The following is a 144179-nucleotide window of genomic DNA, read 5'->3' on the forward strand; positions in this document are numbered from 1 at the left end:
AGCACTGGCCCTTGTGTGTGCTGGCTTTCAGTCTGCCTGAAGTCCATCAACCTGTGGTTGTTTGATTGAACCCTTAAACCATCCATCCATCCATTTTCTAATCACTTCTTCTAATACAGGGTCGAGGGGGAGCCAGAGCCTATCCTGGCAAGCAACGGGTGCAAAAAGCAGGATACACCCAGGACAGGGTGCCAGTCCATCACAGGACAGACACACAGAAACAAACAGAGATGAACACAAACTTACACCTAGGGCCAATTTTACCTACCACTTAGCCAGCCAGTATGTCTTTGGACTGTGAGAGGAAAGCCACAAAACACGGGGAGAATATACAGTACTAAACCAGGGTCTCAACATCACTAGCAATGTTGCAATGTTAGCAACGTTAGCAATGCTAACTACTGGGATAAAAAATGAAAATGAGGCGTAGCACCACCTATATATAAAATAAACTTATTGTGCTTGTCTGTGAGAGTCATATGTCTGTTCTAAATGGCTTTGCACTGAAGTCCTTATATTTTGAACAGAAACCCAAATTAATGGAAAAATTGAAGATAAAGTATGTTTTCAATGCCACTGTGCCGCCTGAACACTTAGTTAAACAGATAATTTGGGTTATCAGGCCTTGTTAATTGTTTCCTGCTCCTGTAAAGTTGCAGTGTTAAGGTTACTTAAGATTCTTTTGGCAAATTAAAATCTCTAGAAAATAAAGACAAATTCCAAACAACCTCAACCAAAGTTATTGAGGTGTTGTCACACAGGTAAAAAATATATAAAAGATCTTTTCTCATACACTACACAGAGTGTATATGATCTATTGTCCATGTGGAAAAACATACTGTACATTGGCAAAACCAAAAGGTAATTTAAACACAAGCTGAACACTGTAGCTGCTAGGTGATGTGTTTTTATTTAGCTACTGTATGTCCCAAATGTGCATGTCCTGTTGATAAGGTATATGTCCCAAACTGTTGACAGTGTCTAATTAATTTTGAAGTGGAAAGTGTGCCTCTTGTTAATCTCATTGTTTTAAATTAAAATCTCTGACAGTTCCAGAACGTTTGAACTCTAATCATTAATTAAACAATCAAGACCTCAGCTGAAACTAAAGTCATCAGATCCCAAGGCCATAGACTGGATGGTACTGAAGCCGAAGACCATTTTCTAGAATTTTTCATTTTTGATTGTGCCTCAAAAATTGAAACTGACCAGATTTTCATATCTTCCCTTTTATGGGGATTCTCAGAGGTCCGGCAGCGTTTGTGTGAAGCTGAAGTCAAATTTTGCAGTGACCAATCAAGTATGTACCCAAGCCCGTTTCTTATTCTTCAGCAAGGAAAGGGACCATGACATAAAATTCACTTGCTATTTTCACAGTGTTTCATTAGGATCTTGTTAAGTCTATAAAGAGAAAAACTGTCCCTTCAGTATGCTTCAGGCACATCCTTGAAGAGGTCCAACTGGAGCAGTCCCTTGCTTGTTTATCAACCCAGATCTAAAGTACCTTGCCAAACTGAAACTGGCATCGGATCTAATTATTAATTTCACATAACAGTACTACCTTAAACTGCAATTGTAACTATAATCAACCATAACTATAATCACACTTGCATACACTGCCCTGCAGAAGTTATTTTTGCTTTACAGTCAGTCTGTATCTGAGATTATAAGATTAATAGGAATGATTAATAAAGTGTATGATAAATTTTGGGGGTAATTCCATGAATACATTTGATCATACCAGAAAAAACATACTTTGTGTTTAAACTAGGAAAATCTAAGTAGTACTCAGTTTAAAAGTCAGTATTTCCTTGCACAACCCTTTGAGGCAATAACTGTGTGAAGTCTGCAACCCACTGAGCTCACCAATCTCTTTGTGTAATCATCTGATACAAATGAGCCAGTACCAGAGGCAGTCATGCACACCCAGGCCAAGACATTATGTCCACCAGGCTTCAGAATTTGCTCATAAGTACAAAGAAGAGCCAGGATACTCTTGAAATATTTTATTGATAGGTAAAATCAAGATAATTATTTTCCAAAGTGATGGAAATCTGTGAAGAAATTAACTGCAGATGCTCCAAAGAACACCACTTCAATCTATGAAGCAAGTATAATCTCATCTACAAATTTACTGTAAAGTTAAAATAACATTTTCAACATTGCTGATAAAAGGCACTGCATGTACTGTATATTATATGCATAAATGTAGCAGTGTACAGTACATGGTATTTTTTTTTATGCTGACAATGACAGTTAGATGCTTTAATGGGTAACAGGGGCATTCAGAAATTAAAAATGACAACAAAGAGATATAAAGATAATTTTTCTCATTTTTTTCCTAAAACAATTAAGATTATTCTGTTTACAAGGTACACATCGCCTAAATGAACTGTTCCACAACCATAACGTATTGTTAACAATTTTTAATTGTCCCGGTGTATTTTTCTTTTTTCCTGTTACTTAAGATTGCTTCAATATTTTAAGTTTATTCTTATGATGATGATGAGTTTTTCTTCAGCATCACCATTCCCTACATAATAAGTAAAAAATTCTGCTTTTGAGAATGCTGAACAGCAATAAGAAACATATGTGCTGGAAATTATTGCAACTCGAAACGACTGTAGTCACGTCTAGATGATAAATATAATTAATATTAATACTAGAAACATCATTGTTAATGAATATTTACTTAATTAAAATGGTTTTTTATTGTCATAAAAGTGTTTTTACAGTATTAACAGGCAGTATAAGAAGCTTCCACCTCCTCATTTCGTTTTTACTTACCATATTTTTTACTTTGTGAGTTAAGTACCGTTTGTTAACATTGCACTACTGCAGCTGGGAGGTACGTCACAAGCTTAGCATATTGCAAAGTATAAAGGATAGAGGAATCTGTATAATAGTTTAAACTCAATCTCCCTCTAGTGACGATAGCGAGAACTTGTTGAATACCTGCGAAATATTGCGTTATACCCTTCATATTATGTGACTTGATTGTATATTCTAGGAGTGTTTAAACGTCCTCGGTCCGAGCTTTATTGTTCACTTTGGATGAAAGGTAAGATCATATTTATTATTATTATTATTATTATTATTATTATTATTATTATTATGTCGATCATCACAAAACTAAAATGTAAAATTTAAAGTAAAATGCATTTTTAAACCTTGTTTTAACATCATGATTACAAATACTCGTGCGATGTAAAATTGTTATGTATTAGAAATTATACACTTAGTGGTTTTGTTTTTAACAGTGAAGCAAAACTTTCTGGAGTTTCGAATAATAAATGACCAATAAAAGTTTAGTATTTTCTCATTTAAAACAAACTGTAGAAACGTTTGTAACGCCACATGGTAAACATTTTCCCGAAAACGTATTAGCATTCACGGAAACGATGCCTCTGACTACTGCTTTCTGATGTCTGTTGTATTTATAGTCAGTAAATCACACCAGCCTCAGGGCAATACTTGAGATATGTTACTATTGTCTGTCTGTTTTTATCAGAGTCTCTCTAAAATATTGCCCAGTTTGTTTCAAATATAACAAACTGTTGCTTTTTTTCCAATGACATTTTTTCCTAATATATGTTTATCCTGAAAGTTGTCAGTAATCGTCATGCTGCTGAATTTATTTTGTAGAGATTTTAGGTCACAGGTTAATTATGAGTACTGTGTATATTTTATTTTTAGTGAACTGATCATGGTAATACATGTTTTAGTTCTGACTATGATTTGTGACAGTCAGTATCAAATACTTGCTGTAAACTGTAAAACCAAAGGAGCTGGGCCAAGCCACACTCCACTAATAATGGATTGTACCAGAGGTTATATATCCAAAGTTTTATAATGACAATGTGGAACCTCTACTGGCTGTTTCTTACCAGTTTAGCATATGGATTCAAGCTGTCAGTGTTTTTCAGTGTGGAATGCTTGCTGATTGCCATATTTTGCATGAGACCATCCATAAGATTAAGGATACAGTACCTTTTCAAGTTCCTGTAGTCCACTATGAGAAACACTGTATAGCCATGGACATGCTAGAGCAGATCTCGCACTGGAAAGGTCAGATTAATGATGAACCAACCAGATGCTGTACAAAATTAAATGGGTGGTCAAAAAAAAACAACAGATGTTGGGTTTAAGAGTTACCACCCACAATGCTCAGGAGTATCTGTTGTATAGAGGGAATCACATGAACTAGTATATTGCAGCAATACGACTGTGTGCAAGTTAGTTGTCTCATACAGGATTGCACAGAAACCCTAAGAGCACAAGATATACAGTAGCATCTAGGAGAATGGGAATGCAACCCGTGAGGTAAGAATCCTAGTAAATACCAGTTGCTTCTGTTAGGAGAGTCTGCTTTTGGCTGCAGCCAGGAGAATGAGCATTGCCCTAATCTTATAATGTGGAGGAACCTTTGTGGGGGTGGGGAGTGTTTTGCATGGTTTGGCCGTTGTGAAGACACTACACAGGTACTACATTAGGGCTACACGTTACCATTGGTGTTGATTGCACTTAAGGGTGAAGGCTGGAACATATAAAAAGAGGATCATACACAATGTTGTACAACAGAAAGCGTAACACTGTGGTTCATCAGACGTATAAAATCAGCATTGTTTTTTAGTACAATTGTTTTACTGCATTTGAAACAACACTGCTGAAAAAGTGGCCTAGTACTCTACCAGCTGTTTATTAAAACTTGACAGGAGTGTTCCTTCTAGGAATAAATAATGCAAGGCTATCATATCACCAGATTAATTAAAGAAATTTCCTTAGGTGGCATGATTGCCTGATTGACTGGGATGTGAATATAAGCGTACTGTATGCATCATTATCTAGACAACCAATTAATTAGCTGTTCAGGTGGCAGTCCCCAGCCCTTAAAAGAGGCTTTCAGGGGACCAGGTGAAATTTAGTTTTGAGGCTGTGGTTTAAATTCTGATCTGTGAGTCCACACATGACTGAGACTGTATTTGTCAAGGTTGACGGTGGACAGACAACCTATTACATACTTTGATCCTTTGGACATCAACATTTACTATACTTAAATCTTCAAAATTCAAAACAGCATTTTTTATTACAAAATAAGTGAATTTGTAACACATAAAAATCTAATGTTAATAAAACATTTAGTAATTATTTGTTTTATATATAATCGATGTGCATATAACCTTTGTGATATGCAGTTCTGCATTTTGTTGTATTATGCATATTAACTGATCAAAATACAATCATAATTCTATTTATGAATGCATAATTTAAAAAAAGTGACTAACTGACCATTGATACACTCAAATGATGCACAAGCACTAAATCTCTCATTACTGATACAAGTGATGAGGTACTTTACCTATTGAGGGTCAACCCTGGACAGCATGGTGGTGCAAAGGTTAGCATTGCTACCTTGTAGTGCTGGGGTTCTGGGTTCAATTCCAGACTTTGGGTGCTATCTGGCTGATGTTTGTATGTTTTCTTTGTGTGTTTTCTCCATGTGCTCTGGTTTCTTCCCACAGTCCAAAGACATACTGGTAGGTCAATTGGCCTTTGGGTGTGAATGTGTGCGTGTGCTTGATTGTGTCTCTGTGTGTCCTGCGATGGACTGGCTTCCCATCCAGAGTGTATTCTGCCTTGCACTTGTTGTTTGCTGGGATAGGCTCTGGCTCCCTGATTTGCATGATGCCTTTATAAAATGGGTGGATGGATGTCTAACTTGGTTAAAATCAAGAAAGAAAAACACATCAAGGAAAGAGCATGCCCTGCTTATCAAGAGAACAATGCCTTCATACTATTGATATGTTGGAAGGTGGACTAACTCACCTGAGGTGCATTTGACAGCAGTCAAACCAAGTGCTCTCTAGCAATGAATGAAGGTTTTGTGTAATCCAACTTGAGGATTGTCAGTCAGTGTGGAACAGATATGCAGAATGCTTGCTTCGGCAGCACATATACTAAAAGTGGAACGATACAGACATGCATGATGGTACACTAAATATTCTGTTATTTTGTACAACAGACCATTTGTTGGGAAAGTCCAAGGGTGTTGATCTAAACACGAGTTTCATGTCTCTACAGAACATGTACAGTAGTCATTGATGGCATCCTGACTGCTTTGAGCTACACTGATGAAGCCCTGGGACCTTGTTGCCCTACCTCTGGGCTCATCCTGAAATGACAGCATTCCAACAATGCATGTCCTCAGGCTGCCTGAGTAACAATGACTTTTTTGTGAGATGAGAATGTAACAGTTAAGTCGTGGAACATTTGTGGAATGGGCTGGGATGATGTGTGGCATCTAGGGCTCAGAGACCAGTGAACAGGCACATGCTTGCTCTGGTTCTACAAGATGCATGGGACAAAATCCCACAAAAATGCATCTGCAACACGGCCCAAAGAATATATCACAAATGTACAGCTTATATTGCTATCAACATTAGCCATCCATACTAATAGCATGTGACTTTCACAGGAGACCTTGTATTGAAGAAATAATTAATTTTACTTTTATCAATTATTTTTAAACATATGGCAACACCTGCTACCTGCTTTATTAGGTTTTGTATTTTCCTAATAACTTTATGTATTTCAGGTTTAAATAGTTTCATTTCATGCTCAGTACATTTGGTGAATTTATATTTAAATATATCAATGAATTTATAGTTTTTTAGACTTTGAAGTTAGAGTATCAGCTTTCAAATAAATAATTTAGCTATTAACCTAAGCATGAAGTCTAAGCATGAGGTGTATTATACTTAATTAACAAGGTAAGTATTACTATCTGTATTGCTTATTGTTGAATAAATAACAATGGTGAAAATAACAAGGACTGAGACTTACAAATTCACCTTAAAAAGACCCTTTGTTGCAAAAGTTAATCATATTTTCAATGGTTCTATTCATTCCTGTTCTGTTCAAAATATAAGGAAGTCAGTACTAAATCATTTTAGTTGAGATCCATAACTCTAACAAACAGGGACAATGAATGTCTTTTATATATAGACAGTACTACGCCACATTTTTATTTTTTCTTTCATCACAGTGTTTAACATTGCTATCTCACTGTAGTGTGTCCTGAGTTCGATTTCAGACCTGGGATGCTCTCTGCGTGGAGGTTGTACGTTCTTCCCAGGCTCACGTGGGTTTTTTTGCCAAATGCTCCGTATTCCTCTCGAAGTCCAAAGACATTCTAGTAGGCTCATTGGCTTCTGGGAAGACAGGCCCTGGTATGAGTCTGTGTGTATTTGTCTGTGTAAACCCTGAGCTAGCTTGCTGGGAAAGGTTCCTCTGCGGCAAGTATTGGATAAAGCGGTTAGAAAACATATGGATGATCAGTTAAGGATTATTCCTGTCAGTGCAGTTCCACAACTCCTTGTCAGACAGCAGAATCATTCTCTCACATTTCCTTATGCTTTGTTTTTTAATGCCAACCCAGCCACCTTATCTGCAGTATTTACTGTAAATATGGACTGTTCTACAGAAAATTGCAGCCAATCTGAGCTCCTTATATGGTCCAGATTGTTATGCTAACAACTAAAATAGTTATGCTAACACACTAAAATACCTGCTTCCATATCTGATTATGCCTCTGTGGTTTTAGAGTCAATTTGGTGGCTTTCCCTCAAATAAGAATAGCAGATAGGGCATTTTTCAGGGAATAGCAGATTGGTTACATTTTAGAATGGCAGGAAAAATACAGCCTTCCTTCCTTCTGAAGAGGGATGTTGTGTCATGCATGATTATATGTCCACAACAAGAAGAATGTAGCTTAGCTATTTAAAGGACAATATATTGTAGTTTTGCTTCTGTCACCCTAAACATATTTTACAAATGAGAACTTGGGTGAGCTGAAATATACGGTATAGTGAAGATGTACAGTGCATGACGAAATTACTTCACTGATGTAAAGAAGGTTGTAAATGAATGTTGTTTGTAGTGTTCAGTATTTAGTCTAAGGAATCACTAAGTACTGAATTTAATTCGGGTTAGAAAGAATGTACAGTAGTTGATATTGCAGTAAACTAAACTGTAGTTAAACTAGGCAGTGTCAGTTTAAAATTATCCTTTGGTTTTGTTTGTTGTATTGACTAGTGAAACATTCTACTACAAATTAATGAAATGTTTTTGTCTTTACTCCTGTAATGAAAAAAGCTCTTTTTCTTAATATCACACTGGAAGAAAGCTCAGCATCTGTGTTATATTTTTCATTAATTCTAAGTTTATTTAAAAAAACACTCTTCATTATTATTATTTCACAAAATAAAAAATAGATAGCAATGCTGACTTCTCACAGTATGATTGTTGCTGTCTTTTAAAAAGGATTCTCAAAAAATAAGGAAATAAGGGCATACCTAAACAATTTGAAAGTAATGTCTCTTCTAGATGTCACGGTGTTGACAACAGGTCTGCTGCGATGGACTCATAGTTCAATGATTGATAATCTCCTATCAAGCCACAAGAGATTATGTTCACTGCTTTTGTCTGTGGTATGCCATGCCTAAAAGGCAATGGTTACCACTGTGAATACATTTAGAATACATCATTCCTGTTATAAATAACTTTCCTTTACCTCAATGCACCGAATCAATTCCTTATTGTTAAAGCTCATCAGAATTAATGTACAGGAGCATGGTTGTGCAGTGTATATAGGGAGCCGTGTGACTGGGAAATCATGGTTCAATTTCCATGAATTTACAGTGACTGGAAACAACATTGACATGAAAGACACACCAGGGATAAAACAAATTACTCTACAAGGGATGTACAGTACTACAGAACTGGGAATCCCAACAAGTAGATGACTAATGGACAGAGATTAAAGACAAACCTCTATCTTATTTGATTAAATTAAAGCAAATACCATGTTTCTAAGCTTAAAAACACAAGGCATACAGAGTTACAATACAAAAGTTCATTAGCCAATGGAACTCCATTTCCATGCGTAGTAGACATATTACTGTTTTGTAGTGTAGTGAACATTCTCTCCGTCATTGTTAGTTTTTTGTTGCACAGAAATTTCTTTCTCCAATACAGCAAACACGCAACGTCTAATTGTTCCTCCAAATAAAACATATATAGAACTTCTGAAGTGCTGCTCATTTGTTAATATTGTTATTATCATTAGCTGCCAAAAGGTGGAAATATACACCTATTTTTTAAAGTCTGCATGTCTGAGAATATACATAAAATTAATATACAGTATATCTTAATTTGTTCTGTTCTGAATGAAATTATAGTGTTTAAATCAATTGGTAAGTGTTCTATTTCAAGTCTAAAGAAAAGCCTTAAAAGAGTTTGTTTGTGAGATCCATGATATAGATGATTTGCTTTATCCAGTCTCTCCAAGCTTAGATTTTTTAATACGGCACATTTTACAGATATCAGAGCTTTATAAAACCATATATGTAAAATATTTTGTAGTTTCCATTAAAGTTGTTTTAGTTCTTGTTTACATCACAAAACTGTAGCTTAAGGCCTAGACAAAAGTAAATGCTTTGGCACACCTGTCAATTATAAATTCTAAACTTTTGTGAAATTGTCTAAAGTAAAATAAATAAATTTCTGTCAAACAAAAAGCCACCAGTAGACCATGGTTTTTCAATTGTGCTGGAAGAGGTGGCTGAACTAAATTTCAAGACATGGCTGGATAAGATCTTTGGATTGCTTAGCTGCTAGCAACCAAGCAAGTTTGGTGAGTTGAACTGTTTCCTTTCATACATTTGAACTATTAATTGTAACATTTTCTTACAATATACTGTATGTCTATGAAAGTGGCATTTAAGACAGTGAAGGCCATTGTGAATTACCTATAAAACCTATAGGTTTATATACCTATACAATTTTAATATATAAAAATCATCTGTTGTATTTTAGTGTTTTTCCATTAATTTTGGACTGTACTAATGTCTGAATATAAATATTCCAGCACAAACGTAAATGTCTTACAAGATCAGGGCTGAAGTGGATACATTATTTAATTTGTGTGTTGACATATACTGTAACCATATTGATATTGCCAAGGTTGGATCCAAACGTGTACCACAGCTATGTGGTAGTTGTCTCTGTTAGCTTCCTTTGCTTAAAACTTTTCTGAGTTTTAAAACAATTACAAAATTCTTACTTGAGGTGATTCATTTCCAAAAGTCAAAACGCTGAGGGATTTCATGCACAAACATATCCACTTCAACAGCAGCGTGGTTAATAAAGGCTATTTTATTCTAGAAACATCTGGTGGGAATTTTTAGGTTTGCTAGCTTTGAGGCAAAGTATTTTCCTTCCCAGGAGTGTAACCTATCAAGATGTTATGACAGTTAATTGAATCATGGCTATTTTAAGAACAAATTACAAATGAGCGGAAGCTTTTTGGCACATTTAGCGTCTTTGGTAGTTACTATAGTAGCTATCTGACCTCAGGTTCAACCATTTGTTTTGGGTTTTTCATTCCATACTCCCAAAAGCCTTTGTGTATAGATCTGCCTCTTGTTCTTACTTTTAAATGCACCTCTACATACAGTAGTTTCCACTTGTGTTCTCTGGTTCTTGTTTCACAGTTCATGTTTCTATATAGAGGTTTACTGTATTGACTTTGTCAACGCCTTTAAGGATTTTGGGTGGATTATGTGTGTACAGAATTTGTGTAACATCTGGTAACTAGATGTCCAATATTTTGACATAATGATTGCTGTAAAGAACAGGGTCAGCTGCCAGTGTGCTACAGTCAGCACCTGGATTCTCGTGCCTTCCTCATCCTACCAGGCAAACCAACAAGTGTTAATTCTTACGTAATGTCTGGGTAGCCTTACTTTTTCTTGTCAATTGACAGCTGCCACTTAAACAAAAATAAGTTAGCTGTAGTTATAAACTCTCTTGTGTGTTTTATTTTCAACATTGTTTGACAAGAAAAGCTCCAATTGCAGAATATATAAACTATAAGGGGTAGATGATAAATATGTTTGCTGACTTTCACTGCTTCTCAGATTGCTCTGAGTGCTCTTGACAAAGGTGATATTATGAGCTTCTAGCAGTTAACACCCTTTTCATCAGAGGAGACATGCAACACATAACACGATTTGTTGAACCCATAAGAAGGGTATGTTCTCAGCTTTGTCTTCTTAACACTTCATCTTGATGCTAAAGAACAGGTTTGTCAGTTTTCTCAGCATGGTATTTATTTTTGGTTTTGCTTTGGTTAGGAAATAAATCAAGTCCCTCCTTTAAGTTACTTACAACAATTTTCAGTACAAAGACAAATTGTTAATGCGAGATTTTCTTGGGATTCCCAGTATATCATTGCTTACAGTATTACATACTGTATGTGCCAGAACACATAAAATATAAAAGAATAAAATATTGTTTTATATATTGAGCCAGATAAATACATTTTTATTATTTTGTTTTCAACAAAAGAAACTGTACATGATTTTCTCAGACCTTATTCAGTATGTACTGTATATATATATATTATTTTTCAATACTAATCCATTGACACATTGCGATTCAGCATTGATTGGAGGTGAAACACATCCTTTTCTTACACCACTGTAAACCTGCAAGCACCCAGAAAACTGCAGGAGTTTCTGTGTTGTCTTGGCCAACTAATAGCTCTCTACCCATGGTAATCCTCATCCACACTGGCGGCACTGCTTAAGGAACTCTAGTCACAGTCAGCTAGTACCTCCCTCAGGCTGAAATGCCGAACAGTGGTGTTCTGGAACTCAAGAACTATTCAGTCAAGCGCTATTACTATTTGAGTAATTCAGGAGCCCAACATTGTCAGCCAGGTCACTGTCAGTTTCCAGACAGATGGATTGGTCTCCCAGCTTTTTGTCATCTAAATTCCTAAATCTCATACAGACAGAAGAGCACTATGCTACTTGCAAAGGTTTCATAAAAGTGCCTGCTGCACCAACTAGTGGTGTGCATCTTCTGCATTGCCAATAAGCTAATAATTAGTTATTTAAGAAACTAGTACCTTATTATTACTAATTGAAGAAAAACTGTCCTATTGAACTGCTGTGGAAATGCAATATCCTAAGAGGTATTCTCATCAATGGTAATCATTACACTGAAAGTTCACTACCCACTTTCCTTTGCTCTCTGCTCTCTTCAGTCTCTCCTACATACTGAAGAATCTCTGTATATATACAACCTAATAAGTGTTAGAGGTATTTTGTGTATGAAATATAATAAAGTGGAGCAAAGAGTTTTAATCTTTAAAGTTACTAAATAACCTTTATCCAACAAATGCTTTAACAGCCAAGATGAGTTTTCAAATTTTCAGCATGCTGAAGTGGTGGCTACCTAATATTTAAAAGCCACAAATGTTTTTTTTCCCCTTTCATCCAGTTTAGAAAAATATGGAGAGAAACTGTTAGGAATAACTTTGTGTTCATTGATTTTGGACACTCTTCATTTGGAAAATTGACACAACAGGAACCTGGAATGGCATATGGTTGGCATACAACCTTGACCTCCGTACCAATGAATTCATTATGTGTATGAGAACATTTGCACAATTTTAAGGGGAGTTCTGACAGGACCCAAAAATTATTTTTCTTTAGTAAATAAATATGTATTCTAAAAGAGCATTTATTTTGGTACCTCTTTCATTAATTTATAAGTTTCCAATAAATTTGTAACTAAAAGAGAGAAAACAATAATAGGCTATTAATACTAATGCTTAACTATGTATATTATTTTAATTTAAGGTCCAGAAGGTTCTGAAGATCGCACTGTCTGCAATATTACAATGAATACATGGATATTAAGATCATTAATAATGGTTTTGTTACTGCCATTTTTACTTGGAGATGATGATGATGATGACGAAGATGTCCGAGTTGGTATGTATATATTATTTTTCTAGTTACTAGCAATTGCAAAATTTAAAATGAAGAAGGAGAGTAAGCAACTGAAAGAGAACAGCAAAGAAATGGAAATGTAAAACGATATAACCAAGATGTGTTCCATCATGATTTTTACAGTAGAAGCCATAGCTTCTAATGAATCTCTGATAATGATCTTTAATGAATCATTCATGTATATCATCTGCTTGTGCATTTCATACATGTGTTTCACCCAACTGGTGCTTAAGTTAAGGCTTGAACGTTTTATACCATTTTGGGATTTTAAAACATGTTGTCAGTTTCATAAATGATCTTAGGTGTCTGATTATGACATTTAACTGTTTATGGGATATGAGCTAGTGTAGACATATTGACCATTATAAACATATTCCGTGGATTCCTACTAGCTAATACTCTTTGGGACAATCCTATTGCATACTGGAAAAACAGTGCAGGAATAAAAAGTAAAATCATACATGATTTTCCATTCAGTTTTATCTGGGGAAAATTGAAAAGGTAGATTGATGTGCTTAGATTAGCTATTTTTACCATGTTTTATTTTTCTTAGTTAAACATAACATTGAATAAATTATGACAACAACACTTGTTTGTGACTGCTGTACAGTCTGTTTAAATGGAATGTAAAAGCTTGTCTAATTCTTGTTTGAAGGCTGCAGAACAGCAGTGAATGACTTGGTGTATATCATTGATGGCTCCTGGAGTGTGGGATACACAGACTTTGACACTGCCAAGAACTGGCTCATAAACATTACGAGTGGCTTTGATGTGGGTCCCCAGTACACACAGGTGGGTGTTGTTCAGTACAGTGACACTCCCAGGTTGGAGATCCCTTTGGGAAAACATCAGAGCAGCCAGGAAGTCATTGAAGCCATTGGTAAAATTAAGTATCTCGGAGGCAACACTCAGACTGGCAGAGCCATCAAATTCGCCACAGATCATGTTTTTCCATCATCTCAGAGGACCAACACAGCCAAGAACCGAATCGCAGTGGTTGTGACAGACGGGAAGTCACAAGATGATGTTGTAGATGCCTCAGTGGAGGCTAAAGCCCAGAACATCATCATGTTTGCTGTAGGGGTGGGCACTGAAATCACCAAGTCTGAGCTGGTGTCGATTGCCAACAAGCCCTCTTCAACCTATGTACTGTATGCAGAAGACTACACTACTATTGGCAGAATAAAGGAAGCCATGCAACAGAAGCTTTGTGAAGGTAGGACCGCAAAAATGTAAAGATTCCACTAGTTTCCAGGTCTTTCTGCATCAGCAACACTTTGACATTTCTTGCTACATGGACATGGTTGCTGACAATACAAAAATAATATTTTCAAGATAAATGATTTGAATATTTGTATATGCATTATTTTATTATTAATGACCCCGCTGATACATCATTCAGACATTTTGTAAAAAGTTAGAGGATAAGCCAAGTATTTAGTATTTAAATATTTTGTTGACATGTATATAGTAAACTGAAATTTAATCTTGTTCAGTTTATATGTTAATTTGTTTCAATTTAAAGACAACAAGAAATCTATGTCCTTTCCTAGACTGCCAAGTTGATCCAAAGCCATTTAGCATGCTAGAGTCCATAGATTTTAGAAACCATCAGATCTTGTGTGGTAAACGTTTAATCATGGGAATATGAAACAAACACAATTCTATAGTTACCTACTGTATATTAATAGAGTCCACTCAGTTGTCACTAACAGCAGGTGAATTGGCAGTTCACATGTGGGATTAATAAGGGTACTCCTATGACTTTCTTAGGAAACAGAAGGGAAGTGAAGCCACAATGTCAGGCCTGGGGTCTGAAATTACAGTGAAAGAAAGCTATCTTTTTGTGGTTAAACAGAGAGATGACAAGCATAGACAGGAAAGCATATTTTCCAGGTTAGATTGAATATTTTAGTTTGAATCTCATTTATTTTGAAACACAAATATGTTGAGCCCTTTATTTTATCCTGTCAATATTATATTACTATAGTTTTACAAATTTTACAAATTACAAACACCATGAGTTAATATATGTTCGAACTACACTGTTCACTTCTACTTGTATTTCACACTTGTTATGTCAGGTCAGACAAGTTGGTCTCACATGTTGTTTTCTCCAGAATCTGTGTGTCCAACCAGGATTCCTGTAGCCTCTCGTGATGAGAAGGGTTTTGAGTTGATGCTGGGTTTAAAAATTAACAAGAAAGCACAGAAAATACAGGGATCCCTGATGTCAGAGACAGCCTTCCTCCTGAGTTCTCAAGTGGACATAACAGAGAATACAAGGTGGGTTTGATCTTTCCATTGCTCCTTGTCATGTTCACATGTTCAGATTGTTTGACATTGTTTACAGTGAAGAAAATGTAGGATCTACTTAGGACTTTTTTATATTTATTTTCCTAAGTATATTAAATGTGTTTTATTTGTCATATACTTTACATGGTGGTGACTGAGGTACTAATTAAAACAACTTAGGATCAAGGCACTCCATTGGAAAACTGGGTTAAAATGTTTTTTATAATGTTGTAAAATGTGCTAAAGCTTCTGGTAACTTAGTGATTTTTATACATTAGAACTCAACATTCTGTGTTGCCTAGGAGACAAGGTATAGTACAGCCAGCAGCTCAGCCTAGTCTATGAAACATATTTTTCTGAGTTTATAGTTTTAATCAGTTGGTTTAAATGCATGTGTTTCCACCATTCATGTGTTAAACCACATTTTATAGCCAATTAAATTATCTTTTTTACATATGCAGTAAGATTTTAGACACAAAATTCTTAAGTTTATCACAATTTCGTCTGAGAGGAGTTCTGAATAACCTGTATTATTCAAATTGTCAAGTGATTCCAGTGGTATTACTCGACAGTTAAAAATTAAACCTTAATGTACACTGGTATTCCAAAATATCATGTAGAAATATGTTGAATCCAATTGATTCTAAGGTGGATTTAATTGCCCTTCATTGAATACTGCTTATGTGCTGTTAGACAAATTTTGAGTTTGGAAAAGAAAGTATTTGTGAGTAAAATGGTAGTGTATGAACAGGGTAACTTTTAACATCAAGAGATAGTTTCATAAACAGTGATTCATTAAATAAGCATTAAGTAGTAATAAAGGTTTGTTTCTGTTATCTGAATTATCCCGTTACTGATATCATGTTTTTTGTGTCTTGTTTGTTTCTTTTACTAATTCTGATTATGTTGCATTATTTTAATTGGCACTCTTTTTATTATACTAATATTGCTTTATTTATACTTTAATATTATACTTTAATATTGCTTTTTGTTTCTGAAAGTATTCCTCCATCCTGAACAAGTTTATAATATGAAATATTTTGTTGTATTTGTATAATAACTTTCATCCTAAAGGACAGAACATTTTATATAAGCAGGGAATCACCTATAAAGTCCACTAAACTAAAATCCAACCACAAGGTCCAGCACCCATTAGGGTGTGTCTCAGCAGCCATTCTACACCAGCGGGTGCAGAGAAGAGCAGAACTGGTTGAAAACTAAAAAAATAATTAGGTTTAGATACAGTAGGTCATATTGTGCAAGTCTAAAGTCGAATTTAGCTAGGACACTGCCTTTAAAGTTTACAAACAGTTTCATGAGATTTTTAAAGGGGAACTGCAAAACAATTTTTACATGTCAGGGTTATAAAGAATTGGCATTGATAAGTACATTTCAAACCACAATGAAAGTATAAAGTGTACAACCTCCAATTTACATCAGAAAATTGATGAAATTTCCAGGTATGCATTTTGTCACATTGTGTCAATGTCTGAGATTCAAAACAAGACAACAAAATATCTGGTGGCATGAAGCTGCCCTGTTACATTGTAAACAAGCACACTTGTTAACCTCTTTTAATTCAATAGAAAGATTGCTCTTACGATAAAAAGTATCACTTATATAGTGAAGATAGATTTTATCTATTTTTCTATCAAGCACTGATATTCCTCTCACTGCATTCCAAAATTTCATATGTAGTACAGTATATGTCCGATCCCAACTTGTCAATATTTGAAAACGAACCTATTTTTTGTAGTAATAATGCACATACTTTAGACCATGTGAATGTTGCTACTGTATTTATTTTTATATAAACATACAAGGTGACATTGTTTGTAGACCAAGTTTCCCTTTTTGCTTACAGGGACTAGTGAGCAGGAAGGGCTCACTGTATGTCACAATTAGTGAAAAACTCTTGCTCTTGCCAGTGGCGAGACCAATGATTTGCAACAACATGGCAACCACACAGTACTTTCACAAAGTTTATGATTTTGCACTCAATAAGAAATGTTTAAAATTAATGAATGAATGAATTTATTTTGTTACTGAGATTTCATACATCTTCTGAGAAATTGAGAAATTGAGAAACAGTTCCGCTTTAACAACAAAGTAGTCAAGCTGGCAGTTTAAAGGATGAAGGATGGTATCTCCTAGTGAGCCAGTAATCCCTGTCACTGTTCTGAGGGACTGCTTTGGAAATAATGTTCCATAGGAAAAGGCCACCACAAACTACCAACACCACCATGTCAACGTTATTTTCTTTAGAAGTCTCTCATATAGTATCCCAGTATTGACCAGGCCCACCTTTACAGAAAATGTCTATAGAAGACTTTTACTGTATATACTGTAGGTATCTAAAATCCCCGATTAGAACATTTATTAAGGTTATTATTATAATAACAACAGCCTCGTTTACTTTCCTAGATATAAGGCTACAAAATGATAGCACCGCCGCCTAGCTGAAGTGCATAAGTAGTTTAGAACATTTGTTTATATTATATTAGCAAGTATTTCTAATGACATCTTCAGGTGCCTGTGTAACATTTTTTCATCACCATTTAATGCAAACACTTTATCTGAACATTTGCTAAAGGCCAGTTAATGCAGAAATAACTGCAAGAAATCAAATGAAACAAACAATAGTGGAATAAGAAGTAGGAAACCAAATTAAAGCAAAATACAGATGACATAAATTGCTATTTTAAGGCAGGTTAGATCAATGATACTGAGAATCACAATAGATTATATGCTGGGTTTTTGTGTGCTTAAAATAAATGTTGTGTTTCCTTAGTTTTTATCTAAATACATGTAATTTATCCTATCCTATCCTAAAATAATAACAACAATATATACTATAGCAGAATACTTCCTCATTGCTAAAACAGGACAAAGATACTGAATCCTTTCATTTTTTGTTCCTTATTTTTCCCGTGTTTGGTTTCTAAAATTCTAGAGATATATTTCCTGAGGGTCTTCCTCCATCATATGTATTTGTGGCCACTCTTCGTTTAAAATCACCAACAAACAAAGAAAGGTTTGACCTTTGGAGAATTCTGTCCAGAGACAACATTCTTCAAGCAGCAGTGACAATCAATGGTGGAGAAAAAACAGTTACCTTCACAACAACTAGCCTTATTAGTGAACTTCAGTCTATCATTTTTGATGATGGACACTTAAAGGTTTGTGAAAGCTCTACTTGACATGTTTCTCTTTTTCTTAATGCTGCTCTGAAAATTTTGGCTTGTACTGGAATATTGTTTTCCCATACACACAAATAGCACCACTTCAGAACTGTTTTAATGTACTAGATTAAAAGTATCTTCAACTAAAAATAGATTCTTAAACACTCTGTCTGAGTACTAATGTCAAAGATTTGTATGTGAATGTTGCTTATAGATTGTGAGCTTTTGAAGTTGTGAAGTATTACTATTATTATGCACATAAGTTGATTTCTAAGAAAATTAAATATATCTGTACTTTTTCTGAAACCATCAATATTGTAACGCATATGGCCTCCATTGCTTGTGAGAGCCGGCTTACCAGCACGGTGACGTCACCGCCCTTCCCTGTGGATAGCAGGGACCTCAGCCGCAGGGCTGATGGGAGATTTCCCTTTGGCTCAAGAGGCTGGGTCCCTGTTGAGTGATGCCGGAGGCCTGGGTTTGAGTCCCTGATGGTGGGGGGCTGTCCTGATGCAGCAAGCGGTGAGGGTGTCCATGTGAACCCTGAAGCGTTACATTGGTGTTAGAGTGGGATGGGATAGCCCTTTGCTGAGGACAGCGAGTTAAGTGGGGGAGAGTGTAATGCATACGGCCTCCATTACTTGCGAGATCTGGCTTAACAGAGCGGTGACGTCACAGCCCTTCCCTTTGGATAGCAGGGACCGCAGCCGCCGGGCTGAGGGGAGATTTCCCTTTGGCTCAAGAGGCTGGGTCCCTGTTGAGTGACGCTGGAGGCCTGGGCTCGACTCCCCGATGGTGGGGGGCCGACCTGATGCGGCAGTGGCGAGGGTGCCCATGTGAACCCTGAAGCGCTACAATATTGTTGGGAAAATGTTTAAGTCCAAAGTCAGATATTATAAAAAGACATAATCAAGTATTCAACTGTTTTTGGAATTTCTTTTTCAATTTTCTGTAATTTTAATGTAACTTAAAATATTTTATCTGGCTAATATTTCATATTCCAAAAGCTAGAGTATGGCATATTGTCAATTTTCCTTTTGGCAGGATGAGTAAAAAGAAAATTCATTTTGGCAAAGAATGAATTAAGCATTTAAATTCATCAAGACATTACAGTTTTGCCACACGAATATGTAGCAACATGACCAGGTTACACATAAGGTTTTTTTCCATATTTTAATACAGCTTTAACAATTTTAAAAATAAAGAGATAGACAGACATCACATCAATTTTATATTAAAATGTATATTCTGATAGCAAAAACACTAATGTTTAAACTTGTAGTCATTTACAAATTTAAGGACAATCCTTAAATTTATAAATGTAAAAAGAAACGTAATTTAGAAATGATGAAAATGTTTATTTCCTTTTACGTCATTGACAAAATGATAGTGTTACAAAATATTAATTTAAAACACATCTGTATAACTTCAAAATCAGGTGTTTTATATATATGTGCTACTACTGTACATACATATAAATGTAAAGGAGAGCAATGCAGTAAAACATTTGAAATAATCTGTATTTTTGAAGGTAATTTGCTTAGAGATGGTATTCTGTTCCTTGATTCATAATTTAATTTTAAGATATAATTATCTTATAAATGTTTACTATATTACAAAGCTTAGAATGTTCAGAAAATTGGTACAGTACATTGCTATTTATGACCTGATTGTGTACAATGGGTTTATCAAATGATTGACTAAAAATGTAACAAATACCTGCCCTGATTCCAGTATATTATACTGTAGGAACTCTTTGATGAAGATTGGCACCAGCTTAAACTGCTTGTTAAAGCGAAGCACATAACATGCTTTCTGGATGATGTCCAGATTGAAGAAAAGCCTCTGGAACAGGTTATCCCAATCTATATTAATGGAAAGACGCAGGTTGCCAAGCGAGTGAAGAGGGAGGCAACTGTACCAGTGAGTTTGCACAGAAACGTTTTTTGTTAGCTACGGTATATATTCACACTTTGCAGTTTTGCCAACTTTGTGTAAAAAATGTGTGTTAAAATTGTTTCAATAGCTAGTTTATCTTCTACACATAATTTGTTGTGGATATGTTAGATACAACCTGACAATAAAAACTGACTTCGTTATTCATTCGATTGGCACAGTGTCACATTTTTTATAAGAAAACATTCTAAGATGTGTACGTGAATAATTATACTTGCTTTCCACGATTTCCTACTGTTCAATTTCAAGATTGTCATGTCCATGGATGGTCATCAGACAAAAAAAGTGATAAATATGCAGAGGCACTCACATTGAATATGGTTGCACACAGATCCTTCTTTCTGCCACCCTGAATGTATCATAGAGTACAATTTCTAGGATAATAAAATCACTGGTAATGGCAACAGGCTTCTCCATATCTTTTATACTGCTACTCAACAGATACAAAATCTCCATAGGTGTTTATGTCTCAGTGCAGACAGTAGCTCCATATGATGTCTGAGGTCAACGGAGGCCTGATCTATTAGTATGTTATGGCAGGAGAAACTGAGTTGGGCCACAGAAAGCATCAGTTGAGCCTAGAATGACTACAAACCAGCTACCTTAATTTATGTCTCATATAGACAAGAGGACAAAGACATAGAGAAGAGGGAGATTTCTGGGCCCACATGTTGGAGAACACGAAAAATATGGAGCTTGGTAATTTACCTTTTGTGGTGGGATTAAATAATAGATAAAACCCATGGATTTTACAGCATAAATGTTGACATGACAGGAGTGAGATACAGAAACAAAATCCTCAGCTATGTTGTGAAATGTTTTGCATGTGCCACTGTCCCCAAATTGCTTTGATAGATGATAAATCTTTCCCCCATTCATTGGTTTGGGATGCCTGGCCTCCGTTGAAACAGGAACCCCTGTGTCCTTATTGGCACTGCACCCACTGTGTGTTGCTGTGGGGCTTACCTTACCTTCACTATTCTCATGTGTGGGCTCAGGTGCTGTTGCTGTGAGCCAAGACCTAAAGACACCCATTAGGGTAAATAATAGAAAAGCTAATGGCCAATTCTAAATTAATAGAATAAAAAAATTAATTCAGAAATGCTTCAATCCAGGAGCTTTAATTTCTGTATTTGTTTTCTTGTTTAGATTGAGATACAAAAACTGAGACTTTATTGTGATCCTCAGCAAAGTGAAAGAGAGACGGCATGCGAAATCTACTCTGTGGTAAGGGCCTTGGTGTGAAATACCATATACAGTACTTGAATAACTATTTGCATTATAAATGTGCAGATGCTGATACACTTACTTTTTACTTTTACTAGTTTTGCTTCACCTTGTGAATTACATGCATATTTGTAAAAAGCAAACAAAAATATATTTTATTTTTCTCACTTAAATGCCAATATTTATTTGTTTGAATGATGCCCTTTTATTGGGGACTTTCATTTTAATACTTTTGATGTATTACTTTAAAGTTTATATTATTAGTTATACGTTATTTTCTCAAGGGACTTGCATTATGGTCACTGCTTCCTGTTGTGATAATTGACTGTCCATGCTCTCGTTTACTTATTTTACAAAAAAGAATAACAAGTAGAGTTTAGAAACTTACTATAAAACAGTACTGGGAGCAGATGTTGATTTAGAAAATAGCCAAAACTGGAGCTGATTTGTTTTTCAATATTTATTATGGGCATACAGATGTAAATAAATGTCATTTTCGATTTACAAATGTGGATTTATAGTCTATGCCAAAGTTTTTAAACATCCTGTATATCAATATTGATGTAGATTTTAGAGAGAAGAGCAATACCATCATGGTTCTGCATTTTTCCTAGAGAAGTGAGAATATGTCTTACATTCAATTTTCTCACTCTTTTTGAACAGGATGATGAGAGGGTAAGTACTGTATGTTACTTTCTGTCATCTTCATATGCATGATACATACTGTATGTCTGTAAAGAGTTTTGAGTATGTTTTCTGTGAGCTGGCTGTGTACCCTTTGTTTACCAGTGCCCACTGGATAGATTACCCAATGTGGACAAATGTGATTGCCCTACTGGTTCTCCTGGATCTCCTGGTCTCCCTGGACCAAAGGTAAATTAGGATTTTGGTAAAGTAGCATTCGCTAAATCTGTCACTCTACTCAATAAAAGTGTCAAAAGAAGCAAAGTGAAAGTGTGAGTAATAGATATGTAGTAGTTTTCTCTTTTTGCAGGAATCATCTCTGTCTATCATCATCATCATTCTAGGCTCATCAGAAAGCATCAGACGACCCTAGAATGACTAGAAACCAGTTACCTTAATTGATGTGTCATACAGACAAGCAAAGAAAGAGATAAATCAAGTCGTACTGATTTAGTATCCTTGTGACTGTTAGTAGTTATGTGATGGTTTACTCATATATTGTGCATGGAGCGAAATTAGAATCAGAATCAGAGTTGGTGTGTTGTACGCCCTACTGTGTGAGTGCTAGTATTGCTGCTATGTAATTTTAATACAATTCAGTAAATGTATATTACTTAAATGCTAAAACATCTCATTTGACTGCTTATTTCACCCCCCAGGGAATCCGAGGTGAAAATGGGAGGCCAGGTCCCCCAGGGGATGACGGTAAGCCTGTGAGTACTGACCGATGTCCAATACATACAGTACACCTTCCCAATCAAAGTCTCTCATGTGTTCCCTGATTTATTTCTGTACCTTAAGCCACACATCACGGGTGAACTAAGGAAACCTCTGTTATTGCAATGAGTTTCTAATGAGCCATGGTTCATACTGCTAATGTGAAGATAAAGAACCCTAATATTTATTGTTAATAAGAATAAGAAAATGTTCATTTCCAATAATCCTTCCCATGTTCTAAAAGCTAAAAATACACATACAGTGCCTCGCATAAAAATACACATAAATTACAGTAATTGATTTCAGGTGTTTGGGAGTATAGTTGAAATCAATGACAAGTAGCAACACTACCTACTGTATACAAATCACTCCTAATTTCAACAAGGAAAATGAAAATCTTGTACCACTGACTCAATACCTTGAAAACCACGGAGCTGCTGAGCTACTTGATTAAGGTAGGTCCCTTTTCAGGCCATACAGACCCATGGGGAATGGGGAGTAAGGGCCACCATTTTTCTTGGCCACCCAACACTGGAGGTGGAGATGATGTGGTCAGCATCACTCTCTGGCTGGCCTATTACCCCCAGAAGGATTAACCCCTGGTACTCAATTGGAAAGCAAGCTGAGTAGACCTGGGAGCCATCTGGAAGGAATTAGAGCAAGGTACATCACTTGCCCACACCTGGGATTGAACGTGGGACCTTCTGGTCAGGAGCTAGATACCCTTGCTGTATGAGCTACCGTGGCTGCCCTGCTTGATTAAAATATGGTAACATTCACCATCTGAATCAAACTACTGTAAAAATGATGAAAGATTATTACAAGTGAATGGTAGGATAAAATATAATCTAAATATCCAAATTAGACATACTGAAGATAAAAATTAATTAGTTAATATTTTAAGTTGTATATAAAAAAAGAAGATGTATAGTAATTATATCTTATTATATAGTTGGATTATATAGTTATATATAGTAATTTTTAAATATTTTGTTCAGTCTCTGTTGCTGTAGATTGATATGGAGAAACGGTGATGGCTGCTGCATCTACTGCAAATGCCTGTTTTCATTTTTATAAAAGCATTGCTAAATACCTGGAAGAGTTTACCACATAGTGATGTTTCTGTTGACTTCCATCCATCCATTTTCTAATCCGCTTCATCCAGTACAGAATCGCACGTAGTGCCAGAGCCTAATCCAGCAAGCAATGGGAACAATGTGGGATAAAACATGGACAGGACGCCATTGTCTTGCCCCACACTCTCCCTCACAAACGCTGTTACATTCCCAAACCCACTGTTTCACGATCTCATTCATACTGAACTGATCACATTATCCAACCACGTCCATCTCCCTTCAGTATTTAAAGTTCCCCGACTCACCGACCAATGCTCACTATTGAGAGTCCTCCTTTAGAGTTCTCTGCTGCACGTCTTTTTTCGTCTCGTTGGATTTCCCGGTTTTTTGGACCTAGCTTTTCCCTCTTCAAACTTGTCTCTCAGATTTCGCCTTTTGGATTGTCTTCTCGGTTTGTCTCGGGTCTGTCTCAGTTTATCTCAAATCTGTCTGGGTTTGTCTCGGATCTATCTCAGTTTGTCTCGAATCTATCTGGGTTTGTCTCGGATCTATCTGGTTACCTGATCTAAAGCTTCTCCTATCGACCTTGCTTCTGGATTACAATTTTGGATTGAGTGCCTCTGCATCCCGCAGAATTCATGGCTACGTACAGGATCCTCAGAAACAACCTGCCGGTTCCTGATAGCTATTCCATCCCAGAGCTCACTCAGACAAACACTAACACACACCAGGAACAATTTCTTTACAGAAGCCAATTAACCTACCAGCATATCTTTGGACTGAGAAGAGCAGCAGATCTTTGGACTGTGGGAGGTAACTGGAGCACCCTGAGGAAACCCATGTGAGAATGGGGAGAACATACAAGCTCCAAGCAGATAGCACGCCAAGGAATTGAACCCAGGGTCCCAAAACTTCACAATGCTGCTCATTTGTGTTAACATGATGATGAAAAATAATGTTGAATATACAGTACTGTAAGTGCACACCATGTTATTTTATGATCATTCTACACATACACTTGGATACACAAAATAACTATGTTATAGTTGTCATTTTAAATGGAGAAGCTCCTTGTGACCCCTGATCATATTAAGAAAGCACTTAACAGATGTCAAAGTCATCTTAAACTAAACAATTAACTGGTGTTTAGGTGTCTTTGTACTGCTGAGCACTCAACTGCTAATTCTCACGCTACTGTCAGTCTTCAGGCACAACATCTTTTTTTGGCAGATCAAATTGCAAAGAAAAATCTATTTTAAGAGGTTGGCTGCAGACTGGGAGAACCGTAAAACCACATTTGGTTACATTTATTTGCAGAAATTGTTCTTATGGAAAGAAGTAAGGCTAGATTACATTCTCCTAGAGCAAAAACTCTGACAGTGATTTCTTATCTTCAAAACTTAATAGGCTCTCTTATCTCCTTTTCTGTGTCAGCACCACATATTTTTGTGTTTCTGTGAGTGTGTTATACTTTATTTTTAAAATGAATTAAAAAAACTTTAACCGCCCCAACATTTTAAAATTGTGAGGTGTGGTATTTTGCATCTGGCAAAAATATAATCATTGGAAAGTACATTTAGATACTCTATCCTCTTTATATTTGTCTTTCTTAATGGGATCTCCAAAAACACATACGTATCCTGTGGGACTTGTTGTGAAAATAAAAATAAATGACAAATACTGTTATTATCTCCCAGATCTAATTTTAAGGCACTTTAAAATAAATAAATAAGCAAATTACAATAATGCCTTGTAATTATACATTGTTGGCACAGACTCTGTATGACTTGTGTTGAGAGTGTCTTTTCTGCAGGTGGTCACAATCCATTTGGTACAGTATGAAGCATATTTGAAGCTCACCCTTGTTTACATTCATGATTAATTGTTTTTGTCTAGGGTGTCCCAGGTGAACAGGGAATGCGGGGAACACCTGGGCTGCCAGGGGAAAAGGTGGGGCTTCCATCTGTTTATATTATTTGAAGTTTGACAATAACGCAGAAGCAAAAATAAATGTAACATGATGTATTTTACAGGAGCAATGTTTAGAAAGTACATAAAGTTCCCTACAAATAGTATTGGTTCAGATTGTCAATTTTCCAGTCAAGTGATTTGCTTTTGGGATCATAAGATCAATATAAATGATAAGTGCAATGTAATTTATGTTACGTTATTGGGGCCTTCCCACATTCATATATTTATTCTGGAGCAACTCTGTGTTTTGAAGTAACGATATGCATTGTCATATAAAGGCATATTCACTTTAAATATATTTCAGAATGTAAAAGTCATGCACTGAAAATCCCTTGGATTTCACCAATTCACCAATCTATGTGTAATCATCAGAGATGTTTTTCTGCAGCCACTTTGAGTTCTTCCCAGATTGCTTCAACTTTTTTCTTCAGCATGTATGCTCGGTTGAATTTAAGCCTGACGACTGACTTGGTCATTTTTAAATTTTCCATGCTGTTCTCCTGATGAATTTCCTGATTGCATGGGCCATGTGATTTGGGTCATTATGATGCTGCATGGTAAAGTGCCACCAAATAAATAAGCAGCATTTCTTTCAACATGAGATGGCTAAATGGTTCTGTAAACTTCAGAAATTGTTCTGGTGCTAACATAATTAAGTCATCAGTAAGAAAGAGTGACCCAGCCAGAGGTTGCACACCCAGGCCGTGATGTTACAGTACCTCTACCATGCTTCACAGATAGTGATCTTTGGAATATCTGCACTTCCTTTCTTTCTCCACACTTCATCTTTCAATCACTTTGGTAAAAGGCTATCTTAGTCTTATCTGTCCATAAAAACTCTCCCACCTTATCTACTTCAAAGCAAATTCATAGATATGACAAGAGGTTTACATTTTGCATCACAGTCTTGGTAATTCCTATCTATGGAGGTTTGGTACCTTCAGTCCTGTACTTTTATAATTTTGTAGTTTTCGTGATTTCACTGGTAATTGCTTTAGAATTTTTCCATGTCAGCTCTGATATTTTTTTTTTTATGCACATTGTTTTCTTGGCCAGTCCGCTCTTGGCCGATTGTTAATTATAACTGTGGAGCACATTTTTTATATCAATCTGATTGAGTTTTTATTTACTTTCAGCTTTGAATTTGCCTGCTTTTCTATACAGAATGTTCTTTGTTTTCTTTTAACTATGGTCTCCAAAGAAGTCAAAGCAAGATAGTTTGAGAGGATATTCATAGGTATTATGAATGCCAAATTACTCAGCAATTAACATCTGACTAAAAGGAAACACCTATCAGCCAATTGCTCCAATACCAAGGTCCTTCAAAATAAAACAAAATATTAAACACTAACAATTTATTTAATTGACACAAGAGGGCAGAATTGAATTGATATTTTTTTCAAAATAACATACTTACAAAAGGTGTTGTACTTATCAGTCATATTTTTTCTCATGAAAAATGAGTTTATAATGAAATTCCCAGATTAGACTGCACTGTCCCAATACTTTTTGAAGACTCTCTATATTTTTAAATATTTCTGAAATTGAATTTGTGTGAGTTTCATGTAAATGCTTATTTGTTTCATTTTTAGGGTGTACCAGGTCTACCTGGTCCTAGAGGAGAGCCTGGACGAACAGGTGCCAAAGTAAGGCTGTCTGAATGTTTCCAGTTTTATTTGTATAGAAATACAGTATATGGTGAGACTAAAGGAAGCTATTATGGTCTACTTTGTGTGCAGGGCGAAAGAGGAGCACCAGGCATTTCAGGGAAACCCGGCTCTCCAGGACCTACGGTAAGGCCATCAGAAGAAGTCAGCTGTTAGAGCTGGTGTGGCCCTTTCCCTAGGATGTTTTGTATTTTTTTAGACTGAATTCTCATTTAGTAAATCAAGACATTTTCTGTGTTTTAACTTCCAATTAGAATTTGAGATTCTATCGTATAGTGGGTTTTGAAAACTCAGAATGTGATTACAACTTTAAGAACTTGTATTGTATGAGTTATATGTTGTGTGAGTCTGTAATTCCAGTCAAGTATCACACAGACCTTGGTGTTTAAAAATGAGTCAGAAAATACTCTGAGTTGGTTTCAGTATAGTGACACCTTGAGAGGTGATGTACGATTGCCTCTTTTCATCTGTTGTACTGACAGACTTTACTATGAGAAGAATAATCCTATTAATGTTCATAATAATAATAATAATAATAATAATAATTGCTTACACTTATATAGCGCTTTTCTGGACACTCCACTCAAAGCGCTTTACAGGTAATGGGGTCTCCCCTCCACCACCACCAATGTGCAGCATCCACCTGGATGATGCGACGGCAGCCATAGTGCGCCAGAACGCTCACCACACATCAGCTATTAGTGGGGAGGAGAGCAGAGAGTAATGAAGCCAATTCATAGATTGTATGATTCATAGAATCATACAATCACAGGGTACACATAAAGATCCTGGGAATGAAAAGGAAACAAGTAAAAAATGGAAAATAACATGGCAGAATCTTTTCTCAGCACTGAAAAATAATTGATATAATTCATATTTAATTAGCACATTCCAGTACTTCACAGGCAGGATGAAAAAAACATGGAGACTGTGTAAAAAGGTTAAACATTCAGTTAGATTATTGTTTCTGTTTAAGACCCATCAATTTTGTTGCTTAGTCTTTTCTCATTCAAGGGGCCTGGTGGGTTAACAGGACGCTCGGGCTCTGCAGGAATCCCTGGAAAAAAGGTAAATGACACGAAATGTTGTAGAATCTGTATTACACTATAATTTAAAGTCTTACATTTTCTAAGACTGGCTTCTTATAGTGGTTATAATTATAGGCCTTCAGAGTAACAGAACTGAAGAATAACATGAGAACCTAAGAAATGGTACAAATGAGAGGAGGTCATTTCACCTGTATAGTCCATTTGGTAGTTAGAAGACAAAGTGATCCTAAGATCCCATCTAGTTATTTCTTAGAAGAAGCCAGGGTCGGTTTCAACAACATGATTGGATAGCTTGTTTAATGCTCTCACAACTCTTTGCACAAAGATGTGCCATGTGTTTTTGGTTTAAAATAATTTCCACATATCGTGTATAAAAATATCTGAAGTCACATCATAAAGCACAGGAATAAACACATGCTTAACTTAGAAAAGTCCTTTCACTTCTGATGGAATATATTGTACTGTAAATTGAGAAGAATGTGTGGCCTTTGTAACATACAGTACAGGTACCAAATATCAGCTTGGTAAGCATACAGTATTTTGTCAGATACTGTAATTGATAATTGACATCATAAAAGCCTGAAATTTTAAGAGTTTCTCTAAGACATTAGAGAATGTGTTATTTCTGTGCTATTCTTTTGAAAGTAGTTTGGAATTTCCTAATGAGAGTTTACTACGTTACTTCTTAATTCTGAGAAAGTGACTCATCTGTGCCTAAATCTACATGTCGGAGAATGTTATGTTCATGAAGTACTTCAAATTTATCTCAGATCTTAGAGTAAAAAAAAATAGCCCAAAATATATTTTCATCTTATATTTATTGAACCTAGCCAATATAATCAGTGTTGTATTTAAACATTTTTAGTAGCACTGGTTGCATTCAAATAATTTATAGTAAGCAAAGCTCCAATGTCTACCAATATTTTAGAGGCCCCAAAAATGAATAAATCAGTTGATAGGTTGTTGTCTGTTGAAATGCTCATGTATTACCCATTTGTTGCAGGGAAGCAAAGGAGAGATTGGCATAGCTGGAATTCCTGGTCAGCCTGGACCTATGGTACAGACAGTTGATTTTGTTTATTAGTTAAGGAAGTACAGTGTAATTATTGCTTTTCTCATCCTGATTTACACTGTCGGCTTCATCTTACAGCAGTTAGCATACATTACATGAAGAAAACTACTAGAATCATTCTGTCAGAATCATTCTGTGACTCTTTGCCTGCTTACTTCAAGATCCTTATAGATTTACAATGGCATACCATGGTAAAGGCAGAAGAAACAAATAGTGAAAATTAAGTAAAAGCATGGTGAAGCATAGAGATGTGTGATAAAGTACTATACAGGGATTTGTGGTAAGATAAGGTACAGTAGATGCATGTTTAATGCATTGTGAAACATGAGAAAACTAAAAACAAATATACTGTACAAATAAAGAGTGCTACACATTCCTAAGGAGTGTCCCAGAGCCCAGAACAAGATCAAGGTAATCAAACAATTCTGAATTAAGAAACTCTCTCCTCTTCCTTTGACAGTTGTTTCTCTTACTGTGCAGTTTCGGCCAGGATTGGCATGGTCAGGATTGCAGCTGATGTTCTCCCGGGTTCTTGGCTCATTTAGCATGTCATTTATTATGCCAGATTAGTACTAGATGCCTGCAATAATAATTTTAATAAGAAAACGTTTGTTTTATGTACAGTGAATGTAGCTTTCACTGCATATTTATTACACCTTTGGTTTGATGGCATCAAGTGATAAACTAATTTGATGGGATCAGAATGAATTCTTTTATAGCAAATCTAAAACCTCCTGTAATACCTCTATTAGCCTAAAGCCTAGAGCTTTACGTCTTCAGTTTCTCACAACTGTTTTTCCAATTTTGACCTGTCTCCGGCTTTATGTTAGCATTGGAGAGTTTGGAGAAAAGAAGCCTTATTCTTGTAATTATGTTTGATTTGGCTTTTAGAAGTAAAAGGGTTTAAAAATGTACAGTTTTTCAGATAAAAATGTTGCTAATACTTCTGTACGGCATTCCTTTTATGGGATTTTCTTTTGCTATTTAGGGGGAGCAAGGAATCCCTGGGAAGAATGGACTCGGTGGCCCAATGGGACCAAAGGTCAGCCACTCATTATTTAGAACAATATAAACACATTCTGAAATTAAAAGAAAGTGATTCCATAAGCGGTGGTGTACAGTACAACTGGTCAAGTGTTGCTGGAGATGGGCATCTGTCTTTTGCCACACTACAGTACATTCAGTGAGACTTGTGGATTTTTGTAGTTCGGTGGGTAGCTGCGTCAGCATGCGTAGGCTGCTGACACCTACGGAGCCTACGCATTTTTGGACACCTATGCTCTTGTAGTTCTGTCAGATTAGTTTTCCATTTGATGACTTACTGGACTGTAGACACTGTGGGGCTCACAATATGAAAAATGGCACATGTTTCAACAGTACACGCCTCAACATAAATAGCTTGTTTTGTGCCAGGATTGGACCAGTGTGTCTCTTAGAGCATCTTCCAGCCCTAAGCTACACAGCTCTGAAATCCCCTGTGCAAACAGCCAGCCTCCATTGCAGGAAACATCAGGGTTCCTAATGAGTAACATGACTATGACAGGCTCAAGGACGTGGTATACATGATTCTTCATCCCTCCTGTGCTTTTACAAGAGTTACAGTAGTGGGTTTTGATGTAGCAATTTGAAACTTGGGAGTCATTAAAATAAGGCTATTGGACGATTCAGGTTTTGAAATAAAAAAAACGATCACATCCAGGCACATTAATAAGAAATCTTTACATAACCTATTGAACAATGTCCATTATTCGTAAACTCAATATTCAGCATGACAATACTATGATTCATAAAGGAACTGAGATATTACTGTTAGAACTTTTTATAAGCATTTTGTTTTATCATCCTATATTTTCATTAGAAGTATAAAACATATTTACAGTCAGTGTATTGTTAGAGATTTTTTATTATAATGTTGGATGTAAAACATTTGTTTTTATGTGGGTTCAATTAGAAAATCTAAACTTTTTCAGACACGTTACCCTTCATTTCTGTTAATCTCTCTTCATATGTTCAAAATAAGACAATTTAACGTTAACCTGAGTAATTGATTCAAAATGTATTGGTAGTCTAAACAAATGTCATAGTTTGTGGTAAATTTAATAAGTACATTTAGCATCTTCTTCTTCTGAACAGGAATCATCTGGCCTTTGCCAGAGGATAGCCTTTAACAACATAGTTAATTGTTCCAGATCCCTACAACCTTTTTTTTGTAAAACAGTCTCCTTTTTAAAAAAAATATTTGTATTTTATTTTTTTAATGTCAAGAAAAAAAACAAAGACACACACATATACATACAAATAGAGCAAAAAAGACATCCACTGACACAGGAGAATAAAAAGAATAAGTACTCAAGTATTAATATTTAAATACCTTTAGAAGGCTTATAAATGAAGCCAAGGGAAAAAAATAAATAAAAGAATCAAAGATTCTTCAATTTCTACCACATAAGCACGGACAATCATATATTATAAATCCCTCTTGTTTAAAATAACATCACTCCTTTAACAGTAATAACATTTTTACTCAGTCCCACTTGATTGCTGTCAGGACCTGGGAGCGGACAGTGTGTTTCTGAAACATAACGTGGACTGTTTTTTACCAGCCTCAAATCCAAGGAAAGAACAAAGTTGCTTACAAGGCAGTGCCGGATTTCCTTTGCCACCTTGCTATGCAATGATGTTCCAGAATCCAGTACTGAAAGCACTCTGAGCCCGTGACCCCATTCAGCTCCGTGAGCAAAGACAGGGGTGATCTACACATACCTGAGCTCTGCAGCGGTGCCCGGCTGTGCCAGGCATTACTACTGTTCTCTAGAGGTGGCAGTTCTAGGTATATATCGACCAAACGCTCGTGCGCTGATCTTTGGATCCAGCGACGAGCAGCCTCTGGTGGTTATGCCGAAGCCAAGTTCCTCAGGACTTCCTCAAGTTGCTCAGGACCCACGTGCACACACGCATGTCCAGACCCCGGCTGGAGAGTCAATCCGGGTGTACTGTACATACTGTATGTATGTCCCAGCCCTGGCTTCGACACACCCAGAGAGTCACTCCAGCTGCACAAGTGCATACCCCAGCCCTGGCTTAAATACACCCAGAGAGTCACTCCAGCTGCTCGGCTCCAACACACCAGGAGAGTCACTCCAGCTGCGCATGTACTGTACAGTACATGTCCCGGCCCTGACTTCAGCACACCCAGCTACTCAGTTTCAACATGCTAGTGGAGCCACACTGCCGCTCGGCGAGAGGCCAGCCGAACTTGTTCCTCATTAACAAAGTTAAGATATTTCCACCACCTGCTAGTCTGAGGCTCAAATCAACATGCATCATTTAGTTGAAGCAACAGTCTGCATCACATTTCTGAACAGCAACCCCACTCATAATCGTACTGTGGCTTCTCATGTGGAGCTGACAGCTGTGTCCTGAACCAGCCAGAAAGCTGTACCCTTTGGATTTTTTTTCTTTTTTTAAGGATATAGGATATGTCATAATAAAAAGACATTACAAGAAAAGACAGGAGAGAATTAGAACAGTGTCTCCTGTTCTCAGTTTTAAAAGTTCTTCTGTGTACATTCCACTTATGTCCTATGGTTTCTTTTTTTACAGTAATGTCTCTGAAAATGACACAGAGTTAACTTTATCAATGCATTTGAGGATTTTGAAAACTTGAATTAAGTATCTTAGACTTATTTGTTCAAGTCTTAAAGGTTCCTTCAGGCTGTCAGTGTAGGACATTCCTTTAAGTCCGGGAATGTATCTGGCTTCTTTTCTCTGGACTAATTCCAGAGCAGCAATATCTTTTTTGTAATCATAGCAACTAAAATTGCATGTAATATTCTAAATGAGGGCTCACTAGTGAATTAAATAATTTTAACGACCCTTGATTTAAATTCTGCACTTTTAACTGTATACAGTTTCATACAGTATACTGTAGGACATACTGCATAGAGTAATTCCCACTGTATTTCCCATTCTAACAAATACAGCACATAATAAATAAAAGAGTATAATTAATTTTTTTATTACTTCCATACTCATTATTCAGCAGTAAAATGTCAGGTATCACAGCATTGTCCCTTGGTGTCTTTTTTGTTTCTTCCTACTTCTCTTAAGTAAGGCATACAAAACCTTTTTTGATTAAAATCAAATACAGCAATGCAATATGTTGTATGGAAACACAGTAAAATCAAATAAGAATAAGTTACCTTTTTTATCAGTAAAAGGAAACTTACTGTATACTATCTATTGTATAAACAGTACTATACTACCTACTGTATATATTAGTGTTTATTTCCTATATAATGGTATATACTATACTTAGGAGCAAGTAATAGGTTAATTCCATGCTGAAAAGAGAAGAAAGGAAACACGTTTCAATGTGTGAGTTTCAGTTGGGCGTGGATTTTCCTGTGTTTATGTTGGAAAATACAAGTCATTGACAGTGTTCCGTAATTCTTAATTCTGGGCCTCATGAGACTTCAGCGGTATATGGTATTCGCTAGCTACTACAAGTGTTAATCACCGGTGTTGTCACCAAGAAGGCTATTGATCTGTCACAGCTGGAATATGTTTCTTTTAGGGATTTGATGCCCCATTAAAATACAGACAGACAGAGTAAAACACATGGGTTCTGTCCTACTTTCAACTTAAAAACACAAGACATTCATAGCTGAGATTCCCAGATTGAAAATGTGTGCTAAAGAGAAATGTATTAATGTGAAAATTCCCAAAGTATGAATATAAATAGCGCATTTGTTTTTACTGGGGACGTTTTTTCCTTTGTCATGAAATGCAAAGATTTTTGAAAGCTTAGGAATGAGCAGCAGCGACCCATAGTTGTTACTTTGAAATGTCTAAGTAAACCTTTTCAAATAGATAGTTGATGTGATGATAGAGAGCACCTTAAGAAAATTTGAATACTTTAAAATTCAATTCAGAATAAATTTACACTCAGTTACTATATATAATAGAGCATGTCCATAGCTTGCAGAAGAAGGACTAACAGTTCTCTGACAGGATTAGCTTGCTGAATTTGGATTTGATTTTTAAATGTTGAAAAAGTATTAATGTCTTAAAATGTTATTGGAATTTAACATTTCAATTCTGTGTTTGTCCAGGGTTTTAATTTAAACTAAAATTATTCATTTATACATATGTGGACAGAGGCATTATACATTAGGTTCCAAATTTTAGTTCTCTGGATGAGCTGTACTTAAAGTCCTGTTAGCACCAAAATGCAGTTGTACAGTTGCTATACAAGTACATCGAAAACAAAAGACATGACTCAGTACTGTAACATGCAAATTAAACATCTGTCAAAATATTTATGTAAATACATGATGTTAAAAGGAATTTATATCTCAGTCATCATTATTTTTTAAAGCCTCCATTGACTTCATTGGTCTCAAGAAATCTCTTTTTTAACTGTTTAATTAGCTTTTAAACATTTCTTGTTGAGTATTTGACAACTTCTCTATGGAGAACCTCTTCAAGCTGTACAACCTACACTTGTGATCTGCACTATTCGTCCTATAACACATAATACATATTTTTCTAGCTTAACCATACAGTCACTGAGCATAATGTGACCTTTATATGATTATTTCATTGTGAAGTCCATGGACGGCACAGTGGTGCAGTGGTTAACATTGCTGTCTCTTAGCACAGGCACCCTGGGTGCAGTTCCAGAGGTGGGATGCTATCTGCATGGAGTTTGTATATTTTTCCTGTGTTCACGTAGGTTTCCTCTGGAAGCTCTGATTTCCTCTGTCCGTCCAACAACATATTCGAAGGTTCAGTGGCTTCTGGAAATATGTTGGCACTAGTGTGAGTGAGTGTGTGCTGTATCTGTGTCAGTGTGTGCCCTGGCATCCTGTCCAGAGTGTATACCATGTTGCACCCTTTGCTTACTGGGATAGGCTCTGGCTCCAGTGCAATCATGAATTGGATAAACACGTTTTCAGTGTGAGTGTCACCTTTCTGAATTAATCGTAGTAGAAATGAGACAATCCAAAACTTTCAATTTTAATTTGACCATTTAATTTAGTCCCTTTTGATTTGTGAGTCAATTAGTTGCTAGTGGTAAAAATTAATGTCTTATATTTTTTATTGCCATGAAGCTCTGCATCAAACGTGATATTCATAAGGTCAATGATCTTGAATGGTAGTCGTAGTGACAATATGTCAGCAAGATGCAGTTTTGAAGGTTCCCAACTGTTGCCCTCGGAAGTGATCTATGATCCTGAACCTGTGGATACCATAATCCATATTATGATTCAACCATTCAAGTGAATCATAACTATTTAAGACACATTAGTTGACAATAGATTAGGGGACAAAACAAAATAGTTATTTAGCATTGTAGTATTGGGAAATACAAGCAATATATTAATGTCATAAGCACATACAAAGTAAAACATGTTCATTCCTGCATTAACAATAATAGGATTAAAAATATTGGGAGCTTCAGCACAGATCCTTTCGATCTTTTCTCTTGGCCTTTTGTACTATAATGTTTACTCTTGCTTGCAATTCTTTGTATTCCAGTTTTAACTGGATGCAGTTTTTCTTTAAATCATTTTATAAAGTGCTTATTTCTTCTTATATTTTCTTATAGTTTTATTAATCTTGCACTAGTGCTATCTGGAATTTGATTTGCTTAATCTTGGGATAAATCTGTTACAGTATGTGCTACAAGCAGAATTGAAACTATTGCCAATCATTATCCACTTAATATACTGTACATCTATCCTGTCTTAATCCAATTTAATACATTTCTTTGAGTGCCTGTGGCAAGCATTGAGAATTAACCTTATATAAACAGCTTTATCAAATGAATACAAAAAAAACTATCAATAAATCTAAAGATAAATCATATGCTTGGCTTGTGTCCATTAGTGCCTTTGCTCATTCCAACAAGTCTAACAAGTTAGTTAAGTAACATTTACCCCGTATATTTTCTACCTTTTCTACATCCATCTTGACCGTTCCTGTAGAATCTTATTGTCACAAAGTTGATCCTCTCACTTAGTTCTTAGTCCTAGATCTTTTATATAGTCTTAAAAATAAAACAAGTAAGGCTCTTTGGGCTATAATTACTAGGTTCAGTTTCTCTCTTTTTATGGATGGCATTAACAATTTTCCAGTCAGTGGGTGTTACCCCTGTGCTGAGAGACAGCTGGAAGAGTTTTGCTATAACAGACTATGAATATTTACTGTATAGCTGTTAGTAGAGCTGTTGAAACCAATAATGTTTTAACTTGAATCTTTGGACAGTGATACTGTGTTTTGTTTCTGTGTTGGTTTCCCTTTAATAACAGTTATAGTTGCCCAAATGGGAGATACAGTACTGCAGGTTTCTAGGTCACTTTTAATACAATATCATCAGTTACCAATGGGAAAATCCTACTGCAAGCCAGCTGTTTAGAAATGGGATCTCTTGAATGAACATATTAACACTCTGCATCTTCCAGAACAACTGTCCATTCCTCACTTATATGAACAACCTACCTGTGTAATTAATAAAAAGGTAATATGTCTTGCAAGTATTTTGTAAATTAAAGATGAAGGATTATGACACTCTAGAATGAGGTTTGGGCACTCCTGATATATGGTCTCATAATGAAAGATTACCATTACTGTTGCGTCAGTGTTATCCTCTTCTCCTGCAACTAAAATATGCATACAATCTTTATCATTTTATTACATTGCAGTGTGCAGAATGTTTGCAGTCATTTTTCCAACATACAATTTTGTAAGATGTCTTGTTTAAAGTAAACAAACCATCACGATGTTGAAAACCTACGAATGTGGATGCCTATGATATTAACTTCGTTTTTGGATTCTAAGAGCATTCAGTACCTGATTCCAAGTGAGGATCATGTTAATACTGATGGATGAATCTCTGATACCTCTGAGAGGGAAGTAGAGATTTAATTGCCAATTGTTCGTCTCACTGTCTGTGACCTGTCAGATGGAAGGAAGAGGTACTCTTCAAGTAACTGCTAGAAGATTAATTGGAAAAAATATTTGGGAAGAAACCAGATGTACTTGTTTCTCTGCTTCTTTGTGTGTATTTAGTTAACATTTTGTTTGACATTGAGAGCTGGCACTCTCAAAACCTGAAAAACGTTTAGACTTTGTAGCCCATTTCAAAAAGGTATAAATTGTCCTGATTTTCTATATTCCAAAGATATTAAAGTAATAAGAATGGACATAAATGTAGTAAAAAAATAATTTGGAAAAACTGTATTTAGTGCAATATCAAGTTTCAATTTTGAAAGCAAACTCATTCTTAAATGCTAAACATATTTTAACTTAATACAAAACATACTTTGCAGTTTCAAAAATGACCAAATAGTCACTAAAAAGTATATCCAAGGATTGTGGAATTTTAAGAAAAATTCAGTAGGAAAGTTTATAAATAATTGATAGTTTAATCCCAGGATACACATAACACTACTAAAGTTGCTTTGTTAAGCATAAACATACAGTATGCTTAAGTACTTCAGATCAAGAAAAAATACATTCTTTCTTGTAAACATGAGTGTATTGAAACATCATATTTTCAAGGAACTGAGCTTTTTCTTGTTAAATACTCTTTTGTCTTTCGTGGTGGGAAAATGCTTTAGATGCTTTGGAAGTTGTGTATATTCTGCACGATTTTCTTCCCATCTATGTTTTGGCAATGTAGTCAGGTGACATGCAAAATGAAATATTTGTACTGTTGGTACACACACGAGTGTGCTTGCTGTCTTTTGCCTGGCTTCAAGGTTTACTTTGGGAAGACTTCAAACTTTTTTTCTTGCCATCACAAGAGCATTTTCTTCCCTCTAGACTAAATAAGACATGGCTGAATGGGATACTATTCACATATTCAGGGTAAAACTAAAAATCCCATTTGTTTTCCATCTTATCTAGAAAGCAGCAAAAGCCAAATACCAGTGCTGTGCAGGATATGAAGGAATTGCTTTAAGCGTAAAATCCTTAATAATTTCCTGTTATTATGACATCCTTCTAGGCTCTGTATTTCAGTGTATTTTGATAGTAGCATGCGTCACTTACAGTATATAGGATACTGTAGAGATATATACAGCATGAATTTTGAAAAGAAAATTATAATATGGTTAAGGAACAACTGAATGTTGATTATGTTCACTGTAAAAACAGTGTGGATTGTGTAAGATCCATTCACACAGCCAAAAACAGAAATTCAACCATTCAAGTAGATTCATTTTTGCCTTTACCTTTTGTATCGACTGTAAGTTCATTTTTCCCTAATGTTTATTATTATTTGAAAATGTAGAGATCAGTTCACTTGCACGAATCGGGAAAGGCAGCCATGTTTTATCAACCTCAGGTTGTTTGTTGGACATTAGTCTTAAATTAGCTGCCTTGCAGCATAAACTGATAACAAAATTTATTTGATTAATTTTGCAGTCTGTTTCTCATTTTTTTCTAATGTAAACTAAACACATGTAACTTTGTATTTTGTGACCATTCAGCATGTCTACATCTACATCTGCATCTCTCATATGGTTATATGGTTATACTTGCACACATTAGGGCCTTTAGAAAGATTTAACCTGTGATTAACTAGAAATTATATGTTCACTGGTATAGGATACGCAGGAAGCTATTATTTGAAAACAATGTTTAAAAAACAAATGTTTTAAAAATACACTGTGCTTGTTTGGAAAGACATTAAATAAGGAAATTATTGGTCTTCCTTAAATCCTACAACACAATATTTAGGTTTTAAGGAAGACCAAGTTCTTCTCTGGTGCTATAATATTTCCTGATGGTGAGTGCTGTCTTTAGTGATGTAGATTGCTTACTGGCTGGGACAGAGACATTATGTAACTTCTAAGGATATCTCAATTTCCAAATACAGTTGTTCTCAATCCTGGTAATAGAGTACACCTGTGGCTGCTGGTTTTTGTTCATAAAAATGGAAGGACATGAGGGTACATCTTGCGAATCCATATACTGTATGAAAATAATTATTATATCCACTGTTCTGTTCATTTCTTAAAGGGGAACTGCAGTCCCAATTTCTCAGACCAGTTATTAAATCTCAAAATAACAAAATAAATTAATTGCCTGTATCCAGCAATTTTACAAATTCCGAATAAAGCACAAAATCTTGAACTGCGTGATAGTACTATATACAGTAGTCACCATGTTGCCACAAACCCCTGGTCATGCCATGGGCGAGAGTGAGAGAACTGTGACATGATGCGACCCTTCCTGCTCACTAGTTACTGTAATGACTGATGTACAGTAATGCAATGTACGAGTGAAAAAGTACAGGTTATGCATTGCAGCAGGCATTTCACTGCAGAAGTGTTCCAACACTCAGAGTTCAAAAGTAAGTTGTATTTGTTGCCAGAATTTTCTCAAGTTTAAAGAGATGTATTCACAAACCAGCTTTGTTTACAATGTAATAGGGCTGCTTCACCTCACTGGAAGTTTGGCTGCCTCGTTCTGAATTGCAAAATAAGGCGCTGCGTATACCTGGAAATTTAGGCCATTTTGTGATATAGATTGGAGGTTTTAGACTTTATTGTGTACATTTTACTTTCATTGTGGTTTGAAATACACTCATCAATGCTGATTGTTTTTAACCCAGAAATATAAAAATGGCACTGCAGTTCCCCTTTAAATATAAGCACTTACTGTATCAATGTTTGGAGTAATTCTTTGGTCTTACAATAGTTTGATTATTAAATATTGTTGCAATAATCATAATGTCTTACAGTCTTAAAATTAGAAGTTTGTCAATCACATTATTTGAACAATTTTAGATATATGTGAAATATTTCTCATAAATCATTGGCAGAAACAAAGTTTGGACCTGCATGAAAATATTAGTTTTTGCAAACTGGATGCCACAAGAGTTTCAGGGCATTCAGACGAATTAATTTGTCTTGTTTTTTAATAAATGTTCATTGTGTAGGGGAGTGATTAATTTTAGATATCTAACAGTGATTCAGCACTTCTAACATAAGCAACACAGTGAAGATTAATGAAACACCTGATTATAGGTTTGTAGTTATGAAAGGTGGCTTCGGTGGAATTTGTTAAAAAATTGATTTAGTTTTGCATTTCTTTGGACAAAGTCACTTAAGCTAAAAAGAAAAAATATTTTTTGTTACATTTTATAATATTTTTTATAGGTCTTACTGTTATTTTAAATATGCCAATGTGTTCTAAAACCATAAAAACAAAAATGAGAAAAGAAATAACGAGAACAGTGATGCAAAAAGAAAATAATTTATTTAGGTCCCTCAACTATTAAAACCTACTTGTGGCAGAGTAGTAAAACAAAGACTGGAGGCATAAAACATAAAGAAAAACATTATGCCGAAGTTACGTGTTTGCCTTAGACAGGGCCTGTTCAATGTAAAAAAAGAAAGACAAATAGTGTTTGATGGCTTATGCAAGACCATTTTTTTATTTTAAGGCTACAGTATAGCTTTTTATGTAGCTTCATTACAATTAAAAAATCCTAAATTTAAAAATCTGTGTAAAATGTTTGTAAGCCATTTATAATTTACTGTCTTGGACTTACAATCCTATACTGTACAGGTATTTCCACTTTTCAAATATACATCCCTACTAAAATCGAGAATGATATTTTCATAAGGAGTGATCCTGTCTAAAGCAGTGGCTATGGCCCAGTACATGGTATAGGCTTTAAACTATAAGTATACAGGGCAGACATAGGGAGATACCTGTTTTTTTGGGAACTACAGGAAATGAGCATTCAAAGTTAAATTGGCAGTCTGTTAAACTGTGTCATGGAAAAATATATCTACTTCAGTTGCAAATGATTGGACTGATAATGAAATCTGATTAATCATGTTTTCCACTGTTCAGAACTGATGGACGAACTGATCAGGCTGTGGAGGAGAACCCAGGAGACCCTAGACTTCACTTTCATTGTCTCCACTCTACAGGCAACTAGTGGAGGTGTCAGGGTCTGGTGTTTGTTCTGTTCATATGAGACAGTTGTTCTGACCATTCTGGATAAAACGCATATGTCAACAGAATGTCTCAGTTTCTCACTGTTTATCCATATGGGTACGGCATATTCCAGTATGACAAAGTCATTGTGTGCATGAGAAGCAAGAATTGTGGGGGAGTAGTTCTCAGAAAATTAGATGGACTTGAGCCATCTCTCCCGGCCACTACAATCCCTGTTTCACAGCCCCTTTCAGCAAATGGGAAGTCCTAGAATGCCACATCAAAAGCATTTCCGTTCTTCCCACATCTGAAAAAGAGCTACATTTGCAAATCACTGTACAGTATTGGTGGCTGTTGGTTACGTGGTCCCATATCTTCATGAACATTTGGTAACACCTAGTGGAACTGACGTCATGATATGTTGTAGCTGTACTGTAATTACTGCTGGGGATAGACCGACCCACTAGGGCTAATTTCTAATAATTTAGTACATTAGAGTACAAGCACATAATAAAGATATGGAAACGTGAATGAATGAATTTGCCAATCTCTAAAATAAAAGAAAAGAAAATTGGCTTTCCTCCTGTCAATGTTTAACATTTAACAGATGATATGTTTCCTATTATACTGCTTTCTAAAATTATTGGGATAGCAAAACCAAAAATCTTATATTTGTTTCACATTTAAACATTTTGTATTTGTCATTATAAGATAATGTAAATGATATGAATAATATCCATTTTAGTTTTGGGCTATTCCATGTATACAGTACATTTGATCATATTAGAACAAAAACATACTTTGTGTTCAACCCAGTCTGTTGTGGACCTTAGGTGTTATCTGTGTGAAGTTTGTATATTATTCCTATGCTCACAAGTGTTATCACTGGGTGCTTCGGTTTTCTCCCACAGATATCTTGGTAAATTAATTTTTGGAAAATTGTCCCTGGTGTGAATGTGTGTATGTGCGTCTGTATGTGCCCTCTGATTGCCTGGCATCCCATCCAGTGTCTGTCCTGTCTTGGACCTGTTGCTTCCCAGGATAGGCTTTTAGAAAATGGATGAATGGATGAAAGCAGATACAGCGCCATGCAAAATATTTGCAAAATAATAAAATAGTTTTTTAACTGCATAATTTTAATCAAAACCTGAATGCTCATTTATATTTGTATCTATGAAATTTTAAATAGAAACAATAACTGAAAAGAAAAATAGAAAAGCTAAAATATATTGATTACATATACATAGTGTAAGTATACACCCTCTTTTCTGTGGCAAACCTACTGTAAATTAGTTGAAGTGCATACAATTTACCTAAAAGTCACCTTTGATATGCTCTAAAAACAGCTGCTTTAAACATAAAAATAGAACAAAAACCTAAAAACCCCAAAATGAATGTAAAATTGACCTTTACATTGTTTTTCTACTAACAATAGACACATAAATGCTGTGATATTACACAAACGTTGTTTCCCTTATCAATTCTTGTGGTATTTGGGTGAAAAGACAGGTTCACTTCCTTCTTTGTTCCAGTCTATTTTCTTTAAAAGACTAAAACCTCTTTCCTCTTTCCAGTGTTTTGCATTCCAGTGAAATGTTTAATAAACCCCTCTGTCTTGGCATGCTGTATCTAGAAACACAGACCATTGCTTTTCCTGTACAGATGTCATGTATTATTGACATCAAAGACAGATGCCAGTAATGTGGCAAGTAGTAAAATGACTGTTTATAAGAGAAGTTTTAGGACTTGATGAAATAATGAAGTACCCTTAATTTTTCTGATACTCTCCCTCTATAATTAGTTACTGAAGGATGTTGTTATTGTGGCAGGATTTGCCTACTGAAAGAACTGATTATATTGAGTGAAACACACTGAAAAAAGGCAAGTCGTAAAGTTAATATACAGTATATTAACAAAGTATAATCTCAAAAGATCAAATCTTTTCCTGAATAGGTAATACAATGTAAATTGAAGGGTAATAAGAACTTAATGAAAGAAAACTGAACATCATTACTGATCAAATATTTTAAATAAATCTGGTATTAAGTAATATGTATTTGAGAATATAGTAAATCTTTAGAGGAATGTCATTTCTCTCCCATTTCCAGCTAGCTTTTAAGACATGTCAGGTATCATATGTGACAGAATTCCTTTTTTCAGAGTATATTTTTGTAGTTTTCTATCTGTAGGGCTGTTGATATGGTATCTGCTGTACTGTACATGTGGGTACAAAAAGCAATATTATCATTTTTCATCTGGTTTTACTCTGAACTCATTGAAAGACGCAAATGTTCGACAGTGATAGGTTTTCTTCTGAATTTTACAGCAAACGGAGTGGTTTAAGTAAATTACTGTATCAGAACAGACATCTTTAAAAATAATGTTACCTCCTTATAAAAAGAAGGTGAATAGATATGGAAAGCAGTCTTGTAGTGTATATCAGTGAATTGTTTTCATGTAAAATTAATTGATCAAACATTTAATGACGTTTTAATGCTTCAGTCATTTTAGTTTTGACCATTATCTTAGAGACATGAGAATGTAACCGAGAATTAACCAAAATGTATTAAATAAATTGCCAATGTAATCCAAGCATGCCGTTTTATGAATATGGTAACTAACAAATATTTACAACATCAATTTATTGTGATCGCTAAAGTAAATATTTAACATATTCCAAAATAATTTTGGTTTCTTTTTAAAACATTCCATCCTATACTGGATTACAAGTTGCAAAACACACCACAGCTAAACATGATCTAAAAACAACTCTTCATTTTGAGTAAAAACAATTTCCCAGACCCTTCTGAACAGCAACAGATCTGATGTGGCTTGAAAGATGAAAGCAATTTTATTAGGCTGTGTTTTCAGCTCTGGAGCACAGCAAGTTAAAGTGGAATGGTCTTTAATTACATACACATGCACCAATGGTTGTAAATTTGCCACAGTACATTTACTAGTTTGATTTTTAACTGCTGTGGCTCTGCCTCCTTGGATTTATCATACTAAAAATAAAGTGACAAATATTTGTTTTTTTGTTTTTGAGATCAGAACAGAGATGCAATTTACATGTTTTACATTAAAGTATGGATGTAGATTTATCTTTAATCACTTTGTGCTACTTTCGAAAAATGCATGTTTTGGAAGAAATACTAAAAATTATTTTTAATTATACTAGAATCTACTGTAGGAAGTCCTTGTATTATGATGTTTTATATTTATTATTATTGCAGAATACTTACGAAGTATTTTATGTAATTGCGTTTTACAGTTTACTGTAGCTATAGTATTCTCCAAATAAAGTGTATACCATACAGTAGATAACAACAGAGTGACTCAATTATAATTCAGATTCTTTAAAAGAAAAAGAAGCAGGTGTAAGGTACATACAGTGTATATATCATTTTTCAAGATGACAAATTCTTTACCCTATTTAATATAAACTAAAATGGACATAACTCACAGAACAGCAGTAATTTAGACATAAATGACACTTCATTGTTAGTGCTTTGTTTATGAAGCTACAGTAATTGTATGTATAGTATTGCGCACATAAAAAGGAGAAGTAGGATAAAAACATTGCTGTGTAAAAGGGTTGGTTTCCATTCACAACAGATAAAAGTTAAAAAAATGTTGAAAGTCAGACTGTAGTTTTAAGTGTTATGGTCACACAACACATTAACTTGGGCCCACTTTAATGCAATTAGGAAGAATAAAGTATCCCTAGTGCAATATTAAAATGTATTATCAATTTTCATCATTTAAAAGTAAGAAAATAGTCTGCATTAAAGTTTAATGTACAATTATGCTACGTTCCAGGTTATACTGTATGTAAATGGCTTTGTGTATAACAGGTACTTTTCATGAGATAATAGTAGTATACAGTATGTACTGTATATCAATGCTTATGTCATGCCACACTAAATATTATGTTGGAAATCATGTTCCAAAACACAAAATAGCAGTATTCTATGTGGCCTAAATGCGAACAGATATAATTTTAATAGTAATACTTTAGATTTCATTTTGTTTTTTATTTTCCCATAAAGTATTTTGATTACAAAAGAGCAAAGATAGTTTCACTATATTTGTATCTATTAAAGGTCACAGAAATATAATGAGAAATTAAGTAATGAAAAACTAAATGGTTATGTAAAAGCTCTAAACAAAGCAGATATCTTGACAATGTTTATAATGAGGGGTAAGTAATATAATAATTGACAGGCTCATGTTTTTTATTCAATATGCTTTAATGTCTATGAAAGCGGTACAGTATATGACAGGACGGGGCAGTCAATGTTCTGCGTTTCTTTCAGTGCTGGCTGCCAAAGGATTTGAAGGCAGGTAAAAACATGGACTAAAATGTATCTTTCTTTTGTTGTATGCATCAGGTATATTATCAATATACCAAGACTGACAAAATGATACAAATTATACAGTAAGTAGCAAAGTAAGTTTTAATATTGCTACTGGTAATTAATATTGTATATTCCTTTTCTGGAAGGTAAATGGTCAGAATATGCATAGATTTATGTCCGTTGATGATGCAGTACCTTTCATTTAGCTTGCATTATGAATCATAAAAAATCCTGTTTTCCTGTTCTAAGTGATTTCATGTAAGACATCTTATGGAACTTTTTTTATCTAGACGTGTTTCCAAAAAAGTGATGAAAAATCATTTACACTGTGATTTATATTGCTTAAAGTTTTATAAGACAAGCGTGATTTGTTCAGGCCCCTGCTGTTAAGATAATCTCCATTGCAGTATGTTACAGATCCAAGGGATCTGATTTCTCAGGAAGAGAAGTCAAGCAATCTGCAAAAGCCCTTAATCTTGCTCAGGACTGAATGTGTATTTGATGTGAGTGGGATTCATTTGTGTAAAAGGCAAAAGCTCACACTAGCAGCTGTCCCACGCAGATCCTGACCACACATTTCAGTTTCTTCTCGCTTCAGCTTTCAGGAGCCCACACTTACAGTAAGACTAGCTCCCTCATTGCTTCACTCCTGGTTTTGACATCTACAGTCCGAAGTGAGAACTGCTGTTTGCAGTAAGTGCTGCGCATGTCATGACATTGGAAACTCTCCAATATTTCCCTGTAAATAGAATGCATTTTCTAGCTGTATAATCCCTGAAATAAAATTACTCCTTAACCCTATAATCTGAATAATTAAGAATACAATTATATGAAGAGGAAATAATATTAATAAGAAAAGGATGTAAGAATGATTTGGGTACCAATCAATACCCTCTCCATGACCTGAAATGGATATACAGTATGCTGGCAAACTGAATATATTTTTTTTTAAACTACAGTTTCTTCAGTTCTTCAGTTGTGAGAATTGCTGTTTGGAAAAGATAAGGATCTGCACAAAATGTTCTTTTTAGTCAACCTAAAAAAGGAATGATCAAGTAATGGGTCCAGTGCTTCTATGGTTCTACTTTAGTCAAATAATTTATAAAAATCTATTTGTCTTTACATATACAACAGCAAGAAAGCAAATCTGTGCAAAATATAAAACAGAAACGCTTAATAACTATGTTGCAATAATGGTGGTACTGAATAACTTTCATTGTAATTTGAATGAATTGGCAAAATCTGCACTTTAAGAAAATTAACTGAATTCTATGTCTAAACCATGGTGAATCATACCCAAACTCTATAAGTACATATGATTATAGTTATCAGTGTTGTCTCAAAGTCTATATTAAAAAAGATGGGATGGGAAAACCCTCAATCTGAAAAAACAACTACTCTCTTAAAATAAAGCATGGGATGTATGTTTAGATCTGGTGACAATTTTTTTGTAAATTAGAAATTAGATATCATTAATTACATACTGTAGCCTCTAACATAATTTAGCCTCTTGAATACTAATAATGCATTTATTTCTGTTTTACTTTAATTTTATATATTTTCACAATTTATTCATACCCTTGTTACAATTTAATAAAATTTGGTGTCAGTAAAAAATCAACTGTACATTCAGTATTCTACAGTGCATTGTATCATAAAGGGAATCTCAAAATATTGTAAGTATAAGCAAAACTGTCCCAATAATTACATATGTTTCTATATACAATGTAGAAAATTCTAAAATTCACAATTCACATCTCAGTAATTAGTATTCCGTTAATTCTCTGATGTTGATAATATAACTTTTTCAGAGCATTTGTGATCATTTCTCTACGCAGGACTTCTCCAGATCCCTTAAACATTTTGCAGTATATTAGGAGTTATTATCCTGCTTCATCGCAGGCAGAGACAGGTTTTTGGATTTAATAACCTAATATTGCATACGAGTAACAGAGGATGCAAAACACCCAATGGTGGATCACCATCAGTGACTTCTAAAACTTTAACTTACTATATATAGTGTGTATTTCAAGGTTTGATTTGTTTTTTGTGTTTATGTATTGATGACATCTAGTGGTGAATCTCAGAATATTCTGTGAGATGGTGTCCCTGGTTTACAAAGTAATTGGCCAAATGTACTAATGATATGCTACTAGCACCTAAGGAATTTACCCAAATGAAATATTTACTTTATGTGATGTATGCATTGTTTCTGTTATGCAATTTAATTGTTCTAGTTTCTGTTACATAATTTAAATTAGGTTTATTAAAACTGTGTTCTTTAAAAGGGAGAAATACAATAAATGAAATTAGGAGGAGGATATACAGTAGAACTTTTTAAAGAGTTAAAATGTGAGTGATGTGGCAGGGCAGGCCTGAATAAAAGAAGTTAATTAATTGCTGGATTGTTTGTTGCTGATCAGGACTTAATGCCTTCCCTCATGCCTTCTATTTATCTAGTGTGAATACCTGTATCAGTTACAGTAGACATACTGTAAACTTGCCGTTTTGGGAACTTAAATATCAATGCATTCTTGATATCACTGGGACAGACATAGTTGGGTCATGCTTTGACTGCTTGGATCAGTGTATCATACAGACCCACCTCCATACTTCACAAAACAGCTGAAATTCTTTCTCAGCATGAACTTCACTTTTCCAAATACAGTAAATCATACTACTGACGAGCCTGCCCAGAGATTCAATTAATATCTCATGTGATTATACAATCATGACTGACTTGACTTGGAAGTCAGTTTTTTGTTATTTGGCTGTCTCATTTCTCTAATAGTGACCTCATGAATGGTCTTGGAGATATTGTACCCTTTTGATAACGGAGGTCCTCAAAGATTTCCATTTGTTGCCCTTGTTGCCCTGTGAAATACAGTAGTCTCCCAGAACAGTTTTCTTTCAGAATATTATTTTCCTTTTTTTTCTTTGCAGCAGCATAAAATAACAAAGCAAACCAATACCATAGAAATATAGAAGTTTGATCAGGACTATAAAGAAAGAAAGGGGATAAATAAAAAACATTCAGTTAGGTATAAGGAAAAGAAAAACAATAGTAATGTTCTCTCCCTAATGGGGCAGCAGCCATCCCATTAGCCTTGAACTCCTAGATTGATTGCTCAGTCAGTTGTGTTATATCAATATTGCTTTATTACAGTTATCACTAGAGATGCTAGAGATACACTAGAGAATAAATCACTGTCCCACACTGACATTAATATATTTTACTTTTGTCTTCAGCTTCCTTGGATATCCAATCTAGGTGATTTCTACAAGTGTCTATAAATGTTCTGAGACTTTGTGAAATTGCCAGATGGCTAAATGTTAAATGATTCAATTTTCAACCTTTATTTTCAACACATTTACAGGCAGTGAATAAATATGAAAATAGTGGTTTTAAAGAAATATGTAAAGATGTGTTTTTGCGATATTCGCAAAGGATGATTTGGGAATTGATTTATGCAACACATATTGAATGTGTGCATGCATATTTTGAGAAATCTAGCTCTGTTACAATGTATCAAGAGTTTAACAAAATGGAGCCAACTGCGTGTGTAATTAAATACCACATTATAGGCCCAAAACATCTGTTGTATAATGTTTTTGTATAATATATAGATTTATCATACAGTACATTTAATTAGTTTAAATGGAACTGAACATACAGCATGCAGTATGAAAGTAAAATATCATAATACAACATACAGCTGAGGATGGAAATGTTTATGCATGACTTTTGCTGATGTGTAACTGTTTTTATTGATTGCATTTAAACCCTAATGTATTAGAAAAATGAACAGGATATAGCACACAGTGACTTTTTTGTATCTTATGAGTTTTCAAAATTGAAATTACTGTATTGTTATTACTATACATCTGTTTGTAATACCCCTTAATACGCTACAGTATGTGGATTTTATGATCAATAATTTATTGATCTATGCACTACTGATATACAGAAGACACAAGAGAACACGATTTGCCATTATAGCATGTAAAATATCCCAAAAGCATAATTCTGAATTGAGCAAATATAAGCATAATTCTGAATTTAGCAAACAAAACAGGAATAAAACAGGAATTGCTACAGTATAACCAGAGTTATGAATTAAAGTACCTATGACAGTTAAAGGTCACAAAGGAACTACATTGAAACTAAAATTGTATTATATACAGTCCAAAACTCTATTATTCCTTGTTATTTAGACTGTTTCTTCATTGCATAATTGTCTGTACCAAAACAACTACATAAAACCATACTGCCAATGTGTCAAAATAACATATTATCAGCCTTTATCAGCCAACATGCAGTACTTTATTGGCCATTTTTATTGTAAAGAGCATTTCAGAATAGATACAAACTTGAAGGCAAGTATAAAACATTGAAAACAGTTCTATTGTCAATAATAAAAGAAAACTACCAATAAGAAAAATAGACTGCCTTTTCATACAGTATATGTCATATCAAACTGATGCATACATTTGAGGACTACATTTGGACTAATCAGTGTCTAGTGTATACTCTCTATAAAATTCCTGTAGATAAAAGGAAACACTTAACTTGTGACAACATGTTTTACCCATGCTGTGTTAATGGTTGCAGGAAAAAAGATGCAGTAAAATTGTTTTGATTTCCAAAAACAGACTGAGTTTCAAATGAGAAAAACGTGTTTAGTTTTAAAATCTAGCTATTGGTAAAAGGGAAATTCAGTAATGTGTAATGATCACTATGAAAGTAAAGATTGCCGTGGAAAGTGTGTGTACTGTGCAGTATATACTTGCCTTACATGCACATTACAATGTGACTGTGAAACTGGAAATTTAGGTAAAGTTTTCATGTAGCCTATTTATATAGGATTTTGTTAAAATTTCTAGTTTCATATACTTGATCTAATATACAGTACACAAATGTACAAAGTGTATGATGGAATGTTTTCTGATCTTAATAGTCCCTTGATCTGTTAATCCTTTGGCTGACCCCATCATCCAACTATGGGTGTCTATCCCCAGCAAAAAAGGAAGAATATTTGAACGTGAGCATGATAGCTGTTTGCTTTCAGTAATTCAGCAACATACACATGTTGCTCCATTTAAATTAGAATGATGGCCTATGCAAAACCATGGTTGCTAAATATTAAACAGATGGTTCTGAGCATTATTGAATTATTGTTGTTTCATGCAGATTAGCAACTGGTGACCCCAATTGTACTGCAGTCAGTATATTTTTACAGAATTTTAAGCCACACCTTCATACATACTTTGAATAGTGTGTTTCTTTGGCATGATACCAGCAATGACTTACTGTACTAACACATGCAATTCATGTACATTTCTACATTTTGAGAGCAGTTGGCTAAGTAAATAATATTGAGCTAATATGACTTTAAGGTGTAGAACCTGAAATAGATTTGTTTTCCTTTTGCAATTTAAGACTTTTAGTGATCTATAATATTTCAAGTACAAGCTCCTTGCTTTGCCCATTGAATTAGGTGAGTATGTGGCTTCATATGACTTACAGTATGTACTGCATAAACTTTACTAAAAGAGCTGGTGAAATGATTGCATGATTACCTTTGTGGAGATATTTAACAGTATTTCTACGTGAATCTTCCTTTAACTTATAAGATTGAGCAATGAAACAATAAAGTGAATGTGATACATCATTTGTTTAATAAAATAAACATTTTGTTCCGTAATCAACAGGTACAATAATAAAAAGGCATAGAGCAAAGGTAAATGTCTCTATAAAAGAAAAAAGTCAAGACAAAATGCTTTAGTATTCTTTCCAAAAGAATAAAAAAGTATAAAAAACTTCCCTGGCATCTTGTATTGGTAATATAATATTAAAGCATTAAAAACTCTATGTTTGCAACTAAATCTCATGGGAACAGTTCTGTTGAAACACATTTATATTCCAGTTTTTGCTCAGTACATCCTGGATTCAGTTCATTAGGATTTAAAGCCAAAGAGCTAAAGTAAAAGGATTTACTGTTCATTGAGTTCAGGAATTTTTTTCAGAGAGAAAAAGTTGTAACTCAGGGCACAGTATGATGCAGATGATTTCAGTGAGAAACTGCCAGGCTGAATTTTTAAGCCCCATTGTTTCTTCTTGTGTTAAAAAGCCTATTTGTTATTTCTGGTGAGCCAAGAAAAAACATGAATTTGAAGTATCTACCTACCTAGTTTTCAAGGCACGGCTCTAAGGACCTGTGGCTTTAAGGGTAGATTTAGTTTTTTTAGCTGTGAAAGCACTCTATTAATAAATTATTTTGTAAATTATTTACTATTTACTATATACTATTTATAAATAAATTACTTATTTGTATTTACTTTCTACACTAATGTTTAAGAATACTAAAAGTAATTTTGTAAAACTGCATGTACAATCTCCCGTTCTCTTTTCATTATAGATTATGGTATTGTGGCTATTTGCATTCCATAGTTAAGAACACATTCTTCACGATTTTTCTTTTTAAATATTGTTTGAGAGATTAACACCAAACAAAATAAGCTAAGCCTTTTTCCATCACATCAGCTATGCTTAAAGGAGCTCAAATAACATGTTGACATTTACTGCAGAAAACAATGTTATGGTTTAATTATAAAGAAGTAGAAATAGAATACAAGGGCACCTCACTATAGGCAAGTAACTACGAGTTGTGTCATCTTTATTATTATGATTATTATTATTATTTATTATTATTTATTTTTATTATTATTATTATTATTATTATTATTATTATTATTATTATTATTATTATTATTATGTTGTAGGTTAAAAAGGTAATCTCAACCTCAGCAGCAAAGTGGCAGTCTCATTATTGTTTTAGGGATGCAAAGTGTGTGCGCAATGGGCTGGTGTCTTGCCCATGGTGTATCCTACCTTGTGCCCATTGCTTTTCAGCATCCCCAAGACCCTGTATTGGATCAAGTGGTTAAAATGGATGCAAATATGAGCAAGCCAAACTTCTATGATGACAAAATGAAATATTTATAACTTTTAATGTAGTCTACAGTACATGAATGTGTTTTGCTGTGAGAAAGGTAAAGTACTGTGAAAAACATGCATGTGTTAAAGTGTATACATTGGACACCACTCTCTGTATACTAACCTGCTGTGCAAGTGGAGGAAAAGAAAACAGACGATAAACATTTAGGGAACGGCAGGCTAAAACAAAGGAAATCATATAGGAAAACATACAGTACAGTATATGTTCAGGTGGGTAGCTGAGTCAGCATGCGTAGGCTGCAAAGGAACAAGTAATAGGTTTATTCCATGCTGAAAAGAAAAGAAAGAAAACACAACTTTTTGGCCGTGGAGGCCTCACACCTGCTGAAGAAGGCTCCACTGCTGAAATGTTGTTTTCTCTCTTACTTTTTCCTTTGCAACATACAGTATATTACTAATGTTTTATTGCCATTTACATTTAAGGATTTTATTACTGAGATTTTAATGAATTAAACAGAGCTTCTTTTCAAAAGAAATAGCCTGTAACACAGTTCTCAGCATTACAAATCTTAAAAAAAGATTTTGGAAAACAGATATCTGTTTTATTTTGCCAAAGAGAATTGTAAGTCTTGGCTGAGGACTAACGGAGAACACAAAACTGATATGCGCTCTCTAGGGTGGTAAGGAAGGAAAATCAGCTGTTGTGATTCACTTTTTGACTGCTATATATATTTAGGGGATTCAGTATTCCAGAATTTTCATGGCAAAAAAAACAAAAACAAATGGAGTGACTCTGAAGCATATGTCTGGTGATGCCAGGAAGAGATTAGTCAGGTTAAACTCAGACTCTTAACACTAGCAGCCTTATGCATTCACATCATAGTACAGATTGTATCTTGGTAATTGCTGAAACATGTGATCATTGCTACTGTATTACCTGTATTTTGAATTCACCTAAACTAGAGATAATAGCTCACTTTTTTTTTTACTTTCAGGGTGAGAAAGGAGAACCCGGTGAGCCTGGGGCAGATGGAGTGAGGGGACCTCCAGTAAGAAAGCTTTAATACAGTCCAAACCTAAGCACTTAGCAACAAAATTACTGTAACTGAAGGTTTAATTGACTTCCCTGTAAGACCAGTAAACGAAAGTCCAATCGTGTACAGTAAGTACAGCTCTATTGTCAGCAGCAAAATTTATCCTTTACTCAGATTTATTTTTAAATTCAATGCCATCTCAAAAAAAAAAAAAAACAGATATTAAAAATAGCTTGTAGGCTTCATCTTCAATAATTCCTCCACAAAATAATTGCATCACTGAATAATGTATTTCTGTGGGTCTCAGTACGAATTCAGAATGTTTCAGCTTGTCTTGCTGAAAGGCAACACACTTCAGAGAATTAACTGGCGTGAAGGAGCTTACCATTCAGACAAGGATGAAAAAGAATGATAAAACAGAATAGTGTGCAACTTTGGGCAGGACTTTGGTAGAGCTCTGTTTATCACCTAATTTCAGAGTAGAGTCCAGAAGTTTTAAAAGGGGATGTTCCTGGTTCTGTCTGCAGGCTACACCTTTCATTTTGAAATGACTCTAACTTCTTGCTGTCTGTACATTGTTTGTGCTTCTGGCAATGATGACCTTTACTAAGCTCAGGTTGAAGTGTGAGTTGGATTATCTCCACTATGCAGCTTTTCATAATCAGAAACAGGAAAAAGTGTTGAGTGTGTGCCTTAATGCAAATTTTATAAAGTGCTATAATGATCGTACTTTATTTTTACATATCATACAGATATAAATTAAATTGAAGAGTGTAATGAAAAATAGGTTTAGAAAGTCACTACTTAGTATAATTCTAATAGTATTTTCCACAGTATTACTGTTTGTAATTGTTAGTACTGTTTGTATTATTGTTCTATAGACTGTCACCACATTTCAGTTCCAGTTTTGAAGGCACCCTTAAGAATGAGAAAGTTAGTGATATGTACTGTGTGCTATACATATGACATACCTGTAATATGCCTTAGTATATTACATATTATCATACATGTGTTGCTTTTATGCCCATCACAAATCCACAGACAGTATGTCCGTTAAAGCCCTCTGCTTAAGAGAACCATTTTGATTTACTTATTCTGTCTCATTTTTTCTCAGATGTTTCTGAAATACAAGTAAAACTCCAAAACTACATATTAATGAAAAAGAAAACAGTTTCCTCTTTAATCCTCATCATTATACCTGTATTATCTCTCTCAAGACATTTAAACTTGCGATATTATTTAAAATAGATTATCAGCATATTTTTCTAATAGGTGTCATGACTATTGAGATTAATGCAGTGTATGTTTTCAGAAGGAAAAGACTGAAATATGACAATCCCTAATGGCCACTTTTGTTGCCTATTAAATTTGCAATTATGATGTGAATGTGACATCTTGTCTTAAATTAATTGGAACAATCTAACTTGCAGCATGGTGGAACAGTGGTTAACATTGCTGCCTCATACAGTTGGGGCCCTGGGTTCAATTTTGGACCTGGGCTGCTATCTGCAAGGAGCTTGTATGTTCTCCTGTGTTTGTGTGGAATTTTTCTGGGTGTTCTGGTTTCCTCCCACAGTCTAAAGACATACAGGTAGGTGAATTGGATTCTGGGTACATTGTCTCTTGTTTGAGAGTGTGCATGAGGTTTTGTTTGTACAGTAGGTGCCCTGCAATGGACTGGCACTCTATCCATGGTATACCCCAGCTTTGTGCCTGTTGCTTACCAGAATAGATTCCAGTTCCCTTGTGACCCTGAATTGGAAGAAACAGTTAGAAAATGGATGGATAACCTGGCCTACATTTCTGTGGAAGACCAAGCTTCACACTCTGTGTCAAGTGCATATTGGAAAAACAAGGAGAGGTGACAATTGTTCACAAATGTTGTTATCTATTGTATAAGTGTGTACTCAGTGAGAAGAGAATGTCTGCCAATTCTCTTGCCTCACAATCAGCATTTGGAATTGGGCAGAGACACAGTTTGTGGTATAAATGAAAGAAAATTCAGGAGGAGATGATGCTTCAGGCATGAATTTGGCATTTGAATGGGTAAAAGACACCTCCAGATCCTGTTGCAGGAAGAAGAGGGAAGGACTGATAGACTCTGCCACTCCCTGGCAGCTTTCCAGATATGACCTGATCATAGTTCCTTGTTCAATGTCAGGAAACCAACCTTTTGTCAACAGTCCCAGACTCCAGGACATTTGGCAGTGTTACGGTGCTATCACTGACAGCTTGGGGATGTGGTAAAAGTCTGTAATAAAAACTGCAGACTGGTGCAATCAAGAGGGATACCTCAGGAAGGGGCACCCAGATCGCATGAGTGATTGTTGGAATCAATCAGAAATATCCTCCTCCTACTGCACTGTTTCCATTGTAATTTAAGAATTTCCTTTGGCATAACACAAGGTACTGGTTCCTTGCAATTAAAAAAAAAATCTTTCTTCTGGTTTTGCTGTTATCTCCTCCTACTCTTCTGATGAAAGCAACTTCCTGATGGGGAAACTCAACAGCTTGAAACTCAATTGTTTTAGCTACTCGTTATTGATGTAATTGCGTTTCTCGCATTTACTTTTGGAAAGGTTGTAGATTTTCTTCAAGCAGGTAGTGATGGTAGCAAAAGTACTTTTTTGCTTTAAAAAACATGACATTCTTTGGAACTAAAGAGTAGCTGCTCTACTGTGAAGTCAATCGGGCCAATTTCTTATTCCCTTAAGAACTAGGATAGTGTTACCATGAAAAAAAAATACACATCTTAATTGAGGGATCTGGAAGCCAGTTCTGCCTCTGTCTTCCTTTACAGATAGGGGATGTGTTGCTTAAAGTATTTAGAAAGAGGTAACTACAAAACCAGGGCACTCACTGCTCTTGTATGATTAAAAGCTTAATTTCTGGCATTCCTGATGCCATGATTCTTAACATTGTATTGTCATTAGGGACAGTGTAAAATGTTTTCCCACAGGTAAGTGTGTGGAGTTAACATGTACTGCAGATTTCATTCACTAATGAAATGTTCACAGCAGTGTTCAGATGTGAATATCTCTTACACAGGAAGAACCAAACCTCTTTATACAGCCCCAATTTTTATTTTGGATAGAAATATAAGTTAAATATCAAAACACTAAGAAGATACAAAAGAGTGAAGTCATCAGCAATTTTACAAAGAAATGCTGGCATTTTAAAATCTTGAAATAAAAAAGGTGACAATAAGAATACCTTTCTATCCTCTTTATTCTCACATGAAACTATTTTAACCAGCTTAAATGAATAGACTTGATTGAATATTAAGTTAAATCATAATGTGCAAAGTCTTTGATATATTTAATTCTTTATTAATTCCATCCCTAACAATAATATGCAGATTATTGTTATTTATGTTGTGCTTACAAGATTCATACTGCATGATATACAATATGATTAATTAATTGTCCCCCAAAGAACACCTAAATGTATGCAAAGAGCTAGTTTCAGTTTTTATTTTAATGATGTTTTTATACAGTCCTGCACTGCTATCTGCCATTGAGCCAGGCTAAAATGCAGAATCTGAAAGTGGCATTAGCTTGATCTCTTGCCATTTCTCTTTAGTCTTCAAGAGTGAATATTTTTGTTTTTCAGAGCATCATACACTTGAACAGGCACTTCCATCATACTGTAGATCTTATTTCATTTATTACTTGAAGACATATCTAGAAACATATCTCTTGATTCAATGTTTGTTGTGACCATCTTTCAAGCAAATAATTGCATTCAGATTGTGGCAAATAGGGGCTGAAAGAATTCCTGCTGATAGTAACTTTGCTCCTTGAATGCTAAAAATCTCAGTTTAAACTGGAATCCATAGACCTGCAGGTATTGTGTTGAAAGGCTGTATAAGGGAAACTGTGGCTTTAACCACCAGTATTAGTACTGTTGCATTTTTGGGTTAGTAGTAATAGTAATAGTCATTTTATTTGAAGAGCCCAGAATATTAGAAAACCTGTTTTGTTGCCACAAATATTGTTACTAGTTAAGAAAATTAGAACATGTTTTAAATTGGCTAATCAGATCTCATGTGAAATATCATACTGTAAGCACTTCTAACATCAGAAATTACAGTGTTTAAATCCCTCATCCTCATTCCCATTTAGGGAAGAAAAACTATATCCAATTCATGTGTTCTTATCAGTTAAATGCTTGTGTTAACTTGTGTCACACGAATATTAAATATTGAAATATTGACAAAGTTAACAGAAATATCTTTACAAAAATAGTTTGTTATGCATTATATTTTTACCTTTTTCCTGGTTAATTTATTCATGGCACACAGTGGTGAGTGAGAACTGTATTACTCCAAGTTTAAACAGGTTAAAGCTCTCTTTACAGTGGTACATTTCCTCTCATGTTCTTAGTTTTTCATTTAATATTTGAAATCCAATTTAAATTTAAATCTGATTTAGATTAGTATTCATCATATTTTTGATAAAAGCAGATATACACTACTACAAATTTCATATTTCCGTGATATAGTAGACAGAGGTATTGCCAACTTGCAGAATATAAAAGAAACATGCATTAAAACCCAAATACTCTTCTTAGAAAATGTCTGTATTCTCATAGATAGAAATGTTTCAGTTGGCCAATTAGCTTCCTGAATTTTTACCTACTAAAAATATCTGTTCCTTTTATTACATGTTGGCTTTCACTGCTGTAGCTAAAATCTACAGTATTTCATCGGGGTTAGCAGCATAAATGTACAATCTTATCCCTCGCACCCTGACATTTTATTTTCTGTTAGCAGATAGTCAGGGTCAAGACCCCTTCAGCACTACAGAAGGCAAACAAAACATGAAACCAAGAATCAGTCTTGGAATCCCCCAATTATTGTAGCTCCATCCACTCACTGAATAAAATGCAAAATGTTCCTCTATCCTTAGAGACTGCAGGCAGAAGTCTATGCACCACCAGTGGAAACACTGGATTGGCAGAGAAGCTTCTGGGATTTTGTTTAGTAAAGTCAGGTGGGGAATGTCATGCAGCTGACCTATAGGCTTCTTGTACAAGTGGCTGTTCTGTCTGCCAATGAGCTGTGCTTGTCTTTCAGCAGGTACGTAAACTTTGAGAATTTCATTTAGGTGAAAAAAACAGAGGCAGCTGCCATGGTAACACTGCTAGAGGTAGCTACATTTGTTTGCAGTTCCCCAAACCAGTATAGTTAGTTCTGTTCTGTGATGGTTTGTATTGTACCTAAATTCCAAATTTGAATCACAAATAGATGAAAATATTACAGGAACTAATTAAATTATACTTTTATGTATTTGTATTGATATGCTGTTAAACCAGTCTGTGATATCTCAGTGTGCAGCTCAAAACTTTTTTTTTAGTTAAATTATATTATGACCTAATATTAACTTAGAAATTGATGTTTTAAAATGTGTCAGTTTTTATTGCACAACATCCTTGAGAGGCAGTTCCGGATCGCTTGTATTTGAGATTTTTTTTGGTTGGAGCAAAACATAGATTTTCAATGATCTGATATACTTGTACAACGAAGATTTTGTGAAAGGGTTTTATGTTTGGCCACATTCCAGCAGGAGATGTGTGGGAGTCACAATTTATACTGCACTATGAGAAACCTTCAGCATAATGCTTATATTCTCCTGTGTGTAATCATTTTATAACTTACAGTAAGCTCCCACAGTGTTTGAATGAGTTAGTATTACATATCAAGCCACTTGAGAACAACTTGAAACTGAGACTTTATTAATCAAAAGTAGAATGAAAAATGTAAGAATCTGGTCCAGATCATATTGATGTATCCATGTGGATATTAATCCAAAGTATAATGTTGTTGTCCTCTGAAAATTACTTTTAAAGTTATCACATGATTTCCTCTGATTTGGTGCTCTGTGCACTCAAACTATTGAGAGATATTGTGTTCAAAGAACTCTGTTTCCTTGCATTTGTTTTGATACTTTGCTTCCAAAGAAGTGTGAAGCATATGTTGTAGAAAAAGAGGTTTGATTGTTTTGACCCTTTTCCCCTTTTCTGGTGCTGTTCCTGCTCTTAAATAACGGAATTGCTGCTTGTATTCAAAACTCAACACCTTAGTATTCAGTCAGAATACAAAGTAATACATATATAACATCAGTTTATTTACAGTATTAATGCCACATGAACATCAGACCCCTCAGAATCTTGTTGAAACTGTTGATAGTTTCTACATTAATTTATTGTCCTGTGTCTTCATTAGGGCTTTCGTGGCCTACCTGGAGAGCCTGGGACTGTTGGATCCAAAGTGAGTATGCTTCAGTTAGACCAACCGTTACTGTACTTTATAGAAACCTGGCTGCATCTGCTAAATAACCTAAAAGTATAAATTGTCTAATACAAGGCTGATGTGTATCTTGTGATGTGTATCTTGTGTGTATATGTGATGAGATAATTCTCTTGTTCCATCTGTATATAACCCTGTTGGCATTATATAACGGTGGCAAAGTTTAAAAGCAAAATGCCCCACACTCTTATAATAACAACACAAATACCTAAAAAATACCTTTTTTAAAGCTTCTTTAGATTTTAGTTGACATTTTTATCTTTGCTTCTTTAAAGGCTTTAGTTCAAAATGTACAAGCATTATGTTATATTGGTCAAGTAAGGTTGTTATATATTCTTTTTTGTGAGAAGCCTGGACGGTATACGGATGTGGTCCCACTTGTAACTGAAAACTTGTTTCTTTTAATCACTTAGGGGGATCGAGGCTCTTCAGGCCCTAAGGGAATGATGGGGCCACAGGGACACCAGGTTAGTGATGAAATATGAAATATTAAGAAACAGTCATTTCACCAAGCACATTTTCTGTACTGACAGATGTTTCACAGCTAAACATTCTAGATGTATTATGATGAAGGTTTTTTGACATTGATGAATGAATGTCTCATAAATCTTGATTCACTAGATTTTCTGAAACTCTATTCAGAAAGGTGGTGGTGTACAAAATATAATCTTAATTAAAACACTTATCAAACTTAATGCACTTGAATCACCTTCTTCGACTAACAATCAGTTCCTGGTTGATCCAACTCTTTGTCGTAACTAAAATATTAGAGTATTCTAATATTTTCCATTTTAAAATAATCTAGAATTAGACGCAGAGAAGGTAGATATACTGTATGTGTGCCATGGTTATATTCAGTTGTAATAATGTCAAAAACATAACCATTCTTAGCCCCTATTCCAAATTATTATTTTAATTATTTCATTCTCAGTATATGCTCTGTGCTTTACAGACATCAAAATATAGGGCCCATTGTGCAGAGGAGAATTCATTAACAAAGATATGTATTTAAATAATTGTCTTATACATCAGAAGATTCAAGTTACTGTCTACATGACTTATGTATAAATAAACATATTTAGGGTAAATTTGCTACAGACAAAGTCAGGCCTATGCATCTAATACTATACAATACAGACCTATTTATGTCATTAAACATTTTTCCTATAGAAAATTAAAAGAAATCAAAACGTTTTTTTGCAGAAATGGAAATCAGAACACAATTAAAACCAGATATAAAATAATATGAGAAGATTTATTTTCATTTTAACAACATTCAAATAAACAGAGGAAATATTTTGGACTAGGTGTTCACTGAGATTTTGTATTTGGATGGATACAGATCCTTTATGAAAATGATTAAGATTAAGAAATGATTATTTTTATCACAATTTGGCCAGTACATAGATCACGTCAGTAATATGTTTTTGTTATCAGATATGGTATGCCTATGAGCTTTTAGCTTTTTTTGGGCCTCAGAACATTCATTGCACCAATTATTTTCTGCACAGTTATGTCCATTGGCTGCAACACATGCCCATATTAAACTGGAGACCGATAGGTCATATCGGTAACCAAGAAAGTAGCAATTTATAAATAACTGAAAGGTTTAGATGCAATGAATGAAAAATAACTATCATTTTTTTAATTAAGTAATGCCCCTTAATTAAGCACATTTTGTTTAATGGATCAGTAAAATAAAAAATGTTCTGATTCTTTAGAACCAACTTTCCTCTGTCCAGATTTAGGTTGTCCTAAAAGACTTGCAGTAACAGGATTGGAGACCCCAGAATTAATCCTATGTTTAATAATGTTTGGAACAAAAACCAGAAGAGTATGAATATGAGGTCCATAACATAAATAAAATATATCAGAGGTTGACTGATACTCATAAGACTCACAGATACTTCAGTATAAGAGTCACAGTCAACAACCGACAACTACACGTAAACGTATACGTCGTGCAGTGTCTATATTTTGGTAGTGAAGTAGAGAATATTACTGCTGCCATGGCTACTTATGAAGTGCCTCTTCTCCATATAGGGGATTCAAGGGCCAATGGGCCCAGCTGGTGTGGAAGGACGAGAGGGCCCTAAGGTATGTCAGCAAAAATTATTTATGTTCAGAATATTTTAATTTGTTCCCGGAATTGATTATAACATTAATACACATTTCTAGAAAGCCTTGCATTGGTAGGCCATGGTCTTATAGTGATATCTTTCTAATCTACAGTTGGTATAAAAAGCAGTTATAAAAATAAACAATGAAAAGGATGTTTCTTCAATCACAAAGTAACCTTCCACTGACTTTATAAGTAAGTTTTTTTTAGAACTTATTACACTACAGATGAAAAGGCAATCAGAGTCTTGTATAATGTCCGATATTTGTAAAACCTTATACTGTGGCTTTCATTCCTTGCTCTGTTCTTTCCATGAAGGGTGTTCCTGGCGAGCATGGAAGAGCAGGATTGCCTGGGGTCCCAGGACAGAAAGTAAGTACTTATTTTTAAAATATATCCTTAAATCATTAGATATAGTGTACAGCTGGTTGAGTATTGCCTGCCCCTTATTGTATGTCAGCGTACCTACAGCAATTAATACAATTTCCTGTGGTGTTACAACACTTCCGGTTTGTCATTTAAATCAAATGACTGAGAACTATGCCCTGTAGGCACTTCTGAACCAAATGACTTGCATGAGTGGCAAAACCAGAAAAAACAAACAAAGCAGGAGATGATGTGGCATATTTGTATTAAGCTTTTGTTGAATTTGTATGCTAGAATTTACAATGTTCTTGTTGCTGACATTTAATCATGATGGAAATTACTTTCTGTTTTGTCAATTCATGGGATTTTGCATTGGACATGTGCTTCTCTTATTATGATGGGTGTCCAGGTGATTGCAGAATACTGCAGCTCAGGAACAAAATCAAAGTTGGTGCAATTCCTGAGAGAGAAGGCCACTAGAGGCCAGTAGAGGCTTAACGAGATCAAATCATAAAAATACAGTTTGAAAATGCAACTTGGGCTCAATAAACATGTTAACCAAATGATTAGTATAGATAGCGGGGACTGAGTATTCAGTTTATTAACATGCATTGGAGAGAACCTTGTGCAGAATGTTAACTCATTATAGGCAGGTTGTAATTAATTTGCTGTATTCCAGTTTTAAGTTGTGAAAAGGGACCTGAAAAAACAAAAATAGTGCTTCCCTAGGTCAAATTGTGAGTCTTAACACATGCAGAACCAGTGTCTTTTGCAGAACCTTTTAAAGAAATTATGTGTTGGGAACAGTGAAAACTAAACCCGTCTGCATTTTTCTGTTTTTCTGTTCATGTTAATGTAACTTAAATAGGACCTCAGCTTTACCTAGGACATTGTTCAAATTACGACTTCAATTGGCTATAATGTATTTCTCTTTAAAAGAGTCTTTGTTTGATGTCTGAAAAAAAAATTCAGAAGTTATCTAGGCCTCCCATGATTCCTGCATATGATTCAAGTCACACTACCAATAGCAGGTGGTAGAGTATATTAAAATATTACAGTGTTTTCAATTATTTTTAATATAAAAGTATTGACCTGAACAAAACATACAATTTTTCAAGCTCATCTCTTATCGGTGCAATGCATGTCAATATCCTCATATGTGTCATGGTGCAGTGATTTTGAAACTATATATAAACTTAAACAGTTTCGAAATATTAACAGTATTTCTTGTGGAATGAAACCAGAAGTGGTTTGTCAGAAGACAGTTATTAGGAACGGCATCTACACCTGCTAAAGTTCATTAACTTGATACAGTCAAAAATCGAGCATTTTTGAATACCTTACTGAATAAGTCCATCAAATAAACATTTAAAAATAATAATACATTTTAAAAGAATTCTAGATGTTTCATATTCACCATAAATGTTACTTTCTACAATCTTAATTTTTAAACAGAGTTTATATAGCACTTCTTGGGTGTGTCCAAAGAACATTCATATAGAAAAAAGATTGTACTTATTTTTTAGACACATAAACACATCCTAAAAAATATATCCTACAAGTCTGAAACAAACTACTATAGGTACTGAAGCTAATGAAAAGAATCATGATAAAGAACAGATCAATATAAAATCACAGAATTCCTGTATTTCAACAATCATGATAAAGAACAGATCAATATAAAATCACAGAATTCCTGTATTTCAACAAATAAATGTATATATTGCTTATTTTTTAAAGGGGATGCAAGGAGAACAGGGAGTTCAAGGACTGCCTGGCTCAGTGGGTAATCCTGGATTTAAGGGCCATAAGGTAAGGACAATCAGGACCTTTCTTCTAAAACAATATATTTCTTCTGCTTATTGATTTTTTTTTATAAAAGTCTGTCTATTGCCATAGACATAGCAGCATTGTCTCTGCTTTGCATTATTTGTCTGTCCATGGATATTATAACCGTTCTCATGATCCATTGAAATTGCTGGCATTGATTGATAATTTCTTTCAAACAAAGCTATTTAGCTTCATTTCTAGCAACTTAGAAGAGCACAAATCTAACCAGAAAGTGTTACTAGATGTTTATAGATGTACAGATATACCAAGAGTTTTACATTTGTTACAATTCTGTGCGTGAGATGCATTGCAATTCATGCCTAATTTCATGTAAATATCAGCATCCATGCATCATAGGTGCTTTCTTATTTTTGAATAATAAATGTATCAATGCTTATTCAATTTGCATTAATAAACTTTTGCTTCACACTGCACAACCATTCCATTAACTCACAGTTGCTGTGTATGAAAAAGCTGCACCTTGTTCTTTCACAAAGATACAACAAGCAAAAATGTAATTCTAGAGTTTAAACAGTTTGGAGATTCAATCAGGGATGACCTCAACTCTGGATGACCCTTGGACTCAAACAGTCTCTACCTGATGTCTAATTTCCTTATCAGGATTGCTGACCTTATGGATCAAATCAAAACTTACAAATTGCTGAACAAGACAAGTTTTAATTTTACTTATGAGCATTGAATCGTTTATCCATAAACATCTTGGCATATCAAAAGATTCTTCCAAACTGTGTGCTTAAAATCCTCAGTTAGAGAAATCAGTAGCAGTGAATGAAGCCCAGAAAACAGCGGCTATTGCCATTAAACTCTGATTCAGCAGAATCCTGTCAGGTTACTGGTGATGATTTCACCACTTGGAAACTCAGAGTGAATCAGTTCTTTAGAAACATCCATCATTTTCACCGCATAGACATTCTACACCATATTCTTGAATTCAGAAGGGAGTTCTGTTAATTGTTTGCACACTTCATAAAGCTACAATCAATAGCAAAGTATTGTGGGATATCTTAAAACTGTTACGATGCACATTAATTAACCATTTTAGAAGGCCAGGTTGCCCATGTTGCCATTTGTCAACATGGGGTATACCAGCTGAAATACCTACAGTACTTGGAAACATCTAGCCCAGAATTGCTGCCATGACTGTTATTTGCTCTTACATCTCAGGGTGATTCCTTCATGTCTGAGGAGTTCCATTATCATGGTACAAACTGCTGGTTCAAAGGTCAAATGAAAGTGCATTGAGATAGGGGGAATCGAACTGAGAAGATTAAGAAACTGCTGTAATCATGTTTCTATATTCGTCTAACAGTCTTTTTTATACTTATTGTGTATGTTTGACCTCAGTGAAATTTCATGTCATAGTATTCCAAGTTGTTTTTTTAGGGTGATCCTGGGGAACCTGGTGAAAAAGGAAATCAGGTGATGTATTGTATTGCTTCTGTGGGAATCTTTTTACATTTACTGCCATAGAAAGAGGAGGACCAGGGCTATAGTTCCAAAATTAGTCTTTAACATTTGTTTATAAAAATTTCAGCACTTAAAAAGAAAAACATGAATGTTGTGAACATAAATCCAGTTTAAATAGCATTAGCTGTTTGATGAGATGAATACATTGGAAGCATGTATTTGAGATAATGCTATTGTTTTTTAATCACAATTTTTAATGCACTTATATGCCTATTTATTAATTTACTTATATACCTGTACTTACATGACCAGATCAAGAAATGCCTCCATTTCTTAGCTGGGAAGTGACCTTGGGGAGTCTGCTATGCAACATAAACACAAGGGATTTCTAGACCTGCCTTTTTGTTTTAAAGAACACCACTATCATGTACAGTAGTTGATTGTAGACAAATTCTTGCATTGATCTCTATCTCAGAGTTTCACTGTTGCCATACTGCTGTACTGTATACAGCCATGACATCAGATAGTATGAAATTGTTATTTGAATGTTAAAGGGAAGAAAAATATTGCTACTGCTTTAAGATCAATGTTTTATCAATGCACATTCTTTAACCTAAGCTTTTTTTTTCTGGATTTCTTTCTAACAGTCATTTCATTTTAGGGTGATCAAGGCATCGCTGGGATTCCAGGAGCTCTTGGGATCCGTGTAAGTAGCATGTTTGACTGAGGATTCTTAATAATAAAGAGTAATGAGGCATATGTTGAACTCAGAAGGCATCTTAACTTGACTAAATCTTTTGAACCAAAAAGAATTTCCACATATTTTTCAAAACATGATATTAAGGATTTAAATTATGCAATTATGCATGTTTTATAAGCAACGTAAATGGTTGGTATGAAACCTCAAAAGCGTGGGTCATAGCCCCCTGTTTTCAGCATTAACAGAGTTAGTTTTACTTACTTGACTTTTAAACATATTACATACATACAATAGGGTCTCAATATCTGTAAATTAAGCACTCAGAATTCTTTTATTTGCTACTTTAATAGCAGAATGAGGCAAAACCAAGCTGAAGGCTGTAAAGCACAACTCAAATTAGACTGAGATTGTGACACAAACTAGTGAGCCTGACCCCTGCTCAAGAGCCCACTACCCAGCGTCTGCATCTCAACGTGGTCTTGTTTTTTATTGCAACAAGAGCTAGCGTTTCTGTATCTGCGGCGTGGGGAATGACAGGCTAGAGATGATTTAACAGTCTCACTGACACTTTTACTGCTTTTCATTACAGTGGAGTGTTATAATCTTAGAGAAGGAAAGTTTGTGATTGCTGTGATTTATTTTAGTTGATCAATGTTATTTTAATTTACTTAAATCCAATTAATTCCTACTTTAATTATCATATGAGGGTGGGTTACTTTGTATTTTAACTACACATACTATATACTGTAGTACATAATCCAACAATATGGGGGTGGACTTGGTTCTATGCAAATGTTGAAACTCTGCTGCAGTTATTTTCCCTCTGGCATCCATCCAGTTTAAGTCCTCTTTTTGTGCAGCATCCCTTTGGCTTTTCAAATCTATACTTCACAGCTAAAATATTGTGTTTGCAGGGGTTGTTCATTTATTCCTCAGAAACAAAACTGAAACATACTGTATTCCTACCCACAGGGTGAAACTGGACTCAGGGGAAGCAAGGGAGAGGTACAGTATGTTAAATAAGACTGATACAATACATCTAACACATTTTCACAAAATCAACTCATGTCTCTGCTAGTCAAGTGGAACACTAATAAATTGCAATGTGTTATAAAATAAAAATCTATAACAATGACATTAAGACAATATGCCAATATGCCAAAAATCTTTGGAGATTCAAATAGAGCTCCATTAAATGTTATTTTTCCTATGTAGTTTCACTATTTCAGAGTCTAATTGCATGAAAAAGTGGAATGTAGCAAATGTAGCAAAATATATTTTTAACTGTAGTGTACAAAACATGTAGCAGGTATGGAAAAAACATTGTAATATAAAATGCTGGTTTTAAAATACCAACATTTTCTAAATATGAAAATAAATAAGACGGGGATGAAAACAGAAAACACTTCTACAACAAGTTTGTTTGTCTGCTGATCTAAGCTATTCATACATGCAAGCCCTTACTTCATTTAACCACACTCAGAAAGGTGATTCTGGAGACTCAGGAATCAGAGGCCTTGATGGAAAAAAAGGAGACTTGGGTCCAGTAGGAGCTGTTGGGCCTCGTGGACCTCCAGGCCAAGATGGGTTACCAGGGCAACCAGGAGTGCCTGGGTTTCCAGGGAAACCTGTAAGTATTCCAGTTATAGTACAGATGTACTGTCTGAACACAAAAGCAATTATTATATTCAATGCCTTTTATTTTTCAGGGAAAGCCTCCTTCTGATGAGCATTTGATAAAGCTTTGTACAACTGTTCTCCAGAGTAAGTATCTTTCCTTTAATGTTAATGTCATAACTGGTTAAATTAAATATACTGAAGCTGAGACCCTTTTTTCAAAATGAAATAATTTTTCAATTTGAAGTAATAAAAATACAAACATCAATACAAAGAGCAATTTTTCTAGGTATCAAAGTTAGATTTCAGTTTAACAAAAGCTGTAATGTCTTCCAAAAATATATCTATTTAGCTGTCATATATGACATCACAGAGAATGCCAAAAGTTTAATGAGGTGCAGAAAAGCTTGAAGTTTGAATCAGGGTATTTACGCTGTCCTCATTTGAAGTTACACTTTCCCGTGTGCTGATTTGTTTTGTGAAATTCGTGGTATTTCATGTAGATCGACTGGAATGTACAGGAAGTGACACATCAGCTTCTTAGAATAAAGAGGATGAGACAAACTAGTAGAGTCATCTAATTGCTCCACTAGTGACTAAAAGGAGAAAGAAACATCCAGGTTTTGCACTGCCCTCTTGGGATGTTTACTATGTACGTAAATGGAAGGTACAGTATTTCAGCTCATTACATATAAAGGATTCGAAAAGGTACTGATTGAACATCCTTCTTCTGTCACTTAGAGTTTGTAGTAATGAGATTATATTAAAATATAAAGATAACTAACTGGTAACTAACCCTGTATAAGATAGAGCATTTTGAAAATTAATGGGTAAAAAGAATAGAGGGAGTAGAACACCTTTTTATGTTTCCTTTCCCAGATCAATTGCCCCAGTTTCTACAGACAATGCTCCCAAATTGTCAATCCTGTGAAACAAAGCAGGGCTCGCCAGGCATGCCGGGCTCCCCTGGTCCCCCGGGTCCCAGTGGCCCACCTGGATACCCTGGAAGGGTGGGGAGACAAGGATACATGGGCTCACCAGGGTTAGAAGGACCCCAAGGAATAAAAGGTAACACATCCTGGTAGAAAAGCTGCTGGTAATGGTCTCAAATATCTGTACACCCTTACAAATGTTCAAAAACAAGAAGAGGGGCTTATATGATGGTCTGTTCCACTGGCCTCATCCATCTAGTTTTTCATTTGTTTTATCTACAGGTGATATTGGGCCAAAGGGAGATAAAGGTTCGAAAGGAGAGGGACACTTTGGATTACCAGGTCCACCTGGCCCACCAGGTAAAATACTTTGAGAAAAACATTTTAATATAAGAGCCACAGGAAGCCCATTGTGCTCACCCTGGGAAAATATTAAATTGTTTACTCTTTGAACTATAACAGTATAGTTTTCACATTTTGCCCCCATCAGCCTTCGAAAATGAGCCATGTAAAAAGGACATATGCATTGTAGACATAACTATGCCCTCCTCACGTCAGAAAAAGCAGGGACCTCTGACAAGTACAGATATCTTTTTATCCTGACTGTGGCATTCTTATTTGGCTTTCAGAGTTGAATTTTCCACTCTGTCTAATTTTGCCTACAAAAACTCAGTGAAATGTAAAAAGAAGAACTGGCCCTGTCTTTTCTCCAAATCACAAACTCCTAAGGAAAATATGAACCTTAGATTTGGTTAGTTTCTTGAAATAATGTTAAGTGGAATTGTGTCCAGGTTATAAAGCTTTATGCTTTATGCAATGGGGGTGAAAAAAAGTATTTTAATTGAATTAAATGCTGAAGGAGAAGAAAAACAATTAATCCTGTGACAATATAATGTAAAATAAAAATATACAGCGTACCTCTGAGCATGGTGATCTTCAGAATCAGTGAACTGGATATTTCTGTGTTTTGTAATGATAATACCTGTAGGTGCCCAGGGTCCTCAAGGCAGGGATGGCGAAGGCACCCCAGGATCCCCTGGCAATGAAGGCAAACCTGGGATGCCTGGCATACCGGGAAAGCGTGGACCACCAGGACACCCTGGTACCTGTGATGTGACACTCTGCTACAACATGTACAACCTCAGAGACAATCGGTTCAGCAAGGGACCCAATTTCTAGACCTCTGCACAGAACAGCAGCAGTCAGCCATCTCACTTGCAAAAAACCCAAAGAAACCTGAGCTGGTATAAAAACAAACGGATTACCTTCAATCCTCTAGTGAAGATGCAATTGATTTAACATTGTGTTTTTACCAGATTAAGGGCATTTATTTGAATTATGCTACAGTTCAGTAATTGAGTGAGAAATTTAATTGCAATATACTGTAGTACATTCACTTATCAAAACTGTTCGCTTAATAGATTTTGTAATATTGAATATGAGGAAACTATATCATTCAAGTAAATAGAACCCCATAAAAACTATTTCTTAAAGTCATATCCAATTAAATTAACAGAGATTGACCCAATCTTGCCTGTGCTTCCAGTGGCAAAGTTCGATAGAATTACGCTGTTTTTATCCATGTGTTTTGTTTATAACTTGCCATTTAGTAGTTAAAGACAAACTAAAACACTGTGATTGTGATAAAGATTAAATGTGATATGTCTGATCTTAACCTGCCTTGTTTAACTATTTGGACAAAGTAGTTAGAAACCCACTATGATAAACAATGGTTTTTGCTCTGGTGGTGGCGATCGTGATGGTGGTGGGGTCAATCAATTTTCTGTTATATACCACCTTTCAGTATAGAGCATTCTTAAGACACTTAAGATTAAAACAGTATAGTGTACAGTATACACAGATACAGATCTAACTGAGAAAACCGAAAGAAATTGGTTTATTTATTTAATAATTAAAGGCCATCAAAACCATAAAAGGTTTCAGGTGATATTTAGAAACATCAACAGATGATGTATTTTTAAATCTGGTCAGGAAGAGTAAGCAAAAAGAAAAGCGCTGCCACTGAAAAAGCTTGGTCCCCTAATGTACAGTGTGAAGTCCTTGAATGCCTGTGCTGTAAGAGACTAGTAGTCGTTCAGCACAGGACAAATATTCATTTTTTTGTAGTTTTGGGCAGCACTGGTAGTTTCTGTAGCAACTTGAATGAACCAGCTAAAAGGCATTGCAGTAGTCCAACTGTTTCACTGTAACCTAGAGAGGTATGACAAAAGTTAGAAGTTAAAACAGTGGACTTTATTTATACTGCACCTTAGTGAGGCAGATACTGTACTGATAGGAATCGGGGTTGGTCTGACTCTTTTTGTCATAATTACTGTACATTCATTTTAAGGTCTAGTTTTCAAAAGTGAAAGTGAATTTTAATTAGTAATTAATACTAGTTTCTATGGTTCAACAGCCAAATATATTAAAATGTACAAAATCCAAGTATAAAAGTAACAGCAATGAAACCTAGTACTACATTTGTTACTTCTATCCAATATTAATAAACATCTGAAAGAACAAATACTCTTTAACAATTGCTGTTGATTTATAATGTGGGTATATTCAGACTGACATTCAAAAATATATTTTGACATGCATATAAATTACATATTTGTCACTCAGGTTTCCATCTCTTTATCTCTATTTTCATCCTTTTTTATTCTTTCCACTATGTTTTTCTTCTTATAACTTCTCCAATCCCACACATAAAGAAGGCTCCACCGCTGAAATATTGTTTCTTCCTCCTACTTTTCAGTGTGAAATTAACCTCTAGTTGCTCCCTTGCAGCATGAATGCTGACAAAGCTTCCCACCCTAACCTCTTTGAATAAACTATACAGACACCCATTTGTAATATATTGCATGAGTTTCCAGCTGAATTACTCTGTAAAAAATGTGTTGGATTTAAAGGGGAACATCTGAACAAATTTTTTTTTTAGCCTTTTCATTCTGAAAAAAAACTGTTGATAATTACTTTTGTGTTGAAAGAGATCTAGCCAATATGTGTAAGCTGTTATCCCATAAAATAAACTGAGAGCAGAAAATTAAAAAAATCCGAAGATGATCACCCTCAGCTTCAATAGATTCAGTTTTACTGTAGTTGCCATACCTATAAGGTTGCATTGTTTTGTTTTCTTAGTCTAAGTAGAATCTCAGATGTGTCACAGTTTGGGAAGCTGACATATTCTTATGGGTTTGACTGGCCATACTCCTGTCATAAATAAACACAGCCTCAGGTTGTTTTAAGTATTCCTTAATATCTTTGTGATTGAGCCTTTATTATTAACAATTAATCTCACCACCTACAAACCATTGTTAATTAAATTGGGTTTAGAGTGCATTTTAACTCAGGAAGGAAGCTATGTTTGATATTCTTGTGTCAACAGTCTTAATGCTTTATAAAGTGACAATCCATGGCTTTTGGTAATGATATCGTGGGGCTAATGAGTAAATTATTGTTTAGGGTACAGATGTCTTGAGGTATTTGGTTTAATTAATACAGAGGACTTACATCTTCTATATTCTGTATTTATGAGAATAGTTCAATATTATTTTAAAACCTACTGATTTTTTAAAATAAATCTTAGACATGGAAAGTTGTTTTAACAAAAAAAAAAGATTTGAACAAAAGTATAGTGTTTATGAATGAAGCTTTTAAAATACTAACATGTTCAGATACAGTAAATCATTTACCCAAATGAATCATTTGAAGAACCATTTGAAGCCACACTGACCAAAAACTGGATTTGGGTAATTGTTCAACCGATATATTCAAATGAATAGTAAAACAATGATGTTTCTATAAATGAGAACAATGGGTTTGAATCTAATTTAAAAAGTGTCAATAAGAAATTCAAAAAGAGATGAGGTTATAAATGTCAATATGAAATTCTAGGAAACGTGAACACTTACTGTAAAGTGGTGTGAATAAGCAAACTGTTACACAGGCAGTCTTAGGTACTGTACTTGTAGCTCACCTTTGAAATATGGCTGTGTTCTTATGTGTGAGGGTGTTCTGATTGGGGCAGATAATAGACTTCTATTATATGCTAATTATGCACAAGAACTGTGTTATTTTCAGTTAGGTGCTCTCAGTCTACTTTAATGTGCGTACATCATCATAGTTGTAGGTGTCAAAACTGAAATGAATATCATATTATGCTCATTACAGAGGTACTTGTTTAGCACAGCTGAGAGTTTATATTCTGGCAGCTAATTTAGAGAAAGTAGTTATTGCTATAGGTTAATTTGTTATATATGTATTGTATTTTTTTAAATGTTTGTTTCATGCATTAAGTAGGTTTCCATTGATTTATGAATGCCTGTAGTATCTGTTAATATACTAAACTACTGTTTATGTTTACATTATTAGAAATGTTTGGTTACTTAAAATCATTGTTCTGCACTCTTACATTGTACTGTACAGTGAAGGAAGCTCTTTGTTATCGGGCCCCCAAACTATACATCAGGTATTTCACCCAGAATACTTTATTCCTATAATGTTGCATATTACAATGCAAGAGTAACAGCATTGATTTTGAATGAGAGAACAGACAGTATAAAAACTAGAAGGCCGACATTGTAAATGTAATAAAATAAATTGCAAAATGCAAATTGTGGCTCCAATCCAGAGGCAGTTCTAAAAAGTTTAATAGCTCACAAAACACTGGTTGTAAATGTAAAATGCAACATTGGTTCTTTTACAGTGGAGCAAATTTGTACATACTATTCTTTTATTCTTTTATATTTGACTAGAATATCTTTGGTCTTCTAACTCCTACTGTCAGCCCTACAGAATGGACATTTTAAAATATACTCTATGTATTCACATTCATACATGGAAATATAGCATTTTATGTTTTGTGAAGAAAAAATGATTGTTGTATAAGAAACATTATCATTCCAAACCTACATATATGATATAATGGAAGTTTTATTTAATGATAAAAGTGAATTGTGTGTCTGTATTTAGGACGTTTTTGTAGAAAATAAATTCCTTGTTCAAATTAACAACGGATACCTCTATATGTTGACTTTATTGTTATTTGCAATAAAAAGATTAAATAACTTAAACGACTTTTAACTGTTATGGATCATGGTCCCTCCATTATACTTCCAACACCACAGGTTTTTTTCAGAGACTATGTACTAGCAATAGTTTTGCATGACTGTAATGAGCACACAGTGGTCTACTTACTTCCAGTATACAAGTTATACAAGTTACTCATCACATGGTAGAAATGCACAAACTTCCTTTATCTGAAATTTTTTGGGACTTCTCTTTAGGGTGAAGTCACATTTAAAAATGCTAAAAGTAAATATTTTGGTACCCTTATCATGTTTATTCTTTTCAAAACAAATCACATAATGTTTTTTTGGGAAATGCATGAAAACATATTTTAATCATGTTAGTGGTTAGGGTTTTGCATTTTTTAAAAGTTTTATTGTTGTATTAATGCATTCACATTTTATCTTATTTTTGTAATATGAGATTTTCTTTTCTATGCTGCATTTATGGTATATACTAATACACGTAATAAACGTTTTATATACAGTAGTGTCTTTAAAAGACTTCATCTCAAAGTGCTTTACAAGACATGAAATGTACATATCATTATAAAGGTATTAATCAAGATGACAAAATTGCATGTGAACACATAAGAACAAAGAAAATACGAATATGAACAAAATGCAAGAATTATTTTTAAAAATTTAGATTTTAGGCTAGATTTTTAAGCCCTTGATATGGCTGAACCCTTGTTTTCTTGGTTGTCACCAGCTACTGTAAGTGTAAATGAACAGTGAGGGCATGCAATAAACCAGAGCTACAGTATTTACATGAAGGTCATGTGAATGGGTTTAAACAGATTGAAAAAGCAGCTACCTTCTGTGAGCCATACTATGTAGGCTTGAATGTAAGATGGACTTTAAAATCAGCCCAAAAGCTTAGAGATTCTAGTACAAGGTCTCTAAGATAGGATTGAGAAGATCAATTCCATATGACTTTATCTGGATTCCATCTGCTGAATTCAGAAAAAAAAATCATAACTTTAACCTTTAATGTTGACAAGATTACACTTTTAAAGCTAAATTTGTTCATTCATTTTGACAAATACAATTTACTGTCTTTTTTACAAAATTCTGTCTTTTATAGGTTTAATCATTCCAGCATTTTTTGGCCCTTTATTAACGTCACATTTAGTATCAATATATATTAGGTTTGGGTGGTATTATCAGTAACATACAATATTTTAAAGTGTTAAATACATTTGGACTGAAAACAACATTGGCTGAAATGTTTTAGTGGAATCTGTCATTGTCCACATTATTGAAACAAACACATGCAAATGTAAAATGCATAATTATAAGATTCTACCATACATCAGTTTCCTATTACAAGACAGTGATTCATATATTTCAGCATTTATAGAGGCACATTACATAAAAAAACATTACAACTTTTGTTCATGAAACAATTGATGTAAAATACTTTGATTTTTTGTATAAACTGAAATTCCCTTTATGTTAATATAAACATGTCATGGTTTCTTAACACATGGTTTCTTAACACACGATAATCAGAGATGCTGTTTTGGTCCACCCACTTGGCAGATGGAAGCAACAGGCAGGACATAACAACAAAATTATTGAAAGCAATGAGGAATATCACAAAGCGCCAATAAGGAGGAACAAGAACAATGCTGTGACAGGCTCCAGCCTACAAAAAGGTGGCTCCTAGACCCTGATCACACTGAAACTTAAAACTGCTTGAATACGTCTGGCAAAAGGAGCCAATGCCAACTGCAACCATGAAGGCCTTTATGTACTGTACCAGACACGCATAAATATACTCATGTGTGAATATGTAATTCCTAAACCTTTAAATTCCTTAACTAATTAACTAAATTACCAAATTTACATCTACAGTAGTGTGGTTCTTTACAATTATTAGAGGCCATTGATAGCCTCTAGTGGCAGGTCAGCTGTAATTGTCACTCTTTACTGACCTGATCTTTCAAAAATGGAAAAAAGGGGCTTGTAGCCTGTATTTAAACTTAATTGGTTGAGACTGAAATGGTATAATTGTCTATACTGGGTCCTTATGCAGTTTCGGTATATTCTAGTTGCTTGATTGACAGCCAGTTACAGTGCACCTTCTCAACCTATGACTGCATTATGGTACATTTCATCTTAACCCGTATGCTGGGATTCTGTTACTTGGATTTTTTAGTTTATGTTCTTCCATAATTATTTAAAAGGTATAGTATATCATTTAGAGTTTTATATTTTCAGAATTTATTTTTTATTTAATATACAGTATATAGTACATACTGTATGTCAAGTATGTGCCAAATGTTTTGTGATATTCTCATAGAAAATACAGAATAAATTGCATATTATGTTATAGCTTACAACAATAATACAAACCAACAAAAAGTTAGAGCAACAGAAATGAAAGCTTAGCCTTCTGAGGTTTGTAGCCAGGGGTTCAGAGTCAAGCTTTGCACGCACATAAATGTGGGTGTCCTCAGTCTAGAAGTGAAAACGAATGTCATACATATGAGAAACCAATGACCCAATGGTATGGTATAAGTAATAAAGAACATCTTCATGCCTTGTGCAACAGCAGATGAGATCTGTTTTGAGGATGATGAATGCCAATGTCTAATTGTCACAATTGTTTTTCAAACCAGCAACCCTTTCTCATCTATTTGAGCAAGATGATCGTGATGATTTTGTAGGATCCTGTGGCAAGATTGGCCAGCAGCAGAATTGGTATGGTAGAGAAAGCAGGAAATCCAAACAAAGACACAAGGCAGAAGTGTAGTCAAAAACTACCCAGGAGAGGGTAAAACAAATGTGAGAAAATAATAAGGTCTAAATCCAGAATAAGCAGGGTCAAAACACAAATCAAAGCAAGGGCCACAGCCAGTGGTAGCAACACAAGCAAAACTAAAGAACATTGAGACTGAAGGAAATTTCAAGACTAAGGAGTGGATGCCTAGAGATGATGGTTTATATAATAGTCTTGATGATCTTTGGATACAAGGGAGAGTGGTAATTGCTGAAGCAGCGTGGTGGAGAATAATAACAGAGAAACATCTGATGAGAGAGAAATGTGGGAGCTTGTGCCAGAAATGCCATGATTAGTGTGTGAGAAATGCCACAGAGTGTCGCACAGTAAGCAAAATATCATTTTGGACCATGTAAAGACAAGAATAGATAAAAATTCTCTCTACTGTCTCTACTGATGACTTGTTAGTCATCAGTAATTCATTACTAATCCAAACAATAGCTACTTCTATATTATGCATTAATCTGATTGATATAGTTCATATACTGGAGCTTGCTTATAAATAAATATTGTACATTTTGCAAAGGAATAGCAACAGGGCTTTCTACAGTATACTGTAACTTTTGACAAAAACGTTTGTTAGATATTGGTCAATAATTATTGAGAATGCTAAAGTTCTGCTTTTTTAACAGTGGGGTGATGACTGTACTTTTAAAGGCTGAGGGAACAATTGCAGATCTTAGTGATTCATTGATGGTATGTATGATGATAGAAAAGAGAATTGCAAAACCTTTAACCAAAGCTAGATGGTGGGAACAGGATTCAAAGAATGTGTCCCATATAAATGATTATTTCAGATAGCTACTGAAAAAGAGATTACATGAAACTGCAAGGTGAGATGTACGAACCTGAAAAACATAAAGTGTGCTTGGAACTGTATAATCTACCTTCTGATGTTACCAAATTTTAGTAGCCACAGGCATTCCACAACATAAGCATGAGTTAATGCACTCATACGAGCAGGATTACAGTGCCTCACAGGTGATTTAGTCACGATATTGTTTTGTGGTACAATCCAATCAGAATATTGGGTGTACAAGCTTTGAGCAATAAAATGTAGCTGACATGAGCAGTAGAACAATGACAAAATAACCCAAAGTTTTATGTTATTAAAAAAAGTTTTATGTTTTTCAAGTTTTATACAAATATTATTTTTATTTAACGGTGTGGAAATTCCTTGTAATAAAATATACTTGTATGCTGTGGCTCTATTAAAGTCCTATGGTGCTCTAGCACAAGAAGCCTACTCTTTGGAATGGATTTATTGTGTATTGTGTAGAATTCTTTGTAAAGGATTGCAATTGTCACAGTATCCAGAAAGAATATGGGATCAATACACAATTCTCCATTGCTGAAAGACATTCACATAAAGAGCAATGATTTAGTACACTGATGCACACATAAAATAAATCTTGTAAATACATACTGTAATGTTAAAATTTCACTAGATCTTAGGTCATAGTTCTTTGCAAAAAAAAGAAACATAAGATGCATTCTATATACCACTAAACAGTTATTCTACAGTACAAACTTCTAATGAGACTTATCAGAGCTTGTGTCTTGCAAAGTTGAACATTTTATATTGAGTGAAAGCTAACTTTTATAAAATCTTATTATAATAGCCAGATGCATTCGTTTACATAATTTTGTAATACTGCAGTCATCACAGTGTGCCGTTGGAACTGAGAAAAAGGATAACAGTACAAATTAGAATGAATCAAGATTTACTGTATTTCTGATGGATGTGCAAGGTAGTGTTGTTTCAATACGAAACACAATATGTCTGGAACTCAATGTAATTGCCTTTGTGAGTTGGATTAACTTGAAAAAAAATCCCTCATGCCCCATAAAGCAAATTTTCTTATAAGAAACAGGGCCTTTAAAATCGCATTATTTGACAGGATTTACAAATCTGTGCAACATAGGCACAAAGGGCCCATGAATTGTGTAACATGTTTGTTGCGTCATCCTTCTATTAGATATTTATAACACCACTCCACAGTTCCATCCTTCATTTACAGTATCTTCACTTGTCATTCAAGGTAGCACAAAGGAGGATGCTGCCTAAAAAGACATGAAATCAGCATTGTAAGAACTTGGAATTTCATTCATTGCAGGTTTAAGAATTCTCATTTATACTGTGGTAAGTGAAATTCATTTATTGGAGCCTCATTTCTCTTTTTCAAAAGCCTTGCATTTATTAACTTAACAGCTTCCTTTTTTGACAGCTTGGCAAGAAAACACAGCAATGGAAAATACAAGTTTGTCGCCGAGTTTGACCACCGCCATAGACTACTACTATGAAGATTACAATAACAGCGAGGGTTTAGTTTTTTTCTGCGACAAAAGTGATGTCAACAAGTTTGGAGCTAAGATCATTCCAGTCTTCTACTACTTTATTTTCCTGTTGAGCCTGCTGGAGAATGGATTGGTTTTGCATATCATCATTAAATATGAGAAATTGAAAACTGTGACCAACATATTCCTTCTGAATCTAGTCATCTCAGATTTGGTGTTTGCGTTTTGTCTTCCTTTCTGGGCCAGTTATCACTCTTCTGAGTGGATCTTTGGCAGTGTAATGTGTAAAATAGTGGGAAGTGTTTACTTCATTGGTTTCTACAGTTCAATTTTGTTCTTGACTCTCATGACTTTTGATAGATATCTAGCTGTGGTCCATGCTATAGCAGCTGCCAAAAGAAGAAGGACTTTGTACGCTATAATTTCAAGCATAGCAGTGTGGTGTGTTAGTCTTGGAGCAGCTCTGAAAGAGTTTATACTCTATGACATCCGGAAAAACAACAATTATGGAACCCTCTGCGAAGAGACTGGTTATTCCCAAGAGATTATGACTAAATGGCAGCTTGTGGGGTACTATCAACAATTTGTTCTCTTTTTTCTACTTCCCCTGACTGTGGTCCTGTATTGTTATACCCGAATTGTCATTAGAGTGGTTCAAACTAAAATGAAAGAGAAATGCAGAGCTGTAAAACTAATTTTCATAATAATAGTGGCATTTTTCTTGTGCTGGACACCTTATAATATAGTCATATTGTTAAAAGCCCAAGAAATCTCTTTAAACAGAGATTCTGATCCATGCAACATTGAACTTGACTATGCAATGTACATCACACGTAATATAGCCTATTTGTATTGCTGTATAAACCCACTGTTTTACACATTTGTGGGCAAAAAGTTCCAAACACATTTTAGAAATGTCCTAGCAAAATGGATTCCTTGCTTTAGGACTCAGTTAATAACAAGCCAGAGTAGCAAAACAACAGATCATCGAAGTCCTCCAACCATCTATGAATAAATGTTAGGATGGAGTTACTGTACTTCAGAATGATTTCTATCTTGGGTTAATACATCTTAAAGGGTTTCTAGTGACACCTATTGTTGAAATATGTAAAAAAATAAAAGTATTTGTTGTCTTTCTAGACATTTTTAAAATTTCCTTTAAATTGATATTATTGAATGTAACAAGTTAAAAAGTCAAGGTTTCTTTTTGTTTATCTCTTACAGTATATATGATTAGCGATTATTCATTAACTATTAGCCATAGTCAGATAAGATTAAATAATTGTTATTAATGCACAAATCCCCCAAAAATCTCATCTATCTGTACAACATTTATTTGCTAATAAAATATGCTGCTTAAAATCAGGACTGGATGAAGAAAGTGTGCTTAAGTGCATTTTCTACAAAAATGTTCTATGTAAACTCAATAAGCTTTACAGTACAATGTAAATAAATACAGTACATTTTCTGTTGCTTTCATGTTATCGTTAATACAAATCTGCATCATCAATGTGTTGGTGTTATGTCATTAATAAATGGCTGTAAATATGGCTGTAAATAAATAATGGAATAATGTATTTTCTTTGATTCTCACATGTTGGCTTCTGTTTGTTCTTGTGATTAATAAATATGATTAAATAAATAATATTAAATAATTCTTAAATTCCTTTATTTGGAGAATGCACTTCACCCAACGCTCTTACAGTGTTTATAACACTTATAATATAATAATTAAAACATTATTTCAATAATTATGTTATATTTAAAACAAACTTTCAATTGAAAACAAGCTGTTTTAACTGGGTATTGTAAACTGGATTTTTTAAAAGTTAGAATGATCAAAATTCTATAGTACTGATATTCTGTTACATAACATAATACAATATTATATATTTCATTTTTTCTTAATTGCTTGTCCATTTCATGGAATTGTGAAAGACTCAGTTCTTCATAATTGTTTTTGTTCTCTTTACACTGTTAATTAACTATTCTGAGAAAAAAGCTTTCCATTTGTTAAATATTTAGATATTAAGCAGAACATACACGTACCTGAGAACTTATAAGAAGGACAAAATAGAATAGCAATGTTTGTTTCAGAAAGGTAACACATGACAGGAGGCCATGTACTGTAACTTGTTTGGTTTTGACCAGAAGTTTGACCTGAGGATTTCATCCAGCCCTTTCTTGAAATAAATGGTGTGGGTTTATTGTAGTTTGGGCTACAACAGTTACAATAGGTAGCTTGTTCCAAACTCTTACCCCCTTTCTGTAAAGAAGTACAGTACCTATTTATGCCTCCACTTTACAGTAAAGTATGGTTTCAGCATTTATTATTTGGGTTGGGTCAAAGATATTGTGTGCTCAAGGTCCAGTAAGTAGAGCATTATGTTTTGCTTCTGTATGAAATATGAAAAGTATTCTTGGAAGAAGCATTGGGGTGTTGGGACCTGAGATGAACAGCTGGATATTGTTACAGAATTAACTAACCACACCTTGGAACAACACACTACAGTATGTACCTGACTGCATACAAAAGATTGGAGTTGATTAGCCCTCGATGTATTTAAAAAAATCTGTTGTGCATTTTGAACAACTCCAAGAAGATAAAGAAAAGTTGAAAAAAATGGCGGAAAAGCACTTGAAAGGAATGAAGAAGCAATGCTTGGAAGGTAAATTCCCCAAAACATGTGTCATACTGTATATGAAGTATGTCAAATGCCTGTGTCAAAAAAGACAAGCATTCGAAAAGAACTTATATTTCTGTTTTCTTCTTGAACCTTGTAAAAGCTGTTCTTATTACTTGCAGACATTGTAGATAAACGCTGAGGCACCAGCATTTCAGTAACCCCTCTTTGTGTGGCCTACCCCTAGTGCACTAGTGGACAAATGCCCACTTCTGTATTGCTAAGGTTATGTTTTCATTTTTATTTAAAACAAAATTAAAGATAATTCTGGTAGAGTTAACTAAAACTGAATAAAAATAAAAAGAAATATTAAAATTCCAAGAACAAGAACGCCTTAAGATGTGTAACAAAGGTCTGACATTAAGGTTAAAGGAAAATGAGGGCCATTGAGTTGGACATACAGTAGATTTGTTTACATGCACTATGATGGTAGTTCTATGAAACAATCCAAATTGATCTGGTTTACAGCTGGTAAAATTTAAAAATTCAAAGGCAGAGCTGTTAAATACAAAGCAATGAAAAACACTAAATTTAATAAATAACAAAAATAGCTTAATATTAAATGTTTTTATGTGGCTAAGAAAGGTACTATTCAGCTTAAAGCTGTTTGGAAATGTCCACTCTTACAATTAAAAATATTTTCATAAAAGACGGGCTTTAAATAATTCCTATAAATTATTCTAACATATTCAATATACCTATGATTTGTTCTGACTTCAGTATAATTATTTATTCAATTGTATTGAGTTTTTCAAATGTACAGCTTATTGTGGTGGTTTCTTCTTGTCTAAAACCCTTGACTGATGAAGAGGTGTAGATGTGGTTTCTCTCTTTGGTAAAGGGCACTACAGATGCAGGCATTCAAAGTGCGCGGTACAGACACGTACCGCAGGTAATTGGCTGCGGTATCGCGTATCATGACGCAAGATGATGCAGTACGTGATTGGTTGACTGACAGGGGCACTCAAGGTCCGTTGGTCTGTCGTAGAAAGACTTACTGTAAACGTCTTTACTGTGCCCGTTGTAGATATTGAATTTTACCGCTGAAGGGAAATCTTAGTAGCTGAGCATAAAAAGAATAGGAGCGTGTGAAGGCCATAAACGATGTTAATTTTGGAACATAAACATACAGTATATAGCCTGTCTTGGTACTTTAAAGAAAAAAATACACACACGTATTCCATTTCTCCCTAAACATTTTAAGCTTCGAAGTCTTTAACTAACGTGATACCGGAGTCAACAAGCATACTTTTAGAATTTGATTAAAAGGGAATATAATATGGAATCGCGTATCTCAAGAGATAAATAACGATATAATTATATTCATGTTGCAAAAGAACTGCAACGGACATAAAAACTCCCTTGCTTTTAACAGAGCGTTCCATAATTTCTAACTACGAAAATGATTTAAACTGCGACACTTATCATTCAACCAGAGCTCGAAATATCACAAGGATCCTCTAGAGCACAGACTGTATTAAAAGAATCGAGTATCTCAAGAAATTAATAAGATATAATTATATTCGTGGAATTCGTATAATTATATAATCAGTTTCGATCAAGGTCTCTAAAACGAACAAGAAAAAGAGGATTTTCGGAGGGCAATTACGCTGTGTTTATATAGAATAACTGATTTATAATCTAATTTCTTGTTCGTTTAAAACAGTGAAATGTCAGCTGTAAAAGATCGCACCAGAAACAGCACTCTCTCTGCCTGTCATAGACGTTCAGGAAAGGCTGAATGAAGTCATGTCAAGTACAATAATTCGGTGATCAATAATAACAGTTGTAGGACAAGAACAAAAGATAGTGAAAACTTAAGATTTTTAAGGCTAAAACTCAAATTCATTCTACAAATTAAGGCAAATGAAAATTCAGGACGTTAAAGTGCTAGAGGTGTAAAAAATACAAAAATGCACATGAGCAAAAAGTTTCAGAAATTGAGCAAACAGAAAAAAAGCCATGCCTATAGTGCAGAAGAGGGATGCAGGAACACTTGCTTAGATATACAAAAAAATCACAAAAAGGTGTATGTTACAAAAGAACATGCAAACATGTACATCAATTTCCCTTCGCGATCAATAGTCTTATCTATAAACATGAAACAGAGTGAGGAATCAGAAATTAGCATCCATACAAAACAGCAATTCTGTCAGTGAGCCCTTAATGAATTAATAGCAACTATGGTTTCATGGAGGGCTTCTCAGATAGTTGGGCATTCAGGTAAACTGCCAGGTGAAAGGATTTGTAAACATACTTTGTTAAAGCAAGTCAGTTTTTTCCGCAACACATAAAATACATTTTTCCAAGAAAATGTAGCCTTTGTCACTAATGAAACCACTAAATAAAGACATAAATATAGAAATCATAAGATTTGTTTTATTCAATGTTGGTAGCAGGATGAACTGTCAGGTTGAGCTAAGTGTATATTTTGTTGCAGAGTTGCTGCAAGATGTTAACAGTGAAAAAGGTATTTAGAAATGAATTATTTCAAGATTAAAATTTTCAGAATAATTGTAAATCTAGCAGGATAGAGAAAGCACAGAAAACTGGCAGTTAGATTGATCAGATTAGTATGAAAAGTCATTTAGCAAAGGGAATGAGAAGAGTGACAAACTAGTATACTTTAGATCTTTTTTTCTGAACCAGGGAAAATCTGATCATGTTTCCCTATAACAATAATAAAAAAACTTTATTTGATATATCACCATTAAAGGTGGCATCTCAAAGCAATACAGTAGATGGAAAAACAGATAAAAGGACCACAGATTACAAAGTAAATGCATATAAGAAAGACAAGCAGTTAGAGGTGCTACCAAAATTAGAAAATGAAGCAGATACAGACACTAAGTCTTCTGAAAAGAAAGGTTCTGAGGTTAGATTTAAACTGGCCCTGGTGTGTGTGTGTGTGTTTGTGTCTGTCTGTCCTGTGATGGACTGGCGCTATGTCCAGGGTGTATTCTGCCTTGTGTCCGTCGCTTACTGGGATAGGCTCCAAATCCTCTGTACTGGATAAAGAGATTAGAAATGGATGGAAGTAAAGGCACTGTGTGGATGGAACTATACACAGTGTTAGAAACCCACTATGAAATGACAGCATCTCACTGAGAATAAAATATTTTATAGTGCTGGCTTAAGGAAACAGCCTTTCCACCTCTCTTGCACATCAGTATCCATACCTAGTTATTTAAACAAATTGCCTCTAATTATAAACATCTTAATATGCTGGCTCTGTGGATCCGTATCAGCTATGTTTGCCCATTCCTTCAATTCATGTGCATCCAACACACAGTTCAACGCTAGCAACTACACAAAATCTAAAATACAATCCTCATTTCAGTATCTATGTAAACATACAGTCTGTTAACTTCATCATCTTCATCAAAAGTATGCCTAACCCCATTAGGAAGTGTTCTTGTTATCAGTGTATTCCTCAGCTATCCCAAAATTATCTTTTTCTTACCAACATCTCTAATCTTTTATCCTGCAATAACTCAGCCAACACTTAAATCTCCAAAAGCGTGTTAATTTCTTGAAATCACAAATAGCATGTGTAAATACTGGCCATGTAATACTCTGCATTGTGGAATAATAGTTTATTTTAAAGGGAACTAGAGAAACTAAGAACTAGAGAAATCAAGAAAGGCTTTTTTTTTTAGAATTAATAAATGCACATCCTGTTCACTGGGGAAATTAAATCCACACTGAGCAATCTTCAATATGTTCAGAATATGACAGCGAGAATCCTATCAGGGATGCATTACACCTGTTTTCAAGTCCTTGCATTGGTTATGTATCAGGTTTTGAGTCAACTTCAAAATCCTCATCCTTATTCAGTACCTACAGTATATGGCTTATTATCTGTCTGCTCCCCACCTTTGTCCGTCTGACTCTGGTCTTCTAGCTGTCCTCAAGAACATCTACATTCTGTGGGTGACAGGGTCTTCTCTAGCTGCACCCCAGAGCTCTCAATTTGTATTCCCAGTGATATCAGTCACGTACCCTGAGTGCATTTAAATCTAACCTCAGAACCTTTCTTTTCAGAAGACTTAGTGTCTGTATCTACTTCATTTTCTAATTTTGGTAGCACCTCTAACTGCTTGTCTTTCCCTGGTTCAGAAAAAAAGATCTAAAGCATACTAGTTTGTCACTCTTCTCATTCCCTTTGCTAAATAACTTTTCATAGTAATCTGATCAATCTAACTGCCTGTTTTCTGTGCTTTCTCTATCCTGCTAGATTTGCAATTATTCTGAAAATTTTCTTCTTGAAATAACTCATTTCTAAAACCCTTTTTTCACTGTTAACATCTTGCAGCAACTCTGCGACAAAATATACACTAAGCACAGTTCATCCTGCTACCAACATTGAATAAAACAAATCTTATGATTTCTATATTTATGTCTTTATTTAGTGGTTTCATTAGTGACAAAGGCTAAACTTTCTTGGAAAAATGTATTTTATGTGTTGCGGAAAAAACTGACTTGCTTTAACAAAGTATGTTTACAAATCCTTTCACCTGGCAATCTACCTGAATGCCCAACTATCTGAGAAGCCCTACATGAAACCATGGTTGCTATTAATTCATTTAGGGCTCATTGACAGAATTGCTGTTTTTTATGCATGCTAATTTTCTGATTCCTCACTCTGTTTCATGTTTATAGATAAGACTTTATTGATCGCAAAGGGAAATTGATGTACATGTTCATGTACATGATGAACATGTTTGCATGTTCTTTTGTAACATACACCTTTTTGTGATTTTTTTGTATATCTAAGCAAGTGTTCCTGCATCCCTCTTCTGCACTATAGTCATGGCTTTTTTTCTGTTTGTTTATTTCAAAGCTACACCTGCTCCATTTCTAAAACTTTTTGCCCATGTGCATTTTTGTGCACTTTAACGTCCTGAATTTTCATTTGCTCTTCAATTTCATCTTTTGTTTCTTGTCCTACAACTGTTATTATTGATCACCGAATTATTGTACTTGACATGACTTCATTCAGCCTTTCCTGAACGTCTATGACAAGCAGAGATAGTGCTGTTTCTGGTGCGATCTTTTGCAGCTGACATTTCACTGTTTTAAATGAACAAGAAATTAGATTATAAATCAGTTATTCTATATAAACACAGCGTAATTGCCCTCCGAAAATCCTCTTTTTCTTGTTCGTTTTAGAGACCTTGATCGAAACTGATTTTAGATGTCAGAAAGGATTTATTTTCTCTGTATTTCCTACATTGCTTTGTCGAGATTTTAACTTTATCTCTAACTTTATATCTAGGCTCAGATTTCAACTATAAATCGTACAGTAATTAATAGCAGTAAATACTGATGTTTTGCGCCCTCTTACCACAAAAATATGTTTTGTAGTTGGGATTAACTTTATTTCGTACGCGTATCTACTTCGGTTCCGACACCGAACAGTTAAAGATGGCGGCAAATCAGACACCCAGAGAGGGGGGGGCGTCTTCTCGCCTCCATAACTAAAATGCCAAATAGGAGTGGCTTAAGCAACATACACAGTCGTGTAACTGACAGTTTGAGGTAGCCTATCGTGTAAATTTCGCTTTGTTGCTGATAGGTTAAGCTTTCGAAACTCTGCCCCAAAGTCATGTGACTGATTTTTCGCCCTGTTTCGTTGGTTAAACACAATGATCACAAGCACCACCATGGTAACTGGGATGTGTAGTTTTTAATTCCGTTTGAATTATAACTGTACGTACTGTCTTCATATTTGGCCAGGGCTTTAAAGAGAAGGCGCGCCAAAAAATTTCGGTGCCGTTGTCTCCGCTTTAAAGGTACCCCCGTGCTGGAAGAATTTCACCTCGGAACGTTTGCCCAGCGTTCTGTTAAACCAACGCATTAGCATGTTAAAGCGATTCTATTGAGGGAGTAGCCCAGCTACCACTTAACACTGTACTTCCTACTTTGAATACCTGTGAAACCGGTTTAATTCGTCACAGCCAGCACTCTGGGAGAGAGGGGTTTGAGTAGTGGAAGCAGGCGAGATTTCCAGTGAAAGACACCCCCCCCTCAAAAACCCAGTAAGCAGTAATGCTTTAAGTTGAAAATCGAGGTAGATTTTGAGGATGATAAAGAGGGTAAACTGGGATGGGAGGAGGGTTTGGTTTTGCATAAGGGGCAGAAGATTTCCCTCGTAAGGATGGTATCAAAAGCAATCTTAAGTGGTGAGAAAGCTGTGCTCAATGTATTTAAGGGACTTAAAAGTAAAAGGAGATGCTTCATATTGCTTGACTAATTTTAAAAACTAAGTTATAAATGCAGACACTCCCTCGGTGCGCTGCTCTGGTATGCCGGCTCTTACACAGTGCCTGTCGGCCGTAGGCGTTACAATATACATACCCAACACTGCTTGTACCCATCTGTCATGCAAATAAAACACCTTGAATTGAATTGAATTGAGAGGAGAGGGGGGGAATACTAAAGCCAATACTGGCTCAATACCCTCAATGGGCTTTGACATGCTAATGCGTTGGTTTAACAGTCCGGGTGTGACAAGCTTCCAATGTCAACTCGACTCGATTGGAAGACAATGAACGTATTTTAGCCCTAAATGAATTAATAGCAAACATGGTTTACATAAAATACATAAAATACATTTTTCCAAGAAAGTTTATAATAATACGATCTATAGTTGAAATCTGAGCCTACTGTAAATATAAAGGAAAAGCTTTTTAGGTTTATGAGCAATCTAATTACCTATTCACTTAAAACACTATATAAAATAAAGTTTATTTAGAGATGAATGATCAGTGTCGCAGTTTAAATAATTTTTGTAGGAGGGCTTGGACAGATTCCAAGTGCATTTTTGCAATTTACGTTGCACTGTCCAATGTTCTGTTGTAATACAGGCTAGAATACAGTTACAGTAGTCTAAGCTTTATCAGCCTATTTAAAATAATTTTTTTGAATCCCCGGCGGAACACACTCCATAGGAATCAGCGCTTTTATACAGTATATCGCCTTTAAACACATATATTTAAACCCGCGTTTACGATTTAAATCAAAACGCGATTCAAATCAATATAAATGTATATTTTGTAACGCATAGGTGACTATTCATTGTTATTAAAAAGACTTAAATTCGATCATGTCGTGATATTTAGAAATATAAATTTGTTTGGTGCGAGTGAGGTTTTATTTAATCTCTGACCAAGGGAAACGTTTCATTTTTTCAAAGAAATGTTTGTTAAAAAATAAAGTCATAGTTCCATGGGATTCAATCACAGACCATGTGACATGGGAGTCAGGAAACTAACACACAGCACCACCGGATTTAATAATGCAATAAAAACGCAATAAAATAATGTGACTAGGCACAGAAAAAGTTTACAGCACAGTACAATAATAAATGCTGACCATGACTTTAGAAGCATAAATTACCTTACACTCAATTTAAACACAAGCTGTCTTTCTGTATGAACCTCTAAGCTGGTTCATACAGAAAATGTAGAAATGCATTAGCCTGATTATGATTAAAAAACACATAATTAAACACGCGTTTGCGATTTAAATCAGAACACGATTTAAATCAATATAAAAGTTTATATTGTAACGCATACTGTCCAGCCTCCATTTCTCTATAAAAATTTACTCTGTTGCACACACACACAATAGAAGCAGGAACCGCTGTCAGAAGGGAAGAAGGTAACTATTCATTGTTATCAAAAATGACTTAGAATCGATCATGTTGCGATATTTTGAAATATAAAAGTCAATTGATTGTCCATAATATCGCTATTCTATTTTTTCGAAGAAATGTTTGTTAAAAGAAAAGTCCAGCACCAGCTGGATTTGAACACACAACCTATGCAGTGTTAGTCACACACCTAGACCAGTAGGCTACAGGGGAACTCGCATGAACAGGGAGGCGAAACAGCCTTACACAGCCCTGTCGCAGTACACGAATATAATAATACCGTTATTAAATTCTTTAGATACGCGATTCCATATTTATTCCCTATTAATCAAATTCTAAAAGTATGCTTGTTGACTCCGGTATCACGTTAGTTAAAGACTTCGAAGCTTAAAATGTTTAGGGAGAAATGGAATACTGGTGTGTATTTTTTTCTTTAAAGTACCAAGACCAGCTATATACTGTATGTTTATGTTCCAAAATTAATATCGTTTATGGCCTTCACACACGTTGCAGTATGCTCCTATTCTTTTTATGCTCAGCTACTAAGATTTCCCTTCAGTGGTAATATTAGATATGAATATTCAATACTTAAACGGGCACAGTTAAGATATTAAATATACATATACATACTGTATACAGTACAGTTTGCATACGGTAATATGTTTATGTTCCTAAATCAATCTCTTTTATGAGTATGTGAAAGGCATGGTGAATCACTGTACTTTGCATGATTGGAAACAAATGCGTGATTGCAAAATGCTGTGGTGTTACTTTTACAAAGGCGGTCAATGAAAAAAAGAATGTTGACCAGGGCAATACTTTGAGTTTACACTTGTCCAAGGTCATTCATTATTAATACTATTAGTAATATCTTCGTTAAAGACTGATGGCCACAGCTTCAACATGAGAGGTTGAGCTTTATTAGCTCCACCTTGCGGAAATTCCGGATACTATTATTTTGCTTGTTGTATTATAGGAGAATTTACGGTAACTAGCGGTATTTACCGGTAGCTTGCGGTAGACTGCGTACAGCGTACCGGAAAATAATGCGGTATCGCCCACGCATTTTGAATGGTTGCATCTGTAAGTTACTGAACTGCTCACAGGAAATATTTTCTCAGTATTGAAATATTGTCAAATACCAAAATGAAAACATGAAAACCAGTCAACTTCCCCATTTCTGGTCCTCTAATTTCCTCCATTCAAGTTAAGATGTTATCTACTGTATATGCCTACACGTTGTCTCAGACTCCGGACTTCTTTCATTTTCCAATATGATGTGCCAAACACCATGAGAGCATATCTTGTGTTCTTTTGCTCCAAAGCTGTGGAATGATCTCGCTGCCCACATCATATCTTATACGTTAGTCAGCAATTTCAAGTCCTGTCTAAAAACTCCTTGGTGCTATCTGCATGGACTATGTTCTCCCAGAGTTTGCATGGATTTCCTCCAGACACTCCAGTTTCCTTCCACAGTCCAAAGATATACTGGTAGGTTTTTTGGCTTCCTAATTGGAAATTGGATGGTCATCCCTGGAAGATGTGTCAAACGGAATGGAATGAAATGATTTGTGAGTCAAGACTTCCTGCTTCTCAGAGAGGCCACATTCAGCCCAATTGCTTTACACAGAGACTGCCATAGTGGGGTTACTCATAGTGCAACAATATGCCTTGCCAATATACTTGCATAGGAGTCTTTGAATCCTCATAAAAGAATACAAACAGAAAATAGTGCTTTTCATTTCAAAGGACCCCAAAGCAATTTACATCTAATTTGGAGACCAATTTTTTCCACTGATGTGCAGCCCCAATGGGAGATGTGTGTCAGACTTTCTATGCCAGTAGAAAGGTGGAAAAGTGAAATTAGTTTTTTACCATTAGAATTAAGAGGGGACTCTTAATTCTACTGAAGGTAGAAGATTTAAAAATGTTTTTTAAAAATGTTTTAGAGAAGGTCAGATTGTGCCAGTTTGCAGTAGAATTGAATCACGATCCTGGGGTTAGGAGTTAAGAACGTTAGAGAGGTTTCAAATACGTGCTCTTCTTTTTTTCTGGAATTTATTTGTTTAAGTCAAACATGACTTTGTTCTGTGTTTATGAATATGTAGAATATTTTAGCACCTTATAGCTGGAAATATTTAGCTACAAAAAGTTACAAAATTCACAAAGCTTGGCTCTGTGTTCTGATTCTTCAATTACTGGACACAGAGGTTCGCAGGGTATAAAGCACAAATTACTCTAACATTTATAAACTAACTTGTAGCAGGCTACTAAATATTTGTGTAAGCATATACTGTTTGTTTTTAAAAATAATTTAAGGCATTTTATAAAGTTGTATATATTTGTGTTGCATGTTATTTACCATTGTAATTAAATACATGAAAATGTAGATTTCAAATTATACTTTTTAATTTTAAAATATTTGTTTTATTTTAAAAATTATTTGTTTTCAAGATTCATTTTTTTAGAAGATAAGTTAAAAACAACTTGTCACCTGATTTTTTCTGAAGCAACACCCTGCTTGCGAAATATTACTGTTTTTAGGGCCATTAAGTAAAACATTCTTAAAGAGATTCAATACTTTGGTTAAATCCTAATTAAGACACAGTGAAGACAAGATTTGAATTAGTCTGGTCTTTTTTTTATCTGACTGAGAGAATAAACTATTTACGGAGATGAGCAACCCCCTACTTTTCTGTAAAGGCTGAGCCAAGAAGGTACAGTACTACAAAGGTAAGGATGAAAACCAAATTATGCAAATGACTAAGGTAGAGTTGGGATTTTTGATGCGTTGGTAGGCCGAAATGGGTGAGTAGAGATTTACTTTCTTTTGAACTTGTGCTTAAAACTCTATTTCAGTACTTCTATTAAGCTCTAATGATGAAAGTACAGGTGTGATTTGAATTTGTTTTCTTTATTGGCTTAGCTCATCGGGTTGAGAAAATGACAACCTGTGAGGAAGAGACTATCAGAACTCCCAAAAGAAGCTACTGGTATGACATAACACTGATGCACATTTCTTCAGATATGAAGTGTAAAATGGAATTTGATTTGGGGACATGTTTAGTGGGTGAAATAAAGAAAATGGGATTGTAAAGACAGGAAAAGTGTTAGTAGTATCTCCAACCCAACCAGTCAGAGTGGAGAGCCTGGACATAATGGTCTGCAGAATATTGTTTGGAATGAGAGAGGTACTGTAACTGGATCGTAACTTCTGAATGAGCGGTTCCAGTAATAAGCTCCTCTTAGAGCTTTCCCCAGAAAGTGGCAATACAGATTGCAAAATGCCAGCGAGGAATCTACTGTATATATTTTACAAGGCAAGGTGCTGCTAACCATTTGTTCTTCATTAAGGCCTAAAGGGTGCTGACTAGATAAGCCATAGCAGTGGGTGTATAGGGTTAGAGAACAAGGTCAAAGAAAAGTGGGCTAACTGGGCCTCAACTGAAACATCTGAATGAGTGAGGGTGCTGGGGACAGTAAGTACCATGAACGAGGAGCCCAGAAGACCCAAAACAGTCTAATGCCTGATATTGGCATGAGGGCGCAAAAACATACTGTAGAACACTCTGCTTTGACTGAAGCTTGTGGAAGCCCAATGAAGAAGAATTGATGGAAAGGGAAGACAAAGGGAAACAGCACCTTGTGCAGGGACTGTGGAAGGGGTGAGAGAGAGAAAAGGAATGGATATAAAAGGCAGCAATATTACACAAATTAATATGGTAAATGAAAACAAAATTAACTGCTAGAGTATAAAATTGTGTTTTAAGACTGATCTCAGGCCAGAAGATCAGCAAAAACGTTAAAACAGGTGATCTACTGTATGTTTGTGCATTTTAGTCTTGGTTCAGAGCTGCAACTTGTTAAGAATACAGTATGTCTGAATACTACTGCAAGTACTGCATTAAAGTAATGAAACATGGAAAAGAAAAAAACATACATTAGCTTATCTGCATTAGATTGGAATTGATGTGTATGTACTAAATACAGTACATAGTGTTACAAAGTCTTATGAAGATGAAAAATATGACAGCTTCTTAAAATTGTGAACTGTACAGTAAGCTTCAAAGGGCAGGCTCGGGTCAAAAATGACACTAAGATCCCCAACACGTGTCTTGGACTGATTCCAGGTTCATTGGAGATTATAAGGATGTGAGTGCAATGTACTATAGATTCTGAAAGCATATTGAGTAATAATGTAGTAAATATTCTTTTACATTTACCACATTCTACAAGTTAATTTACTTCAACCTACATTGTTGTTTTATATACATCTTTATCCAGTTCTGGTTTTAAAGAATACATCTCTATCCAGTTCTGGTTTTAAAGAAAGATTTGAAAATCAAATTATTTAAAGTTGCAGATTTTCCTTAGGTAAAAATGTGTGGTGCTCCTAGTGTTGGTTAACATTACATTCCTGTAACTGTATTTGCAAAAAAGAGTGTTCCCTTTAAGGTAATAAGGTAATAAGGAGGGACGTTTTGGAAGATCATGAACATTGTGGTTTTTACCACAACAACATTGCAAAATATCTTTAAACTGAAAGGAATACAGTGAAGGGATTCTATCAATATTGATCTTTTCTTTAACATACTTTTTCTACAAGTAGAACAAGTCTTTTTAATTCAGGTGGATACTGCAGTTCAGTGGTGAGAGATGTACAGATAGGTTACCTCTGTTATGCATACTGTACTTGAAGATCTTTAAAATTCTTTAGGATGAAAAGTACATTAGATTACAATTGAAAAGTCTAGGTTTGCACGATGCCTTGAAAAAATATTCAGAGCTTTTATATGATGTCTTATTTTAAATTTTATTTAAAACTAATGACTTCTAAGGGTCAGATAAGGCACAGTAAATGTTGGCAAAAACCAAAGAGAAAAAACTAAAATATATTGATTGCATAAGTATTCAGCCCATTAACTCATTGACATTTTCTTTCATCTCAGCCACTGAACATATAACTTTCAAAGTTTCTGCGGGCCTCACAGTGGCCTCCTAACCAGGGATAGATTTTCTATGCAGTGTGTGTGTGAGACACACTTCCCACTTCTTAATAATTGACTTCACTATGGTCAAGGGGATATTTAGTGTCTTGTGCCTATCTACAGCATACAGGTTTATCCCCGAAAAAAGGTTCTGAGAGGTCCTTAGTCTTCATTATTCAATCTTTGCTTGAAATTCACTACCTGACTGAAGATCTCCAAGAGACAGATTTTTATTCTGAATTCACCTGAACCACTATAATTGCACACAGACAGAGGCCACTCAATTAATTGTGCTGCTTATTAAAATAGTTTTGTGCAAAACTAATTAGTTTTGTCATAGGAAAGGGCTTGAATACAGTACATACAGTATGCATTTATTTTCTATTTTTCGTTCATATAATTTATTTACTTCTTTCTTTTTAAATGTTGTATATACTTAATTAATTATACTACAAGTTTTAAAGCAACAAAATGTGGAAACTGAATGAGGGACTTTTTTTTGCAAGGTATTGTTTTGTCAAGAATGGTCATACGTTCTTTGTTTATATCATAGTTGTTTTACATGGGTTAAGAACTAAAAAAGACTTAAAAACTTAAAATCTAAATTTTTGCTTAAAAAGTTTTAGCTCGTTTAGCAGAAATTAGTTAAGCCTTCTAAAATTAAATCTGCTTCCTCTCTGTTGAGTCTTAAAAATCCTGTTGGTCACGGCCTCTACCTTATGTGTCATGCTTACGTGTGTCATCTCCAGGACTACATAACACCAAGTATCCTGATTGGGTATTCTATAAAATAAAACCATTTAATAACTGTTGCTCTTGTAATCATGTGATAAAATATTCAGATAAATTCCAGTGGACTGTGTATTCATAAAGGAACTGAAATATATACTGTACAATCGTCCAGTGTTATGTTAATCAATTTAAAAAAGTACAAAATGGGCAAACAGTTATATAGTAGCAAGAGCGTGGAGGTTAAGAGAGAGATCTTTTAAACTTTTAAAAGCCCTTTTAATATTATTTCAAAGATTGCAGCATTCCATACACATTACTATAATCATTCAGAAAATACAAGGCAACTGTAGTAAGCGTTAACTGACAAGTGGTATTGTAACCAGCTTACAGCCCTCCGCCATTTCATTTGTTCAGAATACCATTAACCATAGTCCTGCTCACCTTTCATATTATAAACCTGTACAGAAGCTAACAAATGTCATTATTAATTTCTTCATATACAGTACTGTAGCTGTCTGTCTTTCTTAATCAGCAGGCACTGGAGAATTCAACTTAATTAACTCCATGTTACTCATTACTCAATCTTCACTTCAACAAACACAACAAGACACTAGAGGATTGGACTCAATCATTAATGCTTAGTTTTCAAACTTCACTTCGCCTTACCAATCTCTGTTCTCTTTAACAAAACAAGACATGTGAAGAGATTGGGTAGTAGGGTGTCACAGAGAAAATGTGAATACTCTAACATGTGGTGCTTATTGAAGAGCTAATATAGAGAGTATACACCGGAAGTGTAACTGATCTAATATGAAAGTGGTAGTATTAGCTGTGAGTAGGAACAGGACCACACATTTTCCCCAACAGGGGACTTAACAAATTAGATTGTTGTAAAAGACAAATAAGTTCTGGATCCCGAGATGAAGTTTAAACAGATGATTTTTAATGCATGCAAGGAACAATAAAATTGAGGTATTGTTCAAAATACTGGTACAAAACGTCCAGTTTATATAGCCCTTTTCTGCCACTTCTGACGTAGCTCGTTACCATGGTAATTGGGGGAGGTCACGGTGTCCAGCCAGTTCACAGACTTTGGTCACTCTTAATGGTCCGTGTTAGGTTTCCTTCCCTGAGGGTTTCCTACCTGGACTCCGGAATCCTTATCAGTTATCCCCTTTTCCTGCCATAACTCTAAGCCTGTTACTTAGAAGTCCAGTCCTCATGCAGAAAGGACTCAGTTAACCCCTTGTTCACATCTTATATCTTTCTTCAGATGGTGGTGGGAGTCTGAAAGACAAGCGCAGACCACTTTAAATAAAAAAACAGAAGTGTCGTAATGGCAGTGTTAGTTATTTTATGCTGATTGTGTTGGCCACAGTGCCACAGGGGATCAATATTTTACTGGAGGTGAACAAACCAACATCTAAAAATGGTGCCTCTTTCTTCTTTCCACTATCAGTTTCTTGTCCTGGTGAAAGTTTTAGCAACCTGAAGGCTATACCATAACCATTGGACACAAGGTGACTTCTCAGTTAAACATATTGTAGTCAGCTTGTTGTTGGGAACATGAGAGTAAACTGGAGCACCACCCACAAACACAGAGAGAACATGCAAGCTCCACATTAAAGATGGTTCAGTCTAAATTCAACTCCAGGATCAAAGATTTGATATGTAACTGTGTTGGAGTCAAACATGTTCTTTTTATTTAAAATGAAATACTGCAACATTCCATATTTCTAGCTTGCATAACTTTGTCATGTAATTCAAATAAAACTTCTAAATTTTAAAACGAGATTTAGTTAGGTTTAGGTTTTAATAATGGAAGTAGGAAAAATGCAAAATATAACATACTGTAGGTCCACCCACCAGCTAATTCCAAGTCAAATATTAAATAAAAAACATTGTATCAAATCTGTCAAATAGATATTAAGGGTGATAGTTACCCGCATACTGTAAATGGGCGAGATAAAAAAATGCAGCAGTTCATACTGTATGTCTTTAACGACTTCTTAATTTTTAGGTAGACTTTAATCTGCAAAGTGGTCAGAGTTCTTATACTGAATCTGCATATACTGTAGTTGCAACAGAAAACTATACCAGAAAAGTGCTTAAGATGGTCATCTAAATATATTAATCTTGTTCAATGCCAACAGAAAACTATACCAGAAAAGTGCTTAAGATGCCAGAAAAGTTCTTAAGATGGTCATCTAAATTGAATGTGGCAGATCATTTTTGTTGCAGTTACCTGGATTATAAATCAGACTACATTCACAAACCACTGATTTGCAGCACATCATTTTAACTGAAGAATCCATTAATTTCTGCTAGTGAAAAATGATTTGCCAGATGATGGTTAAAAGACCAGATGACTTTTAGAGCTTTTTACAGCTAATGCTTCATTCTGACAAATAAGAGTTATCTCAGTGTTAAGTACTTCATAATAACAATTGAAGAAATAAACAATGGCAGTTTAAACCGTTGGGACAGCTGAATTTTCAAATTAAATCTTTCCTATGCATGATTTCTGTATAGACAGAAATACAGGAAAAGTGCAGGAGTTATTTTTGGACTGGCATAAAGTGGTTTTCACTTCCTCATTTTTATGTCCACATCAGAACCTTTCCCCTAACCGAACTTTTCAACGATTTTGGAAACATAAATCTAACAAGTGATGGATTCTTGGCATCTGAATTATATTTTCCTATTTGTCCTTAAAACCTGTCTTACACACAATATTTTTTTCCTAATTTTTCTATACTTTTTGTCAATTTTGGAAATAAAGATATTATTTCTGTAATGACAACTCTCTAAAATAAGACTCAGTAGTCCTAAATACCAGTCTCTAGGACAAAATTAAATTTCATTTGTTTCGTGAGAAAACTTTACTGTAATACTATTTTCTCAATGTGTGATGATGTACTGTACTGTATGTCATAATCTTGCTTTTACTGGAAGGTACTGTATATTTAAAGATTCATCTAGATTACATTTTGATTTTTTTTAAATCGTAGCAATAATTTCAATTAAAATGTAATTAAGCCAAATGCCAATGTGAAATCCAACTCGCAATTTCTCAATGCAGTAGCTCATCTATATACCAAAGTAATGGAATGTATAAAAGCTATTTACTGCCCAACGTATTTATCCTTTATACCTCTCTTTCTTTATCTTTCTTTCTATGACATTCCTTTCTATCTCCCCGCCCAAAAAAAACCACAAGATAATTCAAGATAATGTAACATTCCAACAACTAATCATTTAACAATTATAACATGACCAGTTTACACACAGATGGCATTAACTCTATATTCAATTGTGTCTTTAAGGGGGTCTCTGGTGGTGGTTCTTTTGTAACTGCATCTGAAGAGGACTTGATTTAAGTATTCAAAATCCTCAAAGGCATAGACATAGTTATCCCTGTGGATTTAGGGCTTAGGTCTGGGATATGTTACCCAGCCATGTTGTCAAAGGCAATAACGTTGCTGCTTTCAAGAAGAGACAGGTAGTTTGGCTGAATAGTTTTCTTTTCTGTTCAATGATCATTAAAGTCTACCTGCAATTCTCTGAAAGGGAATTGCAAGGTTATATGATTATATTAATAGTTTTGCTTTTTCTACAAGGAAGAAAGTTTTCTACAAAGTTTTTAGGAAGAAAGATAGGGATTACAACTCCCCCAACCCCAAATACAGTATATATGTATCTTGTCCAATGCCAACAGAAAACTATACCGTGAAATATTTGAATTATCTTGAATTATTCCATGACATGTTCTAACTGCTTTTGGGCAGTTCATACAGCAAAACGTGTTGTACGTTCAGTAACAGCACTGAGATGCCACACTATCTTTGTAAATGCCACCTGCTAACACCTGCTTTATAAAGTTCTAAGAAGCCCTAAGCACAGATCAGTACATAATTACATTTTCTTTCAATGATTTTGTTATCTTTTTAAATGGCAGACATGCAGCTTCATTCATTTCCTGCTGTCTGGGCTGTTCAGATATCACTTGAGCCCCTAGAAACCTGCACTTAGACTGTGTACTTGGGCCTTCTCACAGACATATCTATATTCTTATCCTACAGTATGTCTTCCCTTTCTGTTCCTGTCATAAACCTGCATTCCCTTCAGGAATTAAATTGCCTGGTTTTTATTTTTGATTGGGCTACATTAAATTTTTATTTAATTTTGTTTTGGGAGCTTATTTGTTTCTTTTATTTGTTTCATTAATTATCAGAACCTGGGAACATAATAATAATCTAGAGGACATACAGTAATACTTATTTTTCACACACCACACAAAATAGGTTTCTGCTTTGCATCTCTTTTTTGTATCTATTTTTTGAAAACTAAAAAAAATATTTATATTAATATAGAAAAAAATACTTCATCTATAAAAAGCTACTGTATGTACAGTATTTGTGTTTATTTCCTCAAAGAACATTGTCATTGTTCTAAAAATATTGATTTCTAGTATTCTAAAACTGCTCTTTCAAAAATATTATAAATAATTGTCTGAATCTTTTCCATTTAAATGAAACAGTCAGGAAATAATATGAAACAAAACAACAAGGAAATATTAACAGGAGTATAATTGATTGGTGAAGACGTGAATCCAAGTTTTAATACAAGCGAGGTGTTAAGCTTTTCTGCACCAAAAGATTTGTTAAAACATTAGTTTTCCCCCTTTACTCCTCAAAAATTTCAAAATAAAATATGAGAAATCCAATAAACAGAAGCAGATTCTTTCAAAAACTTTTCTGAGGTTTGAAAAAAAAATTTAACAGCATAAGAAGAATTAAACTAATGAAGGAACATGACTGCGTAGCAGCGAGGCTTATTAATAAGAAAGAATTAAGTGTTCTGAGCTTTCCCAAAGAGGCCCCATCTCTGTTCATCTCTGTGGTGCAGCCACAGAGAAACTATTCATGCAGGCTGATTTAAGGTTTCCTCTGATAAGGAACAAGCTCCCAAAGGGGGATGCACTTAGCTAAGCCTGGCTATCATGATCAATGGTCATCCATTGGTGCCTATCTGTCTAGGGAGTGCCAGATGGACATCTGGACTGCATTCCTAAGTGTCAGGAGTAAGTGACTCATATCTCACCTTGATCAACCAATCAGGGACTGGTAGGGCCGAGTAACCCACGTGGGACTCTGATGCCCATGGAACTTTCAGCCAATCAACGAGCTGAAGTTCCTCCTGGTAAAAACAGGCAACACAGAGAGCCTGTAAGATTCAGTAAGATTCAGGAGAATTCTGTGGACTTTCCTAAAGGGAATTCAAAGGAGAATTCCAGGGCAGGACGGCCCAGGAGCAGAAGGCTCCCAAGGGCAGGACATTCTCGCAGCGCGCCTCCTGACCATCCTGAGACTCAGCCCGGACAACCACGGAACGGCCAGTGTGTCCGAGTGCCAGAACTTTCCTTTGTTCTAAGAGTCTAGAGTGGAGGTTGCCAGAGAGTAACCAGCAGCAGGCCTCGTGAACAGGTCGGAACTGTGGACAGCTGAATCACTATTCAGAACTAGCTCTTCATCAGGAATGAACCGGTCCTCTTCCTGACTTGCTGTGACCCACAGTCATCTTTTCTCCTGTACACAAACTTTGCTAGTTAAAGCCAACACTAACTAGCCGGTCAGCAGCATCTGCAGCGCACCGTCGCAAGCCGCACAGCACAGCCTGGCACCGAGCCAGAGAGTGCGGATTGAACAGCAACAGCCTGCAACTGTTTCTTTGTGCCCGCAGGAGATCTGAATCCCCAGAGATTGGATGAGTATTCAACTTCACTGCATTACAGCTCGAGAATTCAATTGTTATCCCAACCAGTTGATATCAATTTAATTCCTAAGAGTTATGTACTTGTTTTGAGTATCTAATGGACAAGTTATAACCAAGTTCATTTATGAAACGGTCTAAATGAATGATATGCTGAACATATGTCCTTTTGATGTGTAACTCTTTGTAACTGACTGAATATATATCTTTTGTATTCTGATTACCCTCTCGATAAGATCTGTTAGTTTTACATGCATATTCTATGTATTAATAAATGTATCCTCGTGTATTAGTACCTGTGTGTGTGCGTTGTTTGAGTTATGTCGCATGGTTGGACTCTAAAGTCATCAAAAGAATCAACTTTGTGATTTACTGCTACAATTAATAATTGTCTCAGTAAATGCCCAAACCCTACAGAACTGGTGCCTTCAGAGAGCCACTACATTTACATTTTGGCTATGGCAACGTTACATTTATGGTGTCCCTGAGTGGCTATGATTACATAATTGGCATCCCTGAGCAAGTTTTCTTACAAATGTAAATGATGTTAGTCAAGTAAGAAGATGGAGGAAACAATCCTTTATACAGATGCAGCCATTCAAAACAAGCAGGCAATACTGCATTATTTTCCGGTGCGCTTGACCGCAAGTATACCGCAAATTATGGTATTAATACCGTATATTCTCGCATAGCGCCGCATGAAACCGCATGATACAAATAAAATAATAGTATCCTGAATTTCCGCAAGGTGGAGCTAATAAAGCTCAACCTCTCATGTTTGAGCTGTCGCCATCAAAGTCTTTACCGAAGATATTACTAATAGTATTTACAGTATAATGAATGACCTTGGACAAGCTGTAAACTCAAAGTATTTCCCTGGTCCACATTCTTTTTTTCATTCACCTTTGTAAAAGTAACACCACAGTATTTCGTTGATCCAATCATGCATTTGTTTCCAATCATGTAAAAGTACAGTAATTTCTGAGAATCTCCAATTCACCATGCCTTTCACATGCTCATAGAAGATATTGATTTAGGAACACGTATACTGTACTGTAAACAGTATGTATATGTATATTTAATGTCTTTACTGTGCCCGTTTAAGTATTGAATATTTATATGGAATTTTACCATAACGTGTGTGAACTCCATAAACGATATTAGTTTTGGAACATAAACATACAGTATGTAAACTGTATATGGCTGGTCTTGGTACTTTAAAGAAAAAATACACACCAGTATTCCATTTCTCCCTAAACATTTTAAGCATTGCAGTCTTTAACTAACGTGAAATAACGTGTATAAAAAGTGGTAGTTTTAAGTTTTGAGATTAATAGGGAATATAATGTGGAATTGCGTATCTAAAGAAATTAATAACGATATAATTTGGTTTCTGTCAAAGTGCAATGAAACCTATAACTTGATTCTTATGGACGCCCGGTCCCGCCAGGGATTAAAGAAAAACATGGAATCGAGTATCTAAAGAAATAACAGTATACAGTAACTATGTTCATGCACAAACAGTAGCATGTTACATTATAAATTTGGGTGTCTCCTCTTGCCAGAAAGTGCTAAATTGCATTTTGAGTGCGGTTTTTGACTTTTTTTAAATTACAACCCATACATAAGCTGATACCTTTTAGACTTTTAATTATTTTAAACTGTATTACAGCAGCACAATACACAATGCAAAGTTAATCACTACCTTTGTCTTCTGCGTAATAATGTTCAGAAATAAGAAATAAGATTGCTCATAAATGTGCCTTATGATAAGGTTGTTTAATGACAAAGTATTGTTTATCTCATGGCTAAATAGTCAAGTCTAGCCAAAAAGAGAAAACATCGACTTTATTTAAACTCCAGCGAAAGTATTAATGGTTTTTAATTACCATACTTTTATGGTACCGTACATGACTTTGCTAAAATGTATTTAAAAATAAAAACGATTACAAACGCCAGTGGAGAGAGAGACACACACACACAGTTTTTCATTGGCAAAAAGTAATTGTTTTTTACTTTGTCAGCACCCAGACAAACGCAAACACGTTTTTAATAAAATGCTTTTATTCATTCTTAATCAAACTCACATTCCCGAAAGTCCCCCACCCCGCTCAAAAAAGGGAAATTTTAGTTGCTAAGCATAAAACACAGAGAAGCATAACGAAGGCCATAAAGCTCATAAACGATATTAATTTACAAACTTAAACATATTATGTAAACTGTATGTTGCTGTTATTGGTGTTTTAAAGAAGAAATAAACACCAATACTCAATTTCTCCCTAAACAGCGGGAGGGGGGAACAAGCTGCCCAGCCGTGTGGAATGCTACAGAACCCCAAACAGGCAATACACTAGCCGAATATTTGGCCAAGATATCCAGACACAGCTGTATGAGCTCCACCAGTAAACCTCAAAGTACTACACTGGTCCACACTATTTGTAACGACTTTATTTTTTCATCGACAAAAAGTAACATCCACGACAGCATTCCGTTGATCTAACTAACAAGGATGGGACATTAGCTAGCCAATATGATAAAGGAATAACTTTTTTGTTTATTTCTTTAGCACATTTATTTGAACATTTCCATCGATTGTACAAGCACTGAAAAACTGTTCAATCCCTAGTTCGTCAGGCATTTTCTTTTACTATAACAGATATAAAAACTCCCTTGCTTTTAACAGAGCGTTTCATAATTTCTAACAATGAAAATTATTTAAACTGCGACATTTTTATCATTCAACGAGAGCTCAAATTATCACAAGGATCCTCAAGAGATCAACAAAGACAATAGAAAAAGATATGTGTACTGTATAAGATACTGTCCATGGAAATCCAAGCTTTTTTATCCTCGCTAAGTAGTCTTTAAAATTTCTTCATTACACAGTGAAGTCAAAATTCCGGGATGTGCCTATATGTGCACTGGGCAAACGTTCCGAGGTGAAATTCTTCCAGCACGGGTGTACCTTTAAAGCAGAGACGACGGAACCGAATATTTTTGGTGCGACCTCTGTTTAAAGCCCTGGCCAAATATGAAGACAGTACGTAAGTTATAATTCAAACTGAATTAAAAACTACACATCCCAGTTATCATGGTGGTGCTTGTGATCATTGCGTTTAACCAACGAAACAAGGCGAAAAATCAGTCACATGACTTTGGGGCTGAGTTTCGAAAGCTTAACCTATCAGCAAGACAGCAAAGACATTTTTCCAAGAAAGTTTAGGCTTTGTCACTAATGAAACCACTATATAAAGACATAAATATAGAAATGGACTATTCATTGACTTTTATATTTCTAAATATCACAACATGTTCGAATCCAAGTCATTTTTAATAACAATGGGTAAACTGGGTAAACTATCACAAAGCTTTAGAGAACGGAATATTTTTATTATCAACAAATTGTAAATACGTTTACATTGGCGTTATTAATTTTTCACTTGAGTATATGGAGGATTGTGAGAGCAGACCCCCCCCTCTTAGGCTACATTTATATTAAGAAATGGAGGCTATATGCGTTACAATATAAACATTTACTGTCAAACTTTAAATCAACAGTTGATTTAAAGACGATCTGTCAAAGTGCAATGAAACACAATATTGTTGTTGTTATTGTTGCTTTTATCCTGTAAAGCGTTTTGAGAAGCCACCTTTAAAGGCGCTATATAAAGGTGCTGATTCTTATGAAACGTGTTTTCTTTCTTCTTTTTTTTCAGCATGGAATAAACCTATTACAGTACTTGATTCTTATGGATGCCCGGTTCTGGCGGGGATTCAAAATAAAACATGGAATCACGTGTCTAAGGAAATAGCAGTATAACTATATCCATGCACAAACAGTAGCATGTTACATTATTAATTTGGGTGTCTCCTCTTGCCAGAAAGCGCTTAATTGCATTTTGAGTGCGGTTTTTGACTTTTTTTAAATTACAACCCATACATAAGCTGATACTGTTTAGACTTTTAATAATTTTAAACTGTATTACAGCAGCACAATGTGCTTTTTCACGAAACCTAGAGTAACGAAATGTCTTGCGTTGTACAGCTTTTCAGCTAAATATATTTATCGCTTACAACTGACACTTGAGGTGCCCGACAAAAAAGGGTTGAACAGCTTTGTTGGAGGTTTGCAGATCAAATCAGATTCCCTTCCCCCCCATAGAAAGACAGACTTATTAGTCGCTATTCACTGTGCGGCGAGCAGCTCCAATTTCAGGCCTAAGCGATAGATCCCAGTTTAGCCGATCTTGTTACAGCATGTTACAGTTTACTCTTATTAACCATATTAATTTTAAGTGCTTAATGCCATTTTTTGACCACGCACGAATATTCTTATGTCCATATCTTCACAAGGGAATCAGTGCGAATTGTAATACTAATTAAATGACCGCGGGCACTTTCCACCCCCTCTGACAGCAGGAACATAACCCATTCTCAGTTCAGCAGCTCATTACAATATAGGGTGTTCGAATCTTTTGCTGCCTTTTGCTGCATCACAAAGTTTTAGAGAACTTAACATTTCTATTATCAACAAATTGTAAATACGACGTTTACATTGGCATTACTAATTTTTCACTTGAGTGTATGGAGGATTGTCAGCTGTCACTGAGAGCAGTTAATTAAATGTATTTTTTTATTCACAATCAGACAAATGTAACATAAATTGTTATCTTTGTCTTCTAAGTATATTAATAAACTTTCAGCATAGCTTTCACCCCGTTTAGATTTATTTTTCTTGGGATTTTGGGATCAAACGTGGAAAGATTAGATTGTAATCGTTTTTATTTTTTAAATACATTTTAGAAAAGTGTAATCTATACTAAAAAGCTGTATTTATTTAATACCACTCGATACTTATATTAATGGAGTTTAGTTGATACTGTTTAAACTTTTAATTATTTTAAATTGTATTACAGCAGTGTACACATGCTTAAAAGAGGAGAAAACGCAAGCCTTCTTCAGGTGTGAGGGTCTTCTGCTCAGAATGAAACGCTAAAATGTAATGTAGGCTCTGAATGGGTTCAATTATGATTTGGGCTTGATTAAGGTCTCTGCCTTTCATCCCAAACCCTGCTTGAATCCTTCTAAACTAAAAATTAGACACGAGAAGGGGCTCTGGTAAAATTTCTCTTTTTTTAATTTCTCTTTTTTTCTTGGAAAAATATCTTACCCGCTGCAATCCGGGCATAGAAGGATTAAAAGAAGCCAGACAGGCAGGGGGAAGAGTGAGTTCTAAATAAAGAGGTATCCAGGTAACAGTGAAGGTAACAGCCGGAGACATGGACTTCTTAGCCCGCCGGGGGTACCCTACTCTCTTGGAGGAGGCCCACCGGGAGATAGCGCTCCAGGCGTTCCTCTGGGCCCTGGTGACAACTGAGGTGCAGTGCCACGTGATGCTGGCTGCGCCGGTCCTCTTGGAGCAGGCCCTGGCTCTGGCTGAGCAGGCTGATGCCGTATTCGAGGAGACCGGTGGGCACCAACGGAGGGGCGCATGGGGAATCAGATGGGGAGGAGGAGACGCCCAGCGCGGCGATACTGGGGGAGCGACAATGGCGGGTCATCTGCCACCGCTGTGGGGAGAGGGGACACATCACATGGGAGTAGCGGGCGCTGGAGCCCAGGGGACTCCGGAGGCCTTCGGGAAACGGGAGTGGGGCGGCTTAAAGAGGGGAAGGCCGCCCTTGAGCGACGCTACCCCCACTCCGGAAAGCCAGAAGGAGTGCTTCACCCAACCTGCTGCCGTGGGAAGGGTTTATTTCTTCCTTGCCTCATCGAGAGTAGACCCTGCCAGACCCTTGTTGACACCTTTTCGACCATCACCCCGCTGCGGCCTGGTATCCTGCCGGGCACCAAGGCAGCCGGACCCCCAGGGCGCTCACCGTGCACTTTGGGGCTGCGAGGGTGGAACACCAATTCTACAGTACCTTGCCCCAGTCCGTGAGGACTGTATCCTGGGGTTGGACTGGTTGCAGCAGGTGGGTGGTTGCCTTGACTTGGGCCGGCGAGAGTTGGTGGGGCAGGGGGAACGAATCAGTTTCGCGGTGGGCGGGGTGGGAGGTGTCCAGGGTGTGTGGGATGACCGGAGCGGGAAGCAGAGGTGGCAGCGGCGGGCGTTACCTGGGCCTGCCGGAGCCGTAGGTGTCGGGCCGAGTGTGCCAGAGCTGACTCCCAGTATGGTGAGATAAGCTTGCCCCTACCTGGAGTCTGTAAGGCACTCTGTGCACTGTGGGAGGCCTTGGAGGTGAGGGACAGGGTGTTGCGCCGGGGGTGGCAGGTGCCCTCCAGCGGCGAGGTCACTGCTTGGCAGCCTCCGGCTGGCTGTGCACCTGTTGGAGAACTGCCCCACAGAGCGACCGCAACACCACAAACTGCCACTTCTCTTCGCCGCTGGAGGGTACCAGCCACCCTCTGCGCAGCACCCCGTCCCTCACTCCCAAGTCAAGGCAATCACCCACCTGCTGCAACCAGTCCAACCCCAGGATACAGTCCTCACGGACTGGGGCAAGGTACCGTAGAAGGGGTGTTTCACCCTCGCAGCCCCAAAGTGCACGGTGAGCGCCCTGGGGGTCCAGCTGCCTTGGTGCCCAGCAGGACACCAGGCCACAGCAGGGTGATGGTCGAACCGGTGTCGTTACGAGGGCTTAGCAGGGTCTGCCCTCGGTGAGGCAGGGAAGGAATAAGCCAACTGTTCTCACAGCAGGTGGGGTGAAGCGCTCCTTGCTTAGAATAGCAATATTATGGACAATCAATTTACAATAAATATAGAAAAGCACATATTAATTTTGGGAAATTTGGTTTCAAAAGTCCTCATATCAACAATGCCTATACTGTATGCTAATCTATTGTAGTGCATTCATCCCCCTCTTAGGCTGCGCAAACGATCTTTTAGATTTTTATAGAGAAATAGAGGCTGTACAGTATGCGTTACAATATAAACATTTACTGTCAACCTTTAAATCAACAATTGATTTAAAGACGATCTGTCAAAGTGCAATGAAACCTATTACTCGATTCTTATGGACTCCCGGTCACCAAATAACAGTATACAGTAACTATGTTCACGCACAAACAGTAGCATGTTACATTATTAATTTGGGGGTCTCCTCTTTCCAGAAAGTGCTAAATTGCATTTTGAGTGCGGTTTTGGACTTTTTTTTTAAATTATGACCCATAAATAAGCTGATACTGTTTAGACTTTTTTTAAAGCTATTACAGCAGCACAATGTGTTTTTTCATGAAACCTCCTAGAGTAACGAAATGTCTTGCGTTGTACAGCTTTTCAGCTAAATACTGTATATTTATCGCTTATGCCTGACATAAGAGGTGCCCGATAAAAAACGGTTGAACAGCTCTGTTGAAAGTTTCGTGAAGAAGGAGGTTTCGTGAAAAAGCTACAGGAGTGCCAATTGTAATCGTTTTTATTTTTAATCGTTCAATGCAGATGGCTGGTGGCATGTTCCATAAGAGTACGGTAATTAAAAACCATTAATACTTTCGTTGGAGTTTAAATAAAGTTGATGTTTTATCTAGGGGCTGCTCCCCTGCGTCTGAATAGCGACTTCTAAACTGTGAAAACATGTGTCTGTCTTTCTGAAGGGGGAAGGGAATCTGATCTGCAAGGTCCTTTGGCTACAAAAGTAAAAAGAAGGCGCTCTCTCTCTCTCTCTTTTGATTATTACATCCAATAATCAAAAATGACAATAAACATAATAACCATAATAACGACCAACCAACAAAAACAACCATATAAACATAATACCAACCAAAAACAGATAACAACCACAATACAAAATCAAATATATCAAACCATTAAAGCAAAACCTCCAATTATCAACTAATCTCAAAATCTTGTACGAATTATTTGAAATACAAACCAAAAACAGCCTGCAAACTATCTAAAATTCTTCCAATTATCATAATCCCACCCCTTATGCAAAACCAAACCCTCCTCCCATCCCAGTTTATCCTCTTTATCATAAACAAAATCCATCTCAATTTTCAACATAAAGCATTACACAAAATCAATACCTCAACACTTCCATAGCCCCGCCCCTTATGCAAAACTAACTTCCCTCCCCTGTTTTAGTCAATTAAGCTTCCCCCTCTTTCACTTCTTTTTCCTCACTTTCAACCTTATCGCTCCCCCTTCACTCTCACCATCTGATTAAGAATGAATAAAAGCATTGAATTTCTGTCTGGGTGTTGACAAAGTAAGCACTCTCTCTCTCTGCTGGCATTTGTAATTGTTTTTATTTTTAAATAAATTTTAGCAAAGTCATGTATTTTAAAAATCTTAAGATTTCTATATTTATTTAGTGGTTTCATTAGTGACAAAGGCTAAACTTTCTTGGAAAAATGTCTTTTATGTAAACCATGTTTGCTATTAATTCATTTAGGGCTAGAATATGTTCAATGTCTTCCAATGAAAGAAGGGTTCCTTTCGCCATAGTCGGGAGACATTAGAAGCTTGTCACACCCGGACTGTTACACCAATGCATTAGCATGTTAAAGCCATTTCATTGAGGAGCCTAGCTTTCTTAACTAGTAAGTACTGTACTTACTGGGTTTTGGAGGGGGGGAGGTGTCTTTCGCTGGAAATCTCGACCCCTTCTACTTTGAAAATACCTGTGAAACCGGTTTAATTCGTCACAGCCAGCACTCCTGCAGAGAGGGGGGATTGTGCTTGCAGTGCATCGGTATAGATGGGAAAGCCAGAGCCGACCGCTACGCTGTCCCCGGTGTTATGCTCTTCGTTAATGTCTAAACCGGAACACATCATTATATCTCATTTTGTATTTCTTTTAAAAAAATCGTTTGCCCAGCCTAACAGTATTGTTGTTATTGTTTTTATCCTGTAAAGCGCTTTGAGGAGCAACCTTTAAAGGCGCCATATACAATAAAGTTCATTATTATTACTATTGTTAATTTGCTGGACAGAGAGGTGAACATTATTATGCAGAAGACAAAGATAGCGATTTATGTTGCATTGTGCATTGTGCTGCTGTAATACAGTTTTAAATAATTAAAAGTCTAAACAGTATCAGCTTTATTTATGGGTTTTAAATAAAGGCGATTTAAGCGCGATTTAAATCAATATAAATGTTTATATTGTAACGCATAGGTGACTATTCATTGTTATTAAAATGACTTAAATTCAATCATGTTGTGATATTTAGAAATATAAATTTGTTTGGTGCGAGTGAAGTTTTATTTAATCTCTGAGCCAGGGAAACGTTTTATTTTTTCAAAGTTAAAAAAAAGTCATGGCTCCAGCTAGATTCGAACACATAACACATGATGTGGGAGTCAGGAACCTAACCCACAGCACAACCGGTAAGGTCACATGAGGAGTGTTGAAAAAGCCCTACAAACATTATCAACAGACATCGTACAGCGTGTACGATTCTTATGTTGCGGTACATGAGTATAATTATATTGTTATTAATTTCTTTAGATACGCGATTACATATTATATTCCCTTTTAATCAAATTCTAAAAGTATGCTTGTTGACTCCGGTATCACGTTAGTTAAAAACTTCGATGCTTAAAATGTTTAGGGAGAAATGGAATACTGGTGTGTATGTTTTCTTTAAAGTACCAAGACCAGCCATATACTGTATGTTTATGTTCCAAAATTAATATCATTTATGGCCTTCACACGCGTTACAGTATGCTCCTATTCTTTTTATGCTCAGCTACTAAGATTTTCCTCCAGTGGTAAAATTCCATATATACAGTATATTCAATACTAAAACGGGCACAGTAAAGACATTTAAATCTTTCTACGACCGACCAACACACCACGACTGCCCGTCGGTCAACCAATCACGTACCGTGGTATTCATGAAGATTGAAACTAAGATTTCACTGTCCTGCTGCTTCAAGTCATTTTTGTACTGTGTAACAAACATTTCTCTGTGTTGTAAGCTTTGTAAAAGCCTTGGCTTTGGTGTAGGAAAGCTACTGTACATCAATTAAAGCATATCGGTCTGATCTTGAAAGCCTAACTGAAAAGATATAGTGTGACCATGCTTCCAAGGCTTACATACTTGGAGACAGTGTCACATGCAAGGGTACAGACTTTCCATTTAAGTCTTAGCAGGAGTTTTCTTCTGCCAATCTGTAACAAAGTCTGTGGAGAAGGAAAGAAAGAAAATGAAAAGGCAACTGTGAAACTGTGAAAGAGAGGTCGAATGTGTGAAGATATTAAACTTTTAAAAATGTAAAAAAGTATTTTAAAAAAATTGCAACCTACGGCTTTTATAGCAGTAGGGTATACAGTACATTGCTAGGAAGTGATTCACTGCCTGATTCACAGTGATAGCTACTCCTACACATATAGCTTAATATCCAAGCTGTACACTTTACTTCCTCATAGCAACATACAAATATGCACACTTCTGTTCTGTATTTTGAACATCCTCTATGCTTCAGCTCTACTTCACCATAAAAACCAGCGGCAAGGATTCAAAGTTGTTGCAGCAAATGATCTTAAATGATTGCCCAAAGTTTGTTGAGTTCAATGTTCACAGACTTAATGCAGTTATTAATTCAAAGGAATACGCAACATAATTCTGACTTGTACACTTGCTTTCACTTTAAATCACTAGGATGAACACACTGTCAGTTCTTGTTTAAATATGATCAAATGAATGCATTGTATTACCCCCAAAATAAAATGTACTATACAATATATTAATTTGTTGTTGTCATTTGTATCAACTTCATGATAACAAATTCAAGTCGCTTGAATTTAAATTTAAATTTGAGTTTAGTCTTTGCTGCACGTTAATTTTGTGAATTATGCTACTATAAATATTTACTGTGAGGCATTAAAACAGCAAGAAATGAGGTATCATGGTTTATGAAAGAAAAAAAAGTTATATCTTAGTGAAAAACTGAACTGCACGTAAAGCTGGTACACACATATTTACAGTATGTTAAATCCCATTATCCAATCAAAACAGGTTATAAAACAATAGGGCCCATTTGTTCCAATGAACAAGTTCAGTATCTTGTACATCTTAATTTTTTCTACTAGCATTAAGATTTTAAGACATTGCAAGCTGCAAGTGAGTTGAAGAGTGTATATGATTGTCCAGTGTGAATGTACATACTGATCCAGTATCTCCCAGGATTGCTGTAGGGGGCTCATGTCGGGTGAACTACAGTGCAGTGGTCAATTGCATGCTTGCTATTCCATGTCAGGAAAGTATGCTTGAGGGAAGAGGCTCTGAATTGTCAGATACAGGAATGAAGACGTTATTTTGCATAAAGTAAGGTGCAATATGTGGGCCAAAAACATTGTTCCTGAATTTTCACGCAATCAATAAGAGTCATAAAGAAAAACTTACTATACACAATGTTGACGGAACCTCTCCCCGTATCTGCCTACTTTTATGCCAGAACAGATTGAATCTTGGCTTACCATTTGGCCCAACATTGCACTAGTTTGCATTTATCTGATTTCTGTGGCAGTATCTCCCATACTGATCATTCAGCACCAAGTTGATATTTATGGCAGACTGTTCATGCCATTATTCTGGAACTGCTGTCTCCAGAACTGATCTGATCACGGTAACATCCAGTTGTACCTGAAACACTTTTGGAAGCAGAACAATATTGACTCAATGCCTCTAAGATATATTGCTCTTTTAGTTATAAGGGTAGTGACATTGGGCTGTCCTGGTATTGACGACTGCAGCACAGTAAATTGTCTGGACACCCTCAATATTAAATGTTTTGTCTTCAACAAATTAATGTAGTCTTCCCATCCACTTTGTGGCAGTCTTGGCATTTTGGTACATCAATCCTAATGTTTTCTTCAGCTTCCTGTACCCATGAGGGAGGTGCAGTAATACCTCCCTCATTACAATCATGTCCACTTTTCCACGTCTCCAAACTATTGTTACTGTACGGTCAGTATTGTTATGGTTATTGGAAGTGGCTGTTGACATGTCTCAAAAATCTAGAGACAATAATTAACACTTTTCTAGTATCAACATTTACAGTTCTTGGAAGCTTCAAAGCAAGAAAGGAGGGTGTTTGCTGAGTGGAAGGAGGAGTGAGACACATTGATCAAAACAATTCTCTGGTTTACAGTGCCTTGGTTAAATAAGTTCTTGGCAAATGATTAAGTGGCATGAGCCGTACAGCAGGAACATACATTAAAAAAGACAGATAGGCAGAGAAGAGAGAGAAAAGGACATGGGAGAAAGGACAAAAGAAGAGGAGAGGAGACAGTGCCAGGTGGAAGGTGCTTGTTCCAATTTGCCTTTAAAGCTACTGTAGATTCGAATTAAGTATTTGAACCTTTGAACCAGAGCTTGCCATTCTGTTGTTTTTAGGAATCTCTGATTTCCTGTATAGAAAATCCCTAGGATAAAACAGTCTCTCTTTGTTAGTGGATGCATTTTTAAAATAGGTAGGTAGGTTTCTCATTCACTTTGAAGCATCCAGATTTATTGAGAGATATATATTTAACTGTAGGTCTTGTTCTGTTTGGTGTAGAAGGCAGTTTTATATCTCTTGTTGGCTTGTGTGGGCTTTGTACTGTATAGGATTTGAATAGGATTTTATTGGATTAGGATTTAGAGGCAGTCTGGGGGTTTTCAGGGATGGGTTGTTTGTAAATTTTGTATATTTTGTGCATCGTTTAGTGTGTCATTGTCATTATTAATTAATGGAACAAGTAATAGGTTTATTCCATGCTGAAAAAAAGAAGAAAGAGAACACAAAGTTTCGGCCGTGGAGCCTTCTTCAGGTGTGAGAGAGACAGGGCAGTAGGCAAAGGTAACGTAGCGGGAGAACAAAGGTTGGGAGGGAGGAGGAGTGAGAGGCGGGAGCAGGGGACAGAAAGAGAGGCCAATCAAGAGGTGTGAAGTCAGAATGGGTGCAGAGAGGTGTGAAATGAAACTTCCAATTAATGGAGAAAATTTAAAAGAACAGCAATCTGTCGTTAAGGGAAGGGAGAATGTGTGATCCTAACTGCAGAATAATTTTAGTTTTGGTGGTCTTTCTGATGTATGAGTTCGGAAAACCGTCTTTGAGAACACAGACGGAGAGATTAGAGTGGTCGTGGCCGTCAGAGGTGAAATGAGAAACAATGGGCTTGGAGAGATCTTTAATCTTCACAGCCCTGACGTGTTCTCTGAAGCAGTCTCCGAGTCTCCTTCTTGTTTCTCCAATGTAGATGGCTGGGCATTTACTGCAAGAGATACAGTAAATAAGGTTGCTGGAGGTACAAGATGCTGTCTGGGTGATCCGGAATTGTCCTGAGGGGCCTTGAATGAGTGTGGCAGTGGCTGTGTACTTGCAGGTGATACAGCGAGCTCTGTTGCAAGGGAAAGTGCCTGGTGTGGATGGTTGTTGAGGGCGGGCAAGGGAGCTGTGAACAAGGAGGTTACGCAGATTAGGTGGTCGGCGATATGAGATGATAGGGCGATCAGAAAAGAGGGCCCCAATGGAGGGATCATCCTGTAGGATGGAAAAGTTCTGGTTAATGGTCCTGGGGATAGGAAGTGTGTTAGGGTGGTAAGGAAGCACCAAGGGAATGCGGTTGTTACGGCGGGAGTTCCTGATCGGGTTGATGGTCCGGAGGGTGTTTTTGGCTTGGGCAAGGGCCCTGTCAATCACACTGCTGGGGTATCCTCTGTTGATGAAAAATGAGTACATTTCGAGGGCTTGGTTCTCGAAGTCGATGTCGTCGCTGCATAGTCGTCGTAACCTGAGGAACTGTGAAAAAGGAAGAGAGTTTTTAGTGTGGTTGGGGTGAAGTGAGCTGTACAGGAGGTAGCTGTGTGAATCCGTGGGTTTGTAATAAACTGAAGTGGACAGTCGGGGGTAGTTGATAGACAAGTGGATGTCTAGAAACGGAAGAGTGGTGGAAGATATGTTAACCCACCTGAATTATTAATTAATACTTGTTTAACCCAGTGTGCCTGATTCATTAGTTTTTTTACCAAAGGTGTGGAAGAAAACAAAGAGTTCAAGTGCCTCTGATTATACCAAATACTAGGGTATATTCTTTTCAAAACCTTTAAACATATGGGGGTTATTATTATTTATTTTGATTATTGATCAGCCTGTTTGGTTTGTATTTCTTCACTTTTGTAACCCCTCCAACTGCAGCAGTATTGTAACCTTTGTAATGCTGATCTGAACTTAAATATAGACTTACCCATAACAATTTCTAAATTAATAATGAATTCATTATTGGTGGATTCACTACAGGTGAATAAGAATTAACAGATTTACTTGGATAATTCTTAGAATGTCAAATCAGTAAAAGAGTTATTTATAGTAAATCTAAATGAATAAAAAAATGTACATTTCCTATTTCTGAAGTATTACTTTTGCTATTTTTGTAATATTAATTATGAATTGAACTTACAACATGAAGAATAAATGTGGAATGAAATGGCTGAAAAAGTAGCATGATACTGTGTAGAAAACATGAGTGAATTTTGTGATATATCCTTGGTAGAAAAGACAATTCACACAGCAAAAGCTGTTGTGTACTGTATGCTCCACCTGAAAAACACGTTAGGGATAGCACCTTCATATTGTGTGACCGGTGAAGTATTCTATACTTATCAATCATATGCAGCTGTGATTGAAAATCAAAAAGTTAGGTTGAGCACAGCAATTGTAGGAAGGGAAGTCTGGTTTGATTAAAACCGAGGGAATTTCAGCTAAAGTTTACATTATAAGGCTGTTAAAAAATGCATACATTTCAGAAAGTAAAAACAATCTTGTATCATTACCTAGACAAGAGTGAATACAGGTTAAGCAGAAGGCTGTTCTTTTTTTTTCTAAATAGCAACTGACAGTGAGTGTTTGGAAAATGGAACTGAAACTTCCTGTGCTCTATGAATCACATCAAGTGCCGAGGAGATGGAATAAAGCAATAGATAACTGGGGAACAGTGAGTATCTCTTACTGTATTGGTCATGCTAAAAAGGAAGCACAAAAAAACAGAATTTGTTATAGTTTTGTGCCATATGTTTGTTTTTTGTGCTTTCGGCTGTGCTCTTGGTTGTAAAGTTGTAAATTAAAGGTACTGTACTTTGCAGTTCCTTTATAATAATTTTCAATGTATACATTGCCACCTATTGACTAAGAGAAAATATATTAATGATAATGCCGTATATACTGTACAATCTACTAATTTAAATGTCAGTAGTAACTGAAGCATTGTGTTAGTTTTGTAACTGCTTTCCAATTATGCAAACACAGAAAATCTGAATGTATTGTACTTTAAACCTTCTACATTCCATACTTACTACCCCTGTCTTGACAGACTGTTGTAAGAGTTGAATTTATGGCTTTTGGATAACATTTCATTTATTTAATTCTAATTAATAGGATACAATCAGCTCCTGGGGTATTTTTATTAATTATGGGGTAATTATGGGGTAATTTGTATTAATTCTTGTGCATGAAACACTTCTAACTTTTCTGTTTTTAGTATTTAATAAATTCCTTTATCCATCCTTGCCTGATAATTTTCCTGATATGTTCCTCCCTGATCACCTGAGCTCAGGTGTAGCCAGTGCATCAGCAATTTCCTTTTTTAATTTGTACCTACATGGATAACAACAACTGGGTTGATAACTACTTTATCTACAGTAGGTAGTGACAATGAAATCCAGTAGCATCAGCAAAGATTATTAAATATGCAGCATTTAGGACTGACAGGAAAGATGGACGAGATAAATACAACAAAAACAACATTTAGACACAGGAACAAAGGACCTAAAGGAATCGAGGGTTTTAGAGTCTAGATACAATAGGTCACGGTTCTAAAAAATGTTTCAAATAGCATAGAGCTAGGATGGATAGGCTATATGCCACCAAATTCAAACATTAATTTTAATGCAGCTTTAAATAAAGCAATTCCTCTCTTAATGTTGTTTTTATTAGTGCTGATTCTTCATAACACTATATCCTGGCCAAGATTTTATTTTCTCCCAAAACAGCTGTATGAGAGCAGAATCTGTTTGTCTGTCTGTGACTTGCTTACAGGCCCGGTGGAAACAACAAGAGCCCACTTAGCACAGGCTGCAGTTATGCATCCTTCTATTATGTATGGAAAAGACAAAAAGCAATGAAAAATGGTACACAGGCTCACAGCCAGCAAAAGAGTGGCATGATACAAATGTTTGATCAGGGTCATTTGTAATTGCTTTCCTGATTTTCTTAATGTGAACCACCACCTGGCCCATCATGATGTAGAGATGAACATTCAACTGTTGCTCCTCCCATCAGTCTCCCTTCACTGCCAAGTTGAAGAAGTGAAGACAGAAGGTGGTTACCTGCCTTTGACAAGCTCTGATTGAATGTACTGATGTGTAGCCATTTTTTTCTTTTGCAGCTATACAGTAATTAAAAAATAGTTTTTGTTAAAATATTTTTTTAAATTATATTCTTTGGTAAAAATTTAAGTAATGCCAATACTGGTAACTGAATATTTTCATAGTTAAAGATTAACTGTGAGGGTATTTGAGTTATTGCAGATTCTGAAGATCAAAGTTATTGTGGAAGATTTTACCTTTCCTTACATTGACTGGGATAAACCATTAAAAATGTCAGCAGCTGAAGTCCTGCCTCATTACACATTTTTTTAGAACTCCTAATAGAGGGAATACTGTACAAGCATTATTACGGAATCAATCAAGACTAAGAGTAAGGAAAACAATTGAGGGAACCATTATACAGCTCATCATAGTATGGTATAAATTGAAGTATATTTTAATCTGCAGTCCGCAATTTCTTGACAGCAAATTACAAAGAAATTAGACATAATATAAAGCAATAGAATGGGATAAGATAGATATACAGTACTGTAATATCACAACAGAATGGATGGCATTAAAGAGATTGTGTATGAAACACAGAATATGAATATCCCAAGAATAAAGAATAAGACCAAAAAGCAGTGGAACAAACAGTTGAAATGAATTGAGAAAAAATGAAGAAAGAAGTTTATAAAATCATTAAAAAAGAGCAATATTTAGTTAAGGAAATTGAGATTAATGAAATGTAAGAACAGGTTAAAAGAATTTTGAGAGAGATGGCAAAGAACATTGAAGTACAGTAGATGTAAAAATAATAAAGAACTAGAAATAATTAAGTGTCTTAGAGCTACAATAATAATGAGAAACATTTTGATAGTTAAAGAAATGATTGATACAGTATGTTAAGTGAATAGTTCACTTTGGTGTTCACTAAGGAAGAAATTGACAATATGCCTTAGGTTGGATTAACAAATCTCCAGCTGCTGAACATATTCTGCCCATTTTACTTTGAGATGCAGGAGATATTATTAATAGTCTGTGAGCAAAACTCTTCCGGCAGTCTCTGAAGGCAGGGGTAATACCAATTGATTTAATCATTCATTGTAAAATTGCAAATGTAGTGTCAATCCCTATAATAGGTGATGAAACTGATCCAATTAATTATAGACTAACAGATGTTAACTATTTTATGTCTAAAATTATGGGAATGAAAATTAGACATAAGTTAGTGAATAATTTGTATGGAAAGTAAGGATAGTCAGGATGGCCTGAATTCTATGTACAAGCAACAGCAATAATGAACACAAACCAAGCATAAGATTTTCATAAATTTAGATTTTCAGAAGGTGTACAAAGAAGTTGTTCATAAATGATGAATTTTCATTTTTTAATTGAGGTTGTAGGCATCAAATGAAAAGCATATATCTGGATTCAGTACTGGTTAATGGACAAGAAACAGAAATATTGACAGTCCTTCTTTTAGGGAACCGTAATATCAGCCAATCTGCCACTGGAGGATGCAAATTGGACTCAACCATTTATAAATAGGCTGAGTGTTAATTGGTTTGTTACATTATTGGTGAGAGATGTAATTCCACATTCTCACATGGGTAGAATTACTAACATTTGTAGGCACATGAAAGGACTTTTATGGTTGTGGTGGTGTTTTAAGAAACAGTCTAGGGAGAGTACAGTGCGCTGACTTTCCTTTTTATTTTGCAAGACTTCAAGAAACGGTTGGAAGCTTAGACTGAAATTCAAAAAGATTTGAGTAGAATTAAAGACAAGCAATCATGTGGAAGATGGTATTTAATGTACACAAGTGCAGAGTGTTGCAGGTAGCCAAAACAGTACAGCTACAGTACAAAAGGGCAAATGCTGAGATTTAATTAGTAACTTATGAAAGATATATTCATATTTTTTTATATTTTAATAAGAATGTTAGGCTACACAGTTTGTAAGGGAGTGGTAGGAGGAAACAAAATGGAGTTTCTTGCCTGAACCAATTTCCCCACAATAAAGCTGTTGGGAATGACCTGCCATCGTCACTCGCATTAGCAGCTGGTAGAAGACAGCTAGTCAGGTGATGATTAAAATCCAGGAAGCAAAGGCTTCCAATGGGCTGTCAACCTCTGCTTTAAAGGAGTGCTCGATTTGAGCATTCGCGTTTTAATTAAAAATATCTAAAAAGGTTTATACATTTATACTTCAACAAAATGGGATATCACTGGAATGGTGTAAATATTTTTCCAAGTTAAAAGTTGACGTTTGTGCAATTCCTGCTGCTATTAATATATATAGTATATATAAAATATGAGCACAAATGTTATGTACTATTTCATCTAAAGCCATTGAGACAATTTTATCACGGCATAGAAATGTGTTTCTCATTTTAAGGCGATGTAATTTATTCAGTAGAAAATAAGAAACTGCTCTCTTAGTTGGCTTACAAGTGACACCTAGTGGAATTTCCACAACAGTCCTTAAATAAAATTGTATTTGTAAAGTTCCATTATAATGTTTATTGGTACACATATGAATGCTTGTGAATATATTGTAAACAGGGATGTTATTGTTTTGTTATTGTTTCTGTTGTTGCTGAAAAATATTTATTATTTTTTGTTTTTACACTGCCAAAGACCCACTGCAGATGAGTTATCAAACAATTTGCAATAACAAGCTTTAAAATGTCATGAACTGGCATGAACTCCCATATGAGTGGCAGCACTGAGGTTCAGTATCTAATCCTAAAACAGCTATTAGTCACACTTTCCAGAGAGGAAAAACAAAGTGACAATGGAGAGGAAAGTATGAGATCAGATAAATGAGCAACAAATAAGTATTTTACACAGTTTAAGTAATTTTAGGCAGACATTTTATTGGATTTACAGAATTATTCCTTAGGATTCATAACATTCTACATATTTGTTTTAATCATCACTTATGTGATTTCCTGAAGACCTATTACTACAACCTAGCCTACTCACACCTGACATTATAGCCTGCTGCAACCATGGCTGCTGGTGCTGCTGTACATGCCATTGTGTGTCTTTATGTTGGCCCACCAGGAAGATACATCTGTTCTGACTAAACTATCCTATTCTCGCTACATGTCTGGATGGCACCCGGGCTGGGCACCATCTAAGTTGGATGCTGCATCACTGCCATGGATCCAAGAAGGAAATCGTGGATATACTGTAGCTATCGTTTAGGTGGACTTTGCTGGTCTACAGAGATCTACATGGAGTACAGACATACAGAAGACATGATGGATGTATTAATATCCTCATTCATTTATTTCTTTTTAATTGTATAATGTTAGCATGCCCAAAGGGGTTGGGCAGCAAGTTGAACTTGGACCCCTAGAGGTTTTTCTTCTCCTTACTAAGGAGTTTTTGGTTCCTCTCCTCCATTCTCTTGTGGTCTTTTCTGTTTTGTATTCAATGGTCACTTCTATTGTTAAGTGCCTTGGGGCAACCTTGTTGTTAAAGGTGCTATGTAGAAAGGTGCTAAAGGTGCTATGTAAAAAGAAATTGAATTGAATTGAACACTGTGCCATAACTTTCCTTGTTTGATACCTACTGTAGCAACACGATTAATGTATTCAATTTCCAGGATACATGTTGGCAGCTCACTAGCCTTAAACTATAAATATACAGTATTTGTAAATGTTGAAAGTGTATAAATAAATTAAAAAGCTCAAAAACTATCATTCTGGGGTTGCAAATATGTAGTATAACCATTAGCATACTGTGAGTTGAATCAGAAAGTTGCAACTGTAATAAGCTCTTCACTGATTTAATACCCATGTTTTTCTCTCCTGACTCTGAGAAGCTAATAAACAGAAAGGCCTGTATTTTGTATGGGTCATCTAAAATCATCACTGAACTGCTAGAGCCTCTCATACATTCACTGGTTTATTCATAACCAAAGAGGCTCGTAAACCACACCTGCCACTTGGAAATGGGCTGCTGCCAGATTGTCTCAAAGTATTAAGAAAAGAGCATGAAAAATGTCATAAAATGATGACAGCCATTTAACCACTTTTGCACAGCTATTTACGAATTGATTATTAATGAAATAATCTCACCAACGTTTCGAAAATTCCCAGAAAACCAGTATTCATATACAGTATATCTGAACCTCTCTGGGGATTGGTTTTTGACATGTTCCCCAAAACAAAAAGTATGAGAGTGAAAAAATCAAAACCATTAATAAAAGTTGTTGCAAGTGAACGAGATTCAATAATGCTTGGTTACAACTTTGGATCTGACTGACTCAGTTTTGGGATACAATTACCACATGGTGGACCGCGTTATCCAGGCCCCAGAGTCTCTGAATAAAAAATTCAGATAGGAGCCAAAAATCACACATCCCAAACTTGACTAGGGCCTCAAAATGCAGCACTGAGTTTAAAAAATTGTCTAACTAGTGTGTGAATGCTAACCCTAACCCTATCTGGGGTGTAAACTGAGCATTTCCATGATATTTACAGTATTTATAAAAATACAAAATATATTTATAATAATATGTAGACATTTAAGGCCTCAGAGTATTCTGTCAGTTTAAAACTGACATTCTGAAATGAAAGCAATATTATAAATGGGTTTAAGATTAAATCATGAGCTTTCAGAAATAAAGAGACCTCAGTGAATATATCAATGACTTTTTCTAGAATGGAAAGTAGACATCTGGTAGTAGAGATGCAGAAATATTGAAATAGAGCAAACAGATTCTACAGGAGTTATTCCTCAATAATTCAGCCATTGGTTTTGCCATTCACATTAGTGGAGAAATGACAATTTCATGTTTTATTCATCTCTAGCACTGTCACCACTCTCATTTCTTTAGCATTTGTCATTTTTTACCCAACAATAAATTATGCAACAGCATATTAACCCTTTAAGTGCCACACTTGACAGGAATTTTAATTTCAAATCATTTCATTTGACCTTCTTAGCAAGATGATAGTTAATAAAAGGAATATTCTAGTTAACTTTAGAAGCAGCTATTTCCATTTAATAAATAAAATGTAGAGCTTAGCTCCCCCTGCCCCAGTGACACTCTCTCTTTCCCTTACAGGCTCACCTCTTCCACCTATTCCCTCTATAAAAACAGACCAGAATTCTCTCTCTCTTTCTTTGCCTTTGTCATTCTTCACATATGATCCTGTCTCTCTCTTATCTCTCTGGCGTTAGCTATTTTCCCCAGTGACTAGCACACCCATTATAGGTAAAGGGCAGTAAAGCTGTCTTGAAGAATCTGTAACAGGACTTCTACCTTGTTATTTCCCACTTCAGCTTCACAAGACTCGTCTCACCACAATAATATATTAGTATAATGTTAACTTCCGAAACAGCTCAAATTTTCTTCTGATGCTACCCTTAAATCTAAATCAGACAAGTGCAGAAAAAAATAAGTTGTTAGAAGAAATGACATTAATATTTCAATGTTAAACATTCTCTTGATTAAAATTAGCTAGTTTTTTTTTATTTCTGGAACCCCAAAAGGCTGCAGGTTAAACAATAATAAAATAACCTAAAAAGAAACAGAAAAGGTTTTCAAAATATTAAGTTTCTTTTGTTTATTTTGTCTACAATATATATAATAAAGGCACAGCATTAATTTGGTCTATTAGAAGCAATGTCAACTTCATTAAAAATGAATCAAGAAAAGACTTATCAATGCTAAGAAGAAGAAATAATGAAACTTTTTTTTCCCTTTAATTAAAAGTCAGGCAGTGGCATTCCTCTTGCTGCAGACTTCTATTCCTTAGGCGAATATGAAAAAAAATATTTCTTTGAGGAAGGTCATAAAATTTTCCTTCTGATGTAGTATAAAGAGAGATTTTGACACTTCTAAAGCCCTCCTTCAGACTTCTAGACCTCACCTTTAATTAGAACAGAGTTTAAACTGATTTCTTTACACTTAAGGAGGATTTTTAAAATTTCTTTAATTAAATGTGGATTAATTAATGAACATTTTTAAATACTTTTGTTTCTAAAGTATTGTATGGTTTATAAAGCACCCAAAATGTTTATCAGGGATTTCAAGGTTCAGGTTTAGAATAAAATGAGCTGAAAATGGGAAATTTGGCACACATACAGCATACAGTAATATGTTGACTCAACATGATTGTTGAAAATTGTGAAGAGCAATCAATTTTTTGTCAAATCCAAATTTTTGTGCTATAACATCTACAGCAACATTTTAAACAAAATTTCACTAAAGTCAAATCTTAACTTAAACTTAAGATATATCGTTTTGTACCAAATGTGAAGGGGAATTTAGACAAATTTGGGAAAGCACAGTAAAGTGTATATTTTTCAGAAAAAAACAGAGTTCCGAGGAACCTTGTCAACGGATGTATCTCTGAATCCTCAAAGTACGGAATAAATGTATATTTAAACAGATTGTATCTGTGTTCTATAAATGACAACTATTTCATCATCTTGAATGCAGTAGAACAGAACGATGCTGAGGGTGGAATGTAAAGTGTGCTCTGTATATGAATTAGTAATTGAAACCACATGTTTAAACTGGGTTATCCCCTTGTACTGTAGATCTGTTAATATTTAATAAATATAAAAAGCAATGCAGCATATTGGGTAGTGTCTTTAGGTTTGACATATAAGGATGTTTTTTTAATTGCTTAAACACGTTATCCATTTTTATATTGTGAAAGGTCGTTCCATCAAAGAGGCAAATAAACACTGATGGTCAAGGTTTTTTTTTATGAACTACTCAGGTAACTTCACTGTGAATCTTTAAGACCATTCTATTGACAATATAAATCATTTAATAGTGTTGGAATCCAGTGTAAATACAGATGTGAAAAAGCTAAACCACAAAGAAGGAATGGGGGGAAAGGAGAGGAGACCGAATTCACAGAGAAAGAGAGAGAGAGGGAACACTATCCATCATTTCCTTCTTCCTCAAAGCTTGAGCCATTAGAGAGGACTTTGTTCTGTTAAGTCACGGACATAGATTCTGCAAAAGTTATCTCAACATTATTATAGAGGGCCTGCTGTCTTATTTATTTAAGCTAAAATGTTCTAGTTTGGTTAATAATTTTAAGAATAAGGAGATTAACATGGACATCCATATGATAGGAAAGTAGATTAAGTTCTGAGTTATTTTCATTTTTTGTTTGGAAAAAATGGGTTTTTCACATTTTGGCCTGTTAAAACATTTAATACTGTATTTAAATTAGAATATAATAGAATTCTGGAAGTTTTAGTTCTGTCAGAGTAGGACCCCGCAATTTATAGATTTTAAATACAGTAGCTGTACTTAGTGTAACTGTTGTAAACAATTATATTATTTTATTGTTAATAAATATTTTTTCCTGTTCTGGAGGATAAAGAAAACACATTTTATGGTATCTAACACTCTAATATTTCGTGACTTTCTGTTTTGTAACAGTACAAGCTGGGTACCTTGTTTCAAACTATCACAGCTCTTTGTGTTAAAGCTTTACTTTTTAATCTGAAGAAATCCAATGGGTTCACTTTGTCAGGGCATTTGAGGATTTTGAAGACTTGAATCATGTCCCCGAATAGTCTTCTTTATTTAAGTCTAAAAAGTAAGTTCCTGTAGTTAGTATAGGGGGGTCCTGGAGTGTTCCTCCCTGGAGGGCCTTGTATGTTCTGTTTTGTGTGTCAACCTGCGAAGTCAATTAAATAATTGTACAATTTTTTCCCCTAAATTATACAGAATTTTTCTTAATGTCTTTTACACGGTTTCACAGGGTATTCACTTCAATAAATATCCAGTTACCTGTATCACCTTAGAAGTATTACAATTATGAAGCTAATTAAATGATTAGACCAATTATATAACGGAAAACATTGGTACAGTAGATTATAAACCAGAAGACTCTATTAGCTCCAGGAATAGAGGCTTGATCTCTTGGTGTGAGATGTTATCTTAAACCCTGAAACATATCTGGTTGCTCTTCTCTGGAATTATTCTTTGTAACACGCTGTTCAAAATTACTTACCATTTTCTAAACAAGGTCTTACTAGTTCATTGTAGAATTTTAACTCTACACCCTTTGATTGAAATCTACATTTTTAACTATACATCCTAATATTTTTTGCCTTTTTATTACTTATCCACATTGTCTAGAGGTTGTAAATGACGTGTCAACAGAAACTTTGTGTTTTCTATCATTAGCAGCTTCAAGCTACATAAGTGTTTCCATTTTTATATTTATATTTTGCTCTTACATGTAATATTTTGTGCTTTTCACATTCAGTGTTTTTGTCAACTTGCTGCCCAGCATTTAAATTTATTGAAGTTTTTCAAATATGCTTTGCCACTTATATAGTGCTTGGTAAACATTGGGTTTTATAAGGTTTCATCTTTAACTACAGTACATATAGTGAAACCTAGATAAATGATTATGAATTAGGAAGAGCAGCACTCATATCAATTGCTGTGATACTCCTTTCATTACATCATACTGATTTGAGTTTTCATTCTTTATCTTTATTATCTATTCATCAGCCAGTTCTTAATCTGAATTATTTGCATGAACTTAAATGTCTACGTCCTACAATCTGAGAAATAATGTTATGTTAAAACCCTTCTGAAAATCTTATCCTATGCCCTGTATGTACCCTTTATTACAGTTCCAGGTTATAAAAATTAACATTTAATTACAGAAGACATACTTCTAGTGATGTGAGGGTCTTTAAGTACTGAAGCAATTAGAAATTGAAACTGTAAATTGCAAGAGTGCTTTGACAACTGCTGTCTACCTTGTCAGTCATACAGTATCAGTCTCATATAGGAACAAGAAATGGTTTGACACCCGAAGAAGTTCCACAGCCGAAACGTTGTTTCCTTTCTTCTCTTTTCAGCATGGCATAAACTTTTTTTGTTCTTTTGCAGCCTATGCATGCTGATGCAGTTACATTACCTACTTGAACTACAGTACTTCAGTCTCATATAGTTTCACATTCATATTCTCAGAGACAAGTAAATATGCATTTACTATCATGAACATACTGTAACTTTATCAAACATGTTTGGAATAATAGTTTAACTCATGAGAATGGTAATGTGAATATAAAAGTTTTATACTCAAAGATCTAAAAAAATCTTGAGGTCTGATTTTTTCAGTTGCTTTCTCTGACTTTGCGACTTTGTGCCAGGGTTGTCCCAGTGCCAGAGAGAGTGAAGTAGAACTTTGCTTAACTAATGCTGAATATGGCTCTTCAAGTAACTCAACTCTTCCTGAACTTTGTTTTTTTAAATTGTCTGTTTACAGTCGTCAGCTCAGGTCCAGCTGCAAGTTCCCATATTCTGAATGTCACAAAACGTCCAGATATCTTAACATAGGATTTATTCTGTTGCACAAAGAATACCATGGATAGAATTCTGTTCATTACTGACTTGAACCGCTTGCAGTCACATGGTTGGGAAAGTCAGAATATTAGTTGGTGATTGGTCAGGTTATCATCCAGTTTAGTTTTTCTACCCTCCCTGCAGTTCCTCATTGGTTGGTTATCTTTTTGATGATGGACTGTGACCTATTGTATGACTCATTGTCTTGTGTACCAGACTAAGAAAAGCAAAGCTGCATACTGTATATCATTGGGGAGTTTCAGAATGAACACAAATTTACAATGTGTTACACACTTGGGGTATGCCATTTATCCAAGGTGTCCATTATAGCTTCATTCCTAGTGGTTTGCACAGACTTGTAAGGTGACTTGTCATGGCATCAGAAAATTATTAGAAATTATTCATAACACATACTGTACTTAATGCAATAATATGCCTTGCCAATACAAACCTTTTCTAAAGCCATGCTGACTGTCCCAGGAATCCTATCACTATACAATTAATCCTCAATTTTTTCTGATTTTAATTTCCATAAATTTGCACTTAATACACCTAAGACTTCTTTAATTAATTTGTTCAGTTTTATCTCTGTTTTTATCGTTGAGTGGTATATTAGCAATTTTCCAATCAATGAGTTCCACTCGTCTTCAGGGACTGCTGGAACAACTTTAACCTATGAATAACACTGGATAACTTTTTCAAGGATAATAGGTAGAACAGACTCTGGGGATTTGTTTATCCTAAGTGCATATGGGTATCTTAAATACCTATAACCGTTTTGTCAATAATCTTCAATATTCTTTGCCCTTCCTCTGGTTTAGGCATGTTGTGTATTTATTTCTTGGTGAGATCTGAGTAAAACTCACACTTAATGCATTACCCATTTCCCTTTCATCATTAAGAAGCTTCCCATTATTGTTTTTGAAATGTTTTACATTTTAACAAAACATATTTTAGTGTCCTTTGTAAATAGATTCTATTCTATCCTTCTCTTGGAGTTTTTAATATCTGCTGGTTACCCCAGATACATCATCAGACAGAGAACATGTGCATGATTATGGGCACCTCAGCCTTAGATATTACAGACTTCTGGTCAAACTGGCCCGGTCAAACTGCACTTGGTGCTCTGGCATAGAGTTGTTCTATGGTCTGTTTCTGCATCTTGTTCTCCATATTCTGAGTTCCTATGTTCTCAATTTCCCATGTTCTTGTATTCCCCAGCTCCTGGTTCCCTGGCTGCTAGCTCTGTTCCCAAGTTCCTGCATTCCTGTCTTTGTACTCTTGTACCCTCTCTCGCATTTTTTTTAATTCTTGTTCTGGCTTGTCCCAACTTTGTTATTGGATTGCCCCCTTGGCTTGGAATATTTATAGTATGTATCTTAACTTGGACCCTGGCTTGCTCAACCAACCGAATGCTTTGGACAGTGTTTCATCTGACTTTTCCATCTTTGACTTCTGTCTGTGCGAACATGAACGGGAGCGACATCACAAGGCAGCACCCCGGCTGCCACCATGCGCTACCCAGCCACAGCCTCTCCCGCCAGCGTGCAATAGTGCTCAGGCTGGTCTCAGTCTATTCACAGCAGTGCTCCGCCTTTCCAGGGTGTCTCACCACTCAGCCACAGCTCCCGTTCCACTCAGTTCGCTCAACTTCCCGGTCTACTGTGATGTTCGCCTTGCACTTGGGTTCTTCCCATGACGAAGTCTCGCCCCTCCTGTCCACCGGGAGAATGGTGGACATACAGTAACAACTCAATTTTAGGATGAATCTATACTCTGCTTCAAGAAAAGTATGTACAGTATATGTTATGGAAAATAAAATGGGTGAACAAGTGAATGTCACAGGGTGACCCAAATGGGAGTAGGACAGTGGAGGTTATGTTTACTTGAGTTGTGTGTATGTACTGTATGTAGATAATGCTCTTGCAAAAGGTCTAAAACTGCTTTTCTAATAGAGCTATATAATGGTATAGGGTCTCCGATGGAGAAATACTAATGGAAGAGAATTGTTCTAACTTTTAGACCTTTTATTTGAGCTGCTGTCACCACATAGCTTAGGCCTTTTATTTTTAAATGTAAAACCTAACCATTAGTTTCTTTCTATTGACCAGCTTTGAAATTTCAGCATCTAACAAGTTGACATTTTCAGCTGAAGCTGCATAGAATGCAATCTATTCCCTGAAACTGGTGAAGAGAACAACTGTTAAATGTGAACAAAATGTTAGTGCTTTGTGTTTTCAACAGGTCCTTTATGCAGTGCTGCACATAATGAGTTTCCAAACCAAAAGAAACTGCATTCACAGCTGTCATAAAGAGCATCTTGTTATTAATAAAGTCTTGAGCGCAAGACAACTTACTGAAAAAATGAGTTAATTATGCACTAACCTTTACTTTGAGTAGTTAAACAGGGAACCCTATATAAATTACCCTGACAAATTATAGTACTGTATTTTGGACTGTTATTTAAAGGTAGCTTTGAAAACTAAATGATGAATCATTGTTGTAAGATAATGATACCCTGCATTATCACAACACCAATAGAGAGCCTTACAGGCCTGTAATTGTTTATGATAACTGGAAAGACTAGGAGTAAAATGCAACCCCCTGCTGACAACAGGGTATCATGATTAGTTGTTGGCTGAGAGCTTTCAAAATCTTGAATTTATTTATTTATAGTCAAGACTTCGGTAATGTAAAGCATTTCATTGAATTTAATCAAAGCAGCAGTAAAGATCCAGTTACGATGACTGTAAAGCTAAACATTTTGCGCTTTTAATGAAAAGCAGTCTCATAACATAGCACACTTGTTTGTAACCCTGGAAAACTTACAAAAATGGGCTGACAGGCATGATGGAAAAGCTTTCCAAACTGGCATCAATACAAAATAAATAATTTCTCTGGTCTGGCAAGTACCCATAATAAGTTTTCAGTTCAATCAGACCAAGAGCCTGTCATTCTAAACAGTCATACAGTAAAAGTAGCACTAGGTTTCAGGGAGTGGGATACTTATTGAATTCAGTAATGCAAGAAGAATTTAACACAGACAGGAACAGAACACTGGAACGCAAACATTCACCTATGTACAGTACGTACAGTTCATCTTCTTTTTTTTAGGTTTATGTAAGCAAATGTAGCTATAAGATACAACCTGCATGCCTTTTGAGCACATACCTAATAAAAGGTAACTAATTAATAAACGAAATCATACCCCAATTAAACTTATTTTTATTTCTCTATAAAACCTCAAAAATAGCATTATGTACTGGATAAGCCATTATTTTGGACAACTTTAATCTCCTGATTTGTGTTTGACAATTTATTGTTGATAAGATTAAATTTCAAACATATCGGATATAAAATGTTGCTATAAACTCATGATTTTAAAATCAAATAAATAATAATTAAATAAGTTATTCTTTAAATCAATGTTCATAACTGAAAATTATGATATTTTTAACTGGAGGCCATGTATACAGGTTACCTAATTAAATCAATGAATTTTAAAGATTGCATTCATGATCCAGCTATTATTTGTCATAATTAATCTAGTAAATGTTGCAGTAGTGCTCTAAATTTTTCTAAATTCTAAATTTATACAAGACAGGTTGCAACATAATAGGAATCTCGCCATTGGCATCCATCATATTTAAGGACTGTTGTCTTCTGATTCTTATACTGTATGCACTTCTCAAAATGGTTGAGGAGGCCCATTTAGGACAGACTGTGATATGGGCATGTGTTCTAAGTAAAACGAGTGGTCCTTGGTTTTTGATCTTGTATGCAACATGTGAGACAGCAGAGAAAATTTTCTTACTGCAATACCACTGGTCACAACTAGAGGATGACCCAAGACACCACCAATTACATCTCTAACTTTCGTCCCTGACAGCTGAATGAAATTTAATTTTCTCCCATCAGCTACTACCAGTGTCTCTAATTGACAGCCCTATATAAATGCTCACACTGCTGCCTAAGATGTTCATTGTAGAACCAAGCCAAAAGCTCCACAGCTCTGACATTTTCTCCCCCCCTCTTGTTCAAGCCTCAATGCTCGCTTCTAAAATACCTAAAAGAAAAGTTCTCCCAGGATCAATTCCACATCAGCACTCTCTCTCTTTTGTTGATATCTGACACTTAGCTGATGAAACACGCACTCCTAAAATCCATGCGTTCCACATGTTTCTGCAATTCCCACCTTTTGGACTGCTGCAGTCCAGTATGATTTAATATTCTTGCAGCATATTTGTGGAAGTCCAAGGCAAAGCTTTCCCATGAGAGGATGTTGATGTTGCTCTTCAATTTTGTCTTGAGATCCCAATACTGACATTTTCTTCTTCTCTGCCAAGAAGAGGAAATATACTGTAGCCTCCCCCCCCCCCATTTTCTATGCACAAAATTGATTGTGACAGTAAAATGTATATTGATATTAAATACAGATGCAGCAATTCAAAGTGCGCGGTACAGACACATACCGGAGGTAATTGGCTACGGCGTCGCGCATCATGACGCAAGATGATGCGGGGTACCGCGGTACGTAATTGGTTGACCGACAGGGGCACTCGTGGTCCATTGGTCTGTCATAGAAAGATTTACAGTGAATGTCTTTACTGTGCCCGTTGTAGTATTGAATATTCATATGGAATTTTACCACTAAAGGGAAATCTTAGTAGCTGAGCATAAAAGGAATAGGAGCATACTGCAACGCGTGTGAAGGCCATAAACGATATTAATTTTGGAACATAAACATACAGTATATGGCTGGTCTCGGTACTTTAAAGAAAACATACACGAAACGGTTTATTATTTTCAGTATCGGTCTTGAGATATTTTTAACTTGATTTACAGTATTTGACAGGTATGTCTTGACACTGATACTACGTAAATACTGCTCACGTATATGTTTCTAGGTTTATATTATGCATTTCATACAGTCAAATTACTTTTGAGCAACTGATAAGAAGCGCGAAACGGTATGCCCAGGGCGTTTTAGTTTTAGTTTTGTTTTAATGCAGTGCAGTGGATTGATTAGAGATATCAAGTACATACAAGTCATTTTTTAAATGTTGTAGTTCGTCTTGTAAAAATGTTACGAGTACATCATCTGTCAACAATTACACAGGTTCTGTTTCCATATTGCGAATTTTGGTTATGTAATATTATTTTCTAATTTCACGTTGTGAATATATGATTTGGGCAAACAGAGCCGCAAAGAGGTACATTATGGGTTGTTGTTTTTTTTTTTGCAGTTTTATCTAGAACAAGCGATGCTTAAACCTGTCTGATTCTTGTGAAACTATCCACACGACAGTTACCTACAGTAGGAGTTGACTTCAGTGATGTCACTGATGGGATGTTTCTAAAAATCCATCCACTGTAAAACATCTTCTCCAGTTGTCCTGCATATGTATTCGCTAATGAAGCTGTGTGTTCTGAGCCTGGTTCTCTACATTTCTGTATGAACCAGCTTAGAGGGCTAAAGACAGCTTGTGACATTATTATTAGTTTTTTTATTAACAAGGCTCGCCAGCTAATGTGAATCGAAACCTGTCTTTCTAGCTTTTAAAGTCGTGCGATGTGTAAGCCACAATTCACATAGAGAAAAAAGAGCTGACTGACAAGATTTAAGATGTGGCTGTCAATGTTGGATTAAAAAAAACATATTGCCCGACGTTTGTTGCATTGCTTGAAAAATAACTTTATTTCGAGAGACTGGATAAGTAATTCAAGTGTTTTTTTAACTTCCTGAAAAACAACTAACAGTTTAACTATATGTGCAAACGTTTTATGATATGTCGCTGTTGTGAATGTCTGAGGCTCTACTGTACACAGAGAGGGGCGGGAGGAGGGGACAAGCCGATACATACTCTTAGAGTTTGATTAATAGGGAATATAATGCAAAAATATAGTACTAAAAATAAGATACACTCTACAGACATTCACAACGGCGACTGTCAGAAGATAGGACACAGCGGCTCAGGCACCCGCTGAATGGAAAAGGGGCACTTTAATGTTCTGTATGGCTAATACTAAAGCCAATACTTCAATACTTTAATATTCTTTTCTGTATGTTTAACAATAGTGGGTACTGGCCTAATTCGTCCCTGCTTCCGTTGTTAGGTGTTAATGTGTTGTTAAGTGTGAATTTGTACCTGTTTCCCTGAGGTCTGTTTTTTTTTCTGGAAAACCATAACTCTGGTCTTGTCCAGATTGACTGTCGGCGCCCAGGTCTGACAGTGCTGCTCCAGCAGTGCCAGGTTCTGGTGCAGCCTCTGTTCTGTGGGCGACAGCGGGACCAGGTCGTCTGCAAAGAGCAGGAACTCGATTTCCATAATTAATGCAGATCAGTAATTCAAGGGACAAAACAACTATTGCGCCCGGGTCCTCAATGGGCTTTGACGTGCTAATGCATTGGTTTAACAGTCCGGGTGTGGCAAGCCTCTAATGTTTAACCTTGAACTGTTTTTCCATCTACTGTATTGCTTTGAGATGCCACTTTTAAAGGTGATATGTAAAATAAAGTTTTTTATTATTGTTATAGAGAAACATGATCAGATTTTCCCTGGTTCAGAAAAAAAGAGCTAAAGTGCTACACCTAACTTTCTTAATTCGATGTATTTAAAGCAGTGAACTACTGTAGGTGTAACATAACATTCAGAAATACAATCGAGAATAGTTTTGTGGTGTTTGTTTAGATGAAACATTCCTAAAACGTATAACGTAACAAAATTAAAGACTATTAAAATCTGTAATCTTTCCACTTGTACTGTATGTCATCGGAAAGTTTCTGCTTTGTGTAAGGATGGTATCAAAAAGTAATCTTAAGTGGTGAGAAAGCTGTGCTCAATGTATTTAAGGGACTTAAAAGTAAAAGGAGATGCTTCATATTGCTTGACTAATTTTATAAACTAAGTTATAAATGCAGTTATAAATCCCTCGGTGCCGAGCCGGGTGTAAATATCAAAATATACATTCGTCCCGGGCAGAGGCCGAAGAGCGCCCGGCTGGGGTGCGTGGGGAAGAGCAGGACAGGAGTGAAAGGCAGGGTATAGGAAGGCGTACAGTCTGGGCAGGTATAGATTACACTTTTCTAAAACGTATTTGAAAAATAAAAACGATTACAATCTAATCCTTCCACGTTTGATCCCAAAATCCCAAGAAATATAAATGGGTAGAAAGCTATGCTGAAAGTTTATTAAGATACTTAGAAGACAAAGATACTGTATCAATTTATGTTGCATTAGCCTGATTATGATTTAAAAAACACATATAATTAAACACGCGTTTGCGATTTAAATCAAAACACGATTTAAATCGATATAAATGTTTATATTGTAACGCATACTGTCCAGCCTCCATTTCTCTATAAAAATTTACTCTATTACACACACACACAATAGAAGCAGGAAACAGAAGCAGGGACCGTTGTCAGAAGGGAAGAAGGTGACTATTCATTGTTATCAAAAATGACTTAGAATCGATCATGTTGTGATATTTTGAAATATAAAAGTCAATTGATTGTCCATAATATTGTTATTCTATTTTTTTGAAGAAATGTTTGTTAAAAGAAAAGTCCAGCACCAGCTGGATTTGAACATGCAACCCGTGAGGTGGTAATTGGGCACGTAGACCAATAGGCTACAAGGGAAGTCGCATGAAGAAAGAGGCGAAACAGCCCTACACAGCCCTGTCGTAGTACAAAAATATAATCATATCGTTATTAAATTCTTTAGATACGCGATTCCATATTATATTAGCAGAAAAGCTTAAAACTACCACTTTTTCACATGCTAGTTAAATACTTCGATGCTTAAAATTGTTAGGGAGAAATGGAATACCGGTGTGTATTTTTCCTTTGAAGTACTGATTCCTGGAATCTGACTGGCTGACACCCTTCTGAAGTGGTTCTATAAAATCTGGTATACGGAAAAGAAAGCTTTGATAAAAAAGCCTGGATTCTCATGAATCTCATACAAGTATCTTTTAATACAGTCTTTGCTGTGCTCTTGAGGATCCTTGTGATATTTTGAGCTCTAGTTGAATGATAAGTGTCGCATTTTAAATCGTTTTCGTAGTTAGAAATTATGAAACGCCCTGTTAAAAGCAAGGGAGTTTTTATGCCCGTTGAAGTAAAACAAAATGCCTGACAAAGTATGGCTTGGACAGATTCCAAGTGCTTGTACAAATGTGCTAAAGAAATTATAATTTGAGTATACAGCTTGTCCAAAGTCATTCATTATTAATACTATTAGTAATATCTTCGGTAAAGGCTTTGATGCATAAATATTTCTGATAAAGGTAGGTTGTGTACTTTTGTCCAACTGATCAATCTTGCTTTCATAAAATATACCAACATTTTAATGACTGATGCTTAACATGCTGTAATACACAGTTGAAAATTAAAAGCTCAAATGCTTTACATGAGAGTTTAAGCTCCCCCTGGCGGTTTTACAAGGTGATACTTGTAAAACACAAGGTGATACTTACAAGGTGATACTTGATACGCGTGATACCGCGTGATACCGCGACACGCCCACCGGGGTATGCTGCGAAATACCCCACCCAATTTGAATGGCTGCATCTGTACATATTAAATTTATTTTTTTCTTGCATATAGTATGGGCAGTGTGGTGCCATGGGGGTAGTTGACACCACATTAGGCAGGGGCAGGCTCCCATTCTCCCCTGTCACACCCCTTTATAAACTCCTTTAGGTTCCTTTTCTTTACTTACACACACTCTCCTCCAAGAGCGTGGATCACACTGAACCCCTCATCGTGGTACCAGGATACATGACTACATTTTATTACTTCTGGGCCCTTTACCTTCGGAGTCTCAAGTTCATCCTGTTGTCCTCCTGTTCCTAGCAAAGCATCCTGTTTGCTAGGAACCTCCAGTTCCCAAATACCAACACGGAGCCTCCTGCTCCTACTCCCTTAGGCCACCATTTCACACTCAACCAGTGCCTCAGACTCCCAGGTCCACTTCTAACCCTGACATCCTCTCCTGACACCACCAGGCTGGGTTGCACAAGTACACACTACCTACATCACCAAGTCTCTTCCGCACTACACATCCTGCCGAGACTCAACACACTGTCCCTCTCCAACACACACTCACAACCTTTCTGACATCTCACTCTCATGCCTTAAGATTGTGAACTCACAGCTGCCAGCACACCTCACATTATGCCTAGCCATCACTGTGTTACACCCTGCAGCTGCCAGCACACCTCACTGTGGCCAACCACCACTGCACTACCCCCCAGAGGGTGCAGATAGACCCCACTCAGTTCCCCAATACCAAAGTATTGTCCTCTGCCACACAACCCACTCTGGTCCACACACAGTAACTCATACAGCGGATACCAATAGTCCTGTTCTCACAATCTAGCAGGATGCCGTCTCTTCAATCTTTCAACGATCTCATAAAGCTCAATTTCTGGTTAGTCTCCTCACAGACTAACGTTTTCACTCTTTTCCTCTCAGGCTATTCCTCTCACAATCTTCTCCAGAATTGTGGTTCTTCTCCACCCCCTCACGGGGTTTCTACAGCAGCTAATCAAGTCTTTGCTCACTCATACTGCACATCGCCCAGACTAGTAGCGTCTCGCACCCGCTACTGTCATACTTCAGCCCAGCTCTCTCAAAGCAGAGCCTCCGCATTTGTTCTCTCACCACTGCAACAGCAGCCACAGCAAGGCCAAATTCCTGCTGCATATTTCCCCCTTTAAACCACTTCTTTACCTGCCGTTCATTCACTTAATCACGTCAGGTGTGGTTTCCACAGCAACGCGTCTTCCTTAATCCGGGGCTCCGCCCCCACACCAGATACTCCCTGCATTGTACCACAGTAGTTTATGAAAGATAAAAGTTTATGGAAGATTGTACCTCATTCTGTTGACAGCCTATGAAAGTATTTACTGAATGACAGTTCAGTATTAAAGATTTTTAAAGACGTTTCAGTATCGCTGGCTAGGAAACATGCTTTAAACACGCTTATAACCCGATCTTATTAGATCTGAGAAACTACACGCAGTTGGGATCAATTAGTACTGGAAAGGGAGACCTCTGAAGACTACAGGTTGCTATTTTAAGTTGTGCCTGTAGGCCAGTAGGTGTCACTCTTCCCTCTTATCCAGAATTTCCAAACCAGCATCCAAGTATACAGTATTTAGAAAGGACAATCTGCTGTTGGAATAAGTGGAATTAGTTAAGCAAGACCTACAGTATGTGTTCTAAATCCATGCTGACTCTCCCCCAGGACTTTCAAACAGATGATCCTCTAGTTAAGTTCTAATAATTATTTTAATTATCATACCATATATGTAATGTAAGTCATACCTATTGATCTATAATTATTTGGTTTCGTTTTGTTATCCTTTTTATAGATAGACGCTATATTATTATTATAGAGGTATTGTCCCTCTTTTAAGAGACTATTGGAAGTGTTGCGTCAAAGGTAATTTTTCTTTAAGTACAATTGTCTTTATGGTAGGATACCATCGGTTCATCAATGATTTTCTGTCATATTCATTACATTTACACTTGTAGATGACTTTAGCAAATAGGATCATATAGGCAAAGCTCCTTATTTTATTTTTTTTGGGGGTGGGCATTTTAAAGACAGTTGTGGTCTAAATCCATACATTTTAAAACTCACAGTACATGGGTAACATTGCTGTCTCTAAGTTATTTTTGTAGAGGCAGAAATTTCATAATGGGAGATCTGCCTTTGAGGCAGGTTTCCATGAACACTTTCAATAACAAAATATAAAGTCTTTAGAAAGTTTGTGGTTCGTTGTTTGAAAGCCTTAGCTGGCCCAAAGACAAAATTATTTTAAGGTTGCCAAAAGTAGATCAGCAAGTACATTTTAATGCTGATCATAAACAGATGTTATAAATCATTGTTGTCTTTGAGGTGCATGTGCCTCCAAGTCAGTTTTGCCTTCAGCACAATTCTATTTGGAGTTTGAAGGCAAGCAGCGCCTACTTTAAATTAATGTTTAAGGGGGGGGGGGGGGAATCATAACAATTCTCTTACCTGTGAGTACAAAAACCACAAAAGTAAATGAGCCACATCTGAGACCACACTTGGTTTATTTGTACTTTTCTCTAACAAAGTTATTAAACTATGAACTAACGGAAAGTTGACTAATCAGAATTATAGCACTGGGTAAATATTAATGTCATTCAAAAAATTAAAATACTGTTATTCCTTTGGTTACAAACAATAACAGAAGTACTTCAACTAAAGTTGGGGCATAAGTGTCTGAAACTTTTCAGAACATTAAGAAAAACCACAGCTTAAAGAGGTAGCAAAACAGCCATATGGAAAGTGAGCTCTCTCAGGACAACTCCATAATTCCCCAAGCCAGCACATATTTATAGCCTTGCAGCACGAACAGTATGTCACCAGGCCACTACAGCAGTCTGTAGAGAAGCTACAGACAAGAGACAAGAAGACAAGAGAAGCAGCACTCATGGACCTGATGCACAAAATAAAGTACACGGGCCCTCCATTAATAACAGTTTTTGATGCAGGAGCCAGATGGTAGTTAAAAGAGTTTGAACATCAGGAAAAATAAATCCCTCTCAAACACAGCAATAGACTCCAAACTAGTAATATAAAGAATTATCCACCCCTTAAGAGATCTGCAAGGAACACTCTAAGTGGCCTGGGAGTCTGCCTTTTATTTCAGATGCTCCTCTCCCTTTTCACAGCCACTGGCCTCTTAAAGACATGTTGATCTTTCACCTACATACAGTATTAGGGAAATGACAATATACAAAAACAATATATACATATACATATATAAACAAATGTTTATAGAATTTTTTTCTGTTTTAATGTTTTTCCTAAAAAGAATTGCTTACACAAATATTGTGATTTTTTGGGTAAAGTATCAGATGAGTTGATTTAAATGGGTGGAGAGCCTAGCTCCCCTCCTGGCCAGGAGAGGGAACTGGTAACAGGTCAGCAGCAACTTGGTTACTGCACCATGGGCTACATTTTTGGTTGTTGGACCCAAGAAAGGAGTCAACTTAAACACAAGGAACCGAGAGCAGGGGAGAACACCTGAGACAGAAGAAGATTCCTAAGAACCACCAAAGGAGCTACATGGAGGACAGAACTGCTGGACTAAATTCTTTTTAGATATTTGTTCAGCTGACTGGGGTCCATGTGGTACTTTTGCTGGTTTGCAATGTCTGATCCTTGGAAAGTTTTGTGTCTGGACGTAAGGGTAAAGAGGGTGTTGTAATTGCTAGAGAATAAAACTTAAGCAAAACTAACTGTCTTCTCTGATCTGTGGGTGTACTGGAGGTTCTGGAAGGTAAAAGAACCTGTGGCAAGTGAAGAAGGATCTTAGCAACTACAGATGCAGCCATTCAAAATGCAAGGTACAAACCCGTACCACGGGCAACTACGTGTGCACCACTGCCCCGTACCGCGGTACGTGATTGGCTGGCCAAAATGACCGACTCGTGGTGCATTGGTCGTTAGTGGAAAGATTTAATCATTTAATCTCTTTACTGTGCACGTTTTAATCCACTGAGTATTGAATATTAAAGATGGAATTTTACAACTAAAGGGAAATTAAAGTAGCTGAGCATAAAAAGAAGAGCATCTGAAGGTCATAAACGATATTAATTTAGGAACATAAACATATTATGTAAACTGTATATTGCTGGTTTTGGTAGTTTAAAGAAAAAAATACACACCAGTATTCAATTTCTCCCTAAACATTTTAAGCATCAAAGTCTTACATGTGGTTATTTCGGAAACGTTTTTACATGCTCCTTCTGACCATATTACTGTATGTTTATATACTTGTTAAAAGGTTAAATTGATCGTTTTAACCTTTTCTGTGAATATGCTCGTTATCGGATTAAACAAAAGCATACTTTTAGAATTGGATTAATAGAGAATATAATATCGATTCACGTATCTAAATAAATTAATAATGATATAACAATTTCTATATTGATATGTGTATCGCTGTTTCAGTGAATGTAACATGACTTGCCTTAGTGGCATGACTGCTTAAGTGACTGATTTATAAGCATGAGGTTGGGTGTTCAAATCCAGCAATTGCTATGAGTTTTCTTTCAACAATTAAACATTTCTTTGAAAAACTAAAATAGCAAATATTATGGACACTACTTTACTCAGCAGCGAAAAGACCCCCTACATTCTCAGAGTAGAATAGAATTTATTATTAGCACAATTTATTACAGTGCTAAATTTAATATTATTGATTACTAATACTTTATGCTAACACCTAACTTTCTTAATTAGATGTATTTAAAATAATGAACTAGGTGTAACATAGCATTCAGAAATACAATTGAGAATAGTTTTGTGGCGTATGTATAGATTAAACTTTTCTAAAATGTATAACAAAATTAAAGAAGATTAAAATCTGTAATCTTTCTACGTGTAATGTCATTAGAAAGTACAATAAGTTCCTGCTTTGTCTAATAGTGGTATCAAAAAAGAAACCTGTGCTTAATGATAATCAAGGGACTCGGCAGCATCTTAATAACAGCACCCATAGTGTTCAAACTTATTTTTGTTACACAGAAGACTGACACAGTTTCGTGTTGTGAATCTGTTTTTCTAAGAAAACATGTGTCCGTGGGGGAAGGTGGAGTGTCTTTCACTGGAAGACTCGCCCTATTCTACTTACAATACCTGTGAAACAGGTTTGTTTACAAACATTGTAGACGCAGAGACAGAGAGAGAGAGAGATGTGATCACCACTCAGCGCCAGGCGAATGCACAACATTAATGTACTACTGTTTGACTCCTGGATCTTGACCCTGCTGTTCTTCGACTAAGCCTTTGCCTCCCGACTTAGTACCTACGCACCCACTACACTCTCTTGGATAATGGACCCTGCTTTTCTTCCTTGACAATGCCTTCGCCTCCAGATTCTGTACCGACACTCCTACAACGCCTTCCCGGATCCTGAACGCTGCCTGCTTCCTCGAGTACGCCTTTGTCTCCCGATTCTGTACCAACGCACCTGATACCTCTTCGACTACGCCTTTGTCTATTGTTTATCCTTCCGAAGAGCTCCACATAGGATCCCAATCCTCCGCAGTCAGCCCAGCCGTAACACACACATTCCTATAAAACATTCTATATAAGAATTACAAACTGTAGTAGCCCTTGTGTCCAGTACTTTTTCATTCCAGTTCAAACCAGTTCTGTATGTCCAGCTTATAAAATACTGCAGCATCAGCAGAAAAAGTATGTACAAAGTTCACAGAGACCCTCTCAACAATATAAACTCATCAATATGCACCTTTCATGCATGGACACCTTTTTGGAACATGTGTTGACTTTCTTTTGTTGCTTTATCCTGAGGAGGTTATAAGGAATGTTAAAACTCTAAATATTTCAATAGGCACATCACTGCCTCTCATAATATCAACCTTAAATAACAATTAACTTGTTATTTGATCATTTTGTTTTTCTAAACTGTTCCAAAATATTTTATTTTACTAGAGTGTTTTTTCAGGTTAGTTAGCTTCACGGTCAGTTTATGAGTAAAAAAATAGTGTTTTGCTTGTGAAAAGAAAGGTTATATATGTAGTATCTGTTGCTTATGGTGGTGCTAACCAGTGGATGTATGACATGTGAGGTGCTGGGTGAGAGAGGTGCCTTGTGCTGGGTGAGAGAGACAAAACAGTGAAGCTGCTGACAATGTTGTGACAGTGAAGTGGCAGGCAGTTTGGTAACAGGAAAGCTGGAGGCAGCTCATTGTGTGATAGTGACTCCAGACATGGGCAGAGCGGTGAGGAGTCCATAGGTACTGTATGTGTGGTACAATACCAGGCTACAGAATCAGACAGAAACATAGTTTAGGGTCGTGGTCCAGCTAACCAGGGCACAGAGCCAGGAAGACATGATATGATAAAGCTAAGGGCATGAAAAACAAAGCAGGGAGAATCCAAAGCCAAATGGAACACAAATTGTAGTATGGAGGGGCAAATCAGGGAGCCATGGACAGGGTGAAGCTCAGGTTGGGAATCCAAGGAAAAACATAGGCGAGACGCAGCAGCACAGGAACAGGGTAGGTTAGGAACTCAGTAACAAAGTTAGCATCAGAACAGAGCTAAATATATTGAATAATTCTGAGACAGGTCCAATTGCACATTGCCTGCAGGTGATTCAGGTTTCCTGTTAGAATGCATTTCTAAGGCAAATGGCATAGTTGACAGGAGAGAAGGGGCATGGTAGCTTGTGGCAGTGGTAACACCAGAAGCAAGCATGACAATCAGGGTTAAGCAGCCTTATGACAGGACAATGACAAGATGCAAAATAGTATTAAATCACATCCTTGGCCAAATTTCACCTACTATTTTGTTACAGCTATTGATTGGGAAGTGACTATTGAGCTGCCATAATATAAGACACTATGGTCAGCACCAGGCTGGTATAAACATTTCAACTTCTTGGGAGCTTTAAAGTAAGGAGATATTTGCTGAGATGTAGGGATTTAAGGTTCACTGATCAAAGCAAACAAAGTTAACCTTGGTTAATTCACTTCTTAATAAATCATTAAGAGTGTCACCGAGAGTCCAGGAAGACAGCATAAAAACAGGCAAGTACAGATAGCAGACAGGAGATCTTGTCCAGATCATCCATGAAGACCAGATTCAAGATTCAAGTATTTGAATCCTGTCATGACAGCTTGTCATTCTGTTGTTTTAAGCAAACTCTGATTTCCTATATAAAGAATCCCTCAGTTAAAAATATCCTCTCCTGGTTACTGGATGTATTTTTAGAATAGGGAAGTTTTCCATTCACTTTGTAGCATACTGATTTATAGTGAGACAGAAATTTTAACTCTAGGTCATATTTTGTTGGTTTAGGAGGCAGTCATATCTTTTCTTTTGGCTTTTGAAGGCATTATAGAGGATACCCGGTTGCAGTCTGGGGTTTTTCTGGGTGGTCAGAATGCAAGTCTCTGGGATGGCTTGTTTGTAAATAGCATAACTTGTATTTTATACTGTATGTTTATGTTGTGTGTTGTTTAGTGCGTGTACTGTAACCCTTTGTGCCTGAATTATCACAGAGAACAAAGTCAGGTGCCCCTAATTATATCAACCACTTAGGTATATTCTTTGCAAAACTCTTTACAATTAGGGGATTATGATGATTTATTTTACTTTTTAATTCACTTACTCAGTCATTTTCAAATCCCCTATTTGTAACCATTTACATAATCAAACCAATTGAGGTATTCAATGGTGTGGAACAATACCATCAACTGACATTTAACATATGATCTCAAACTCCCATTACTAACTTTTACTTAATCATATGACTGTATTTTAAAAATAATGCTATAAAAGCTAAGTATTTTAAAAATGATGAGAGATACAGAGCAAGTACTTTTGGATAACTAAAGCTATTATGAACCCATGTCCAATAGATTAAGGCTAGATAATTAGTAATGCTTGTAGTATAAAATAGAATATGCTTTTAACAGAAGCTGCTTTAAAACTTTAAGTTTCAAATAAATTATATTTGTAGTGTTTCTGCACTCCCGAATTGTACTAGTTGAGCACAACTGTCACTGTAAAATAAAATACCGTATGTTTGTATAATTTTGTTTTGTTCAGGTGCAAATATTTGCAATCAATTAATATTTCCATATTTGTTAGTTATCCATAATTATTTAATACATATACATAAAAGACATAAGATAAAAAAACTATGACCTTAATAATAATTTTTCACAAATTGGGAAAGTCTGTTTATAAATTTGGTGACAAAGCATTTCTTACAGTCTGAGAAATCAGTAAGAATATTTCCTACTCAGTGGAGTTTTGACCAATTTTAAAAAACATCAGGCAGATTTGCTGAAAATATGTGCTGCAGCATTCAGGCATTCAATATTAATAAGACATTAATAATGGTTTGAAGTTTGACACTAGTCATTTATCAGCTCTGAATACTTGAACACAACAATATTGCCCAAAACATTAACTGTGACATATTGTTGTTCAACAAGATGCATGCTGTAATTTTATGAGAAGTGACATTTTTGTGACAAGAAGGTAAAGGCTAAGGGAGACCAAGCTGTACGCATTTGACATGTATAAAATCCTGATAAATAGTGTGACAAGTTCAGTTTGCTATGTGAAGGTGAG

General features: G+C 35.7%; 2 protein-coding genes across 2 annotated transcripts; both read left to right on the plus strand.

Annotated features, from left to right (window-relative positions):
- Nucleotides 1-2987: 2987 nt before the first annotated feature.
- LOC102685455 (collagen alpha-1(XXI) chain) lies at nt 2988-74494 on the plus strand. The gene is made up of 30 exons (XM_015354104.2): nt 2988-3061; nt 12711-12845; nt 13519-14079; nt 14984-15149; nt 18112-18337; nt 20090-20263; nt 21446-21523; nt 22187-22198; nt 22313-22396; nt 22867-22920; nt 25897-25950; nt 27564-27617; nt 27711-27764; nt 28653-28706; nt 29691-29744; nt 30748-30801; nt 54035-54088; nt 60300-60344; nt 60797-60850; nt 62427-62480; nt 62821-62874; nt 64609-64680; nt 66103-66138; nt 66788-66832; nt 67799-67831; nt 68310-68456; nt 68536-68590; nt 69323-69511; nt 69658-69735; nt 70364-74494. Exons 1-30 carry the CDS (start codon nt 3055-3057, stop codon nt 70552-70554), a joined length of 2928 nt encoding a protein of 975 aa, XP_015209590.2. The 5' UTR covers nt 2988-3054; the 3' UTR covers nt 70555-74494.
- A 4773-nt stretch (nt 74495-79267) lies between these two features.
- ccr12a (chemokine (C-C motif) receptor 12a) lies at nt 79268-81187 on the plus strand. Its single transcript, XM_006634280.3, has 2 exons — nt 79268-79375; nt 79461-81187. Exon 2 carries the CDS (start codon nt 79481-79483, stop codon nt 80543-80545), a length of 1065 nt encoding a protein of 354 aa, XP_006634343.1. The 5' UTR covers nt 79268-79375; nt 79461-79480; the 3' UTR covers nt 80546-81187.
- The last annotated feature ends 62992 nt before the right edge of the window (nt 81188-144179 follow it).

This window comes from Lepisosteus oculatus, chromosome 6, assembly GCF_040954835.1.
Source record: "Lepisosteus oculatus isolate fLepOcu1 chromosome 6, fLepOcu1.hap2, whole genome shotgun sequence".
Lineage (NCBI taxonomy): Eukaryota > Metazoa > Chordata > Actinopteri > Semionotiformes > Lepisosteidae > Lepisosteus > Lepisosteus oculatus.

Bases quoted from the DNA above. Each gene is read 5' to 3' on its own strand.
- LOC102685455 (XM_015354104.2), top strand. The intron at 30,802-54,034 runs GTCAGCCACTCA...TTTTACTTTCAG, and splicing joins GTGGCCCAATGGGACCAAAG to GGTGAGAAAGGAGAACCCGG. The intron at 69,736-70,363 runs GTAAAATACTTT...TAATACCTGTAG, and splicing joins AGGTCCACCTGGCCCACCAG to GTGCCCAGGGTCCTCAAGGC.
- ccr12a (XM_006634280.3), top strand. From the start codon at position 79,481: ATGGAAAATACAAGTTTGTCGCCGAGTTTGACCACCGCCATAGACTAC.